The following is a 138,176-nucleotide window of genomic DNA, read 5'->3' on the forward strand; positions in this document are numbered from 1 at the left end:
GTGTCTGTCTGAAGGGAGCGTGTAGGGGGATGCTGCAGACAAGCTTCGTGTTCATTATGCTCCTGTCCATACGGAAGGCTGGGCAGGCTGGGAGGAGAGAGGGCTTCCCGGCATCGGCAGCAACGACAACAGCAGCACGTGAACCTGGAGCCTCATTTAACCCTTGTGCCCACTGGGTCGAAAGGGTCTCTGTGAAGCAAGTGGATTTCAGCCCAAGGGCCTGTGTTCTGGGCGAAGGGAGGCAGGGAGGGCTGTCTTCCTGCAGGTTGGGCTGGCATGGGTTTCTGCCGTGCGGATGGGAATGCAGCCCCAGACTCCTCCGTCCGCCCAGCTACTCTGCGTCCTTAGCTCGGTGAGGTCAGACTACCTGGAAGTTGTACACCTGCTCCGCGTACTCCGTCTCTCCGTTTTTGCATTTTCTCCTTGGGCACCTGAACTGAGAAGATGTCATCCCCTGCTCACTTATTCTGCCTCTGGCACTCTGCCGGGCAGCGTTCTGTCTGAATGCTGGGAAGCTGCAGACCCCCTAGGGCACCTGGGCACCCCTACCACCACCCAGGGAGAGGCCCTCCCCCTTCCTGGTGCTGGAGCCAGGAGGAGGGGAAAGAGCAGCGCCTGCCGCTGCCACGTGCACCTGGAGCTCAGCCACGGCACGGCGAGCCGGACCGGAGGACTGACTTCTCAGAGGGATGGTACGAGCAGGGTGGCTGGTGGGTCCTCTGAGGCTGCCAAACAGGGGACAAAGCTGCCTAAAAGATGTTGAAGTTTCGAGCTGATCGACGGGTCAGGTAGGGATTTCTTCAGTGGGCTGTGAGTCAAGTGAAGTGAGAGCTGAGTGGGCAGGTCACTGGATCCGGGGGCGTCAGAGTGAGGGGCCTGCCCCGTGTGACCTGGAGAAGGGAGAGCAGTTAGGTCAATGGTTGCTGCATTGCAGTGTTTGTGAAGGGGAAGCTGTTTTGAAATTGGTAGCGCCGGGATGGAGCGAGGACATCATTTGTAGGGGTTACTGGGTAGGAGAGTCTGGGGCAGGAAGAAATTTGGTGTCCTCTGAAAGACTTGTACCAGCTGACAGCAGACTGTGTGTGTGCCTCTGTGTGTGTCTGTCTCTCCGTCCATCTGTCCATCTGTACCAGTGCCTGCAGGAAAGGTTCCAGCAGAGTTAGCACAGGGAATGTGTACAGCAGAATGGGCCGAAGGGGACGGAATGGGTGGAGGGGTGTCAGGGGGGCAGGTCATCTGTGCCACTGGGAAACAGCAGAGACCTTTGTGCCTCAAGGATCTTAGCTGTCACAGACTGCCTGCCCCCACCCCTAGATGAGGCAGAGCCAGGGATGAGGGTGACTGGAAACGGCTACTGTTCCTTGCAAAGATCCCCTGTGGTTAAGTTGAGGAGAGCATCCTTATTGGACCTGGGAAGAAGGGAGGAGTAGAGTTTGAGAAGCAGGGAGCGGGTTATCAATGTGCTAGAGTTAGAACCCAGGCCGAAGAGACACTGGCCAGATTCAGGGTCCTGGCTGCAAAACCAGATTTCCACAGAGGCTGTGGCCACTGCCCACTGGGCTTCTGTCTCCCACATGTCTTTGGATTCGATCTGAACATGACTGGTCTGGAAGCTGAAAAAATACCCTCCGATATGATCTTTAGCTTCAGCAGACGTCTTAAGGGCTGGGAAGCATCCTTGGCGATGGAAGGGTGCTCTCCAAAAGGTTGTTTTACTTTGCTCGTGCAGCTGAAGGGACCACACTGTTTTCCCCTGGTGCTAGCTAACCTGCCACTTGCCAAGCAGAGCGCTGGCCCTTTGCTGTGGGGGTGCGTGGTGGCCTGGTATTAAGACCCCCAAGCCGCCGTGCAGCCTTGGTGGGCTCTGTGCGGGCACCAGCTTCCGGGGCTGGACTGAGCATGCCCTGGGCTCGCACAGTATCTCCCGAGAGGGGTAGGTGAAGAGGACCTTAAAATTGTTCCAGCCCCCCGCTGGCTGCACGCTTGAATCTCCCACAGCTTTCTTGCCAGGTGGCCCTCTGCTTTCAGAATCCGTCTCAAACTGCAGCCATTTATGGCTTAGACCCTCTGCACCAGCCCCTCCCTAAGCTCTGTCCGCTGCCCTTCCTCCCTTACCTCCCTGCAGAGCCACCGGGAGCTAGCGTGGAAGCCAGCCAGCCAGAAGGGCCACAGCTCCCAAGGGAGCCTCCCACCTGCCTCTGCACAGACCCCGGCCCTGGCCCATGTTCACCCCTGCTTCCTGGCAGGCTGTCCGCACTACCCTCCCCGGCCACAGCATCCCTTAATTAGATCGGACTGAGAGCCAGCACTCACCTCAATGCTGGACAGCTCCTGAGGTGTCGGCTAGTCAGGTAGCCCCTAGACGGGGAGGCCCTGGACTTGGGGTGTGAGTGGAGCCCAGCCCAAGCTCAAGGATGGAATTTCTGGATGTCTCATTTCATTTGAAGAAAGAGATAGAGCAGGAGAGGAAGGAGTCCAAGGTTGCAAGAGAATTCTTTTAGCAAATAATGAGTGAGCGGTTTTTATGTGGAACCCTGGCAGGAGTTGTCCCTGGGAGGGAACCAGCCAAACACTAAGTCTTGACTATTGGAGCCCCTCCCCGCCCCCCACATACATGCCCAGGATGGCCACTGAAAGGGTTAAGTGGGGTTTCTTTCCAGCCTGGGGATCTCTAGTCAGTAATTAACACTGTCAGAAAGACATCTTCCGCCCCCTCCCGTCGCCTCCCCTCCCCTCCCCTCCCCAAATGACCTTCTACAGCCCAGCCCTCTGTCTTGCGGCTTACGGTCCCACTGGAGGACAGAGCAACGATCTCCTGTGTGGTCGCCATCCCTGTTACTGCCTAGGGCCTGTCCACCCTTTAGCCTGTGTCTCTGCCTTCTTCGTCTTGACCACAGCTTCTCTCTCTCTTTTGCCTCCACAGCCATAATGAAAGACGGAACACATTTCTACACCCACTGACCGGCCAGGTCCCAGAGGAAAACAAAAAGTTTGACTTGAAAATGTACGTTTACCCCTTACTTGCTGTTTGGCCTTTCCGTCCTTAACCACCATCATCCCGCTGCCTCTGTGTGGCTAGGAAGAGGAAGGGTGTGGGGGTCAGAAAGGAGAGCAGGAGAGGTTTCGGGTCGCTCACCTCAGTTCTGAGGACTGGAAACTCCTGAGACCCATCTGGCTTGATACCCTCAACCACTTTTTCTGGAATCTTGCAGGTCCCAGGTTAGTGCATCCCACGGGCTGAGCTAAAGGAGTGAGACATGTCTGAGGCTGGCATATCAATCACCAGGGGCCTCTGAGGAGAGCAGTGAGGGAATCTGCTATGACCACGAGAGCCAAATGCTAATTCCTCTGATGTTGGCTCGGTAAATGAAAGGAAAAAAAGATTATTAAATGACTCTCATAGTCCGAGTTCCAGAGTCCTAGGATCTAGGTTTTTAAGATAAATTTGCAGGAAAAAAAGAGGAGACTGTCCAGGGTTACTGGCATATAATCTCGGAAAAGCAGCGGGAGCCGCTGAGAGGACCCCTTGGGACCACTGAGGGGACCTAATTTGTGCTGAATGCTGGAACAGTGAATGGCGGGGTTGGGAAAAGGGATGGGTGGCACCCATTGTCTCTTGGTCTCACTAGCCACTTCTTTTTTGGTCAACTTGAAATCAGATCGACCTTGGACATGTCCAATAAAACAGGTGGGAAACGCCCAACTACCGCCAACAGTGACCTATCCAACCACAACATGGTGTCCGAGGTCCCTCCAGAGCGGCCCAGTGTCCGGGTAAGTCCGGTCCCCCACGCAAGCTGCTGGGGAGGAATCCTAGGAAACGTATCAGGCTGCTTACTTTTTTCTGCAGGTTCCAAAGAGCAGGTGACGTGATGCAGGAAGTGGAGAGTGGGGAGGAAAGAGGGCTCAGACCAGAACCATACAGAAGACCAACATCTAGACCAGGGGTCCTCAGCCGTAGCACTATTAGCATTGGGGGCTGGATAATTCTTTGTAGTGTGGGACCATTCTTTCTCTGTAGCATGTGGAGCAGCAGCCCTGGCCTCTACCCACTAGATGCCAGTAGCCCCCGCCCTGTGACAACCAAAAATGTCTCCAGACATTGTCAAATGCCCCCTGTGGGACAAAATTGCCCCACCCTCACTGAGAACCACTGATCTAGGGGGACAGCGAAAGAAGAATAACTCATGAAGAATGACAATTGGGTGCTCAGAAAGGAGGAGGAAGGAAGAGACCATCAGGAGGAAGTAATCAGAGAAGAATGTTGCAGAGAGGTCCAGTAAGATAAGGGCTAAAAGTATCCATGGCGTTTAGCAACATCGTGGTAATTGGAGACCCTGATAAGAGCAGTTCAGTGGTGTGAGGAGCGCAGAAGACAAAGACAAGCTGGAGAGGGCTTAAGAGGAGATGGGAGGGCGGATACAAGACACTGAAGAGTAGAAAACTGCTCTTCTATGAAACTAGATAGGGCTTTCCTGGTGGTGCAGTGGTTGAGAGTCCGCTTGCCGATGCAGGAGACACGGGTTCGTGCCCCGGTCTGGGAGGATCCCACATGCCGCGGAGCGGCTGGGCCCGAGAGCCATGGCCGCTGAGCCTGCGCGTAAAAAAAAAAAAGAAAGAAAGAAAGAAACCAGATAGTAAATGGGAGTGTAGTCATACAATGGAGGACTCTCCAAAAATTAAAAATGGACTGGAGCGAGCTGTATAACAAGGATGAACCTTAACAACATAATGCTGAGGAAAAAGCAAGTTGTAGGATATGAAAAACATGGTATCATTTATGGAAAATGTACAAACATGAAAAGTTATTCAGTGTTTTTATAGATAAGCTTGCAGTACAAGCATATAACCATGGACAGGCATACTAATTTGTGGTCAGTGGTCACCTCTAGGAAGGAAGAAAAGGTCATGAGATTGGGGAGGGGGTTCAAAGGGAGTTTCAGCTTTATTTGTCATGTTTTATTAGGGAAAGAAAGCAACATGCAGTGGTGATTTAGTCCCTACTTTTCTGAAATGTTTGAAATATTTCAAAAAAAATTTTTTTTAAGAAACTTGACCGTGAAGGGAAATGAGGGGTGGAGGGTAGCAGCTAGGAGATATGCAAGATGCAGGGAGGTTTTTTCTTTGTTCATTTTGTTTTGTTTCAAGGTGTTAAGGGCAGGAGGGGAATGACCCAGTAGGTAGTTTCAGGAGAAAGGGCATCGCCAATGAGTCATGTTTGTGTAGAGACAGGAGTCAGGTGCAAAGGTGCTGTCAGCCTGGATAGGGGAGGGGCCCTCTTCCTGAGGCTGTGTAAGATAGGTACATGAAACGTGGCGGTGGGGCTGGGAAGTTCAAGACGCTCCCACCTGTTGTTTTCAACTTTTGCAGGGAAGTAGGAGGTAGGGTTTTCTGCTGGGAAGAGTGGGGTTGATAGAGAGGCATTGGGGGGTGGGGGGCTTCAGAATAAGCCCAAGGGTCAGTGGTCAACAAGGAACATTTGGAATATTGCCTAATAATACTGAAGGGTCATCTGAGGTCATAGACTGAATCTGTGTGCTCTGATCCACAGGTGTGTGTGGTTTTTCTCCAGCAATGCTATGGCCTGGCAGATGGTTGCATTGACCTAAGGTTGAGGGTTGCTGGGAAGCTGTGGCAGAAAGATAAGGAGGCTAGAGTATTACTGAGGGGTTGGCAGGGGAATGGCTGAAGTGGCAGGGAGCAGCTTTTAGGCTGCAGAGAGCAGGTGAAACTATGACAGATGACGGACTGAGAGAAAAGGGAAAGATTTTAGGATTTACATATTCTGAGGGTGGTGGATGACTTCTTCAGATGGCTGATCTCTGCCATTATATGTGGGTTTTTACAAGTAAAGTACAGAAAATAATTTCATTTTCCAGTTCGGGAGGTACTTTATGATAAACCCCAGTTTCTTCTTTCCTTCCTTCTACAAGTATTTACTAAGTGCTTGTTGACAGCTGGACACCTTGCTAGGCTCTGGTGATAAAGAGAGGAACAAAACAAAATTTCTCCCTACAAAGAGCTCCCAGTCTCGTACGGAAGACAGAAAGTCCACAGTTCTGCTGCAGTGCGACAGATTCTAGACTATGGGAAGTTTCTGAGAAGAGGGAGCAACAACTACTCTGGGAGAACAGGGGGGTTTCGGGGACTAGGGTTGCCTGCACTAGGCCGTGAAGGATGAGTTGGGATGTGGTAGTGGACAAGGGGAGTGGGGTTCCCCCGCCTCCCATGGTGAGCAAAGCCCTAGGGAGATGGGAGAGAACCACTCGGAGTTTGGCATGACCAGCGGTGGTGCCTTTCTGGTGGAGTGGCAGAAAGTGGGTGGTGGCCCAGCCAGATCTCGTAGACCTGTCCTTGTGTGCTGTGCTGAGGACTGGAATTCTCTCCTAAGTGACGAGAGGTAGTGAGAAATTCTAAGCAGAAGAGATGACAACCCGTGAGGCACCAACAGCGGCATTGGAGAAGAAAGGACAGGCTTGAGATCCATTAAGAAGACAGACTTGTCAGCCCTGCGTAAATGATGGTGTGGAGGAATGGAGGGAGGAGGGGACGGCGTGAGCTTGTTCAGAGTTCTGGTTTGGGCCACTGGGTAGATTGTGGCCCAGTCACTGAGATGAGAACTACGGAAGAACCAGTTGGTTAGAAAGAGGATGAGTTTGGTTCTGCGCTTATTTAATCCTAGTTGGACAACTAGTGAGCAAATGGACTGGGACAAATGAATCTATATCTAGATTCATTCTAGCAAATGAATCTAGATATAGATTAGGGAGTTTTCGGCATATTGCTGGCAGCTGAGGCAATGGGTATGGATGACATTACACAGGCACAATGTATGATGAGACTAAAAGCGTAAGTTTGAGGTCTGTCAACACTTAGAGTGGAGGTGGAGATTGAGAAGGACTGGCCACAGATGTAAATATTGAAGAGTAAGGAATAGTGCCCCAGAAACCAAAAGAAGAGTTCCGGGAAAGGTTCACATTATCGGTGCTTAAGAATGTCAGGGACTGAGTGGCCTGAGTTGACATCGCAGGGACCATTTCTGAAAGGAGTGGAGGAGGTTTAGGAGTAAAGGGAGGAGAGGAAGTCAGGACTCTTCCCAGCAGCCTATCTCTGAGGAGAAAGAGAGGGAAGGGAGGGAAGGTGTTACCTGACGGGGACAGCTGGTGGAGGGTGGACGGGGCTGTCAGGTGTGTGTGGGTGCGTGAGGGACAGTGAGAAGGAGGAGAGGGAAAGACTGAGAGAGACAGAGACAGACAGTGAGAGAGAGACAGACAGACAGAGGGATGCTTTAAGATGAAGAGAGCTGAGCATGTTTGCTTAGGAGAAGCAGCCAGTGGAGGAGGAAAAAATGAAGACAGATTTGAGAGGTTATCAATGAAGCAAGTCTCAGAGGAGACAGCAGGCTGGGCCCGATAGCCTTGGAAAGGAGGAAAACGCCTCTTCTTCTGACATTGAAGGGAAAGAGACAAGGAGAGTGGTAAGGGCAGTAATTTTCTGGGTAAAAGGGTGTGAAATTGAGGAAGCGTGTGTCTGACAACCTCAATTTTCTCCGTGGGGGCGGATCCAAGCCACTGCGGGGGAAGGCAGCGGCGGGCAGGTCGCTGGGCTCGGGAGAGAGGCGAGGGTGTGCAGGGGAGCACCGGGGACTGAGGGGTCGCGGTGGCCTCATCTGTGCTGTGGTGTGATTGTTCTCCAGCAGCACTATCGTCTGGCTGAGTGCAGGGAGGGTGGATAATTTGATTAATCAGGGGTTTAGAGTTTCAGAGAAGATCGAGCGGAAAGGCACTGGATAGGGTGTTGGTGTTGGAGAGTGTGGTTGATCTATTCCACCAGGGGGCGTATTTGTAGGGAAACAACTAACACCAGGAGGTAGCTCATGGATCCAGGAAAAAAAGGCAAGTATTGAGGAGTTGGGGATCTCAATGGAGTAGAAAAGCTGGTGTCGTTGAGGGATGGAGTGAGACAGCCCGGAGGATGGGATGCTGTGCTCAGAAGACAGGGATATGAGAACTGACAGGGGCTTGGGAGCTGGCCAGGTCCAAGGTGTTGCCATGGGAGTGAGTGGCTGGGCTGGAAGTGGAGGATTTTGGACTTGAGGACATCAAGGTAGTTTAAAGTTAGGCCACTGGATGGGTCATCCTCCCTCTCACTGTGGAGCAATGAAATTGTCCACAGTGATGGCAAGATTTAGAATGGAGAGGATGACTGATATCAAAATCCTTAGACTCGGGCTTCCCTGGTGGCGCAGTGGTAGAGAGTCCTCCTGCCAATGCAGAGGACGCGGGTTCGTGCCCCGGGCCGGGAAGATCCCACATGCCGCGGGGTGGCTTGGCCCGTGAGCCATGGCCACTAAGCCTGCACATCCGGAGCCTGTGCTCTGCAACGGGAGAGGCCACAACAGTGAGAGGCCTGCGTACCACAAAAAAAAAAAAAAAAAAATCCTTAGACTCTGAAAAAAGAAGCTAGAAGCTGATAGTGGTGAGAAGGGCTAAACAGTGAAAGATCACTGATACTTCGAGAAAGAGAGATTGTTGCCAGAACAGAATGTGGGGAAGTCCCAGTAGCAATAAGGAGCTAGGAGAACACCCATACATCCTCCCTGCTCTGTGGTGTGTTGGACATTCAAGAATGAATAGGGGGCTTCCCTGGTGGCACAGTGGTTAAGAATCCGCCTGCCAAATGCAGGGGACACGGATTCGAGCCCTGGTCCGGGAAGATCCCACGTGCTGCGGAGCACCTAAGTCCCTGCGCCACAACTCCTGAGCCTGCGCTCTAGAGCCCGTGAGCCACAACTGCTGAGCCCACATGCCACAACTGACGCATGCCTAGAGCCTGTGCTCCACAACAGGAGAAGCCACTGCACTGAGAAGCCCACACACCGCAACGAAGACCCAACACAACCAAAAATAAATAAATACGATAAATACATTTATAAAAAAGAAAAAAAAAAAAGAATGAATTGGGCTTGGAGAAGATGATGACATAGGGAATTTACTTGAAGTTGAATGGGTCTGAGAAAGCATTATGAAAGAGGTAAGGAGTAAGGCCAGTAGAGAAGGATAGGCCAGGAGTGAAATGAAAAGTCTTATTTTCTCCTTAAGAAAAAGCAAAAAACACACATCACTGTGAGACAGGTAGGCCGATAATTTTGAACCCCATTTTAGAGATAAGAAAAAGAGCAAAGAATTGAAAGGCCGTGCCCTTGAGTTAGTAAGAGATCCAAGCTTCTCACCTGGGCCTCTTAACATGAGGGCCCCCAGGGCCCTGGAGAGGGATAGCTCCCACCAAGGGCAGCTCCTCTTGCGTGTGGAGCAGAAAGGAGGAGAGGAAGAGTTAAGCTGGCTGCTCTCTGCATCCCTAGGCCACCCGGACGCCCCGCAAGGCCATCGCTTTCGGCAAGCGCTCGCACTCCATGAAGCGGAACCCCAGTGCTCCTGTCACCAAGGCAGGCTGGCTTTTCAAGCAGGTGAGGCCTCCTATTCCATTCTGCCCACCGCATCCCTGCTTTCTCCTCATAGCGCTGTAATTCCTCTGTAGTTATAACAGCCCATGTATATTTTGCTATATCCCTCCAGGTTCCATTTTGGTATATCTCTGCGAAATCTCCTAATTCAATAAAGGCTCAGAGAGGTTGAGTATCTTCCCAAAATCTCACAGAGAAATTAGTGTTATATTTGGGAATTCAGCCAGGTCTCCTGATGGGCAGATGCAATGACTTTGAAATATGCTGTCATCAGCCCTATCAGAGCAACCCAGTGGCTCAGTCAGCAGGGCCCTCTTGCTACGAAGGGAGGGGGATGTCTCCTCTAAGTCTAGGGGTCCAGTTCTCCTCGTTGACCTGGCCATTATCCCTGCCGGACCTTCTGCTCACTCTTTCTGGCTCATCGCTGCACCGTTTATCTTCCCTGGGGGAGACACTGAGGCCCAGAATGACAGAAGTGGAAGGTCATAGGCAATAATGTAATGTCATTCCCTGCCTCTGTGGGCTCTTGGGGGTTACTGCCACTTGTTAGTCGCAGAGCTGCAAACAGAGGCAGGATGTCCTTATAATGAGTGCAGCACTCTTTCCACTGCACGCACCCACCTCCCCAGGCCCAGGTCACAGACTATCCTGTCTATTCCCCACTTCTCCTGCAGGCCAGCTCCGGGGTTAAGCAGTGGAATAAGCGCTGGTTCGTCCTGGTGGATCGCTGCCTCTTCTACTACAAAGGTGAGCTTGCGCCTGGCACTGGCAGGGGCTGTGGGAAGCCAGGGCCCCCTCTTTCTCATTCTGCCCTGTCACAGGGCTCGGTTTCTGATGGATGTTGGGGGTGGGGGGGCACATATCCCCCCTGTGGTCTCCGGCACCAGTGGCACGTGACAGGGGATAAAGACAAAGCTCGCATTCACTCACTCATTTCACATTCGGCAATATTTACTGAGTGCCTACTAGATTTCAGGCAGAGTTCTAGGCCCTGGTGAGTGGTGTGGTGGATGAACAAGACAGTCAGATGACAGAGGGTGAAGTCCGGGGGAGGGCGTGGGTGGGAAAAGAAAAGGAGGAAGAAGACAAGGGTCCCTGGTCATCACTAGCAGGTGACCTGCTAATTGGACCTTGTATGTTGAGCTTGAGCTTCCCCCATCCCACTAGAATGTATGATCCGATCTGTGTAGGCAGGAGTTTTGGGTCAGTTTTGTCCACTGCTGTATCCACAGCACGGAAGACAGCGCCTGGCACATAGTAGGTGCTCAATGAATGTGGAGTAAATGATTATCCCCCAGCTTCTGCCCTCTTTGCCTACCCCAACACTCACTCCCTTTCCTCCCCCACAGAAAGGAGGGCAAAACTCATAACTTTGGTGCAGCCTCTAGGAAGTTATTTTTAAAGTGTGTACAGCAACAATATGTCAAGGAGGGCAGGGAGGAACTAGTGAGGGTTGATGACAGTGACGGTTCTGTCACACTGATGCTGTGCAACGAGGCCTGGGCGCTGAGGAGAGGATAAAATGATCTAGCAGCAAGAGTGGCTGTTTCCTTTTCCTCCGTGCCCTGGGAATGGCAGAGCTCTGATTTCTCCAGGTCTCCTGGGAGCAATTCACTGAATCATTAACTTTGGCAACGGTTGTACCTAGTGAACACCCACCCACCCCACCCCTCCCCCGCCACCCCCGCCCTTAGAACACTGCTGTCCCTGTGCCCTGAGGCACCTGAATCCCTAGGAGAGAGATCAGGAAGGGGATGCACGTCCAGGGTCTAGTCATAGAGGAAACCCCAAGATTGAGGGAGAAGAATCTGCTCAGGCTGGGCCCCTGGATGTAGGGCCGCACAGGAGCCAGAGTATAACAGAAGCTGGAGGGAAAGCCAGGGTCTCTGCAGGGAAGACACTCTGGGCCTGGTGTGAGGGGAGAACATTAAGAAGCTCTGAACTCAAGGGGCATGGAGATGGAGGGTCACTATGCACTGAGAGGTGCTCTCAGGAGACCCCTAGACACTGGCCTGGGCTCAGCCAGGCAGGGGGGCCCACCTCCTCCTGGGGATCATGGCCTCTGCCTTCCTGAAGAAGCTCTGGGCTCCCAGCCCTCCTGTCCCTTTAGCTTAGTCCATCCTCTGGGTACCATGCCAAGGTCTGTCCAGGAAACTGGACCTTGTACAAGTGACGAGTAAGGGGAGAAGGGGAGCTCGTGGAGTCTGTAACCCCTGTGAGCTTTCTTCTGAACCCTAGCTGAGGGTTTTACAGGGTCTCTAGACCCAGGAATAAAGAGCTATCCCAGGGAAGTGGGGAGGGTCTTGCCATGGCCTCATCGTTAGCCCCAACCTCATGGTTCCCACACAGCACCCCTACCCTTCCGGTCTCCTGCTGATAGCTGGGGGCCTGACTAGCTAATCCTTCAGGCTCCTTTGGAGATCCGGGATGAATTATGCAGCAGCCTGATTGCTCTCCCTGCTTCTGGGGATCAGAGGGCGGGGGGCCATGTCTTCTGTCCAGACATGGGGACTGTAAAGGGGAGGGGTCTAGTCAGGAGAAGACAAAGCAAGCTGCCAGGTGCCTAGAACCTTAGAGACAATTGCCCGGAAGAGCCCGAGCCGAAGATGCGAGCGTCCCCTCTACCGCGCCCCATCCCATTATATCCTGTTCCGTGTGTCACCGTTGGGATCACCTTGTTTGGAGAGGCGCTGTGGATGGGCGGGAGGTTAAGAATGCTATAGCTCGAAAGTCAGACTTCTTGGGTTAAAGACTAATCCACCACTTTCTACTTAAGTAACCTTGGACAACTTATTTAATCGTTCTGTGTCTCAACCTCCTTACCTATAAAATGGAGATCATGAGTGCCCATTCATAGGATTGTTGGGCAGGTTAAATCCATTAAGCCTTTAACTTAGAACAGTGCCTGACATATAGCAAGCGCTCCAAAATGTTGGCTCTTCTGTGCTTGTTTGCTTCCATACGGGAATGTGAGCGCCCCAAGGGTGGGCACGACCACTCTCGCATTCATCTCTACAGTCCCCAAGTCTAGAACAGTGCCTGTAGGGCTGCCACGCTCCCCAGCTCCAGGGAGTGTGCCTCTCGCTGTGCAGAGCACGCCCTGTGTGGTTGTGTGGTGGCCCCGAGTGCCTGACAAATAGGAGATGAGTAACAGGTATTTGCTGGTATTTATCCTAATAGGGCTGATACGCTCCCCTCCCCTCCCCCCCCGGCACACATACATCTCACTTGTGCCTCTGTTTCCTTTGACAGATGAGAAGGAGGAGAGCGTCCTAGGCAGCATCCCCCTCCTGAGCTTCCGGGTGGCTGCGGTGCAGCCCTCAGACAACATCAGCCGAAAGCATACCTTTAAGGTCAGTTGGCCTTCCTCTCCCAGGTCAGGTAGGGGCGGGAGGCCGGCTCTTCTAGAGCATGTAAGAATGAAACAGGATCAAGAGCCACCTCCTCAGGAACCCCAAGTGGTAGTACTGGGGGGAGCAGGCAGCGGTCCCTGGGCTCAGTGCGGGCTGTTGTGAGGCTGTGCCGGGACCCCTTCCTCTTCTCTCCCCAGGGTGGGCCTGTAGAGATGAGCTTCAGTGGTACCACAGTCTTTCCTGGGGGAGAATTAGTTATGTGCTGAGGCCATGGACCCTCTGCCCGGTGGCCTGGCACCTAGGAAATCCCTCACAGCAGAGGCAGGAACTGTGGCCGGGTGGGTTTCTAAGATCCATTCTGGAAAGTCTTCCTCCCCACTTTGGGCCCAGGGAAGTAGACCCCCAGTCAAACTTACTCAAAGGGTCTCAGATGTAAGTTGTTTGCTACTACTCAGTGTACGGCACGTTCCCACCGGCCCATGTAAGGGCCCTCAATTTGTCATTTGTCCTCACTTTCCTTTTTATCCCTTTGCCCTTCAGCCCTGCTGCCTGCACCCTGCCCCCTCTCCAGCCCTTGTCATGGGCCAGCACCCTAGTATTTTTGCCACCTTGTAAAATGGGTTTTGTAGGCCTGTGTTTTTTAGTTTCCATAAACGACGTGCTCTAATTTAAAAAAAAAAAAAAATCTTTGCAGAAAGTTAGGAATTGAGTTTCATTATAATTGAAAGCTACAAACCTCACAGAGACACAGTTTGAGGGAATAAGGGCCCAGGGAGATGGACCTCACCTGCTTGCTCAGCGCCACTGCTCGGAACCCCTGGGGGATCTACCCATCAAAGACGGGACTGCAGCTGTCTCATCCTAGGCCAGTGTTTTTCCACATTTAAAAATTCACGGCCCATTAAAAACAATGAAAATTCCATGCCCTTTTTGTATTTTGTGATGCAAAGATCATAGGATCTTTTTCATTTTCCAAATATAAAATTATGATATCAACCATGCATCTTCTTAGTACAAAGCCCTCTCTCCCCGAGTTGAGAATTGCCGTCCAAGACCCTGAAAACCCCACAGGTTACTCGAGGGCAGCATCTGAGTTCCTGGGGCCCCAGAGACTCTGCCCTTTCTGTCCTTCAGCTCTGGTCACCTGGCCACAGAGAGGTGGGCAGACACATAGATGCTGCTCCGGGGAACAAAGAGGGACTTCTTAGGCACATAATTAGTTTCCAGCCTCCAAGGGTCCTGTCTGCACAATGAATATTCAATAAAACACTGGCTCCAGGGAGCTGGATTTTAGCTGAGACTCTTAAACACTTTTGGATCTCTCATGTTGAATGGCATGAACAAGGCTAGCTGCTTTTCCTGGGAAATAGGAACAGGCTGTTTAGCCAACAACAAACAGGCCTGCTCTGCACAGACACGCACACACCCCCACACAGTCAGACAGCCTGGCTTACCCTTCCCCTCCAGACCTGCGGTGCGTGCGCGTGCACACACACACACTCCAGCTCGGGAGCTCTGCCGGCAGCCCCGTTACAACAGCGTCCCGCTGACTGACACACCCCTCCATAAGCCCCAGATCTCTGTGCCCATCGGCCCCTCTCCTCCTTCCCTTTCCCCTGAGGATTGCGCTGCCTCTTTAAAACCCAACTCGGAGGGCTGTGCTCAGTGGCCCACAAAAGGTTGGGATTGTGGCTATTCAGTGGCCTTTCCCCAGGGAAGGGAGGGGAGATGAGACAGATGGGAGGCTTGTCCCGCTGCGGCCACCAAGCGAAACCCTCAGATGGCCAGTAATGAGCCGGCACTGTTCCCACCCAGCCTGCTGCTGAATGGCCTTCCTCTGTCCCTGCACAGCCCCGTGGGGGCTCTGTGGGCTCATCCATGGGGGCACCTCCCTCAATTCTCTGGTCCCCTTTCATGCTTCCAGGCTGGTGCCCCCTCCTGGCTCCCCATCAATCACCCTGTCTTTTCCCAGGCCCTCTGCCTTCTCCTGTCACAAGCTGTTGTTCCCGTGCCTTTGCTCTCTCCTTGTTTCCCCATGGGTATGTTTTGTCCTCCAGCTTGACCGTGAGCTCTTCAAGTGCTAAGAGCATGTCTTTGCTTTCCCTGTGACTGGTGCCCGGAGCAGAGCTCTGCACACACAGGACGCTCGCTGGATGCTTAGCAAAGTAATTATTTGCTGCCACCCCTACCAGCCCAGGACACACCCACTCGTCCCACCTGTGTGTCTCTCTCCTCTACAATAACCCTGTGTGCTCCACCCCAGAGGGCTTGCCTGGGCCCCTGCTCTCCATTTCCCTGTGCAGTTTCGACCCCCAGATCCCTCTTTACAACTTCACTGGCTTTTCGTCAGCGCCTCCCTGTCTCTGCCTACCTGCTGGGCAGCCCTGCTGGAGGGTGGGGACTGGCCGGATCCAGGGGGAGGAGGCCCATCTCTGTCCTTAGAGAAGTAGGATGCCCCCTCACTGGGTAATGGCTCCTGTGGAAAGACATCATGTGGGGAAGGTGCTGAGGAAAAGTGAAGGTCCGGCTGGGAAAGCACTCGAAGGGTGTGGATTTGACACTGTTGCTTAGGAGAACCCTGGGGCTTGGTCAGAGGAGCCCTGTCTTCTCTCCTTCCAACCCCCAGAGACCCAGGATTTAGCACCCAAGGGGTCATAGGCCAAAGTGAAGTTCACATCTGAGACTCTTAAACACTTTTGGATCTCTCATGTTGAATGGCATGAACAAGGCTAGCTGCTTTTCCTGGGAGATTGCTCTCACCTAGGAAGTGTTCTGAGACCCCAGAAAGAATCTAGCACTGGAGCGTCTTTTCCTCTTGGACCCTCCCCATCAAACAGGTGCGTCAGTTAAGGCCAGAGCAAAATCTCGAGTTGTTTGCAGTCGCAGGGCTGGTCGGGAACAGAGCTAGGGTCAGCGCTGGGCTGCCCTGCCTTCTCTCCTCGAGCAGCCCAGGTTTGCCGGGTGCACGCTGTCCACCCCCACTCCTGGTGGGCTGACCTGAGCCTTGCTGGGTGCCGTGGTCCCAGTGGTGACACTGAGTAGAAGGGGCTAGTCTGAATAGCTCCCCACTTCCCTCTGTTCCTCAACCTTCCTGTCACGTCTCCTGCCTCTCCTTCTGGTGTTCGGTTGACCTGTTCTCTGCTTCTCCTCCTTCTGGCCGCGTGAGGACCCCTCCTCTGGACAGGAGCTCGCTTCTGGGTTACCGCCTGCTGCGCCTGCTTGCAGCCGCCAACTAGGTAGCGTGCTCTGACCGTCTGTGCATGCCCCCCGTGTGCCCGCGCTGTCCCGCTGCGTGGAAGAGAGTGCCAGCTTCTCAGAGGCTGAGCTGGGGCCGAGACTGGCATGTGGTTGGGGTAGGGGGGCATCTCTCCCGGGCACGGGGTAACTGCCCTTCAAAGCAGACATGGAATTTGATGGGAGAGCGGGCGAGGTAATTGTCCCTCAGGTGGGGCAGGTCAGCTTACCTGCCTGCTGGGCTGCCTAGTGGTGTCCAGAGAGCTAGTCGAGGCAGATACGTGGGTGCCAGCTGGGGCCCTTGGGACAGCTGGGGACCTCCTCACATTGCCCTGAGCTCTGTATGGGGCGAAGAGCTGCAGGTCAGGGGAACGACCTGCCTGACCACCTGTCCTGTGGGCGTGGGTGTCTTCTCCCCACAGGTGACTGTGTGCTGGGTGGACGAGGCTGGGGACAGTTCCACGCACTGCCTCTCCCCACAGGCTGAGCACGCCGGGGTCCGCACCTACTTCTTCAGTGCCGAGAGCCCCGAGGAGCAGGAGGCCTGGATCCAGGCCATGGGGGAGGCTGCCCGAGTACAGATCCCCCCAGCCCAGAAGTCAGCGCCCCAAGCTGCACGTCACAAGTGAGTGCCGGGGACCGGGCATAGGCATGAGGACTGCTGTTAGAGAGAGAGAGGAGGAGTGAAGAGGTGCCCATCTCTGTGCCCTTGCTGAGCCCAGCACGTGGACTTGAACCTCTGAGAACACGTGAACCGACTCCTGGCCTCCCAGCGGGGAGGCTGGCTAAGTGAATTCGGAGCCTGTAGTCTCTTTTCCCCTGGGCAGGTCCTCCTCTTCTCTCTGAGCTGGTGGAGGCCAAGAGAGAAGCCAGGTTCCATGCGGGCCTGGCCAGGAGCCAAAGACCAGGGTCATTCACTCGTTTCGTTATGCATACAGCCTTTGTGGGACTCAGGTTTGAATCCCAACTTGAACACTTGCCCACTGTGTGACCTAAGTGTAAGTTACTTAACCCCTGACCCTCAGAGACAGTAATTATAATCCTACCTCCTAGGGTTGCTGTGAGGACCCAGTAGGATGGGTAAAACGCTTGACACGCAGCAAGCACTCAGCACGTGACTGCTCCTGTCACCTCGCCCCGTCGTCACCCGCAGTCTCGGCCCCTGTCTCTACTTGAACTGGGCATTGAGTCTTAAGTTAGATGTTAGCAGGGATCCAGCAGAAGGAAGTTTTGCAGTATAGACTCCAAGTCCGCGCACCTGTGTTGAAAACGTTTACCAAGCAGTGTCTCAACAAGGATGCTTGAACTCTGTTGAATTGGGGAAGGTGTAGCGAAAACATTGTCATGAGATTCCATCTCTGCTTTGACCAAGGGGTGGAATTCCAGAACTTCACCCATTCTTTTCATAAATATTTACTGTAAATGGAAATGTGTATAGGGTGCTAGGAAAACAAGGTAGGAAAAGTCTGACAAGCTCCTACCTCATGGAGCTTATACTCTCATAGAAAGTTCTAGAAGATGCTTGTTTGGGAGAGGGGAACTAGCTTCTCTCTATGCCTGTGAAGTTTGAGGCAACAGCTTCAGCCCCTGGTGCGCCTGCCACGTTTGATCTCACACAGTCCTACCCACCCTGCCAACGAGGAGCCCAAGACTCGTGGAAGTTAAGTAACTTTCTAAAGGAGACAGGGCTGACCTGTCACAAACCTCTGTAGCTGAGACGTCAAGGATGGTTCCGATTATGTGTAGTGTGTAGTGCACACCAAGTGACGGGGGCTGGACCAGGAACAGACTACAGGAGACACCTAGTCTGGGTGAGGTTAGTCTCGGCCATAGCTAGGAGGCTGGACTCAAGAAGTTTCAGCAGAAGGGAGCGGAGGGTGACATGTGAGGAGGACCAGCAGGGCAAGGTGAGCACATATGCACAGGCAAGCTTGGATTACGCTTTATAATTGCCCAGGCTGGAGCAAGTATATAAAATGGTAGGATTTAGGAAACAGAATTGGAATTCATTGAACCCTGTTTCCATCACTGCCTTCCTGTCCATCCTTCTCCACTCCTTTTCTCCTTCCCAGTTTCCCCCCACCTGAACTCCACGCTGGGCTGGAGTCCCTTACAACATCTCCCTTGGCATCCCACAGCCACGAGAAGCCAGACTCTGAGAACATCCCACCCAGCAAACACCACCACCAACCCCCCCAAAACAGCCTTCCCAAGCCTGAACCAGAGGCCAAGACTCGAGGAGAGGGTGATGGCCGAGGCTGCGAGAAGGTGGAGAGGAGGCCTGAGAGGCCTGACGTCAAGAGCGAGCCTCTGGTGAAAGCCAATGGTGTCCACGCTGGACCAGAACCAGCCTCAGACCCGGGCAGCCCTTACCCTGAGGGCCCAAGGGTCCCAGGAGGTGGGGAGCGGCCCACCCAGCCCAATGGCTGGCAGTATAGCTCCCCAAGCCGGCCGGGGAGCACAGCTTTCCCACCTCAGGACTCAGAAAGTGGGGGGCACCGGCGGAGCTTCCCCCCACGTGCCAACCCCGACAAAATCGCCCAGCGCAAGAGCTCCATGAACCAGCTTCAGCAGTGGGTGAACCTGCGCCGGGGGGTGCCCCCTCCTGAAGATCTTCGGAGGTGAGGCCTGGTGGGGTGGGGTGGAGTGGGGATGGCGTTCCGGCTGGGGGCTGGGGCTGGGGGAGTGTCATGGAGGCACCCTCTGTTGGAAACCTTCTGGAAGCCAGGCTGAATTGGGAAACCAAGAAAACCCCAGGATTCCCTGCTTGCCCAGATGCTTACTAACCCCATGGTTCCCTCTGTAGAGTTTGCCCCCTGCCCCTGATTCTTGCTGTCTCTGCCTACTTCAGAGGAAGGGACAGAGCACCCAGTGCCTCTCACAGGACGTTGGGCGGCCTGAAGCATGCAGGCAGTCACAGCGAGGGGCCTTTAAAACTGTTCCAGCCAGACATCCGTCCGTGCTTCCCACCCTTGTACAGCATCCAGTGTTTCTACCAATGTGAGACTTACGAACTGCCAAGGCAACTCACTGCGTCTTTGAAGCTCTAACTGTTTGCAAGCCATTATTTATAAGCAGTTTTTTAAAAAGAAAACCGTTGCCACTCATTGGCCCTAGTTCTTCCCAAGAGACCAATTTACTTCTTTACCCAGTGACTGGCTCTCAAATATTTGAAGACATTTATTGGACCTGATTGTGTTCATCAGGGCAAGGGGGGCTGCCGCTCCTTCCCTGGGGGTCTGGGAGGGCAGCTCACTGCCCTGCCCTGGGGAGAGCGCCTCACTAGGGTTCAGTCCCAGGAACGGACTGGTTGGCTCCTTGACAGGATCATAAAATCAGCGAAGGCATCCCTTTGTCCCTCCTCCGTTGTCCCCCTCCAGGTGCCTGGTACACTCTAGTGTTCTCTCTGCTCTCAGCCTCTCTGGAAAGAATCTGATAAATTGGTTCATGCTGAGATAGAGATGGCTAATAAGGCTTAAAGTTTCTCCCCAGGGAGACAAAGAGACAAAGATGGAAGCTCTGAATGGTGAAATTTCTGGCCTCAGGGAACTGGTTGAGGGGGAGAGCTTTGAGGACAGGTCTTTCCTTGCACTTCTGGAAACAAGCCTCCGTGCCTGGGCAGTGGGCGCCCCCGTATGCTCGCAAGGTCAGACTAGGGCACCATTCACCTCGTCAGACCCCACTCTGGGCTGGAGGACAAGGAGGAGGGGCTGGGGCACGGGAAGGTGGCTGGGGGCGTGCCCATTTTGTCTGGCTTCCTTACAAAGTCCTCTCTGTCTCAGTCCCTCTAGGTTCTACCCTGTGTCCCGTAGGGTCCCTGAGTATTACAGCCCCTACTCCTCCCAGTACCCTGATGATTACCAGTACTACCCGCCAGGGGTGCGGCCGGATAGCATCTGTTCCATGCCGGCCTACGATCGGATCAGCCCACCCTGGGCCCTGGAGGACAAGCGGCACTCCTTCCGGAATGGAGGCGGCCCCGCCTTCCAGCTGCGTGAGTGGAAGGAGCCTGCCGGCTACGGGCGGCAGGATGGCACCACCTGGATCCCCAGCCCCTCCCGGCAGCCTGTCTATTATGATGAACTGGATGCCGCCTCCGGCTCCCTGCGACGCCTGTCCTTGCAGCCCCGTTCCCACTCTGTGCCCCGCTCGCCAAGCCAGGGGTCCTACAGCCGCGCCCGCATTTTCTCCCCCATCCGCTCACCCAGTGCCCGTTTCGAGCGGCTGCCACCTCGCAGTGAGGACATCTATGCTGACCCTGCTGCCTATGTGATGAGGCGATCCGTCAGCTCCCCCAAGGTGAGCCACCAGCCTTCCCCTCCTTCCTCAGCCCCTGAGATCCCCCGGAAGCCTAAGACGATCTGCTGAGAAGAGGTGGGAATGCAAGGGCATCTGGGGACATGGGGTCACTGGGCTGTGTCAGCAGGACCAGGGATGCTGCCCAGGGGAAGCCACTGGCCCTGCGGTTCTGTCCATAGGAGAGCTGCCTTGCCCCTGAGTAGAAACACTGCTCTCTGTGCCCATCCCCAGACGGTACCAGGAGCCCTAATTCTGTATAAGAGGACAGAGAGGGTTCTATCTTTTCAAATCTTGAGGACCTGGACAGATCACCGCAAGGATATTGCAGTGGTTAAAGGCTGTCCATTTTAGTTTGAAATCTGCTCTGGGACAGGTTACAAACATCCCTAACCTTGAACTTCAGTTGGTGGGGAAGTCCATATCCCAGCCGGACCCCCTCACCTCTCCAATCCCCTTTCTCTTCCAGTATGATTACCTGGGAGACAGGCGGCCAGTCCCTGCAGGACTGTTCCCCTACAACTACCCACCATCCCCCACGGTCCACGATAAGATGGTACGTCCTCTCCTCCCACTCCACTTCCCCTCAGGACCTCTCCTCCCAGGGCGGGGCCAAACTAGGGCAGACTCGGGGATGCTCTGTGCCCAGTGCCTGGCCCGTCTGGTCTTTAGCAGCCTCTGGATACCTCCTCCCTCCGGCCTGGACTCTAACACCAATATGGAGAGTGGTGTCAGTTACCCCTCCTCCTCTGTGACACAGGGCAGAGGAGCAGGGACAAGATCTGGAAGCGTGAAATGTCCCCCATTCTCTCGGTCTCAGAACAACTCCTCTCCAGCATGCAGAGGGGCCTGGACAGGGGGCTTAGGCTATGGGCTGGGAAGAAAAGTTAAGCTAGAGCTCCCAAAACAGGCATGATCTTCTAGTCTTCTTACCCCTAAGCGTACATGCTTCAAGCTTGTCCTTGCCTGGAATGTCACTTTGGGGGAAAGAGACTAGAAGTCGGATTGAGGAAGAAAAGATTTTCCATACTGTGTCGCCTCCTACTTTCTCTCCCCTTTCTACTTGTGTCTCTTCCGGAAATTTGTTCTCCTGAGGATTTTTGTCTCCACCTGGAGAACTCGATGCCGATGCTCCGCCTGGGGAGCTGGGGAAAACCACTGGAACCAACAGGCAGAATCCTCGTCTCCGACGGCCTGTCACTGACCCCTCTCTCTGAGTTTTCTCTGCCGGTGTCCAAACTCTATAGCCAAGACACACAGCAAATGCACCCATCCGTAAACAGTGGATTTTCCAGAAAACTCAGAAAAAGCTCCAGGAAGTGCTGACTAGATGGCTTCAGTGGTGCTTCCCTCTCCCAGGGCAGGGCCAGGCCGACCCAGGAGCCTCGGAGTGTGTCCCTTCTCTCGCTGGGCTTGTCCAGCAGACAACCTCTGTGGCTGCCCGCACCCTTCCCCCCTCCCTTCCCTAGACTCCTCAAGGCCAGAGAGGCCTCTGTTTGTCGCTACCCAGCTAACTCTTAACTGCTTTGCTTCCTTTTTATTGTTTTCTTTTGTCCTGTTCCTGTTTGTTTGTGTTGCCGTTGGGCCTCGGGCTCCGGGTAGGATGAACTTTTAGACCTTCAATTGCAAAGAAACCTAGAGTATTTGGATCAGCAGGTAGGCAGAGCTGGTGCCCCTTACCATCCCCCTGCCCTCCCTTCACGTCTCCCTGCTCCTCCCCACCTTCTCATCCCCCATCCATTTGACCGCCTTTGTTGGCAAAAACCGGGACACAACAAAGTGGCTTATATTTTGGTTTGCGCCTTCACACCCCTTCTCTGCAAAGCCCTTTAGGGCAGCCGGGAGTTTCCTGGGGAAAGGAGAATTGTAAATTACCACATGAATAATTAATGTCACCGCCTATTTGTTTGACCCAGATGGACCTGCCCCCAGGGGGCAGGCTGGAATTTGCATTTTTGCTGGATAGAGTTGCAGAGACAGGGAGGAGCTCTGTGCTGGGGCCTCAGAGGCTAAGGATTTAGTTCAGCCTGAATCTGGGAACTTAGCCTATCCTATTCCACAGGTTGTGGTTAAACTCCACATTTTGTAAGCGAAGGACCACAGACCTGCCCTCCACTGATTTTTTAAATGATGGTAATTCGGTATATGTGTTAGTTCCTCTGCAAAGTTCTTTTGTATGCACGGCTCATGTTTTCCTGAGAACTCAGTGCTGTAGGCAGAGGGAGTGTCCTCAATCCAGTGTTACAGATGAGCACCCTGAAGAGGCAATGAGTGTCCCCATGTGATGAAAGCGATCGGCTGCCTGGGCTCTCACCTTTGGCTTCCTTGCCCTTTGAGACTAAGGAGGCTGTGATACTGGGTTTAGACAGGCCAGGGGTCAATATGCTGGGCAGTTTATATGAGCACATGATCTGTGCTACAAATCATGGGGGACCTGGACGTGTACCAGATCCAGGTGGAGGCGGCCTGGGGTGGTGGAAATAATAACGTTAGTAATAATAATAATAATAGTGGTAGCACTTACCGTAATCGGGTGCTTCCTCCATGCCCTGCACCATTCTAAGCATTTCACAGATCCTAACCTTTCTAACAACTCTGCAAGGTAGGTATTGTTATTATCCCCGTTTCGTAGGGGATGTGATGAAACTAAAGCCCAGAGAGATCAAATAACATGCCAAGGACACACAGCCAGTGAACAGCAGAGCTTGGATATGACTCTGAGCTTTTGACTCGGTTTACAGCTGAGGAGACCTCTGACACGTGAAGAAGCTGGGGTTGAACCTCATCAGATGGTCTTGTGCTCTTAACCTCGTAGAGAGAGCCATGAACTTGATATCAGAGGACGGGGCTGCAAATGCTGGTGGTCTCAAGCCACGTGACCGTCATCTCACAGGGTCTCCGTGTCTCAGTGAGGTCCTCCTCATGGGAGCCCTTGGGCACTGGGAAGCATGGTATATGCATTTTAGTCAGCAGTCACGGCTCCTGGCCCTCGAGAACATTGCATTTTAGTCCCAGAAGGAGCACGTGGTGTTGACACCGTAAGCGTTCTTGTCCCTGTGGGGTGACTCCCGGCAGGCCTTCCTCCCCGCAGCCCATCCACACTGCTGGCTTTCCAAGCATTCAGTGCAGACGGCAGGGCCCCTTCCTGGGGGCTTCTTCCCTCACAGAGGGGCGGGGGGCTTCAGAAATAACCTTTCCGAGGACCTCTTTCCTAGAGAAACGATAATACTCTTAAAAGGCAGGCTTGTATGATAAGAAGAGTCCAGAACATCGTCAGACACTGCACTCTAGTTCCAGCTGTGCCATTTACAGGGATTTTTTTTTTTTAAACCTTGGTCTCTCTGGGTCTTTGTTTTCTCAATCATGAGACGGGCATTGTAGGGCCTGCCCGTTCTACCTCACAGGTCATGGGGAGAGTCGAGCGAGAATGTCTATGAGAGCACTTTGGCAGGCATTGATGAGGGCTAGTGATTGCTACTATGGTTATTTTATTGTTCTTTTTCTTCCAAAACTCAAAAATATTAATTGACCACCCTTGACCCCAGTGCTGTGTATAAGGTACTGGGTTAGGTGCTTTCTCACGAAATTTCTCTAACGTTTCGGAGAGACAGGAGGTGGCACACAGGAATCCTCCTAGAGGCAAGGCCCACGTGAGCTGAATGATCCTGAAAGCCATAGCATGTGTGGGGGCAGGCCAGGGTGAGAAGACCCCTGCTTCCTCTCTTGTTTTAGATCTACTGGTTGGGGAAGGAATGAGATCTGTGGGTGACCAAGAAGAGCCTGGGCCTCCCTCGCCCTCTCAAAGCCTGATGTGTTGGTAGATCTGCCTTGTCCTAGACACATAAACACCACACACAGGACACACAGGTATGACACACAGGCAGCCAACATAAACATACACATACCACATACAATCACACATACACCACACTGGCACACCCCATACACGACAAACACAATCTCATTCACACACACACACACACGCGCGCGCGCGCACATGCGCGTGCACAGGCTCTAAGAAGATAAGCACTGACTTGAGTTCAGATCCTCACAGAAAATGTGGTTGATATACTGTTGACTTTTAACCATTTTGCAAAGACTCAACCTCGTATTATAATTGCTCTTTTAAAAGCCTTTTAAATCACACTTTATATCATAGAAAAATTTCCCAACTGGGCTAAAGAAGTAGCAAAATCAGATCCTAGGAAAGCCTTTTAAAATGCTCTAGAGCCTGTGAATGGGGGTGGAGGGGTGCCCCTCACCCTGTCTTGTACAGCGTGCAGAAGCAAGGCTGCTTTGGGGCTGCCGCCTAAACGGGGCAAGAGGGAACTATGTGTGGGTCCAACAAAGATTGGGAAGACAAGGGCAAAAAACGTGGGGGTTCCCTGAACTGTGACCTGAGAAGATCTGCCCTAAGGTGGCTCCGTCCCTTCCCTTACTCACTGCCACTCCCCAAGAAGCTTTTCCTGCACAACTCCCCTCTGTCTTCTGCTGCCTTCTCCTGGAGATCCATTGAGTTAAAGGGACATAGCCAAGGACACTCCCTAATATGTTTACATTTGACGCTATCACACTGGAATCAGTGGGGGAAATGATGGCATTCCTGGTTGATTTGGTTGGCTCGTCCGTCCGTCCTCCGTCCCTCCCTGTCCCTCTCCCTCACCCTTCCTCTCTGTCTTTCGTTTTCATCTGGCAAATAGTCTTTCCCCCTCCATGTTCCTGATGATCCTCGAAGCATAAGGATAACGTGTTGGGAGAGCAGTGTTCCAGTCTCTGGTGTCCCTTTAACGTGGCTTACTTGCTTTGGCCTCCTTGTTTGCTCCCTGGCGCCATCCCAGATTGGCATGGATGCTACCAGCCCAGCTCTGGAAACCGTGTTTAGCAATCCTTACTACTCTAGAGCAGAGGTGGGCAGGGTTTGGGAAGAGAGACCTGTGCCTTCCCAATGTGATGGCCCATCCAAAGAGCCGGTCACATTTTCTTTAACGTTGTTTCATTCAGTTCAGATTTTGGGAGATCGGACTTTCCAACTGCCTGTGTGGTCTTTGACCAAACCAGTGTGAGAAATGAGAGCCGGCCCAATGGGATGAGACCCACCACACTCGGGCCCCCTGGGGAGGTGTCACTGGCCTGGGGCCTCTTCAGAGCCACAAGCGAGGGCACAGTGGCCTCCCAGGTCCCTTCTGTGGGCTTTCCTCAAGGGCAACTTCAGTGCGGGTCCTGAGATGGAGTTCACGAGGGGTGAGTGATGGGCAAGGCCAGGCAGAAGGTGCTGGAGGCCTCAGGAGGAGCTGTCCTTTCCTGTTTCCTGGAGAGCAAGCACAGGCGGGCGTGGGGAGACATCTCTCTGTGGGTCTGAGTTTGAATCGTCTGTTCCTTCCTCTGCCGCAGATGAGTGAGAGTGAGACTCTCATCAGTATGGTGAACCGCATGGTGGAGAACTCCTCCCCCAGGGCCCAACTCTTCATGCAAGTAAGACCTCTGCCTGGCAGCACGGTCCCCGTCAACACCATTTTTCAGCGGCTTGTGCATGGTCGCGTCCACCCATCAGGGATGAGTCCACTCCGCCTGCTCACCTGCCAGGCCTCATCTCCCAGGCTCAGCCTGGCCTCCCTCCTTTATTTTCACTGTGTCTCCTCCATTCTTCACGTTCATGGGTGAACACAGGCCCACTTCCCAGGCCATCAAAATAGCCAGCACTGACATCTCATGCCATGCCAGGGATCGCAAGCTGCTTTTTAACGTTCAGGACTCCTCTTTCATGTTTGGTATCTTCTTAACAGTTGTTGGGGTGAAGGACATGAGGGGTGTGATGTGGAACCATCCAGTGATAGAGTTGTGTCGAATGTGCTCTCGTTGCTGCATGTGTCACCAAGGGCAGGCGCCTTTGCTGGACTCAGAGACACTTCTGGTTGAGGCACAAGCCCTGGGGCTGGCATTCCATCTAGTAGGGTGGTCGTTCTCAAATTCTTCCAGTGCTCGCTCTGTTCTCCCAGGTCTTGTCCTTATCAGAAACAGCCAGGACTTAACTGTTGTTCTCATGGCTGTTACCAGTAAGCCATTTGGGAGCTACACAGCCCTGGAGGCCCTCTTGGCAGTAGATTTTAGACCTTAGCGGAGAGGAGATACAGAGCACGAGTGAGCAGCATCTCCACCTCCAGAATCAGCCCAGGACGGTTGGGGCGGAGCTTAGGCCGGGCTGTCCCACGCTTTCCGGCCAGGGGGCCAGAGCACTATAGCTCAGCCCAGGTCCCCAGAACAGATGCTGCCTGAGGCGATGGGACTGTGGTCGGTGGCAGGAACGGAGCGAGACTGTCAGCGCTCCCGTGCCTGCGTGCCCTGCCCGGGCTGCCCTCTGCTGTGGTAACCGGCCTCCTGTTCCTGCAGGTCCCTCCATACCCAGAAGTGTTCCGGGACAGCCTCCACACCTACAAGCTAAACGAGCAAGACACAGATGTAAGAACAGCTCTCCCGCTGCCTCTGTCCACTCCAGCCCCTCCCGCTGCCCTTCTCATCCTCACTCTCCTCCGTGGGGGCTTCTCCTCCGTCCATCTCTCATCTCCTGTGGCCCTTCATACATTTCTTTCCTGTCCTCTCTCACCGCAAAGACAGCCTTCTTCCTGGGCCTCCTCTCGTTCTTACCACTCACCCCTACCTCCCACCATGGCTGTGTGCGTTTCTCCACTGAGTTCGAGGCCCTCGTATCTGCAGCGCTGGCTTCTGCTTATTTCAGGAGCACAGACTTCGTTAGGAGGTAGAGCATGTAGTCCCCAGGTGCCTGGAAAGAAGAATGAGGCCTGGCTCCACCCTCGGGGAGCTTCTGGGCCGTGGGAGGCCCAGGGAGCAGCAGGCACAGGACCCATGTGCTGAGCGGACTGTAGCAGGGTCTGCAGGAGTGCGGGGCAGGGGGACCGCGTGGGCTGGGGGAGGCCGGGGACAGAACAGGCGGCACGTGAGCTGGGCCTTGAAATAAAGGGCCCAGAGGACAAGATTTGGCCCACTAGAAAGTAGCCAAGCGGGTATTTGAGGAGTGGCATGGATAAAGGTGTGGACGCAGGAAATCACAGGTCTTCCCAGAAGACAAGTTTGGCCTAACCTGCCCTGCCTAGGTAGCAGATCTGCCCAGCAGGCAGGGGAGACGCTCTGTACAGGCAAGGACCAGACCTCAGAGGGAGCCACCGTCAGCCATCCTGAGACTCTGGAAGGAGGAGGGGAGATCAGGGTCCTGTGGGACTAGGGAACCAGTTTACCTTGTTCAGCGGGTTTGCTAAGACTGTTGCTCAGAAACCGGCCTGTGCCTCTAATTCATACACACCCGGAGGCCTAGGAGGCGAGGCCGTGTTATCTCCTGAACCTCTTGTGAATTGGAACCCCAAGAGGGTGGGAGTGCAGGAGCTTAACGTTTGGCTCTCAGCCCTCTCCCCTCTCAAGCTGACTCGTTTCCTCAGAGAATATATTTGTCTCCCCTCCCAATGGGTCTTTGGAGAGTCCCCCAAGGTGAAGACCATCTTCCTGTTCCCAGGAGCCTCCAAGGTCAAGGTGAAGGCCCAGGGTTCCTTGGCAGGGAAGAGGAGGTGGTATCCAGAGGCCAGGCCCTGCCAACCCAATTCCCAGGTCCCCGTCAAACCGTGCTCTTCACTCCCTTCTTTCTCCCTCCCTTCCCCCTTGGGGCCCCCAGAAGCTGCTGGGCAAGTTGTGTGCGCAGAACAAGGTGGTGAGGGAGCAGGAACGGCTGGTGCAGCAGCTCCGAGCTGAGAAGGTGAGAGCCATGGGGTGGCCCTGAGTGGGGCAGACGGGGGGGCTGGCCCAGAGAAGGTGTGGGTTGCTATCTCCATCCCGACTAAGCCGAAGATTTGCCCCTCATTAAACTTCTGTCCTGCCCTTAATCAGACCTGCTGAAGCTCTTCTGGGGACCTTAGCCAGTGTGAGGGAAACCTCCACTAAGCTGCCTGGTTGAACCCCTAGGGCTCAGGCCTCTGCTGCTGAAAGCCCAGGAGAGGAGATATCAAGGCCGCTCATAGCCATTCCCCTGCCTTTCTTCAGGAGAGCCTGGAAAGTGCCTTGATGGGGACCCATCAGGAACTGGAGATGTTTGGAAACCAGCCCGCCTACCCAGAGAAGCTGCTACACAAGAAGGAGTCACTGCAGAACCAGCTCATCCACATCCGGGTGGAGCTGTCTCAGGCAACCACGGTAACCTGGGAGCTGGGTGTGTGCTCCCACCCCGGCCAGCACCTGCAGGGGGGAGCCACCCTCCCAGCTGTGCTCCTCTAATTCCTGTTCTCCTCTGACGGCGAGAGCAGGGTGCTGTCTGCGAGGGGCATAAACAAAGACCTTAACGCTGCCTTACAGAGAGGCAGCAAATGTGCCAGCCCGCTCAACCCATTGAGTCTCCACCAGGGAGACTGGCTTGTTTCCCGCAAGCCATATCTGCACCAGGATTCATGCAAGGACAAAGTGAAGTTGAGGGCCGCTTATTTCCTTGGCTGCTCTAACAGCTTTGCTGCCCACCTTTTCCACTCCCCTGGAGAACCAGGATACCGGCAACATGCCACCCTGGTTACTTCCCAGCAGGCACAGGGCAGACCCTCTGACACAGAGAGCAGCAGCAAAAGCCCCAGGAAGTTGTGGCCCAGGGGGAGGAAGGTCTCTAACCTCCAGAGAACAGGCACCCCCAGCTCTTTCCTTTTTTGCCCTCTACTCTCTATCACTCAATCTGGGGAGAACAGGAGGGGTGTGAGAGTGAGATTAGCCCCTTTTGGCCTGCCTACCATCCAGAGAGGATTCCATTTTCTCTCTGTTTGGGCATGCAGTAGGCTGGGCTGTTGCACCTCCTAAAAGGCCAGTGTTTGGCTGTCATCAGAATGTCTCAGCCCAGGGCCCTCTCCCGTCCCTCTGGTACCCGGGTCCCAGGCCCTGAGGCAGGACGAGGAGGGGCGGATTGGCAGTTGCAGCTTCTCAGTAAGCCCTCCCCTTGCAGGCCCTGTCGAACAGCACCATGGAGTACGAGGGCCTGGAGGCAGAGGTCTCTGCCCTGCACGACGAGCTCTGGGAGCAGCTCAGCTTGGACTTTCAGGTGAAGAGGCCCACAGGCAGGCGGGGCTGCTGTGTGCTTCAGGCCCTCCTTTGTCGTTTTGGCCGAAAGAGACCACGGTGGCTTCCTTTCTTGCTTTAGAAATTTCAGAGACTTATGACCAGGAGTTGGTCCTGGGATGAAAGACAAGGTTCAGGGCCTCTTCAAACAGACTCTGAGTTTCAGGGTGAAGATGATGTGGGATCGTTCTTTAGTTCCATCAGATCATGGGGGACGAATAAAAGTTGAAGCATGGGAGACTTTAACAGATATATGAATGTAAACAAGATCGCGATAAATACAAATCTCTCTCATGACATCAGAAGAGTACACAGTGTGGGAGCCATCCACCGGGGAATTTTTAGGCGGGAAAGAGGCCTTTCTTTCTGGGATGGGTCAAAAACAGTCTGCTTGGAGGCAGGAGGATGGACATTCCTGGGGCATTCTTCTTCTTTTCCTTCCTCTGTCTTTTCTCTTCCCAGGCTCTGCCCCTTCTCTAGCTCGCTTTGCAAGCCCTGTCTCTCTGACGCAGTTAGCACCCTGGTTTCCCCCATTTTCCTCCTGTTTCCCTCCTGGTAACAAAACTTACCACCCAGCCTTGCAGCTTGTTAGGTTAGGTTAGCCCCTGGACCAGAGGCCCCAAATGCCACCATGTTCTGTGGGCAAGCCTCACTTTCAACGCAAACATTTTGGGAGGTAGGATAGCGTCATGGTCAAGGGCACCAGCTCTTGAGACCAGATTCAGATGGTGGCCACACTGCTTACTAACAGATGGTGTTGGGCGTGAGCCTCTTTGCCTCTGAAGTGGAGACAACCGCTGTCCTTGCCTCCTAGAGGTGTTGTGCAGCCACAGTGGGTTCATGTGTGTAAAGCACTCAGCACAGTTCCTGGTATAGGCGGGAAAGGGGGCGGGGAACATTAAATAAAAGGTAGCTGTTATTTTGCAGAGAGTGGACACTGTCATTGAGTAGAATTCATGCCTATCAAACAGTCCCACAGTATGTGAAACAAGACAGTAAACCAGAAGCTCTTGCCCCTGGAAAACAGGCCACCATCAGGTGTCCACCTACAGGGGCGTTCACTCCAAGATCACCCTGAGCTCCCCTGGGTGGGGGGCGGAATCAGAGGAACAGGTGCTCACTCTCTTCGTTCTGAGGCCACATGTTCACCTAAAAGTGCTCTTTGCTGTGATGACAGAGCCCTCTCCTCCCGCAATTCCAGAAGCCGAAGAGGCAAAGGCTGCCCGTGAGAAAGATGAGTGCGCTAGAGGGATGTGCGTGTGTACATGAGCACGTGAAAGCTCCCGCCGGGGCACTCCTTGGTAGCCACCTCCTTTGACCTGCTCTCTGGCTGTTTCAGAATGAGGTGCTCAACCGACAAATCCAGAAGGAGATCTGGAGGATCCAGGACGTGATGGAGGGGCTGAGGAAGAATAACCCATCCCGGGGCACAGACACAGCCAAGCACAGAGGTAGGCGCTCTCTCCACCAGCCTCCTGGCTCCTGGCCTCACCAGAAAAACCTCCAGTGTCTCTGGTCTCCATCCCACACCTGCCAACTCATACCTCTCCAGGCCTTCACACCGTGCTCAGAGCCAGTCAGGGCCTTCTCAGGGCTCCAGAAATTTCCCTCTGCCCAGAATAGACCGGATATACCAATCGGAGATGCTGTTGCATCTAGATCCCTCCCCAGAACAGGTCAAAGAGCACCTGTGCCTTCCCAGCCCCTAAGCCCATGGGCCCACTGGTGATCTGAGACCATTACCTTAGTGTCTTCCTTCAGCCCAGGGACCTTGGGCTGGCTTTCTGTGACACCTTTGAGGTAGTGGTGTCATTTCCATCCATTATCTTTTCCTGCCCAGCTCGCCTCTCAACAGCCAACCTGTGAGGCGGCCCGTTATAAGTCCCTTCAGCAGGCCCAGGTGGCCCTGAGACCCTAAATCCTCCCCTGCCTTCTCCACCTACAGAGCCCAGCCACATTCCAGGCCACACCCCTACCCCTTCCCTCATCTCTCTCCTCTTCTGTTTCCCCAAAGGAGGACTTGGCCCCTCAGGCACCTACAGCTCCAACAGCCCCGCCAGCCCTCTCAGCTCCACCAGCCTCACCAGCCCCCTGAGCCCTTTTTCATTGGTGTCTGGCTCTCAGGGGTCCCCCACTAAGCCCGGGTCCAATGAGGTAAGCTGAGATCACGGAGAAGAAGGTGGGTGGGGGAGGGAGGACTAGGTCCCCGTTTGCCTGAAATTGGACAAGCTCTGTGCCCATCTCTTCCCCAGAGGCCTCCAGTCGTAGTGCTTCCTCTCTGTCCAAGGTCGTCATTCTCACACCCAGTTTGGTGACCCTCCCTCCAGACTTCTCCTTTACTTGTTCTCATCTCCAACTGTCATCTCTAGTTGCCTTTCAGGGAAGTCTTCCCGAGCACCAGGATGGTTAGCAGAGACACCAGACACTTAATAGGAATCTAACTCTAGGATTGTTCTGTGGGTGAGAGGGCTGAGGGTTGGTGTGGGGGGCATTTGCCCAGTCAGCCAATCAGCAGGTGTTTTCGGAGGCTCTACTCTGGGCAAGGGACGGTATGAGACCCTCTCAGAAAGATGCCTGAGGGCCTTCACCCACCCAGCGTCCAATGGGGACCAAGACCCATTCACAGTGAACAGCCCTCCTCTGGAACGCGGTGGCATATGTCTCAATACTGAGCCACGTGGCTCAGACTGTAAATGTTCTGATGTTCCAAAGGGAGGGTGGAACTTAAACTGGGCCATGAAGCATTGGGACACGTAGAGGAACAAGGGAAAAGCATTACAGGCTGGAGAGCTGGCGGAAGCGAAGGTACGGGGGAGGGGTGTGCCCAAGGTGATGGGGAGACAATAAGGAGAGAGCTTCAGAGAAAACGGGGGACCAGTGCACAGGCCGGGGCTCAGTAGAGGAGGGCCTTGTAGGCCAGGCAGGGTTAGCTCTGGAGGTGGAACTCCATCCAGGCGATGGGTGGGAGTTTGGTGGTCCAGGGCCCTGCCCCAGGCTCCAGCAATGTTGTCGTCCGCCTCTGCTAATGCTCTTTTCTTCTGCTCTCACAGTGGCTGCTCTTGTTCCTCCTAATGCTCTGGCTTCTCTCTGCCTCAGGAGCCTGGCCCGCCGCGGCCTCCCCTCCCCAAAGCCTACGTCCCCCTGGAGTCTCCTCCCACCGTGCCTCCACTCCCTAGTGAGAGCCGCCTCTGGCCATACCCCAACTCCCCTTCCTGGCACCGCAGTGGCGAGACAGCCAGGGGTCAGGTACCCAACACCCTTGGGTCCTGGAGGGCAGGGACGGAGGGAGCGGGGCCCGGCAGGAGACCAAGTCATTGTTCCCATCCCAGTATTAATTTTCCCACAGCTCAGTTTCTACTGGCCCTCTGTCAGACTCTGGGATAAGCAAAGGGATGGCTGAGACCCTCATACTGGTCCTCTTTCCCCTTTTTGCTTCCTGTGGACAATGAAAACATGAGTTTCCGCCCTACCCCGTGGCAGCCCGTGGCTGTAGGTGGTGGGTTATGCCCCCTCCCTACCAGCATGACCAGACGATGGAAATCCAGTGACACCCCCCCAACCCCCACTGGTGCCATTCCAGTCCCTTCCTGCCATTGTGCACCTCAGACCCCAATCCTCCCATGCTCTCCCTCTCCCCTTGCCTGTGTCTCTGCCTTGTCTATGTCCTCTGACTCTCATCAGCCCCTGAAGTGTAAGGACACAGACCCTTTTCTCCCCTGTTCTGGCTCCTTCTCTCACCTGGATCCCTAGCCAAGATCCAGGAGAAATATGCAGTTAGGCTTGGAAGAGGTTGCATGGTGAGTAGAAAGACTCCTCAAATAGGCTCAGCTGCTTGCTGGTAATACGCACAACCCTTGAGGGTCTGCCTAGTGAGGTGGGCATAGCAGGTATCGTTGCCTCGGTTTTACGGACAAAGAAAGGTGATAGGACTTACCCATGCTCTGTAGTTGGGCCAGAGCTGGAGTTTGTGACCTCTGGTCTAGTCTCTCTGCACTCCCCTCACTGAGACTGAATTCTTCATCCCCATGGGAGGGGATGGCTCAGATGATGTCTGAGGTCCCTTTCTAGTCACATGATTCTGTGAGACCACAACCCAAATGCCCTTTTCCTTCCCACGAAGCTCATCTTATTCTTGTGCTCAAGTCTTGGGTGGGATCCCAAGAGAATCCACAGATAGCCTTGGCCTTGTAGCCCCCTCCTCCAGCCATTCCTCCTCTGGCTCACAGCAAGTCTGCGCTTTTCGTGTTTGCCAGGAGGACTGGTTGGGCTGAGAGATCTCTCTGATGGGCCTCAACGGAGGCCCTCTTGGAGGCCCTGAGCCCTCATTCCCCAAGAGGACCACACATTGGCCAGTCTTAAGGCGGCATGGGTGGGAGGCTCCAGTGTATCCTTACCCACTTCCCAGCTGGCACACACAGTTTCCCTGCCCCACGTTTTTTCAAAGGTTTGCACTCCCACCACTGCAAAACAAAGAAACACCACCAGGGACCCAATTCTCGGTGGTCACTCTAGCACCATCCATCCATCTTCTCATCCCTTCTCCCTAGCCCATGGCAAGCTATGAGCAAAGCAAGAAAGACCCCCACCAGACCTCACCCCTGGACACCACTAGAGACGTCAGCCTTGTGCCCACCAGGCAAGAGGTGGAAGCAGAGAAGCAGGCAGCTCTCAACAAAGGTACTTCCTGTTCCATCCTCCCCTGGAAGTGAGGCTGAGGGTCAGAGAAGAGCCCAGACAGGTGCTCGCTCACATCCAAGGAGGTGCTTCCCCACCGGGGCCTCTCACCTCCATGGAGGGCGGGACCGAGCCTCTCTGAGAAGCAGGCTGCCCTGTGTCCCTTTTTATGGGACCCACTGGCTACTGTGTCTCCCTGCAGTTGGCATTGTGCCCCCTCGGACAAAGTCACCCACTGATGAAGAAGTGACCCCATCAAGGGTGGTGAAGAGGAGTGCCAGCGGGCTCACCAATGGACTCTCCTCCCGGGTGAGTGCACGCCCGCAGGCCCCGAGAGCGCGTGCAGGCCTGAGCTGGGCTGGGAGCCCAGGGGCCTCCGTGTGTCCACCTATCTGTCACTGTTCAAGAAACCCAGGACTAGAGGAGGAAGGTAGAACAAGAAGAAAGAAGGCAAGCGGAGGAGTTCTCCTTCAGGGAGACGTCACGGGACAAGGAAGCTATACATGATAAAGATACAAGAATATTTAACGACATTATTGTAATGTGCCAGCGATGAAATACAAACGCAAAAGTCAGTGGTCAGAGTCAAATGTGCTGACCAGAGGCACCGTGTTAGTTTCCTGGGGTTGCTAGGAAGTTAACAAAACACCACAAACTTGGTGACTTAAGACAATAGAAGCTTATTCCCTCACCGTTGCAGAGGCCAGCAGTCCAGAATCAAGGTGTCCGCAGGGTTGGTTCCTTCTGGAGGCTTGAGGGAGCCTCATTCCATGCCTCTCTCCTGGCTCTGGCTGTTGCTGGCAATCTTTGGCTTGTAGACGCACCCGCACTGCCCCCCCAACTGCTGTCTCCACCTTCACATCACCTTCTACTCTACGTGTCTTCTTTTTTTCTGTTTCTTATAAGGACACCCATTATTCGGTTTAGGGCTCACCCTAATTGAAGATGATCTCATCTTGAGCTCCTTAACTTGACTACATCTGCAAAGACCCTGTTTCCAAATAAGGTCACATTCACAGGTACTGTGGTTAGGACTTGGATATATCTTTTGGGGTCCACTCTTCAACCCATTACAGGCAGGCTTCCCAGAGAAGGGAAATTTTAAGGGATTAGGGCAGATGAAAAATCTGGGTGGGGGGGTGAGGCACCAGTCAGAGCCCCGTTCTCCCACTACAGCAGGAGCGCCCCAAGAGTGCTGTGTTCCCCGGCGAGGGCAAGGTCAAGATGAGCGTGGAGGAGCAGATTGACCGTATGCGACGGCACCAGAGCGGCTCTATGAAGGATAAGCGGAGGAGCCTGCAACTCCCGGCCAGCCCGGCCCCCGACCCCAGTGCCCGGCCCGCCTACAAAGTGGTAACGTCCTCCCAGCCCCCACAGGCATGGCCTGGCGTCTGCCAACACTGCCCAGGCCCAGGTCCCCACCAGCCTGGCCTGGAGGGGTTGCAGGGAGGGAGGAGGTTTTAGTCAGGGAGAGACCAGGAAGGACCCAAGCTGGGCGCCTGGGAGACCTGGGGGGACGCTTGTCCCCCACTGGGCAGAGGAGATACTACAACAAGGGTTTCCTTTTTTGTGTGTTTAAAGAAAAATAACTCACGAAAAAGGAATGCCTTGACTATTTTGGCTGAAATGAATTATACAAAATTCAGTTAAGAGAGGTTAGTACAAAACCTGCAACCTAGAAGTAGGCGTCACTTGTTTCTAGAGCATTTCCTATGCGCTTAACATTGGGCTGGGGGTTACTGAAGGTAATCATAGCTCAACATCACATGGCACAGTACAAGTCACGATCCCTTTCGTGTTATTTCATTTAGTCATTTCAAGGATGCTGGATTAGGAAGTATTACCCCCGTTTTAGAGATAGAGAAAAAAAGTCTTGAGAAATTAAGGGATCTCTGGGCCACACAGCTATTAAGTGCAGAGCTGGGAGTAGCCCAAACTATTGGCCTAATTTTTCTTTCCATTAAATTTCAGAAATACAAGAAAAACTATGGCCCATGAGTCCTGCCCTCAAAGAGTTTACATTCTAATTGGTGGACTAGAACTTCTAGCATATGAAAAAATTAGAGACCAATATAAGACACACTGATTCAGTTGCCCAAAATATTATATATGGCACAGGATGTGAACACAGGTACAGCAGGATGGGGACAGAAGACAGGGATGAGATTTCACCTTGGGGCCCTTGTAGGTGAGCAGGCTTTGGACAAGCAGCATGGAAGAAGGATAGCTCAGCAGTGGGGGGTGGCCAGGTCAGGCATGCTAGGCAGGGATAGTGAGGACACGGGCATGGCTAGGGCTGCCTGGAGGCGTGGGTAGCAGTGGAGGTGCTGCTGGCAGTGGGACAGAGGCCCCGCGTGGTCACGACGGTGCTGCCGCCTAGGTGCGCCGTCACCGCAGCATCCATGAGGTGGACATCTCCAACCTGGAGGCAGCTCTGCGAGCAGAGGAGCCTGGTGGGCAGGCCTACGAGACACCACGGGAGGAGATCGCCCGGCTCCGCAAAATGGAGCTGGAGCCCCAGCGCTATGATGTGGATATCAGTAAGGAGGTGAGCAGAGTCCAGGAGGGGCCGGGCGGGGGGAACCCCAGGAAGGAATAGAGGCGGTGACCTCGGTCCCTCCACAGCTCTCCACCCCAGACAAAGTCCTCATCCCTGAGCGGTACATTGACCTGGAGCCTGACACTCCCCTGAGCCCAGAGGAGTTGAAGGAGAAACAGAAGAAGGTGGAGAGGATCAAGACGCTCATTGCCAAGTCCAGGTAACAGGCCTTGGGGTGAACCTCCACTTCCTCTACCCACCCTGGCTCCTAGGGCACCTGGGGCACTAGTGCCACTGAATCCAGTGCCCGGACTCATGCGGTTGGGGTTCCTGAGCCTCCCCAGCAGAGAGCAAATGGAAGCAGTGGTTCCAGGCAGCGGACCGGGCCCAGGCACGTGGCAGGGTCGGTGACGCTGCCATCGGTGCCAGAAAGACCTACTGGGCTCGTGCACGCGCTGTCATCAAGACAAACTGTTGGGTTGCCCTCCGGTGACTTCTTTTCCCTGTCAAGCCTGCCCTAAATATTCACTTGACCCTTCTAGTTCATTTCTAAGTGGTGCAGGTCCCTACACGCGTTTTGCTAGGGTCCCACTCACCCCAGGGGACAGGCTTGCTGGGAACCGGAGCCTGCACGTTCACAGGCCCCCGGATCCCTGCCAACCTCAGTCTCCAGGCCCCCCAAGCCAGTCGGACCATCCTGTCCCCACCTCCATCTCTGTGTGTCTGTGCCTCTTTAGTATGCAGAACGTGGTGCCCATCGGCGAGGGGGACCTTGTGGACGTGCCCCAGGACTCAGAGAGCCAGCTGCAGGAGCAGGAGAAGCGGATTGAAATCTCCTGTGCCCTGGCGACCGAGGCCTCCCGCAGGGGCCGCATGCTGTCTGGTGAGACGGGCTGGGCCTCGCTCCGCCAGGGAGACCGGCTGACCAGGCGTAGGGGAGGTAGTGCAGTGCGGCAGGGGGCCAGGGACAGAACAGGGCGATGTTCCTTGAGGTCAGAATGAGCACTTATTGAGCGCCAGGGGCTGTGCTAGTCTCAGGGGGTGCAAAGGGGCCAGAGTTGCTGACATCTGGGAGCTCAGAGCCAGGATGACCCGCCTAGCTGCTGAACAGAGAAATGGCCAGAGGCCATGCGGGGAGCACAGGGAGCCATTCTACCTGGGCAGGTCCAGGAAAGGCCCGGAGAAGAGGCGATAACTGAGCCTGATTGGAAAAGATGCAAGTATGTACCAGTGGTGGAGTGAGGGCCAGGTATTCCAGGGTATTCTCTGACTTCCCATTCGTGCTGCCTGCAAATAGCAGGAATGGAAAGGGAAGATGGTACAAGCAGCCAGTACAGTCACCACCTTGGCTACTGACCCAAACCCACTTTTCTGCTAAGAAAAGATGAGTACAGGGAACTGACTTCACACTGATGCAAAGGCTAGTGGGTCTTAGTGGACACTAGGGGGTTGCAGCCGATAGGACCCACTTCCCCTCAGCTTGAGGAGAAGCACCCCGGAATAGAGGAGAATGTAATTGGGAAGAATAGAAGAGACCCTATGAATGGGAGGCTTTGAGGTGGAGGAAGGACAGTGGTTAAGTCATTAGCATGGGAGACGATATTCCCCACTCCTGAACACGACAGGTGCTTAGGAGGGAGAGGGAAGGGGGGGGGTTCTGAAGGCCAGTCCAGACGAATGCCCTGGACAGATGCCAGGCTTGTGATGACTTTGGTTGAGTGGGCAGAGACAGGTTGTGCCAGCCAGAGTTATGGTAGCCTGGGCAAGTGTCAGATTAGAATCGTGGCTGGACGCACAGAGGAAGGAATGGCGTTTCGTGTTGGTGACTTGGAGGGTTTCAGTTTTTGCTCTTTGAGGCTCGATTTCCTCATCTGTAAAATTCAAATCAAAATACCTGTCTGGTGGTGTGAGGATGAAAACAAGGTGAGCTAAGCATCTAGCACCATGTCTGTCACCCAGTAACTGCTCAGTAAATGCTAGCCGGCTGTAGTAGCAGTAGTGCTGGTGCTGTGCTAGTATTAGTTGAACTCGCAATAGCTAAAGTAGAAATAGGAATGTTTTGTGGGTTTTCTAGCTATTTTAAATATGGATATTTTCAGAAACCAGAGGGTTTTAGGCTACAGCAAAGGAGATTTAAGTAAGCTTTAAGGAAGAACCTACTAGCAGTTGGCATATAAATGGACATTAGAACGGGTGGCCAGGGAAAGCCCTTGGCGATACTTCAGAAACAGGCTTTCAGGTGGGCAGGAGTTGAGGGCAAGAGAAGGGATGGGCTTCAGAGAGCCCGCATCTTGCAGCCAGAACCGCAGGCAGCAGAACCAGTTTGGCTACAAGGAGTCTTCTGTCAACCGCCCTGTAGTTTACCTGCAAAATGAACTCGAAGCTTCCAAAGATCAAATTCCACATGCTCTGGGCAAAAGGCAACTTCCTATTTCAAGGGTTAGAGCATACAGCACTGTTAAAACTTCCCTCTGCCCCTTGCCCTGTCCCAGCCCCTGGCTCTCTCTTCTATAGCTCCCGCGCCAAAGGTGCCATGAAAACAAAACCCACCCTGGCTCTTCAGATTCCCCCTTGATACCCATGGGCTTATATTTCAGGGTCAGTGTGCCGAAAACAAATGGTCACCTTGCTTTTGCCGAGACCCCAACTATTTAAAAAATGGCTGTGGCAGGGCCAGACCTCAGACTTAGCCCACTGTCCCCACCACCCCTGGCCTATGGCCCAGATTCCCAGAGCTGCAGCTCTGCCAAGCACAGCAGGCACTGTAGGGGGGGGAGTGCTGGGCACAGGGGGCATCAGGACAGTGCAGCGGGCGAGGGATGTAGTTAGTGCCTGAGTGGGGGTGTGGGGCCTGGATGCTGTGGTCGGTGGCGAGCTTGTAGCAGTTGTTGGTATACCTGGTGTGCAGTATCTGGGAAGATGCGGCAATTTTAAGTTTGTACGTGTGGCGTGATGTCATTGCAGTGTCTGTATTGAGTAACGGTTGTAGATGCATACGTATGGGTGCATATGCACGTGTGTTACGTGTGGGTGCAGGGAAAGTTTGAGGACAAATATAGGAGTGTGTCTGTGTGTGCAAAATGTCTGTGGGTGTTGAGCGGAGACCCATTATTTATGAGTACAGATGACGTTTGGGAAGCTGTTGACGTGAGTGTACAATACGCGGGTGGAGGTAGTGCTTATGAATGCACACATTTACGTGCGATAGACTTTCTGTGCAGTATGAGGAATGATAAAGAGTATTTGTGTATATGTCGCGCACAGTGTACGTACTGCACATTTGTGAACACACACCTGTGTGTGCAGGATGGAGAGAGCACAACCTCATGAATGTGAGTACATGTGACCGATTATGCCTGCAGATGTGGTAGCGCTTGTGAACACACAACTGTAATAGCACATCTGTCCGATGCCTAGCCACTGCATATGTGAAGTTATTTTGATGGATATATCCCTAATGTGTTTAGTATTTTTCTGACTTCTTAAAGAGGTTGTATTTAGCAATCAATCTTTCTTGCTGTCACTCATTTAGTATCGTTATAAACGTCCTTATTTTGCTGACCTCTGTGGAAGGGATGCACTCGGGGGCTGTAATCCATACAGATCTGTTTGTAGCCCTGCTAAATGCTACCAAACTGTTACACATTTTTTTGGTAATAGATCTTTATTGGAGTATAATCGCTTCACAGTACTGTGTTCATTTGTGTTGCACAACAGAGGGAATCAGCCATACGCATACACATGTCCCCATATCCCCTCCCTCTTGAGCCTCCCTCCCACCCTCCCTATCCCACCCCTCTAGGTCATCGCAAAGCGCTGAGCTGATCTCCCTGCGCTATGCTGCTGCTTCCCACCACCCAACTGTTTTACATTTGGTAGTGTATATATGTCGATGCTACTCTCACTTCGCCCCAGCTTCGCCCTCTCACCCCATGTCCTCAAGTCCATTTGCAATGTCTATCTCTTTATTCCTGCCCTGCAACTAGGTTCATCAGTACCATTATTTTTCTTCTTTTTTAGATTCCATATATATGTGTTAGCACACGGTATTTGCTTCTCTTTTTCTGACTTACTTCACTCTGTATGACAGACTCTAGGTCCATCCACCCCTCTACAAATAACTTTTTCTTTTTATGGCTGAGTAATATTCCATTGTATATATGTGCCACATCTTCTTTATCCATTCATCTGTCGATGGGCACTTAGGTTGCTTCCATGTCCTGGCTATTGTAAACAGTGCCGCAGTGAACATTGTGGTACATGTCTCTTTTTGAATTATGTTTTTCTCGGGGTATATGCCCAGTAGAGGGATTGCTGGATCATATGGTAATTCTATTTTTAGTTTTTTAAGGAACCTCCATACTGTTCTCCATAGTGGCTATATCAATTTACATTCCCACCAACAGTGCAGGAGGGTTCCCTTTTCACCACACCCTTTCCAGCATTTATTGTTTCTAGATTTTTTGATGATGGCCATTCTGACCAGTGTGAGGTGATACCTCATTGTAGTTTGTTTTTTTTTTAAATAAACTTATTTATTTATTTTTGGCTGCGTTGGGTCTTCGTTGCTGCGCATAGGTTTTCTCCAGTTACTGTGAGCAGCGGCCGCTCTTTGTTGCGGTGCATGGGCTTCTCGTTGCTGTGGCTTCTCTTGTTGCAGAGCATGGGCTCTAGGCGCGTGGGCTTCAGTAGTTGTGGTGCATGGACTTAGTTGCTCCGCGGCATGTGGATCTTCCCGGACCAGGGCTTGAACCCGTGTCCCCTGGATTGGCAGGTGGATTCTTAACCACTGCGCCACCAGGGAAGCCCCCTCATTGCAGTTTTGATTTGCATTTGTCTAATGATTAGTGATGTTGAGCATCTTTTCATGTGCCTCTTGGCCATCTGTATGTCTTCTTTGGAGAAATGTTTTAAAGTTATTTTGTCTACTTTTTACAGAAGATTTTCTCTCTTCAGTTGTGCCTTATATAGATGTCAGTGGGCCTCTCAATTCCTCTGTCTCTCTCCTGATTTTCCTGTTTCTAATCTCTCATGGGCTAGAATCTCAGCAAGTCAACGTATATCAGAATTGTGTATAAATAAGAGTAACTGGACTCCAAGGAGCTCTTCAATGAGTAAATTGTTAGAGCTTCACTGCATGCACATTGTAACATCTATTTGGCTTCCTTGAGATCTTCCTTGCTTAGGTTTTGATTTTTTGACTCTTTTAAAAGTTGAAGTTGCCAGGCAACTAACCATTATCTGTGATACGGACATGCACACGAATGTGTGTTTTGAAAGCATTTGTGTATGTATTTGTATGGCAAGTTACAAGTGTGTTGGGTCATGTGCAAGGCACAGGTTCAGAAGTGCCCATACACACACATCTGAGTTACGTGCGCTGAGTAGAAAGGTTTCGTGTTGCTGGATCCCATGCACGGACTGTGGATCACTTCCTGTCGGGGAGAGCCCTGCGTATCTTATGTATGTATGTGGGCGTGTGTAGATATGCGTGGGGCTGCATTGGCCCTTTCTCTTGTGCAGAGGCCAGGGAAGGTGATGAGGTCCAGGGTAGGGTGGGCGCAAGAGACTGGGAAGTTCAATGCCAGGATCCCTCTCTTGGGGGAAACACAGTGTGACCCTGGCTGAGGTCTGGTTCTTCTCTGAGCCTGAGTGAGGATGTTCTCTCACAGCTGCACCAAGGGTGCACAAGGGTCCGGAGACGGTGCAGAGCTTGTTCCTAACAACACGACTCCCCTTTCCTTGTCCTTCATTTTGCTGTTCTCAACATGAAATAATAATGATAATACAGTAAAATCTCATTAATTCTAATGTCAGCACTGCAAGGCCTTTAATGATCTGTTTAGGGGTGGATTGGAATTTGCCCTTCCTGGATTGATGAAAAGAGATATTAAGTGACTGTGGGGAATCGTTTCTGAACCCTCCAGCCTAAGTCAACCGACTGGCTTGAAGCCTGTCGGAAACCTGTTTGCATGGAGTTGGTAAACACGGAGATCACGTGGACTGAGTCATTGGATGAGGGCCTGATGATTTGTACTAGTGTGATTTTACTGCACTATTAATCATGGTCACTAGCGATATCGCTGCCTATGAGGTACCATCCCTCAATCTGTTCCACAGTCGTGGAAAGGTACGTGTATCTCTCCCGGTTGCAGGGATGGAAGCGGAGCCCTGGGCTCAGAGGGGCTGGGCCTCGCCCACAGTCACACTGGTTCTCAGCAGAGCCTGGACTGGGCCAGGGCTCCTCTGGGGCCCCATGCTCTCCTCCATGGCACCCCTGGAACCAGGCCAGCTCTGGCTCAGCTTGAACAAGTTCCCAAACTCAGCTGTCCTGCTTGCCTCCTGCCTTTTGCTCCCCGCACCGCATGGAGGGGGGCCTCGCTTGCTCTGGGCGCCCAACCTCCCTCCTCCCACCCCCGGCCGCCCCTATTCACCTCCCTGTTCATTTCTGTTTCCAGTGCAATGTGCCACCCCAAGCCCTCCCACCTCCCCTGCCTCCCCGGCTCCACCAGCCAACCCCCTCTCGTCTGAATCCCCACGGGGCGCCGAAAGCAGCCATGCCATGCGGGTCTGAGCTCTGACGTAAGCACTTTTCTACTGTATTTCATCCAGCCCAGGGAACGGGGACCCCTCCCCTCACCCCCACTGAGCCATCTGCACCGTCTTGTTCCATCCGGCACTGCTTCTCCCCTCACCCCAGTGCCCCTTGTCGCTCTTTCCCTTCCATCCATCTGCTTGAGCCCGCAAGCGTCCCCACGCAGTGCCGGGCTAGAGCCGGCTGGCAGGGCCGCTTCTGGGATGCTGCAGTGCCAGTGGCTTTGCTTCTCCAGAAGCAGATGGGAACAGAGCTGAGGCCTCTCCTGTCCGCTGTCTGAGGGACTGCCCTGACTCCCACCCCTGCACTTCCTGTCGGCCAAGAAGCCGGCCATCTTTTGAGATACACAGCAGTCCTGCCTCAGAAGCTGCTTGTCCCAGATCTTATTTCTCCCAGATCACTCCCAGATCTTACTGTAAATTAAAATAGCCCTGGACGATTCTAGGCAAAGGCTGTGTCCCTTCTTTCCCCCTAGCACGCAGCTGCTCAGGATCAGGCAAGTGAGCAAGAATTGACTTCTACTCGTCTGTTCCCCTCTCTCAGGGTTGAGGGGGTGGGCGGGTTTCCACAGGTTTTTGCAAGGCAAGACTTCTCTCTGGGGAGGGTGGGCCCCTCTGCAGCGCTTTTCTCACCCATGTCTCTCTCCTCCAGTGCAAGCCCTGGCTGAGGCCAATGCCGTGAAGCTCCACAGAACCACGTTCTGAAGCCTGCCTCTGCCCATCCTGGCCCCCTGGCCCCCACCCCCCCGCCCCTGTGCTCCCATGGGAATGCCACAGAGAGCCAGGCTGGGGGCCAGGCTTCTGCCGAGAGGAGCACAGATGCCTCGGTGTCCACATACCCACGGCGCCCGGCCCTGAAGTCCTTGCTGCTCAGACGGTGGTCCTAGGCCAGGGCGTGAGATGGTGGGGCGAGGAGCGCCATCCTATCTGATGCCCACGGCACAGGGAGCCTAGGTCTGGCTCTAACTGGGGTTGTGATGGCCCTACTGGAACACTCCCTGATGGAGAAGATGCCCTGGTGGGGAATGCGCCCTGGGCTATCTTAGGTTAGGACTCCTCTCTTGACACCGAGAACAGCACCCACCATCACTCCCTTCCCCCATCAACCCCGCCGTCCTGCCCCAGCTGTGCCCGGGGTCTTGGCACATCTCTGCTTATGGGTACTCCTTTGGGGTCCAGTGGAGACTGACCACCCTGCCTGAGCCAAAGACAAGATGATGAGAGATGGGGAGAGGCTCCTCGGCTCCCAGAAGACAGTGCTGGCTGTGGATAGAGAGAAGCAGGTCTGTGCAGTGTCTGAGGGCAGGTTGAGAAGGGTAGCAGAGAGAGAGGGAGAGGTCTCAGGACAGTGGGAGGAAAGGGAAGCAGCAGAACTCACGCGCAAGTAGGAGGAAGAGGACGGAGATGAGAAGGGGTAAGGGATTGGTTTCCCCAGGGTGGAACCTTAGGTTGGTGCCAAGTACAGTGCCAGCTGTTGGCTCTGCTTCTCCCACCTCGTCCCCAGGATCAGCGGGGCTGCCAGACCGAGGACCTGCCGTGGAGCACACTGCTGTGGGCATGGAGGTGTGAGCTGAGGGCCCGGGCAGCAGCAGTCTGGGAGATGGCTCTTTCTAGGTCTGGGCCTGGTTCTGGGGTCAGGAGCAGAGAGAAGGACCTGTCTTACGGAGGGTGTGGTCAGCCTTGGGGCCTTTCCTAAACATTTCTGTGACATTATCTTGTCTCCCTTCCCCCTGAAATGTGCTGTGGGCCAGCTGAGCGTGTGCCCTGGAAAGAGGGAATGTGGCCTTAATCTGGTAGGCCAGATTCTGGGGCCCTACGCTGCATCCCAGGCATTCCAGGCATCCCAGATGAGGACAAGCTGAGGTTGTATGGAAGGTCTCCCTTCTAGCTTGGCTCACTCACAACCCACCTACCCAGGGAGCCAGTAGTGGAGAGACAGAAGCAAAGCCCATTCTCCCTATGCTCCACCCACCTCCAGATGAATGTAGCCAGAGAGGATGGAGGAGAGAGAGTGCAGCTGTAAAACCTTGGCCCCTAGGCCTTCTCTTTGCCAGAGTTGCTGCCCAGAGACTTCATTCTGACCTCCAGCGGCCCCAAGAATGATTACTTCATCTTCCAACAACTCCGCTCCACTCCTTCATGGCTGGGACAGTTATGGCTCATATGCAAGTAAAGTTGACAATTCACTCAACAAGTATTTATTGAGCACCTTTTATGTACCAGGCACTGTTCTAGGTGCTTAGGATATTCTCATGCTCCTGAGGGTTTACAGACGGGATTCCACTTACCTTCACTTCTAGCAGGTTTTCTGAACATGACCCTTGGCTGCAGTTCCCATCTTCAGCACAGCTCAAGCACCCCAAACCTGTCCTCCACGCCCCCCCCCGCCCCACAGACTGGCAGGTGGGATTGACTCCCAGGTAACCGTCTCTCCCTTCTCCATCTTCTCCCACACCTTATCCATCCATAAGAAACAGATTTTTCAGGGCCTTCCATGCCTTCCCCTTTCTTTGTCTGTGTCTCCTTTTTTTTTTAAGTGATATTTTTAGAAATACATGTAAAATACCAAGGGTTAATGTCTGCCCCTCTGCCACCTCTCTCTCACCTCTTATTTCATAAAGCTGGCTCTTTATGTTGCTTTACATGCCTTAATATATGTTTTATGAAGATTATACATATTATAGATGTATATGTAATATATATATATATATATATATATTTGTTTGGATGTCTGATCCTTTACTAGAACTCCTGCCCAGGCCCATTTTCTCTCCTTTACTTTCCACATCATTCCTAGCATACTGCGGCCATACCCCATGCCTTTTGATCCAAAGAAGGGGAGAGGAAAGACTTATTTTAAGACAGATCTATTTTACGCTTTTGTTATAAAAGCAAATCTATTTTCAAAATGTGCAATGTCTGAGTGGAATTGGCAAATGATACGAGGAGACCGGGACGGCTGCCTCTAGGTCCAACCCTCCACCCTTCCCTCCTCCTCGGCAGCTTCCTTCCTCCCATTCCCCAGTCTGCAAAGGGCTGGTCCCCAGAGCTCACCCGGAGAGGATCTTGCCAGGGCAGGACATTCTCTTGCAAGTCCTGGTCTAAGGATTTGATTACACTGTCAACTTTTGATGACCCTCTAGGGTTATTGGGTGTGAACCCTCTTTGAGGAAATGTTTACAGTTGTGTGCACAAAAGTACAGCCTTGCAGGCACACACACCCCAGATGTGCTCCTGGACCACCTCCTTTATCACCCTGCTGGAAAGGGCAGCCTACGCCATACAGCACTGAGAATGTCAGTCTATTCTTTGATGGACCTAGAATATGGTGCAACAGCCAAAGGAAACGGGTTGGCGTCACGGGTCCTTCGGGGCAGATACATTGAAGTTCCTTGGACTTCTCACACTCCTTTTCACTTGATCCCTCACTGGTCTGGGTGACTGACACCTATGGCATCTGTCTCCCTCCGTGACCTTTCTTCTGGGGGCCATTGTTAAGGGGATGGTACCCCAGTCTGGCATCCAGACTGCGAAGTCAGCCCGGAGGGTCCCACGGACAAGGTACATCTCAGACTTGCCGAGGACTTTCTTGCTGCTGGGGCCCTGAGCTAAGCCAGCTCAGCCTTCCAGACTGTTTATCGACTATCGAAGTGGGCAAGGGGCTCTCGCCTTGCAAGAATTTGGGCAGAATGGATGTCTTTTGTCCAGATCTGGAATCAAGGGTTTTGGAATCTAGCACAGAGCTCCTGGCCAGCATGTGAAGCCTGGCTTCCCACTTTGACGTTTGCTGGCACCCTATCCCCGGCCTAAAGCAGCTTGCTGTGAATGAAGGGGGCCTAGATGGAGGCCCAGGGGGAAGTAACTGACCTGGTGACAGCCCTGGTTACTAATCTAGGGCCTTCCCAATTAGCACATTACCTCCCTCATCGATAACCAGGAAGCTGTAATCAAATACTAATACTGTCACTTTAGAGCTTTTCTGAGGTTGCAGGCTGTGCACACCTGCTCGCCTTCCTTGGTGAGAGGGATCCTCTTGGAGCAGGGCTGACTATAGCAAGACAGAATTAATTCCTTTCCCTTTAGGTACCCCCTGACAACCTGGCAGCTCTTAAAACTAAGGAAAATATGAAATATACATATATATATATATATATATATACACACATATATCTATTTATGCACATATTGGGGCCAATTTGATTTGCTAGTATTAGACAATAAACCATACAAGGAAATTCATGACTCGGTGTCTTTATTTAGTATAAAAGTGACCTTAGAAGAAGAGTTAAGATTAGATAAACAGAGGGCATCTCTGTCAGGGGACCAAACAGCCGTACCAGCCCCTTAGCATCTTTCTAGCCAATGAGCCCCTCCCCAGGGAGGGGCCATCCTGATTGACAGGCGGGAGCTTGCTTCCCTCTCAGCAGCATTCTTTTTAGATATAGGTACTGAAACACCCAGTGAGTTCTACATTTGTATCTTGCAAGTTTGTATAAACCCAATGCAGGGAATAAATGGTTTGTACAAGTGGTGTGTCTCTGGCACTCTGTGTCCGTGTCTGCCTGTGGCTGGCCTTGGGGTCCATGAGTGTTTACGTGCTTGGCAGAAAAGGGGAGGGGTATCTGGGGCCATCCTTCCCTGACTAAGAGAACTGCGTTCAGAGCATATGCACCACCCATTCCCCCCATGCCTTGGGCTGTACATCTCAGCCTCCCCAGGCAGGGATCCTGGAGTTCTCAGAAGCGTGCCACCTCCCCATGAACTAGGGAATGATGGTTTGTTGTCGACACCACTGTCATCTTTTTGATCCAGGTGACCCCAGATCAAGGTTTGTCCCAAGGTCCTGTACAATGGAAATATCAGATTCTTCAGGCCCTGGAAGCTTCCACTGGAGGTGGGGGCGGGGAGGTGGTATCAGAAAGGTTGCCCAAATTCTTTTCATCTAGCCCCAGTGTTTTTGGATCATTTCTCTTGGCAGGTACTCAGTGGTTATCCCTTATTGACACTCAGTGTGAAGGACTTTACCAGAGCTGCTCAATTTGAAATGTTTGTGAGGAGCGAGGGTCAAGAAGCCCTGTGAATTCTATGGGCCGGGCTGTGGAGAGAGGACGTGAGCCCAGCACAGCGGCAGGCTTCCCTGGGCTTCTGCAGGATGTCTGGGGAGAGGAGGAGGCATTAATGGTTCAAGAAAGAGGATATAGGAAGGCAAGCTTCTTGTAATTCTTGATTAGCCTCAGTCTGGTTCTAATGGCTGATTTTCAATTCTGGACACCTCTTCTCATCCCTAAAAGGCTAGTGGAGTGTGTATTTTGTATCTATCATCTATCTATCTATACTTTTAAAAATAAGTTAAATGACTGGATTTTGGATTTTGTAACATCCCTGGGAGAGCTATAAACCTTGATGTCCTTTGTGAAGCAGGGAGAATTGGGACCAGATACAGGCTCAAGACAGACCTTTAGAGCTGGAGGAGGTATACTGGAGAAATTGTCAATTTCCAGGACCTGGCTCTCTGTCTGCAGTTCCCCCTCTAGGCCAAAGCCATTGACTTGGAGACGAGGCGGAACGTGAGAACACAGGGCACTGCTGGGCTCTTCTTCCCAAGCATGATGCTCACAGGTCCCTGGCCGCTCCACCCTCTGGCCCAGATCAGCCCTTCTATCAAGCCAGGCTGGGGTTGCAAAAGGGGGCAGTAGTCCAGAACTATAAATGAAAAAGCAACTAGCAGAATGCCCTTTAAGGAGTAGTGCTCTGTAGCCGTGTGGTCGTATATTTATTCTTGAAGAGAAGCGTGCTAGGGTCAGGCGGCAGCCAGGCTTCAGACCCTGCTGCTGACAGGGAACGGGGGCCATGCCACATGCCCGCTTATCTCTAAGCCTCCAGTGCAGAACTGGCTCGCCCCATTGCTGAGACTGATGGAGGAAAGGAGATGCCGTGCTCAACTCCTGGCCCCGCTCCTTGCTAGCTGCATGAAGATTTGGACAAGTCACTAAAATTCTTGAGTCTCAGTTTCCTCATCTGTGAAATGGGGATATTAACTGCCATCTTATGGAGCTCTCAAGAAAGTCAAATGAAAAAATGGATGAAAAACCCTTTGAAAACTCAAATTCATTTACAAATGAGAGGAGATGGTGGTGACACTGTGTTGGCCCCTTGGCTGCCTTTAGGGACATGACGAGGGAGGAGGGAAAATGTTTCCCAAGGTCTCCCCTTTGCTGGCTCCGTAGCCTTCGCTGGAGGACGTCAGCAGGGGCCCTGTTGTTCAGCCATCTGAGGTGTCCTCCCCCTGCCCACTTCTATTCCTCCAGCCCCAGGGAGTAGCTGCACCATCCCAGCCCTTCCCCACGTTGATCAGGACAGGCTTTCCAGGGCCTACGTCCTCCTCCCTGGGGTTGCCCCCATGAAGGGGGCCCCTCTCCAGGAAGATGGGCTATAGACAAACCCCTTGGGGCCCAACTCTGGTGCCCAGTGCTGTAATCTGAGAGTCAGAGGAAGAGGGCCCAGATTCAGGAGGGTTCAGTTCTGAGCTTACGGGTGGGCTCCATTGTTAGGGGAGGTATTGTTAGTTGCTATTTTATACTCCTGTGGGAGCAGTTTAAAACCACAATTAAGAGGAGATCAGAAGTCTTTCACATAACAGCATTTAACAGTGTAAGAATAATAGTAATATTAATAACAGTAATTATTATAACTATACTAGAATAATAAGAACAATGGCTCGTTATTTACTATGAGCCAGGCACCTGGTTCTATGCACCTCACATGCGTTTACTCACTAATTCTCATTATATCTTTACGTGATAGGTACTATTATCATCAAAGGAACTGAGGCACAGAAAGGGTGAATAAAATACCTGTCTCATGGAGCTAGGATGAAGCCCAGGGCGCTCTGATTTTATAGCCTGAGCTCTTAACCTACCAGTTTCAATGGGGATGATACCGCCCCCTAGGGGTGATTTTGGAAATTTTCAGGGGAGCTTAAGTTGTCTCAGGGCTAAGGGGGCAAAACTCTTACTGGCATTTGGTGGCTGCAGTGCACAGGGCAGGTTTCCAAAATAAATAATTGCTTTCTGTCCTGCACAACTTTAAAATGTACAAACGGACTAAACCCACTACCAGCATGTCAGTCATACTGGAATTCATAATAGTCCTAACAAGTTTTTATAAGCTAAGTTTTTTTTAAAAATAAGTTCTATGAATAACTCAGTAAGTTAGGAGATGGTCATTATGGAGAAGGCTCTTAAGTGGAATAAAGACATTGTCTCAAAATTGTTGAATAATCTACTCCACGCGTTGTCTACACAGTGTATTCTAACATTGCAACTACCGTATATTTGGTTCCAATGCAGCAGGGTCTTACTGAATAAGCAAAGAGGCTGACTGAGAACAGTTGACAGAGGATCTCTGAGAGAACCTCATTAGAGCAAAGATACTTGAAATGCAAGGGGTCTCCTTGGATCTCCTCAAGAAATGTTTTTAGAAATTATTTCATATTATTGCCTCCTTTATATTTTTAAAGTTTTTTTACAGCCCAAAGACGAACACCTACGTTGTAACAATTATATGTGGAAATGTTTGGGGGAATTGCCTGTTGTTTTTCTATTTTTCTCTGACACTGTCCCAGGGGTCCACATTCAATTTCTCTAAACGGCTTATATCACCACGTCTCTTTCCAATCCATCCGCTCTTCCCCATTGCCTATTGGAAATATATGATCTCCAAGGCCTTTTAAGGTCGCACAGACTGCATTTTGCCTCAACACATGATGGCGTTTCAAAACACAGATCTATGTGTCTGTGACATGTCGCCACTACCCCACCCCGTGTGGTAACATGGGGAGCTAGTTAAACGACACGCACAACAAATGCAGGTTTTGGTTGGTTTGTTTGTTTTTTGGCTGCGCAGCACGGCTGGCGGGATCTCAGTTCCCTGACCAGGGATTGAATCCGGGCCATGGCAGTGAAAGCCCTGAACTCCCTCAAACTCAGTTTGTTTGCATTCACATGGCGTTTCCTCAATGTCTCCACCTTGCCATCTATAACTTGCTTTGCTATGTTATCTCTACTTCAGTGAAGTTTATTTCCCTCTTTTTGTATATGCAAGGACCTCTGGTCTGTTTTTACTTAGCTAACATTAGTTTTTATTCTAGTTTTCACTCCCTACTGTTCTTTTCATCTTCTTTTATGGAGAGAGGGGTTATTTGGGTTTTTTGGAGAGGTGGTGGTATATAATGGTGGCCTATTTCTCTTAAGTTCAAACTTATTACAAGTAGGTGCAAGCAATCTGCCTACTTACGTCTTCTGTTAAGTCTTGCCTGAACACATACACTGAGAGACATTGTGTTGTATTATAATTTTTTCTTCTTTATTATAATTAGCATTGAGGGTTTTTTTAATGATGTATGTAGACTGGTCATATCATCTACGAATTGCACTGCAGGATAGAGGGGACATTACAGAGGGAATGCTGGCTCTAATGGGACTGAGAACCACTGCTCTACAATGAGAGAAAGGATGTTAGGAACTGTCCAGCCTCTCTTTTTTTCAGGCCCACAGAGGGTGGAAAGGATACAGCCACATCTACACAACTGGTGGGTGGATTAGAACCAGGCTTCCTGAATCGTTGTCCAGCCCTACCCTAAGCCTAAATTCATCTTTCATTTTCCATAGCTCTTCACAGTCCAAAGTTGGGCACTGCTGGAGGAAAGGAGGTCGAAGCCCTCCGTGTCTAACTCCCTTGGGACATTTTTGCCCTAGATTCAACCGAATCTGGCGCTCTCCTAAGGCTGCCAGCAACAGGTTTTACTCGGTTGTTTGTCGCCCCTAGTGTCTAGCGTGGGTACTGGCACAAAGCGAGCAAACTACTTACAAGATGAATTTAGTACTTTTCCAGAGAGAAACAGATCCCAACTCTTCCCACACCTTCCACCAAGCCAGTAAGGAATCCAGGTACTTCCTAAATCCCAATTCTTCCCTAAAGAGTCCAAATTTTGCAAAAGAGATGGAAACAGCTGAACTCAGCCTCAGGGCATGGGGTGGTGGGGAATACAGGGGTCAGATGGGAGTGGCCTTCTCCGAGTGGGCGGAGCGCGTGGGTGGGAGCAGTGCCCTCTGGGAAGAACCCGGAGGGAGACTCCTGACTTTAAGCAGCCCTGTGTGCGCGCGCGCGTCTGTCTAGGGGGAGTTGATGATTTACCAGAGGCTCATTTCACAACTTACCAAGGGTCAGCTTCCCTTGGGCATGTACAAGTTCGGTCCTCTGGGCTCCTCACCCCTTGCCAGCTTCCACCCGGAAGGTCCCCCAGGCAGCCCGCAGCATGATCTCCATCACCGAATGGCAGAGTGAGTGCGAGGGGCCGGTGCTGTCGAGGGGGCTGGCTGGACCGGCTAGGGTGGGTCAAGATGCAGCCCCTCCCAGCCGGGATCTTTCTCTGGGGAACCTGCAAGGCGACCTCTGGAGCTAGTGGCTGGGAGCTGCCCTGTTGGCATCCTTCAGGCAGCACGGCCAGGGCAGGGTGTGGCTCCCTGCCTTCCAGGGGTTGGGGGGTTGCCCAGGGCCCCCAGGTAGCCAGAGGCTGGTGCCTGGAGGAACTGGCAAGTTCACCACTCAGGCTGGTCCCTTCCCCATTCAGGATTCTTAAACATGGGATACTACAAGGGTGGACCTAGAAGGCCTCTGCCTATTGAGACATCTTTCCCCCACAAACTCCTAGGGTATCCTGTGGCCCTGGCTCCTTCTTATCAGAAACTAAACTCAAATCCCCTCCCCAAATCACTCTGTCCTCACTCCTAAATATCTTTCCCCTTTATTCAGGGAAGAGGGCAGGGAGGTAGTCCCAAGGTCCAGGAGAAGTGGTGAAAACTGTGGCTCTCTAAGTTTCATTTGGGTGAGTTACTTAAAGCCAGTGTCTTATCTGTGAACTGGAGATAATATTCATTCATTCACTGAACAAATTTGTCTCCTTTATGTACCAAGCACTGTTTGGGGCACAGGGTATGCAACAGTGAATGGAACAGACATATTCCCTGCTTATGTTCCAGAATGAGGAAACAGGTAATTAGCAGATGAAGTCAGTATGTAGTATGTCAAATGGTGATACCTCCCTCTGGACAAAAATAAAACAGGGTAAAGAGGCTTCGGAGTGCGGGGTAGGAGGGGTGACTGTTTTGTATAGAGTGGTCACTAAGCTTACCTGGGAAGGTACTTTTATACAGAGACCCATAGGAAGTGAGGGAGCAAAGCCACGCAGCTGTCGGGGGCGGAGGGGGGGGAAATGTTCTAGGAAGAGGGGACCGCCAGTGCAAAGGCCCTGAGGCATTAGCATATTTTGGTGTGTTTGAAAAACAAGGAGGCTGGTGTGGGTGGAACAAAGTGAGGAGAGGGGAGAGCAATAGGAGGAGAGTCAGGGAGGTCACTCAGAGGCCAGGCTGTGTAAGAATTTTGGTTTTATCTCCATAAGATGGGAAACAATTAGAAGGTTTTGTGCAGAGGAGTGACATGATCTGCTTATATTTTTAAAAGATCACTCTGGGTGCTGGATTGAGAATAGACAGACTGTGGAGGGGTGGGGTCAGCAACAGAGAGACCAGTTTTGAGGCAAGAGATGGTGAAGGAGACCAGTTCTGAGGTAAGAGGTGGTGAAGGAGACCAGTTCCGAGGTGAGAGATGGCGGAGACCAGTTCAGAGGTGAGAGGTGATGGAGGAGACCGGTTCAGAGGTGAGAGGTGATGGAGGAGACCGGCTCTGAGGTGAGAGACAGCGGAGGAGACCAGGGTGGTAGCAGCAAACTGGTGGGGAGTAGTCAGTGCTGGATCTGCGCTGAGGAAATTTCTGAAAGGATTTGCTGATGGACTGGATGTGGGTTGTGAGAGAAAGAATTCAAGAATGCCTCCAATATTTTCAGCCTGAGCAATTAGAAGGGCTGAGTAGCGGGGAAAGGCAGGATTTGGGTTTTAGACATGTCGAGTTCCATGTCAAGTAGGTAGTCAGGTATATTAGTCTGCAACGGAGAGAAATTTGGGAGTTGCCAGCGTAGGGATGGTATGTAAAACCATGAGGTCGCCTGGGCACAGTTTCTCAGCCTCCCCACTACTGACATTTGGGGGCAGAGTAGTTCTTTGTTGTGGGGGGAGGGGGAAGCTGTCCTGTCCATTGTAGGATTTTAGCAGCATCCCTGGCCTCTGCCCACTAGATGGCAGTAGCACACTCTCACTCCCACTTGTGACCATCAAAATGTCTTCTTATGTTCCCAAATGTCCCCAGGGGAACAAAATTGCCAACCTACCCATCAGCCCCACCTTCCACCCCAAGTTGAGAAACACTGACTTAGGGGAAAAAATAGAAGAGGGCTGAGGCCTGAGCCCAGGGGCAAGCCAACATTAAATCAAAATGGGCTAAGTTCTATGAAGAATGTGCTAAGTAAGTCCTACGAAGAGAAAAAATATGAGGGAACCAGATTAAGTCAGGAACAGATAGTGGACCAGGTTTCCCTGAGAAACCGACATTTGCGTTGAGACCTGAAGGAGTATGTGTTGGGCAGATAGCAAGTGGGGAGAAACCGCATGTACCAAGGCCCCGACGCAGGAAGGCTCGTCATGGAAACAGTGATGTGTTTGGAGTATGGCAGGCAAGGGCAGAAGATGAAGTTGGACAAGCAAGCCTAGGCCCCATCATGCAGGGCCTGTAAGCCAAGGCATGGGTGGGAGGACTCTGTTGCATTCTAAGCCAGTGGGAAGCCATGACGGATTGTACGCTGTGCTAATATGTTTTCCAAGGCCCCTGACTGCTGTGTGGAGAAGGGATAAGAGGGTGGCAGGAATGAAGCAGGAGACTAACTGGGGGATGTCGCAGGAGTCCAGGAAAGAGATAATGGTGGCTTAGAATTAAGTGGTAAGAGTGGAGAGAAATGGACAGCTTTCAAGATACATTTAGGAGGAAGAAGCAATAAAACTTAGCTGTGGATTGAATGGAGGAGGGGTGGTAGGAACAGTGAGGGAGACTCGGTGATGGATCTTGGGCTTCTGCCTCGAGCTGCTGAGTGGGTGGTGATGACATTTCATTCATTTGGGGAAAACTGTGCCAGGTGCAGCTTGAAGGAAGGAAAATCAATAGCTCAGTTTGGACCTGTTGAGTTCAAGATGCCTTGGAGAGAGAAAAACATGCAGATATGCCAAGTAAGCAGCTGGATAGGAGTTTGGAAGCTCAAAGGAGGCATGGACTAGAAAGATAAATATCAACATTGTCAGCACACAAAAGATACTTAAAGATGTGTAAATTCGTGTGAAACTAGAATGAGAAGAGAAATGAGCTGGAGCTGAAGCCCTGAGCAATTCAAACCCCAAGAGAAGAGAAAGAAGTGGGAGATGGTGAAGAAGCCTGGGAAAGAGTGGCCAGACAGCAGGAAAGAAATCAAGAATGTGGTGTCATGGAACCCACCACAGGACATTTCAAGAAGGGAGTGGCCAACTGCTGACAGATGAGGACCGACCCCTCTCCTTTGGATTTGGGAACATGGACGTCATGGAAGGCCCAAGCAAGAGCCTCTCTGTAGAGGGGGTGGGGGCAGAAGTGGACCGGACAGGGTTGGTGAAAGGCACTTTTTCTAGAGCCAGTCTACTGGGTTCACACCCTGGTTCTGCCAGCTGCTGGCTGTGCACCCCTGGGCACAGGTTAAGACCTCTCAGTGTTTCCGTTCTGTTTGTGAAATGGGGCTAAAGCACACCTACCTCATAGGCAGTTATGAAAATTCAACGAGTTAATACACATAAAGCGCTTAGACTGCCTGGTACCATGTGTTCATTAGTGTTAACAATTATTACTATTAATCACTGTTGTTAATTTTGAAAAGAGAAACAAGCTTCTTTCTCTTCCCCTTTGCCTCCTTCCTCTTCCTGAACAATTCAGTCTTAAAGCCATGAGGTGGCAGGGGGGCGGTGCCCAGGGCAGGTGTCAGGGTCCTCGCCGGGCTGGCGGGTTCACACTGGTGCCAGGCCAGGGGGAGGGGGGCATCCTGGAACGGTTGGGGTGGAAACTGGAGAGTAACTCTATGGTGGAGGGGCCTGCAGACTCCGCCTTGATGAAGTACTTAAAGAAACATCATTCAGTAACAGGTCAGATTGGAACTGTGCATCACCTAATAGATGCAGTGAGAAGAACACAGCATCACCTCTTGTTGATATCTCTGCATAACCTGAATCTGGTCATGAGGAAACATCAGACAAACCCAAACAGAGGGACAGCTACAGGATAACTGGCCCAAATCTTCACACGTGTCAAGGTCATGTCAAGGAGAGACTGAGGAACTGTCTCAGACAAAACAGCCTGAAGAGACATGGCAACCACGTGCCACATGTGATTCTGAACTGGATCTTCTTGCCGTGAATGATTTGACTGGGACAACTGATGAAACCTGAATGGGGTCTCTGAGGGTTGCACGGTAGTAACGTATCAGTGTTAATCTCCTGACTTTGACGTTGTGTCCTGGCTGTATGGGAGAATAAAGGAAACCACCGCCAAGTATTCAGGGGCGATGAGATAGCCAGTGGCAACTGCTTTCAAATGGTTCAGGAAAAAAATTCTTTGTACTGTACTCGCAACTTTTATGTCCATTTGATACTGATTTTAAAAAAAGAGGGAGGGACTTCCCTAGCGGTGGTTAAGACTCCGCCTGCTGGGCTTCCCTGGTGGTGCAGTGGTTAAGAATCCACCTGCCAATGCAGGAGATGTGGGTTTGAGCCATGTTTGGAGAAGATCCTACATGCTGCGGAGCAACTAAGCCCGTGCGCCACAACTACTGAGCCTGCACTCTAGAGCCTGAAAGCCACAACTACTGAACCTGTGTGCCACAACTACTGAAGCCCGTACGCCTAGAGCCCTGCTCTGCAACAAGAGAAGCCACCACAATGAGAAGCCGGCACACCGCAACGAAGAGTAGCCCCTGCTTGCCACAACTAGAGAAAGCCCGTGAGCAGCAATGAAGACCCAACGCAGCCAAATAAATAAATACATAAATTTAAAAAAAAAAAAAGAAAAGAAAAGAGAGAGAGAGGGAGAGAGAAAGTGAATGGTGTCTGAGGCTCCCTTGCACAGTCTCAGATCAGAGGGACCCATCCGCCTGCTCCAGGGGATATTGTTTTCCTTGGAGCTGTAGCTGCTTTCTGGAAGCAAGAAAGACATTGAACCTGGCTTCAGTTAGTGCTGCAGGGCGGGGTCTAAACAGGACTTTGGAGCAGCCATCAGCCCGGTGGTTCTCTGCGGGTCTGGGGAGGGCCCCACTTCTCACCAGGTGGCGCCCTGGAGAGCCAGGCCTCTCTGGGGAGTTCCGTCAGTCTCCCAGCTGTTCTCTGCCCCCAGAGCCTGGAGACTGGGTGACCTCCAGCAAGGGGTGCGCTGCCCCAACTGTCTGCATCCTGAGGACGGTGGGCTGCAGGCACTGCTGTCACTCCTGGTGATGTGTCCCATCCCCCACCCTCTCTGCCATGCTTTCTGCCCCAAGAAGAACTTCAGGAGCAGCCCCTGGCTGGTAATTTGACTGAAATCCCTCAGCTACTCCACAGGTGACAGGCACAGCAAGGTCTGAGGCTTGTGTGTGAGAAAAACAGTTTCTGACCCTTTTCTGTGGGGTTTTGTGTTCACGGTGCAGTTTCTCCGCTGAACGCTGGAAGCACTAATTGTGGCCCATAAAGAAGGCTGCCTCCATTGCAGAAAGATTGTGGAAATGCACCAGCCCTTGAAGGGCAGTGTGGAACAAGTCGGAAAAGTAATAACCATACAAGCCAGCAAATCATTGTTGCAGAAAAAAGTATAATATAGAAGACATGAAATATGAATTTGAGAAATGTACGATTTCTACAAAATGAGTAAGAGGCTGTACTTAAGTGTTTACAGCATGGTCATGTGGATATTCTAACAAAACAAAATGAAAACGCAATAAAATGCCCATGTTATGTTTCCGCACAAAAATATCTACTAAGGGAGATACACTGGAAGGCTGTATTGTCAGAACTGACCTATTTTTATGGTGAGTGTAAGCTAATAAGAGATTTTTATAACGGGCATAAAAACTTAAAATACCTTTGTCATTCAGATGAAAGAAATATGGTTGTGGTCTTCCTCCACAGTACCCTGGCCCGTGTAAAATTATCATGACAAGATAGATGTACTTCTAGATCCTTAACTCACTGTCTCTGAGGGTAGAAAAATCATGCAACGTGGAAAGACAGAACACAAACTTCAGAATGACCAAGGGGGTTGTACTCTACCCAGTGTCTTGGGTTCTAAGAGATTTAATTCAGGCAGGCATTCTAGGACATGGAAACAGGAAACAAACTTAAATAGATTACGGAGATTTGTCAGAAACAGGAGGAATTGCCATTAGTAGCAGCTGGATTCTGGGTGGGGTGGGGGGGATATGCTGAGAGAAATGATGATGGATGTTGTACTCATTCCTAGCAAATCCAGCTCTGCCAAAATGGAGACCCAATTAGACTGGCGTTTTTCTAGAATATGAGTTGAGCGAGGTTTCAATCCACAATTTGAACAATAAATCTCATCTCTGTATTTTTCAAGATCTTTTAAAGTCCTTTGGCCTTATTTCTATACTGGAACTGATCCTAATCCTCTTAAGGTCTGTATGGTAACAGATTAGGAAAGATTAACTACCTGCCTGAAAGACGACTGTGTTTCATTTTCTTTCAGTTGTAAATATAACTTAGCCAGTAAACCTAATCTTAAGAATAAACCTAACTAAGGAGGCAAAAGGCTTGTACCCTGGAAACTACAAAATGTTGCTGAAAGAAATTTTAAAAGACACAAATCGGTAGAAAGACCCATATTCATGGATTGGAAGACTTAATACTGTTCAGATGTCAATACTACAGAAGGCAGTCTACAGATTCAATGCAATAATCTATCCAAATCCCAATGGCATTTTTTGCAGAAATAGAAAAATCCATCCTAAAATTCACATGGAATCTCAAGGGATCTTGAATAGCCAAAGCAATCTTGAAAAAGAAGAACAAAGTTGGAGGTTTCAAACGTCCTGATTTCAAAACTTATTACAAACCTACAGTAATCAAAACAGTGTGGGACTGGCATAAAGACAGACATAGAGACCAATGGAATATAAAAGAGAGCCCAGAAATAAACCCTGGCACATACGGCCCCATGGTTTTCAACATGGGTGCCAAGACCGTTCAATGGAGAAAGGACAGTCTTTTCAACAAATGATGTTGGGAAAACTGGATATTCACAGGCAAAAGAATGAAATCGGACCCATACCTTACACCATATGTAAAAATTAACTCAAAGTTCATTTTAGCTCTAAGTAAGATCTAAAACAAACTCTCAGAAGAAAACATAGGAGAAAAGCTTCATGATGCTGAATTTGACCATTATTTCTTGGGTGTGATACCAAAAGCACAGGCAACTAAAGAAAAATATAGATACACTGGACTATATGAAAATCTAAAACTTCTGTGCATCAAAGGACACAATCAACAGAGTGAAAAGGCAACCTACAGAATAGGAGAAAATATTGGCAAATCTTGTATCTGATAAGGGGTTACTACACAGAATATACAAAGAACTCCTATAACTGAACAACAAAAAACCCCAAACAACCTGTTTTAAAAAATGGGCAAAGGACTTGAATAGACACTTCTCCGAAGAAGATATACAAATGACCAACAAGCACATGAAAGATACTCAACACCACTAATCATCAAGGAAATGCAAATCAAAACCTCAGTGAGATACCACCTCACACCCCTTAGGATAGATGCTATCAAAAACAAAACAAAGCGAAAAAACAGAAAGTAACAAGTGTTGGTGAGGATATAGAGAAGCTGGAACCCCTTGTACACCACTACCGGGAATGTAAAATGGTGTAACTTCTGTGGGAAGCAGTACGGTGGTTTCTCAAAAACTTCAAAATAGAACTACCATATGGCCCAGCAATTCCACTTCAGGGTATATACCCAAAAGAAGTGAAAGTAGAGTCTCGGAGAGATATTTGCTCACCCGTGCTCACAGTAGCATTATTTACAATAGCCAAAAGGTGGAAGCAACCCACGTCCATCCACAGATGACTAGATAAACAAAATGTAGTATATGCATGCAATGGAATATTATTCAGCCTTAAAAAGGAAGGAAATTCTGACACATGCTACAACACGGATAAACCTTGAAGACATTATGCTGGGTGAAATAAGGCAGTCACACAGAGACACGTACTGTACGATTCCAATCATATGAGGTACCTAGACTAGTTAGAACCACAGGAAGTAGAATGGTGGTTGCCAGAGAGAGTGGGGAACGGGGAGTTGTTTAGAGGGTACAGAGTTTCAGTTTTGCAAGATGAAAAGAGTTCTGGATGTGGGTGGTGGTGATAGCACAACAAGGTGAATGTACTTAGTACCACTGAACTGTATACCTAAAAATGGTTAAGATGATCGATTTTACTTGTATTTTATTGTAATTTAAGATAAAATTTTCAACTTGATTCAATTTAAAAATGAAGCAACACAATGAACTGTCATTTGTTGACTACCAGAGCGGCACAGATAAAGTAAAATTAACAATTCTGTGTGATGGAGGGGGTTTAAGAGAAAGGGAACTTCATATCCTAACTAGCCTATCTGTGCTGGGCTCCCTGGCTCTGAGCCAACTCCTGTAGTTCAAAGAACGAGGAGACACAAAGCAAAAGACACGCTGCTGCTGGGGCCCACCTGTGGCTGAAGTTAGGGTTCCGAGGAGTGTGTGGCAGGGCAGCCACGGTGCTGGCTGTGGTGTAGACTCCGAGGTGATGAGCACATTTCTGGTCAATGACTTCTCTTTCCCAGTCAAGTGTGAGAGGTCGTCATCAGAAGGCTGGGAAGCGGGGCGGTTTAGAGAAGGAAGGAGACACTGTAAAGAACTGTTCAGGAGGGCAAGCCTCCTGAAATAGGGCAGGCCAGCTGGGCAGTTGCGAGACACTCTGGGGATATGGCTGTGAGTTTTCAGTGGTACGCTTCGGCCCTGGTGTGAGTTGGGCATCAAGTAGCTCCCAAAAGCAAGAGGCCAGGAACAGAGTAGGCAGAGGGTTGTGTTCAGCCAGAGACCCAACCCTGATGCTGATCTAGGTGACGTGGCATTTGAAGACAAGAGGAAACTGAAAATAGAAAGTGGTGAGAGTATCCCTAGCTACCTCATAGAGATGTTGTGAGGACAGGACGCCAGAGTATATAGAACTGACCAGCAGTTTCCAGGTGATAAACATAGATTCGTGCCCACCCTTCCCTTCCCCTCCTGTCATTCCCTGAGAGCACAGAGGCCAAGATTCCTGGATGGCAATGGAGCCACGCCATCCCCTGCCCCCCAGAGGGCACCTGTCCAGCGGCAATGGGGGGAAGTTCCAGCATCCCAAGCTGCTCCCCAAAGCCCATCCCACCACAACCTCCTTGCCCATTGCAGAGATTGGTGTGGGCACCACCGGCTTCGGCATCTTCTTTATCCTCTTTGGAATGCTCCTGTACTTTGATTCGGTGCTCCTGGCCTTCGGAAACGTGAGTCCCCAAGCCCTGTGAACCTGCCTGAGGTCTCCGTTGCCGGGAGGGTCAGCCCTGAGTTTATTCAGATAGAGCCCATCCAGGCGCTGGGCACCACCAAGCGCAGGCAGGCAAGGGGTGGCTGGGGATGGATGCTGAGGCCTATGGGGCACAGAGAATCTAAGGACCTGGATTCTCATGCCAAGCTCTGGGCAAGGTCCTGAGGGTACCAAGATGAATCAGACGCCCCGTCAGAATCCCACCACATAGGGACAGGAATGTCACATCAACATACACGACTGGGGAGGAAGACAGGGGCAGTGGTAAAGTCACTGTAAGATAAACACATCTAACATGAAACAAGGTGCTTGGAGAAAAGAGAGCGCGCCCTGTGGGAGAAGGATGAAAAACAATTTAGAAAAATAAGTGAGTGTGGGGAGGATAAAGCACTTCCAGGTGGATGGAACAACAAGAGAAGAGGTATGGAGAAGGGGAGGGAAAGCATGGAACGTGCTGGAAGAAAGCCAGAGAGTTAGGTTTGACAGGAGGCCAGGCACTCTTAAGGGATCGTTGGGAGGCAAGCTGAAGGTGGTGACAGGGCCGTAGAGTGGAGGGCCTGGAGGGCCACAGGCTGGAGCCCTGACACTGCCCTGTGACTCTGGGTGTGGCTGCCTAACCTATTTAGGCTTCAGCCCTCACCTTTGTAAAATGGAGAGAATCTCACTATCTTTCCCATCTTACTTAGAAGGTGTGATGAGAAATGATATCATATAAGAAGAAGTGCTTGGGATCCAAGAAATTGGGTCGAATTGGGTGACAAGCTAGAGACCTTCAAAGGTCTCCTGGTCCACCCTGCCTCTGGGCACTTCTGTTCCTAAGCAGTTCAAATTACTCACCCTCTCCAATGTTATCCCTCCTTGAAGAGTGAACAAGTCCTGCCGCATGCCTGATGCGCAGCTCCAGGCCTGGCCCCTGACTCCCGAGGGAGCAGAGGGAGCCAGGGTGTTTGTTCTCACACCCACCCCCTCCCTCTCCCACAGCTGCTGTTCCTGACTGGCCTCTCCCTCATCATCGGCCTGAGGAAGACGTTTTCCTTCTTCTTCCAGAGGCACAAGCTCAAGGGGACCAGCTTCTTCCTGGGGGGCGTGGTCATCGTGCTTCTGCGCTGGCCCCTCCTGGGCATGTTCCTGGAAACCTATGGCTTCTTTAACCTCTTCAAGTGAGTGCAGGTCCCCTTCCCCTGGATGGGCCCACCAGGGCCTCTGAACGGCTGAGGTCAGGTTTGGGCAGCATGACCAGCAGTGCATACAGAAGCTGGACTTTATCCTGCAAGAGACGGAAGCCTCGGAAGGGTTGAAAATGGGGAGGAGCATCAGGTGGGCACCAACCATAGGCTGAAGGATAAGTTGGAGGAATCAGCCCATCCATCAGTAAACATGGAGTACCTGCTGTGTCCCCATCACTGTGCCTGTCACCAGGGAGGAGACACAGGACCTGCCCTCAAGTCTGGCAATCCAGATAGGGAGGAAGGGCAGTGAACTAAAATCTACTAAGCCCCTCACATGCACCAAGCATGCTCACAAGCAACCTCTCACTTTGTCATCTCCACAACCCACTGTAGGATTGTCCTCTACTTGCAAATAAGGAAAGCAATGCTCAGAGCCCCGCCCAAGCTCTCACAAGTAGTATGCAGAGGATCTGAACTTGACCCAGTTGTCCGTGGCTTCGGCCCATCCAGTGTCAGCCTGGGCCTGGTGAAAGACACGGTGGAACTCAGCGAAGGTGTGTGGCCTCCATCAGGGCCAGGGAGGTGTCCCAGAGGAAGCAGGACCTGAGACAGGCCTTGTGGGGTGGGTTGGGTCTCAGAGAAGACTGAAGGGTCCTTAAGGAGAAGAAAGAAAAGGATACTGAGGAAGACCATCTCTGGGGCACTGTGGAGAGAACAGGGGTGGGATGGGGATGATGTGGGCTAGAAGAATCATGGCTTATGGACTCATGGGAAGGAGCTGTGGACCAGGAACCTTAGGCTAATCGAAACCATCAGCTTACTCAGTGTAGCCTTGAAAACACCTGATCGGCCCGATGCCCTAGACTTCAGAGACGTCATGTAGTGCGGTTGCAGGAAATGAAATTCTCTCACATGTGTTCTGCCGTCCGTTATTTTTCAACGATGTCATTATTCAAACGGTCATTCATTCAAATAGTCAGATACATAAAAAAGTACCTACTACGTGCCAAATACAGGGCTAGGTGTGGGGATATGGCACTAAACGAGGAGAAACTTCCTGCGGAACTTGGAATTTAGTGAAGGAGACTAACTCTGACAATAGTTACCATTTACTGAGGACGTGGAAGTGTGAGTGGGGCCACTGCAGACTCAGCAGTTCTAACCAAAAGTAAACCTTGAGAAAGACACCTTGCAGCAGCATGGACGGGGTCAAAAAAACAAACAAACAAACAAAAAAACAACTCAGAGCTATAAGAGACCCAAGCGAACCTCAGGGACCTGAGGCCCAGGGAAAGGAAGTAGCTCAGCCAGAACTCAGATTTCTGCTCCCCTTCCCACACCAAGCTCCGTGCCTCCAAGCCCTTTGAGGGATCACCCATCCATGCGTGGGGGAGAATAGTGAGCGCGGCCTCCAATAGCGATCCATGCCTGGAGCTCAGGAAACATGTGGCAGGCGGTACGCACCCAGGCTAGGGAGGAGAAGACAGTAACAATAATAAAAATAAACATTTCCCAAGCATTTCTCTGTGTAAGGCCTATGACGTAGATACGATTATTATTAACCCCATTTTACAGCTGGAAATAGATTCAGAGAAGTGAAGAAATTTGCCTAAGTTTATACAGTGCCAGTGAGTGGTAGAGCCAAGATTTGAACCCAGGGAGTCTGACCTCAGGGCCTTCATTCTTAACTACTCCACTTGGCTGCCTCTCAAAAAAACAGGGGTGCAGAAGCACGCCCATCCCCAGTGCCCAGGGGCCCATTCTCTTGGGAGCCAAAGCTGGAGCCTTAGGGGGGACCTCTTAGCCTCGCTGCCCTCATCCTCCCCTCTGGGGCCATCACTGACCACTCCCTCCGCCTTTCTGCTCCTAGGGGCTTTTTCTCTGTCGCCTTTGACTTCTTGGGCAATACCTCCAACATCCCCTTCCTGAGCATGGTAAGTGGATTATGCGTGTGGCTTGGTGGCGGTGCCTTGGGGTGGGGGAAGCACACGGACTTAGTAGAACAGCAGCTCCAGGCGCAGTGGACACTTCCCCATCTCCCCTCAAAGCCCCTTACCCAGGCGGGCCAGCCTCAGCTCCTCTTCCCCTCCCTGTACCTTCTCCATTTCACAACAGCAGATGAGATGACGGGTGTGAGCAGTTGTGCCAAAGGTGTGGGTGTAGAGAACGGTGTTTGTCAGTAGCTCCCTATTACCACCAAAGAAACGGAGCCTTAGGGAGTCTAGGTGACCCAGCCAGAAAGGGCCAGACTTCCGGAGAGAGGGCTGAGTCTGGGCCCCAGGCAGAGAGAGGATGTGTGACAGCCAGTGACGACAGGAAAATCAGGTGGCAGATTCTGTCCTCTCCCTGGGGCAGGCATGGGGCAGTGGTCCCTAGCCCCTGCCCCTCCCTTTCTCTGAAGCACCGGACAGAATACAAGCTCTCTGAGAAGCTCAGAGAGGCTCTAAGCCAGCACCTTGACATGCCCGCCCCCTGGACACACCCCCGCTGTCCCCTCTCCATATCTGCGCCTGGCACTGCTCCCAGCTCTCAAGGCCAGCTTCGTAATAACCTAGATATTGAGTCTGCTCCGCGCTCTTTGTCTGGAGTAATGATTCTTGGCTCCCACAGCTGTTCCGGAGGCTTCAAGGCACCAGCTCAATGGTCTGAACAGCAGAGATAAGCTGCTTGAACTTGCATCATTGGTTGAGGGGGCTGGAAAGGAAATGGGGGCCACCCCCTCAGGCCCCCACCCCACACTGACTCATCTCCCCATCATACCCGGACCTCTCCAAGTCCAGAAGGAAGGATGGAGCCGAGTGACCAACCTCAAATCCCCAAGTCAATGCAAGAAGCTGTCAGGACCGTTGGGAGCAGAGATCCAGGTCCCGAGGAGATTGAACGGGGATCACACCCCACCCTGTATTTATCAGAGGAAAAGCAAAGATTAAATCCCCAAGCTGTAAATGTGCCTGAGACTCAAAGTCAGTGTCTGTAGCCCATTAAGTCCATTCTCTGACTCAGGGCAGGCCCACACACACGGCGAGAAGCAGGCCTGCTCTCATGACCTATCATTCTTACCCTCATGTCTACTAGTCCTAATGAGTGAGATAATATGTTTGCAAGCCCCTGTTAGCAGGAGGTATTAAACAAGTGTTGGGTATTAATCCCCATCATGGTGGGAAGTGCTTCTCAACCATTAATTAGGTGGATGTCTGCACAGCTCACCCACCAGGTAGCCTCTGAGGTAGAGGTAGAGACATAGCCCCTACCTTCCAAGGGCCCCAGTCTCTGTCCTGGGAAGCACTTTATTCAAGGGTAAAGCGCATCCTTGCAGGCCCAAGAAAGAGACGGGAGTCCCCCGCAATGCGTACATTTAATAAGTCTCTGTGAGGGCCCCTGTGTCTGTACGGAGCAAAGGAGCGGGTGCTGAGGGTGCAAAGGGAAGGAGACCTGCCCCACTTCAAAGCGAGGCTCACAGCAATTCCAAAACGGTGTGATCGAGGTGCCACAGGACGTGACTGTGGGGCTCCAGGAGCAGCACCTCCGGACACACTGCAGCTGGAAGGCACTCCTCCGAGTTCCCTTAGTGCTTCCCAGTTACGCCCACCTTCTAGAGCTGCAAAGGTGCTGCTTTCTTAGCCAGCTGCTCACATACCTGTCTCGCCCATCAGACCTCGGCATGTTCATCTCCAAACCCTGTGCTGAGCCCGTGCTCAGGAATTGCTTGGGGAAAGGAGGGAGGAAGGAAGGAAGAAAAAAAGAGACAATCCCCCCACCCAGTCTCAGATCCCAGATCCCAGCCCAGGAGCCGCCTTCTGGTCTGAGACCCCAACTGAGCTGCCAGAGCCGGGAGCACACGGGGAGCAAGGAGCCCCCGGGGCAGACTGTGCCACCTCCTCCCCCTTCCTCCCCTGCATCCTACTCACTTGTCTGGAGGGGGAACATTGCCCGCCGACACTCCGCTCCCGCCCCCAAACAGTCCATTTCCATGTTGCTTGGGGCAGAATGGGTCTTGGAGTGGGTCGGGGAGAAGCGGTGAGAAGCTGGAAAGAACTAGCGGCAATCAGAAAGCCAGCCTTGGAAGGCTTCTGGAGGGGCAGAACAAGGCTGATTTCAGTCATGAGAACCAGGAGGCGGGAGTCAGCCGTCATCGGCCCGAGCGCCAGCGCCGTGCTCTCTGAGGGGGTCTGAGGAGGAGGGAGGGGGAGGCAGAGGTGGGCCTATGCCTGGAGACGTCACCATGGGCTTTATAAAAGGGACGTGACCAGGGAGCTGGTGACAGCGAGCCCAGGAGCCCATCTCCCCTCCCTCCAGGTGTTCACTCAGCCAAGCAGTGTCATCACCTCGGAGACCCCTCAGGACGGAGCCAAGGCAAGGTAGGTGCGCTGCAGCCACCCACACAGGGGAAGGCTCTGGCCGGACTCAGGGAGGCTCCCAAGCTGGGAGCAGGAATTCGGTTCCAAGACTGACAGAGGTGTCCCAGGCAGGCCAAGGGGGTGCCGATCTTCCCTGATTACTCGGCTGGCCAGATTTATTCTGGGATGTCTGGGTAACTTGCACTTTATGAAACCAGGACCTTGGGGATTCTTTTCTGTAGAAAGAATGAATACAATGAATGAGCTCTCTGGCTGGGATGAGAGGCCAGCCACAGAAGCTTTTGGAGGGAGCTGGGGAACTCCTGGGGCTCACAGGCTCAATAGGACTCCTCTGGGCAGTTCCCTGATGTGTGGATGGCAAACACAGACCTAAACAAAGAGCCGCCGTGTACCCTGCCAGCCCTGGCACTAAGAGATGGGATCACCGCAGAAGGGAGCTGCCCCACCCCAAAAGCTTTGCAACCAAGCCTGGAATTCCTGTTACTCTCTAGGTACAAAACCCCTGGGACAGGGAGACCACAAAAATGCCCACAGCAGGACAGCCACTCGTGGCCCCTTGGAAGCTGATGGTTCTTTTCCAAACAACTCAATTCTACCACATGTGTTAAAAGCCCCTGTGCTGGGCAGTGAACCAAGAGTTGGGGGAGGGGTGTAGGTGTGCACTGGGGACAGGTAGTGGGGGAAACCCAAAGTTCTCATGGTAAGTGCTACCTATGATGGGATGGGGAGGGTGCAATACAGGTGAGAGGAGCATGAAGAAGGAACACTACTTTCTAACCACACAGCCCGCCCTCTGCCTCCTTCCCCACTCACCGTCCTGCTTCTGAAGAGCAGCCTGAATGCTCCATGTGAAACGCTAATCTACACACATTCCCCTCTGGCTCGCACCGCCTGGGGATAAAGCCCTTGGTGGCCCCTTCCCCAGACTCATCACTCACTCTCTCTGCAGCAAAGTTTCACCCTCCTGGCAGGCTGGAGGGCCTGCACTTCCCTCCACACCCAGCTCCAGCTCCCTTGCTGGGACTGCCTTCAGTGCTCTGAAACTCAGCTCAGGTGCCACCCCCTGCAGAAAGCCTGCCTGGACCCTCCGCATCAGGCTCCCATGGGCTCTGACACACCCCCAGGCCTCCCCACCCACCCTGTACTCACGTGCTTCCAGCCTATCATTTACCATGTTACTTTGAGATGATTCTGATTACGACTCAATTTCTTGTGCTAGATCTCAGGGGAGGGCCTTGGGGAAGCAACCCTGTGTCTTAGCACACCTGTGCACTCATAGCACCAACCAGGTGCTGCGATCAGGAATGATTTCTGAACTAACCTGGACCCTGTGCATCCATGGTCTGAAGCCATAAAAGAAATGGTTTTACACTGTTCTCTCTAGTGGACTGATCCTCTCTCTACTCCATGCCCTGCCCCAGGCCTTAAGGCAGGTGCAGAAAGCCATGGTCTGGGTTTCAGGGTGTCACAGAGCCAAAGTCTGCAAGGATAAGTGACCATCTGAGGGGACAGTCGGTGGCCAGTCTGACTCAATGCTCTTATTTTATACACAGAGCAATAACGTCTAGAGATGGGAGGTGACTTGCTCTTGTCTCACAGGGAGGGAGGGTGGAGCTGTGGCTATAGATCTGAGCGCTCCTAATCCCACTCTTACTCTACCCCATGCCTGCGTCCCGGTTGGAGCAGGGAGAGGAAAGGGGAGTGGGGGCAACAACAGAGGGATGGATGGGGCTGAGCCACCGTTAGGAGCTGACGGGCACAAATGATAGTCCCCCCGCCCTGTCCACTTACCGCTCGACCACAGAGGGAGGCTCGAGCCTTTAGATCTGGCACCCACTCCCTTCTGCTCAGCCTGCAGTGCTGCCTGGCTCTCCACCAATTTGTCTTTAATCATGTTTGGACAGTCTCAAAATGCCTGGTGACTTTTTCAAAGAGAAATCAGACTTGGGAGCTGGAAGAGCTGGGGGGTGCGGTTGGGGATGAGAGGGGAAAGGGGATGAAGAGGGGGTCAGAGCACACAGCTCCCACCTCAACAGCCAAAATCATGAAGTCAATTATATTCATATCCTCTCAGAGACCACGGGGAATAGAATATGGAGACAGTTGACCTGATAAATCAGGGAAAGTTTTTTTCTCTTTCCTGAATTACAGGCAATAAGACAATTTAATGACGGTTTTCAAGGCTATGAAGGGTTATGAGAGCAAGCAAGATGATTGCCTCTTTCTTCATTTTTCTTGAAAAAGGAAAGGAATTAAGTTCCCATTACAGCGGGAGGGAACTGGGCCAGGTTTGGGAAGGCACATCCTAGCGGGGAGAGTGGAGCACAGAAAGTTGTCATTTATGCAGAGCCCGGCATGGAGGGAAGAAGTGCCTGCTCCCAGGCTCCAGAGAGCAGGTTGGGACCTCAGCGTCCTCCATTCAGTGGAACTCCTTGCCCCACTTCACTTCACCTTTCCCTGCTCACTGCCACACTGCATCTCATTCCTTGTTTCTCCAACATTCCTCTCGAGCAAACCTGAGATTCAGAATCCTGGCCATTTTCCAACCCAAGCAGTCCTGCCGCTTCCACTGATATGGATCCTTCCTCCCTCCCTCCCTCCCTTCTTTCCTTCTCTCCTTCCTTCCTAACCTTACTGGCCTCACCTGCAGGAAGCCCTCCCTATGATTCTCACCTAGCATGAGTTCAGCTTGGACAATACGGTGCAAGTGGTCTCAGTCCCATTTCCGTGCTGTGTCTGTTCAGCCTCATCCCTCCACTGAGGGCCTCCAAGGGCAGGGGCTGTCTCCTCCCTTCCAAGGGTCCCACTTCATGCTGGGATCTGCCCCATCACCCAGCCCAGAGGGCGTGCCTAACCTAGTCCCTCCTCCCTCTCTCTGTCTTGGTCTCAGGACACTTCCAGGACCACGATGAACTCACTGGTTTCTTGGCGGCTGATGATTTTCCTTTGTGCCATCTCCTTCAGGGAGACATTAGAAAAGGCGCCGCCCATGGAGAATCCTAGAGCCACAGGTATGTGTTGTCTGGGAAGAAGGGTGGGAGGGAGCAAGTGAGTTGTTGCAAAATGAGAGTTACCACATTCTTCAGATATGGCTAGTCTCGTGACGTGACTTTAAAGCTGCATTTAATGGAAACCTAAGACTGATACATGCAACACATTTAGGGGCCTCGCTAACCTTGCAAGCAGGAATGTCTTGCCCCCGTTACGGACATCAGGAGGCTCACCCAGGTTCAGGTGCTTGTTAACCACCGAGCTCCTGCACGGTCTTCGCTGCTCTCCGCCAACCACCTCCCTGTGCAGCTCTGCTAGGAAGGAATTTACTATGCAAGTTTGTCTTACCAGTGATCTCAGTTCCTTTATGGGAAACTTGAAAAAAATAAAAAATAGCCTACACAAAAGGACAGATCCTTAATATCTGTCAACATGATGAGTTCATTGTGAAACTGATGAGCTGGAGAAACTGAGGCCCAGAGAGGTAAAGAAACGTTCCCGAAGTCACTCAATCCAATGCTGCAGAAACCCAGCAGGCACTGAGCTCCCCAAGAGTGCCCTCTACAGGGCATGAGCCAGGACGGTGCTCATCCCCAAGTCAGGAGCGGGGTTTAGCACTGCTGGGTGGTCAGCTTGGCCTCTGGGGACCTCAGTTCCTCTAGCTGTGGAATTACAGCATTCTCTCTATACACAAGATATCGCTGTGCCCATAAGCTATCCCAAAGCAAAGACAACATGGCCCTGGGTGTCCCTTGCCAAGTGTGTCTTCTCTCCTGGGATCGGGTGTTCTTTCTGGGTGAGGGAGGATCCCCCAGAGTATAACATCATCACTGCCCTGGGGACATTGAGCTCTTAGCTCTTTCTGGCAAAAGCTTAGGTGATGCTAAAAACAATAGCCTAAGCGGTGATCCTCCTGCTGGGATGGTGGCTGTAGCTAGAAAGGAAGTCATTGTCTCTCCCATCTCAGCCAGGCCCAGGGCCCTCCTAGGAAGATTATAACTAACTCTGGACCATGCCCGCTCTTCTCCAGAGTATGCCAGGGCACTGAAGAGCAGGGCTCAAAGCCAACTACCCTCCACCCAACACACACCCACTCACACCCCAGACCTCATTTCCACTGATCTCCTGCCACAATTTGCTGGGGTCATTGTCTCCTGAGAGCTAGTTGCGCTACTTTACTGCTAAAAGGTATAGTGCACTTAATGAGCCTTGCATGTGAAGTGCCTTCCAAATTAGCCTCCTTAACCGTCAGTATGAAGGGGAAAGATTATACCTGGAGTGGGGGAGGTGAGCTGGTTGAGGTGACCCAGATCCTTTCCCTTCTTTGTTGAAGTCCTTATATAGCCTTTTAGGGGTCACACTTGTTGGGGGTGTGGAGGCACAATGGTCTTAGCTTCACTTGCTTCATTTCTGTAACTACAAGCCTTTCATTAGCTTTTATATAATTTACAAGCAGTTTTGAGGCCCTAGTATGTGCAAGGCACTGTTTTCAAGACTCTGAGAGACTCAGAGAGGAATGAACATGGCCCCAACCGCCCTAGGAGCTCGGTCTAGTGGGAGCCTGATGCACGAGCGAGCCAGCCAGAGGGCCGCGAAGAGGAGCAAAGCTGGGTGTCCAGAAAATACTTGAGTTTTCTTTCTTTCCAAGCTCTACCCTGCTTGCTTGCTAAAAAAAAAAAAAAAAAAGTAATCAATATAAAAGACATTCGAGACAATTCTGTAAAACATGTGAAATCAAAGCTATATTGAAGGAAGGAGGAGCAAATGGCCTAACCACCCAAGCTAAGATGCTGCTGAGCTTGGAGCTCTGAGCTTCCCAGGGGTCAAGGAACAAAAGGGAAGCAGAGGATGGGGATGTGAGTAGGTGTTCCAAAGCCGTCTTTCCCCGTCCCCGGCCTCACGTCAGCCCCTCCCTGTGGCTCTGTCCTAGGCCCGCGGCTCAGACCCCCGGCGCTCCTGGCCTCCGGGGCGCAGAGCCCGCGGTGCGCGGAGAGGAAACCCGCCGCTGCCGGGCCGAGCCCTCGGGGGGCCTCGCCGTGCCCTCCACCCGAGAGCTCCGCTGGGCCCCAGCTGCCGGGCCTGTGCGCCCCCCGCAGTCGCCTGATCCCCGCCCCGCGCGGCGCGGTGCTGGTGCAGCGGGAGAAGGACCTGTCCGCCTACAACTGGAACTCCTTCGGCCTACGTTACGGAAAGCGGCAGGCTGCGCCGCCCGGCACCCGCGGCCAAGGCGCCGGGCGGGGCTGAGCGCGGAGGTGCGGCCTTAGACCTTCCAAATCGGGGCTGGGGGCGGGGCAGTGGGAGGGGCCTGCAGCTTTTTTCCTGAAGCAATAAAGGAAATGCTGCCGTCTCACCTGCTTGTGATCCGTGGCTAATTTTTGCAAGCGGCGCGGATGAGATTGTTCCCCTTCTCTCTCAGTTGGATCTTCAGCTGGTTTTAAGAAGGCTTTAGTGTTATCAAGGTCAATGATTTTAAAACTAGAGGTAAAGGACCAAGTTGTTTTTTCCCCCAATTCGGGGCCGATCGGTAGTTTTAAACACACACACACACACACACACACACACAAACACACACACACTGACTATAAGACTTTTAAACACACACACACACACTGAATCTCTATAAGACTTTTTAAAATAACTAAAAAGAAGCTCAAATTGGATGCTGCTTGGGTGGTGTTACTGCAATATCAAATAGCTCTAAAAATTTCTGAAGATGTTCTCTTAATTCCTAGATCTATGTCACTGCAGATGGGTAACCAACATTTTTCAGAGGGCCATGAGCCGACACCCACACTTTGAGTAGCACTGATCTAGGCCAGGGGAAGGCAGATGGCTCAAGTACCTTCCCCTTTCCCAGGGAAGTTTTTAGCCAGTCGGACAGCCTGATCTGGAAGATGATACCAACCACTGCCCCATCCACTGAGGTTTAAATAACACCTTAGCTCCACAGTCAGACCTCCACTGGGGTGCTTGGCCACAACCACACTGAAGCCCCACTCCATGCGCAAGGAGTGTCAGCAGTGCACTGGGCCATCCATCTGCCAATCACCCCCTCCCCGCCCACCCCCCCACCCCGAAAACCCTGGATGGGTCCAGTGCTTTATGTTCATCACTTCTCTACATCATTTGAACCACCCAGGGGGCTGAGCATGTGTTAACCCCATTTTCACAAGAGAGAACCCTGAGCTTCAGAAAGATAAATATCTCGCTCAAGGCACACAGCCAATGGTGGCAAGCCATTTCAGGCTCCTGGCTTCCCCATTGCACTGTCACACCTCTCTGACGTGGCAGGGTTTCCATCTGAGTCAGCTGTGGTGAACATCAGGAATGGTCAACCTGCCTTGTGGGGACATTCCTGGGGGCCCCCAATAGCTGGGGAGTTTAAACTGCTGTAGGAAGGACTAGAGCTTGTCAGTTGGGAAACTCCAGGAATTCTAGGCTTCTAAGCCCACGAGAAAACCCAGCCCTATTTGAGAGCCTCACGCTACGCGTACCCTGCTTGGTTTTGGCTGAGCTGGGTCTTCACTGTGGTGCGCAGGCTCTTTGTTGCAGCACGGGCTTCTCTCTAGTTGCAACGCACGTGCTTAGTTGCCCTGGGGCATTGGGAACTTAGTTCCCCAGCCAGGGATCGGACCCATGTCCCCTGCATTGGAAGGCAGATTCTTAGCCCCTGGACCACCAGGGAAGTCCCTACCTTGCTTGGTTTAGAATGGAAATGTTCTTTCCTAGAAGGATTGTGTGATCCACCACCACTCCATGAAACACCAGTGTTCCACCCATTACAGAAACCAGGACTCCATAGAATGGAGGCAGAATCTTGTTGCTATGGCAATGAGATAGGCTGCTATGGGAACACGACAACCTGCCCTACCCCCATCTCTACTCTGAAACCGTCCTCCAGGATCTCTCAGATTATTGGTACTGCTGTGAGCTCATGTCCTAGCATGCACGACAGGGTGATGTTGTTGATATTTCATCCCCCAAATGGCCTGGGGGGTGTGTCCCTGTACCTCTGGGAGAGGAATCATAAACTCAACAGCTATTTTGTTAAGTGAGTTATTCTCCTATTCCCTGGACCAATCCTTTCTCTGATGAAGTCTATGCGTAGGAAGAAGCTAATGGATCTCTAAAATCTGCTCTTAGCCAACCTAATTTTACAAAATTTCCTGTGATCTCCCTTAACTTCTCCTCGTGACCTCGAGTTTAGGCAGATAGGAGGCAGGGGGGTGTGTGTGTGTGTATGTTGCTTCAGGGACAGGAGAGTGAAATGTGTTCTCTGGTATAAGAAGCAGGCCTGTGTGTGAGAAGGTATGTGTAAGAGGGGTAAATTGAGAAACATACATGTGTCTGTGTGACGCTGCGTGTGGTGTGGCCCCTCTAACTACATTTCAGGCCTTACTAGCTCCCACTGCAACCCAAGTGCTCTCCAGGATCTCTGTTCTAGCTGCTTCAGTGGGTAGCAGAAGAGCTGGATCCACCTGTCCCGGTCTTCCTGCCCAGGACTGTGCCTGTGAGACTCCAGGCTTTGCAGTTCTTGATCCCATGTGCTGTGAAGGGATGGGGATCTCCATGGCGTGAAGGGGTTTTTGGTTTCATGAGGCTCCCAGCCTGACTCTGAATTGATTGGAGAGAAGGTACAGGCTGTGAGGGGCCCCAGGGACTCCCATCTACCTGCCAAGACTTCTGGGTGGGCTCAGAGAGCTAGGGCACCAGAGCCCAAAGACTTGGAGGTAGGGCTGCCTAGGGTCTCTCAAACCCAGTCCTTCCTGGGAACTCTAGACAGTCCCCAAGGGGCAAGAAACCAGGAGGACCTGGGCATCCTTCCCTGGGGAATGGGAGGTAGGAGCATCTCTTTCCATATTCCTTCCATTTTGGTAAGTCTGTTGCACTAGTAGGGAAGTGGTCTCATGCCCCCAAGCAAAGGAATATGGAGGGCGGGGGTGGGAGGGATGCAGGGGGATTTCTGCCTCTAGTATCACTAGTAACATGTTAACAAGCAATTTTTTAGTCCTGTAGTGTGCCAAGCACAGGGCTACTCCATTTCAACCTCACAACAACTGCAAGAGGTGGGCAGTATTCTTGGAGAAGTCAAGTGGTGCGCCCAAGGTCGGCTGGCAAGTTAGAGAGCCCAGAGTGAGACTCTCACATTCTAATTCCACGTATCATAATCTTCCTACACGCTACACTCTTTCCTTTTTCTCTGTCCCTGCTGTGTGGCAGAGCCAGCCCTCTTCCTGAATGATTTGTCTTGGGTAGCAGGTCTCTGGCAGCCAACGTAACTCCATCCCGATGCCTCTCCAACTTCTTTAATGACAACACAGGTGAGGTTACCAATCCCCAGAGCAGGTCTCCTCCCCTCAAACCTCCTGTTTGGGGTCAGGCATCTGACTTTTGCCCCTGTCTGTCTCCTTTCTCTGGAAGCAGCTTCCCCAGGTCCAGACTTGGTCATAGGGAGGCAAAAGATGTCAAGTCCCAGGGGAGTTAGTATGCCCTTCCTCACCCTTCTTCCATTTTAAAACATCAGAGCCCAGCAGGCTTCCATACTCAGCTCAGAGCAGGGAGCCTGGAGGCCAGCAGGACTGGTTTTGTTTGCTGGGAAAGCCAGAGCAAAACAAAGAGCCCCCAGTTTCATCCTCTTCTCGGGTTTTGCTTACCTATATTTTCTCTATTATCTGTCCAATAGAGTCTTAACAACAGTCTCATCCGCATGACCTTCACAAAATGTTTAAAGGTACCACTTCTGACACAGTCATGTCTGCTCACACCCTAAGCTCCTTAAAAGGTAGCAAAGGAACAAGAAAGGAATAAACTCCCAAGGACAAAGAGAAGGGAAAGGAAACCACAGCAGATGAGAAATGACAACCAGATATTGAAGATGGAAATTAGATGGAGGGCTTGGCAGAATGAAGGAAGCTACAACCTCAAAGCCAGCAAAAAGGTCTACTGAAGGGCCATAACTGATTCACCCCAAGGACCAAGTCTCGGTACTTGGAGCTACCTGGGACGAATTCTAGACTGAAACAGGGGACTGGCTGGAAATCTCTACATGGAGAAGCTAGACTTCCTGAGTCCCCTATCTCCAGTTAACACAGCCTGGCTACCCTGCTCCCCCATGAGGAAGAAGCTAGAGGCTTTCTCGAGGATTCAGTAGAGACCTCTAGTCAGAGGGGGTCACAAGCACAATAAGGATGGGGATAAAGAGAGTGTCTGAAAAGAGGGAAAAAGGAGAGTAAACTGTGTGAAAGTCTGCCTGTGTGAGCCCTTTCCCAGTTTCTTCCCAGAATGCAGGGCACAAGGACCACCTCCCCAAATGGGAGAGAGAACGCCCCAAAGAAAAGACCGACAGATACATTGAAGGGTACCTACCTTTGTCCGTTTGGGCTGCTTTAACTAAGTACCACACACTGGGTGGCTTATAAACAACAGAAATTTATTTCTCACAGTTCTGGAGGCTGGGAATTCCAAAATCAAGGGACCCCGGATTCAGTGCCTGGTGAGGGCCCGCTTTCTGGTTCATAGATGACTATGCTTTTGTTGTATCCTCACGTGGCAGAAAGGAGCAGGGAGCTCTCAGGGGTCTCTTTTATAAGGGCTACTAATCCTATTCATGAAGGCTCCATCCTCATGACCTAATCACCCATGAAGGCCCCCCACTTCCTAATATCATCACATGGAAGGTTAGGATTTCAACATATGATTTTGGGGGGCACAAACATTCATTTTATGGCAGTGCTCCAGGGAAAATCTGTTCAAAGCCCCCATCTAGCGTGGGGTACACCAGCTGTGAGCCTTGCCCCTGCATACCGAGTTTCTAGGCCCCTCCACCTCTCTGTCTTAGCCCTGAATGGAGAGCCAAGTTGTCCCAGGAGCTTGAATAAAATCTCTAGTTTGGAAGAGAAGACCAAAGCAAACAACACAGAGAAACCAGAGAAACACCAAGAGAAAAATTAGTCTGTAATTAATATCCTCAGAGGGAAAAAAAAATTAAAAAAAAAAATCCTCAGAGGGCATAAGAGAAAATTTTGCACTCATAAAACAAGGAGTGGGGGCTTCCCTGGTGGCGCAGTGGTTGAGAATCTGCCTGCCAATGCAGGGGACACAGGTTCGTGCCCTGGTCTGGGAAGATCCCACATGCCGCGGAGCAGCTAGGCCCGTGAGCCACAACTACTGAGCCTGCGCGTCAGGAGCCTGTGCTCCGCAACAAGGGAGGCCGCGATAGTGAGAGGCCCGCGCACCGCGATGGAGAGTGGCTCCCGCTCGCCGCAACTAGAGAAAGCCCTCGCACAGAAACGAAGACCCACACGCCAAAAATAAAAATAAATCAATTAAAAAACAAACAAACAAAAAACCAAGTAGTGGTTGCGATAAACATAGGAATAATCAAAGAATAAGAAAGGGCCTTCAGAGGTTAAAATTACGGGATAATTTTTTTTTAAGAAATAAAAGAGTCGGAACGTCAAGTTAAAGAAATCTCATAGAAGGTAGAACAACAACAAAAAAAAATCAGAAGATAAAATATAAGAAACTTAGAAAACAAACAGAAGTTTCAATATCCTACTAGTATGAGCTCCTGAAGGGAGAAAAAGAGAAAATGGAAGGGAAGAAATGACCAAAGAATTAATGCGGGACGATTTCCCAGAACGGAAGGACACGAATTTCCAGGTTGAGGGCATCCATTAAGTGGATGAAGCACATGAATGGAAGAAGACCCATGCCAGGGGTAAGGAAAGGTGGTGAAACCCACTAGAGATCAAACCATAGAAGAGTCTGGAATCAGAGTTGCACCGGACTTGTTAAAATCAGAAGATATTGGAAAAACAACTTCTAATTTCAGAGGGGAAATAAGTTTCAACCTAGCATTCTATTCACACCCAAACTCTAAAGGGTAAGGGTTGAATGGAAACACTTCTAGACCTGCCGGGACTCCAAGTGTTTACTTCTCCTGCACCCTTTCTCAGCAAGCTTCGGAACACATCTTCCACCTAAATACAAGTGTCACCTGAGAAAGAGGAAAACCCCAGAACCTGGACATAGGAAGCCACAGAGGAGAGCAGCAAAGAGATCCCCCAGGAGCACCGAGCCCCCAGGAGAAAATCCCACTGGTGCATTACCTGGGCATCACACCAGGCGGAAGGGGGTGTGGAACAGCTGGGCACAGAAAAACAAGGAGTGGGAAAGGGGCAGGACCAATGATGAACTGAATGAAAAGCAAAAAATTACACAAAGAAATGTCAGTGTAATACACCATCAATGTAAATTTAATTATAATAATCTAAGCACTGGCTTTTGATTTTGCCAAAGTTGGAGGGACGGAGCATAAGAGAGAGAAATCCTTAATTACCATAAAAGAAGAAGAAATAATGAATAAAACTGAAAAATTAAGAAATGGCAGTTTAACCATAACCTTTAGGAATATGGACAGCCATCAATAGCAAAATAGCTGAGAGAGCTGAAAGGCGTCGCCTCTGTAGAGCAGGATTGGAGATGCTGGTTATCCTTAAAAGTCTCTGAGTTCTATTGGATTTTAAAACTAGAGTATTTATATATGTCAATCCCAATCTCCCAATTCATCACACCACCACCACATACATACACTAATATGTATAAAATGGATAACTAATAAGAACCTGCTGTATAAAAAAAATTTTTTTTTTAATTTTAAGAAAAACCCGAGAGTATTTATTTTTCTGATAAAAAAGGAAAGCGAGAAGAAAGGGGTCCATTTTCTAGGAAATGTTCTCGGGATACAACCACTTCCCTATACTTCTGCTGGTGACACTCTAGCGCACAAACCCCTAGCACCCTCCCATCAGAACCACTGCCCCTGCATCACCACCCCCCACACAGCACAAACACACACATCCTCCACTGAGCTGCCCCACTGTGACCCCTCCTCTGGAAAAGGGACCTTCCAGTTTAAGCTTTGTTTGATAATGAAACAGACCACCAGTGCCATTTGGGGAAAAGCAGTTTATTGTGTTTCTAGCTTTCATGGCTCAGGCTATGCTGTCTGGTCCCACTACAGCGGGTGCATCTCATTTCAGGAGTACTCCTTTGACCAAGCTCTCCCACCAAGCCCCCCACCCCCTTGCCAATCCTGTCCTCCCCCCAGGTGCCTGTAGCTCCCAAGACCCGGGTGACCTGCCTTCAATTTTCCTGGGCCACCACTTGAGCAGGCCTCAGGTTGGGATCACCCCAACCCTGTGGCTGAATTCCTGTTCCTCCAAGGCCCCCAGAACAACCAGCTAAGGACACTTGGTTCCCTGCAGCTCCACCCCGCAGCTCCAAGACGCTCCCGGTCCCAGCCCCAATGCCTTCCAAGTAATTATTCCCTCTGGAGGGTCCACCCACACAAGGCAGCCCCGGCTGGTTATTAAACTCCGTTCCGGGTCTGTTTTTTCCTCTCAAGGCCCCAGCTGCTCATCTCTGCAAGCTCAGTGCTCCCATCTGATTGAAAAATTCCTCCCAGGAAGCAGCTGGGCCCTCCGGGGTTGGGGAGTTAAGCGTGACACAGGGAGGAATACAGGTGAAGAAAAGACGTGTCCATTTTTATCTTTTTTCCTGCTTTCCCGTTTGCTTTTTATGAACAGAAGCAGTATCAGCCCGGAGATATTTAGCTCCCCAATTCCAAGCCTCAGTGAGTCTGATCTCTTTGCCACCTTCCCCAGGGCAGTGGCCATGGCAAGAACTTTCCACTAAACTAATGCTGGTGGAAAAAAACCCATGCTCCTTTCAAAGTAGCAAAAATCAGCCTCTTGGGTACCACACAGCCTTCTCTCCCTGCACACTTCACCTCCGTTGGTCCCTCCCAGTCCTGGTCACAACCCCAAATCTCCTTGGGATCATTATCCTGGAGCAAAGTGGGACTTGGGGGCATTTTTAGAGAAACCCTGAGCACCACTTGTCTCCTGAGAGATTCCCAGAGCCCCACCACCCCTCTGAATGACCCTGCCCCCCACTCTGCACACCCAGCGTGGGATCTGAAGAGAGAGGAGAGGACGGGACCCAGGCGGGATTTATGCTTCTCGGGACTGGTTCTCACGTCATGAGTCTGCCCCAGGGGAAAGGGCAGGTGTGGCCCAGCCCTTCCCTTTGCCTCCAGCTCTGCTTCCCCGACCTCAGGTGACGCAGCCTGGGGCCTCGACGTGGGATCCTGGGGGGCTTCTGTGAGGAACACTGGACCCCTGGGCTGATGGGGCCTGCGAGATAACCCGGGAAAGGTCCCTACCCACGCGCCTTCCCTCCCACAGCCCAGGGCACCGGCAGGCCCAGGTTCAGAGGGAGATTCTCATGGAGTTCCACCCGCCTTCCAATCATCCTCACCCGACAGGGAAAATGGGTAGTAACAGGCTGGGCCACCTGGCAGGGAGTCAGGACACACAGAATCCTAAAAAATACTGGAGCGGACTGTCCCAGGGTCGGAGGTGACTGCACACAGGGCATTCGCTCTCGCTGGGTGCTGACTGCTCGACAGTTCTTCCTTAGAACGGAACTAAAACCGGATTCTTTCGCCCTGCCACCCTTTAAGGGCCTCAGCTCTGTACAATGAGGCTGTACAAACGGGTCTGACTCCAATTTCTGTGGAAGAACCTTCAAGGGCTTTATGATCCCTGGGGCTTCTCTCTCCCAGCTAAGCTTCTGCAGAGCTGCCCTCCACGAACCTTCACGGCTTGATTTCAGGATCCCTGCTCACTGTGAGTCCAGGCCACAGTCTTGATGGGATGTGATACGCAGTGTCTGGTCTCAGGATCTGAGCCCCACAGGAGTTGAGGGGGTGGGCTGAGAGCAGCGCGTGAGAAGACCATCCTCTGGTCCCTGCGACTCTGGTCTATAGTTTGACAGTTGTGTCTTTCCTGGGGAAGTTATTCACTCTTCTTATTCACACTTGTACCCACTGCTGGTCCCAGGGTCAGTGCTCACATGTGCTGCACCCACTGGCAGGAGACAGGGATGTGGGCAGGAAGGGCATTTTTGGTTGGAGAGTGCCTGGGGCCACAGAGGGCTTGGCCGGCTGTTGGGACCCCCAGCCCTGCCTTTGCCATAGAAGAGTCCTGAGTACTGACCTGAAATACAGGTGAGGGTCCTGCTGCACTGAGCCGGGCATCTAAACTGCAGTGAGGATGGGGCTTTAAAGGGCTCCCTCTCCCCCATCGGAGGCTCTGTGGGCTTGGCAGACTCAGCCACAGCCCAGCACCCCTCTCCTTCGCATCCCATTGGCTCTGCCGGTCATCTGTGACACACACGGCCCCAGAGAGGAGCCCGGAGTCACAAGGCAAAGCGCTCAGCTTGTCCTTCCCTAAGTTCTCTGAAGCCTCAGCTTCCTGTCTGAGCAGAGGGTCCCCACTTCACAGAGCTATGCAGAAGCAATGGTGTTCGTTTCTGTCACCTTTGTAACTCCAGCATCTAGAAAAGTGTCTACTATACAAGAAATGCTCAGTGGATACTTGCTAATAAATGAAAGAGCCCCGAGACCTACAGGGATGCTTAATAAATATTTATTCAACCTGACAAGAGAGATGTTCCCACTTTGAGGTGTTCTTAAAAGTTCTCCCCTGCCCTCAAATGCTTCCCCCAATGCCAACCGCAGGGCCTGAGAATTCTCCAGTGAGAGTTTATACCAAGAAACACCGAATTCTCCCATCACTTGGTGAGGGTGTTGTAATTTCAGAGATCCAAATGCATTAATTAGACAACACGTTGGCAACAGAGATTAGCGCCTCTGGTTAAGTTCTTACTGCCCACAGTCGGTGCAGAGAGCAGTGCCCTGAATACACAGGACTGGGATACTAGAGTGTCTACCCAGGAGGGTGCCCTGGGGCCACCCAGCAGCTGCTTCATCTTCCAGATCGGAGAACTGAAGCCCAGAGAGGGGAAGAGGTTCCCACGTCACACAGCAAGTTGGTGGTAGAGTCAGAACTAGAAGCCGGGTCCCCAACAGCGACGCCAGGGCTTCTCGCGCTGCTCATCACGGTTCACGGGGCACTCATTTGATAAGTATTAAGCACCACTCTGGGCGAGAGGCAGATGTACACACACAGAAATAATTCCGAGACAGGACAGTTGAGGTCTGTGCTCTCACAGAAGGCTCGTGTCTGCACTGTGGGAGCCCCCAGCAGAGACCGTCAATTCCAGGCTGAATCCGCACCTGCTTCACGGAGGAGATAGTGATACTGGAAGTGGGCCCTAAGAGTGAGCAGGGAGACGCCAGGAGAGGACATCCTAAGCGGAATAAATAGCACCCACCCTGGGATTCAGGGGCCAGGTGAGTGTGTGGTGAGCTGCCCCTGACTGCTTGTAAGCTACAAGAAAAAGGGAAGGGGGCAGAGACAGAGCCCAGAAAGGAGTTAAGGCCAAGCAGAAAGAGGAGGAGGGGTTGGAAGAACAGCTGCCCCACCTCGCTCTTTGGCAGAAGCCTCCCCACATCCCCAGGGCTGCCCTTCCCTTCCACCAATACTAGGTCAACTGAGGATGGACACACGCCCCCTGCCCCCAGGTGCCCACTTCCAGAGGAAGGGCTGTGCTGCGCTTTCCCATAAACAGCCACTGCCGACAGAGACTTGGAGGGAAGCAGCATCGAGGCCCCTGGCTCTGGCTCTGTCAGGGAACGAGCCAGGAGGGGTCACCCATGTTCCAGATGGGAACACTGAGATGCAGCCTAGGAGAAGCTAGGCAGGGGCACAGCCAAGGTTAACCCAGAAGACAGAGCTACAAAGGCAAGGGGTGAGGGAGACTGGCTGAGGGACGGGAAACCTGGGTTCCATGCTTGTCCCAGCCCTGCCCTTGTCCCCTAGCAGTGTTGTTTCTCATCAGCCTCTGTCTTCCCTGAGGGGTCACAGGGCCAGGCCGAGACAGGGCTACTGGCGTCACTGGGCACAGCCTTGCTTTCCCACAACCTTCCTTCCTCTGGGCCCCCTGCTCCGCGTCAGAAGCCTGATCACCCTTCACCCACTTAGCTCAGTCCCACGGAGGGATTTATTACTGGCTGCCCTGTCATCTGCCCCACGGTAATAAATTAGGGCAGAGCAGAATCGCAGGCATCCCAAGTGTGGAGCGTACAAAAGGAGAAGGGTCCTTCAGGGGATCCCAGAGAGAGCTGGGACACAGGCAAAGCGTAGATCCACGGGAAGCGTGGACCAGTGGAGCAGAATGCCTCGCTGGGGACTCCTGCTGGTGCTCTGTGGCTCCTGCACCTTCGGTCTCCCCCCAGACACTGGCGCCTTCAGACGGTAACTGGGAGAGAGGGTGGCAGGGGAGAAGGGATCCTCATTTTCCTAACACCTAGGCTTTCAGATATGTGATGTCACCCAGTCCTCACGATCAGCAGGGCAGCAAGGTTTATGGTTCCATTCAGAGAGGTCAGGTGACTCGCCCAATATCACACAGCCAGCAGTGGCACTAGTTAAGCCTGGAAGCAGTGTCTTTTGATCCCTGACCAGAGCTTTCACTTCCTGCATAGATCACCATGCTAGGCAGTGGGGGCACCCAGGGATGACTGAGACATACTCCCTGCCCCTCAGGAGCTCACAGCCTAATTACTAAGAGGGGTGCAGTACAGTTAAGTCTACCAGGGAAGCAGCACAGCAGTGATTAAATGCAAGGCTTCCAGAATTGGGTAGTCTTGGTTTAAATTCTGCTCCACTAGCAGAGCCAACTAGCTCTGGAACCACGGGCAAGACAGTGAACCTCTCCAGGTCTCAGTTTACCATTTTTAAACACCTATTTTACAGAGCTGCTTTGAAGATTGAATGAGATATTGCATGTAGATCCCTCGGCCTGGTGCAGGCACGCTGTAAAAACCCAGCTGTTATCATACTCCAGGGTGGGTTATCACAACTGTTAAAAGAAAGGCTTAAGGCAGCCCAAAGGTGGGAGGAGAGAGACCTAACATCCATGTTTGGTGCCAGGCCCTGTGGGAACAAGCAATTCTTCAAGGCTGCAGAAGGGGAGAGGCGGGGGGGTGGGGGGCCTGTGGAGAAAGGGTTTCAGGTTGGGGAGTGCAGATGGGACCAGAAGATCTGAAGGTAAGAGGGCAGGTTTTAATAACAGTAAGAGTTGCTAAGTCTGTAAAATGCTGAGGAATTCACAGGATCGTTTCCCGTATCTCATCTCAAATCATCCTCCAAACAACTCAGCAGTCCCATTTTGCAGCTGGGGACACTGAGGCTCCCGGAGGTCACAAGTAAGAGGCTGAGCCTGGGCACGCACTGGGCCTTTTGTTTCCAAAGCTGGTTTCCCCTGCTCCAAGGCTCATGGAGAGTAGCTGCTGGGTTGGGGGCATGGTGTGAGAGAGCGGGGGGGCTTCCCAGAGGCAGCGTGTGCCTGAGCGCGGCCCCACCCCCAGGATAAAGGCAGGGAAAGGTGGAAATATTCTCCCTTGTTCTCTTCAGAAAGAGAAGAAGAATGGAATTGGGCCAAGGTGAAGAGGGAGTCAGGCTTTTAAAACATACTTACAGGAATTTTGCTACCTGCCACGTGCAGGGCATGATGCAAGGCTCTCTGAGAGATCCAAACAGCAGACCCCATTCTCAAGGTGCGTCCTTGCCTTTTACATACACAAATGCCTTTTACTTATGAGCAGTGGGCAGCTTGCTTAATCTGCAAAGTGCTTCTCCGTGGTAGGTACTGCCATTCAGTCCATTGTTACAGAGGAGTTAATGGGAGCTCAGAAAAGGCCCAGAGAGGTTAGGTAAATTGCTCAGAATCACGCTGGTAGGAAGAGATTCAAGCATGTCCCCACAACCACTATGCCCTCAGCACCAGGCTGTGCAGTGCTGGCTGTGAGCACCCCGCGAAAACGGAACAGGAGCCCAAGCAAAGGTGAGGCCATTGTGGAGGGAGTTCATGGAGCAAGCTTCCCAGGACGGGGACGGGGGGTGCATGCTAGGCTTCCAAGGATGAACGTGCTGGGGTGTGGGGAGGGAAGGGGAAGGGGAGAAGGAAGGGACTTTCTAAAAGGAGAAAGGTAAAAGTAAAGGTCCAGAGCTGAGGTTGTTCATAGTAAATAGTGGAAAATGAGCCCTCCTTGGGGTCAAGCCTTCTCTGCCCCTCCATTTTCCCATCTGTAAAATGAGAATAGTAAAATTACCCAGCTCATGAGATGGCTGAGAATCAAAGAAGATCACAATTGCTAAAATACTTTGTTGAAGAGCAGACTATGTTATGAATTTAACAAGTCATTTCCGTTAAAATATTATATCGACAGGCGTGAAAGTTGCCTTCATGTTTGTGGGCATAATGGGGTACACAGAATACACGAGGTGTGAGCAGGAAAGGATAGTACCAAGTACAGAAAGAGGGATACTCCAGACACTGGGCTGCAACCCTGGGACCCCCCACCAACAGCTCAGGACATCCTCCAGCCCCTGGCACACAGCCTTCGTGTCAGAGCCCAGGGGACCCTATATGGGAAACAGGGCTGATCACGCCGCTTTAAATGTCTGCTCCATCGCTTCTGAGGCACCTCACTCCTTATCATAAAGTGAGGATAACGACAGCCAGCTTGCAGAGTTGTCATGAGGCTTACATGGGTGGGGTGGCGTGCACAGTGTTTGGCACTCATGTGGTGGCAGCTCAGTGAGTTTCCCAGGTCTAATTCTGCCTCCCAAAGCTGATAGGAAAGTGTCAGGACAAGAAGCCGAGGGACCGGGACTTAGGCTTCAGAAGGCACATCTTTCCAAGGACAGGCTGCACAGGCACTCTGGAGACGCCCACCTCTCCCCCACCGCACCCAGTTCAATCGGTCCTCTCCACCCCACTGTCCTGGCTGGGCCCCTGCCCGCAGCATCCCACAGCCCCCACAGGCCACTGAGGGTGTCTGCTGCCACCTGCAGGCCCCATGTGGCACTGCCCCCTCCTGCCCAGCCTTGAGAGGGGCGCTCCCAGTCTTCATCTCCTTGGAGGGGAAGTCAGTGCTGTTTCCTCCTCTGTCTCCTGGCCTGCTGGTGCTCCTTGAAGGCAGTGATGATCTTTACATCCTAGTATCCAGCACGGTGCAGGCACAGGGTAGGTGTTCAACCTGTGACTACGGAATGAACGAATGAACAAATGGCCTTGCAGTGATAAGGATCAAAAGTAGACAACAGGAGGAGTTAGTTGAGGGTTATTTAATACCAGCGTAGGTGACCATGGAGGTTTGTAAATTCTCCTTTAGAGGCCTAAGGGCTCAAGAGTGATTCTTAGGTGCCTGGGCTAAGGTTAGGGGTAGTGGTGTCAGAAGCTTCCGGAACTCTACCATTATTATGGGGCAGGACAGAGCCCTTCTACTTTTTCTTACTGCGTCACGGGCCAGGATCTTCCTCAAGAAAATGCCCTCCGTCTGGGAAAGCCTGAAGGAGCGAGGCGTGGACGTGGCCAGGCTGGGTGCTGAGTGGAGCCAGCTCACCAAGACACTCTCCTTTGGCAACCGCACCTCCCCCGTGGTGCTCACCAACTACCTGGATGTGAGTGCCCAGCTCGGTCCCTTGGCCCCCAGCACCTGCCCTCTCCTTTTTCTCTCGGGCCTAAGGCTTTCTTTGCCCTTTTTGAGCACCTCACGAAATTCCCATTTCACAGCTGGAAAGCCTGAGGCACAGAGGGCAGGAAGGAGCCCAGAGGCAGGGTCAGGTTTGGAACTTAGGAATCCAGGCTCTGGGCCCCAAGCCCAGGTGCCAGGGGTGGGCAGGAGGGGTGTATGACCTCAGATGCAGGTTTCTGTGACCAGGCTCAGTGCAGCTTGACTACATACTGCATCAGTGGTTCCTTAAGGCTTGGGGCACCTTCCTGCTTCATTTGCAGTACTTTTATTTTGCCCTCTTGTCTCATCGAGCCTCCCACTTCCTGGGAATTCATAAGACAGTGCTAAGCCTCCCACCCCATCCCTGCTGGAAAATGGAAGCCCAGAGAGCCTGCATGATCTGCCTCATCCAGCCCCAAGTGCCAAGGGGGTATCAGGCAAGACCCCAAGTCCCAAGGCTCCCCGAGTCCCTCAAGCCACCTCTTTCGTTTCATCCCTGCAGACCCAGTACTATGGTGAGATCGGCATTGGCACCCCACCACAGACCTTCAAAGTCATCTTTGACACGGGCTCAGCCAACCTCTGGGTGCCCTCCACCAAGTGCAGCCCTCTCTACACGGCCTGTGGTGAGACCCGGGGTGCCTCCTCAAAGCCCCTGCCCTGTCATGCTTGGGCAGTCCCACCTCACACCCAGTTAAATCCCTCCTGCTACCACTTGAGCTGCTACCTCTCCGCCTCTGCTCCCACTGCCCCTGAGAAGAGAGAAGAAAATGTCCCCCATTTTTCTTATATGGCCACCAAGGTAAAAAAAAAAAAAAAAAAAAGGCAGGCTCCAGGAGCCCCCAGCCCACCCAGAAAGCCATTTGTCACTCCTCCTGAGATTGGGAGAGGACTGAATTCTCAGACCCATCCCAGGCTCCTGGGCTCTGCCGTCCTTACCCTCCATGAACTTACTGAATGCTTACTGTGACCAGAATCTTCTCCCCACCCTAGTGTTAGCAATTACTTTAAAATACTTCACTTGAGACAAAATTCTCAGAGACATGAGCACATTACAGGGGACCGAGGTACACAGTCCTTGATTGATGAAACACATTTTCCAAGCCTCCAAGCTCAGGGCCACCCTGTCTCTGCACTCAGGCCTCAACACATGGGCCATAGCCAGCGCCTGCCCCCGAGCCCCCTGCCTGGGCCTCCCTTGGCCCTGAGCCTATGTCTCCCTGCCAGAGATTCACAGCCTCTACGACTCCTCGGAATCCTCCAGCTATGTGGAGAATGGGACGGAATTCACCATCCACTATGGATCTGGGAAGGTCAAAGGCTTCCTGAGCCAGGACCTGGTGACTGTAAGTGAGGCCATCCCAGGTCATCTGACCTCCTGCCCATCTTGTCCCTAGACGCCTCCTGCCAGCCTAGGGCCTGTGGTTGGGGAAGGTACAGGCCCGTCCACCTTGGAGCCCGGAGAGCTGAAGAGCACCCTCCTTTGCTACTTCTCTCCAGAGCTGCAAAGGACCTGGGGCAGAGCAGACCTGAGCTCCTGGCTCAACCTGGGTGATCTGTGGAGGCCTTTCCATCTAATGCACTCATAGGGTTTGTCCTGAGCCCCACAGCCTGCAGTCAGGTAACCTGCCTGAGGTCACCCAGCTCTGACTGGGCTCTTAACTAGACCCTAGACTGAAATCCAGAGTCAGAGTCGGGGTCAGGGGTCAGGGGTCAGGGGTATTGTCATCCTTAGGGTCAGCATCACTTTTGGAGTCAGGCTTAGGTTTTAAGGTCATAGTTGAGTTCAGAGTTTGGGATTAGGGTCAGTCCTGGTTTTCACTGTCACTTGGCCTGTGTCTGACCCTCCTCCATTTCTGGGTTTCTCCAGCTACTGCTCTGACAGAGTTAGGGGAAGGGTACATATGGAACTGAGAGGAAATCAGTATGAGCCCTTACTCCCCCTTGTCCGTGAAATTAGGGAAAAAGGATCATGAAGGGCAGGCCTGGCTGTGCTGGAGAAATCCTCGGCCCATCATGGGGGTAGGGGACCAAAACCCAGTCCTGCCGATGTGAAAGCTGGGCCACTGGGGAGCTCCTGGCATCTTTTCTTCTACTACTATTGCTTGGCAATACCACCTTCTCAGCCTCTGCCCCTTCCAGTCCCTCTGGACTCTGCCACCTACATGTTTATTAGGAGAGGTGATATGCATGTAGTGTTGATGAAATGGTCTTACTCCAGATTGTCACACCCTGGGGCCCATGTGTGCCCCGAGGCCCCAGTGTGGAAGCCTAGACCAGACCCTGGCCAGGGTACAGGCTGTGGGCTTGGTCTCCTCTGGTCCTTCCTCCAACAGGTGGGCGGAATCACAGTCACACAGACGTTTGGAGAGGTCACGGAGCTGCCCCTGATACCTTTCATGCTGGCCAAGTTTGATGGTGTTCTGGGCATGGGCTTCCCTGCACAGGCCATTGGGGGGGTCACCCCCGTCTTTGACCACATCCTCTCCCAAAGGGTGCTGAAGGAGGACGTCTTCTCTGTCTACTACAGCAGGTAGGCCTGGACTCCAGGGGCAGAGGCGGGGAGAGGGAAGGAGGCAGGAGAGCTGGGAGGGTAGGAAGAGAGTTCTAGGCCAGGATTTTGATGTATTCAGGATCAGGTGGTATTCAATCCATATCTAGAGCTATACTATCCAGTATGGAAGCCAATGCTTAAATTAAAATTAATTAAAACTAGGCATTCAAATCCTTAGTCACACTACATATTTCAAGTACGCAGCAGCCACAGTGACTAGTGGCTACCACTTGGGATAGTACAGGTGTAGCGCATTTCCATCTTTGTGGAAACTTCTTTTACTTTCTGTTCAGTTCAGCACTGCTCTAGACCAAGAGGAGAATGCAGTGTGGGGGTGATGGAAAGTAAGGCATTGCCGTGGCTGGCGGACCTCCCCGTAAGGGCCCTGGCTTCTCTCACATAGACAGCTGACTTCATTCATTCATTAATCCCCTCATTTATCTGCTCATTCACTGATTCAACAAACACTGGGCGCTGATATGACAAGCATTGTGTGAGGCTCTGGGGGTACAGCCACGAACACAGTGTGCAAGACGGAGTCCCTGCCCTCACAGAGCTTACAGTCCGGCAGGGAAGACAAGAAACATGACAACGTGATGGGCAACAACAGGGGACGTGAGGCTGAAACCCCATGCTTTCAATACTAGGCTGAGCTTATGTACAGTTTAGCCAATCTTGGGGAAGCTGCTCTCAGCTGTTGAGTAGAAATGTGATCTGCTCTCAGCTGTTCGGTATGAGCTGGAGACAAGAGATCATGAGGGTGCGAACAGGAGGCCAGTAGCAGCGAGGACAGAGGGGAGGGTCAGTGTCCAGAGAAATCACAGAGATGAAATGAAAAGGAGTGTCTGGCTTGATGAGAGAAAGGGAGGGATTGAGAAAAGGCCACCAATAGGCTGTGAGGGGCCGTCTTGGGAAGAGGTGTTTTAGAGGCCAGGCAAGGGCAGATGGCAAGCAGTGAAGAGGTGGATGTGTGTCAGGAAGGCAAAGGCAGATGTAGGCTGCCCTGAGAAATTCGTCTGGGGAGGGAATGCCAGGTGGGGTGCAGACAGAGCTGCACAGAGAAGCAGGGAAAAGAAGGGTGGGTGTTTTAAAATGCTGGAGGATGCCTGAGTGTGCTTGCAGGTGGAGGAAGAAGCCAGTGGAAAGTGACAGGTTGAAAATGTGGGAAGAAGGAGGAGGTAACTGAGGGTATAGGAGCCTGGAGGCCATGGAAGGGAGTAGGATCCCAGCAAACAGGAGGAAGGCGGGCCTTGTTGCGGAGAGGGCCTGCCTCTTCCTTTACACTGGGATGAGAAGGAGGCAACATCCAGAGAGAGCTTGAAGTTTGGGGAGAGAGGCAGAGGGAAATTGTGCCAGCACATATGCGTATGTACTGGATTTATAAAAATGCAATTAATTGCACTTGCACAAATAACGTGCAACCTACACGCTGTGCACCCATGTGCATGCACACTTGCCTTCTACTATGAATGCTGGAAAATCGCATCTCTCTCTCTCTCTTTGTCTCTCTGTCTCTGTCTCTGTCTCTCTCTCTCACACACACACACACACACACACATAGAGGAAACCAGCCCTAAGGTAGGCCCTGAGCTTTGGGAGGCATCAAGCCACCTGGAGGAGAGGAAAGCAAGGGGCATCAGCTTCGGATTGGGCACCAGGAGCCCTGGCTCCAGTCCCCCACTCAGGCAAGTGACTTCACCTCCTGGTGACTCCATTGCCTGTAGGGTAAAAAGAGTGCGTGATACCCACCCTGCCAAACAACAGGCTGGTGGGGCTCACCTGAAACAAAGTCTTCCTTTCTGCTGTGTCTCCTTCTCTGCAGAAATTCCAAGTGAGGAGACGGAAACCCCCCCACTTGGCCCTGACCCTCCAGAGCACCTGGCCCAGAATCACACCTGCCACCTGCCCAAAACTCACCTCAGCAGACCCAGGCTCCACTGGAGGCCCAAGCTCTCTGCTCCACCTTCCCGCTCTCCTCACGTCCCTGCCCACCCCCACCCGACGGCTCCCAGAGGCCCATCCCATGTCCCGTGCACCTGCGCAGCACACAGATACCCGAACCCAAGTGAGGGTGGGGCTGATTTGTGTCTTGTTTGCATTCTACTCACCGTCCGCGTGCCTGTTCCTTCTCTGTGACCTCTCTGGGGGTGCTTTATTCGGCGCAGCCGGACCCTCCTGGAACCACCTCTGACTGGGCTTGGGAAGGGGCAAGAAAGGTGGAGAAGCGGCATGGTCTGCAGCTCCCCAGCCTTGCCGTCCGCCCCGCCTTCCTCTGCCCCACCCTGCACCTGTGCCCAACTCCCCTCGTTGCTGGGGTTACTGAGTCTCCAGGTTGTGGGTCTCCAAGAGCTTCTGATCTTCCCTTTAGGAATTCCCACTTGCTGGGGGGAGAGATCGTGCTGGGAGGCAGCGACCCCCAGTATTACCAAGAGAATTTCCACTACGTGAGCGTCAGCAAGACTGGCTCCTGGCAGATCAGAATGAAAGGGTCAGGAATCCTCAACCCTCCTCACTCTCTAAAAATGCTGCTGCTGCCGTGGGTGGGGTCTGGAAGGGGCAGGGTTACCATCCTGCCCTCTCTCCTACTGCAGCCGCTTCTTAAGGTCTGGCCAACACTTGCTCTCTGCCTGCTTTGTCCGGGGATGGGGAACACTGAGATATACGGTTCAGAGGGGAGGGGGCCTACTGGGAGGAAGCGGAGGGTCACTAAGCCACACGCCGAGGGAGGGGGCAGCACCTCTCTTCTTCCAGCTCACGCATTACCCCTCCTTCACTGAATCACTGGACCACCAGCACTCCCTCCCATCATCTGCCCTCACTCAGGAAAGCCATGCAGCCTGGTGGTGCCCCATCAGCCTGCTGTCCATCTGTCTGTCTGACCGTGTGGCCTTCCCCAGGGTGTCTGTGAGGTCGACAACTTTGCTCTGTGAGGAGGGCTGCATGGTAGTGGTGGATACCGGTGCATCTTACATTTCGGGTCCCACCAGCTCCTTAAGGCTGCTCATGGAGACCCTGGGGGCCAAGGAGCTGAGCACAGATGAAGTAAGGAGCTGGCGGGGAGGGCGCTAGGGGTGGGGGGAGCACCACCTGGTCCAGGCCCCCAAATGACCCTAGGAAACATTCGGTCCCAAATGAGACCATTTCAGGCCTGCCTCTCACATTCTTCCCATGTGTGGCTTGATCCTTGGTCCCTGGGAGAGGGGATTGGGGACTTGGGGACTGTGCCCAGCCCTCTCCAGGAGAAGGGCCGGGCCACAAGCACAGGGCTATGTCTGCTGGGGGACCTCCCACACTCAAAGGGGCTCCCTTGACCCTCCCCACCGCCAGTATGTCGTGAACTGTAACCAAGTGCCCACACTCCCTGACATCTCCTTCCACCTCGGAGGCAGAGCCTACACGCTCACCAGCGCGGACTATGTATTACAGGTGAGACTCTAGTCTGCCCCTCGGCAACAGGGAGGGAGGGTGGGCAGGGGCCCTCAAAAAGAGACAAGTCATTATGCACAGATTACCTGCTAGACCAGTTGTTCTCAAACGTGGCTGCACACTAGGGTCACCTGGGAGCTTTTAAAAATCCCAGTAATAAGCCACATCCCACACCTATCGATACCTCTGGGGGTGGTACCTGGGCATCAATGTTTTCAAAACTCCCCAGGTGATTCCAACTTGCCGCCAAATTTGAGGATCACTGTACTCATCTCCTGATCTCCGTTCTCATCCAACGCCCCCAGTAATGCTATGCTCCTATACTCTTACCTGCTTTTTATGTTCAGTGGGTTTAGAGGTGTTAACTACCTCGTCTAGGACCAGAAGCTCTGCCAGACTGTAAGCTCCTGAAGGCAGTGCTGTGCCTGATGCATTGTTAGCAGCATCCAGCTTAGCGCCTGCCTCTCGGAGGGGTGCAATCCATGATGGTTCAAAGGGCCGGGATGTGATGGAGGCCCGGTGTGGATGGGGGACTGGTGGGGAGATGTTGCTGAGGATGGCTGCTGGAGTCAGGCCACGTGGTTATCAGCTGGGCAGTGTGGAAACCCTCTTGCTTCCTGCCAGGACCCCTACAATAGCGATGATCTGTGTACACTGGCCCTCCATGGTCTGGACGTCCCACCGCCCACGGGGCCAGTCTGGGTCCTGGGTGCCAGTTTCATCCGCAAGTTCTACACGGAGTTTGATCGGCGTAACAATCGCATTGGCTTTGCCCTGGCCCGCTGAGGCCCTCTGCTGCCCTGCAGGTCCTGCCCTCAGCTCCAGCCCAGAGCTGGAGCACTCTCTGGGACTCTCCAACCCCTGCCTGTGCTTGTGCCCTCACTCAGGGGCATGGAGCACCTCCTGGATGTGCGCCCTGCCCCCAGCACCAGCTCTTCCCTACTTTGAGGACAAACAGAATAAAGACTTCATGTTCACAACCCCACTGTACCTGGGTTCACTAGGGTTTGAAACAGAGGGAAGCACAAGCAAGAGATCGTGTGCAGACAGGAACGTGACAGAATGACAAACTGTACGTTCACTCAGAAGCACAGGTTCCTGCGTGCAGGGCTGATGCCATCCATCTGACATCAGCGGGGTTCGAGTGGAGTTGAAGGTTTACACAACCTTGGGTGGGAAGTTTGCAGAGAGCCAGCCCCTTGAGGACCAGGGCTAACACTGTGGCAGTGGACTGTGGGCCAGAAAGATGGTCCCAGCTCATGGAAGCCAGCCTCAAGCTCAGGCTCTGCACTCGGGCACTGCAACCCCCCCACCCCACATCGCCATTTACCCATGCAGTCTAAGGCACCAACACCTAAAAACGTAGAACACCAGAGATCCGACCGATGCTCCCTTTTTACATGTGGAGAAACTGAGGCACAGAGAATGAAAGCACTTGGCCGAGAGTGCTCAGTGAAGCGTGAAAAATCAAAACTAGGAGGCTGCCCGTCTGACTCAGGTCTGGGGGCCTTCCCACCTTGCCACATGCAGTTGTACCTTCACAGGTTCAGAGCTTCACCCACCCTGGTATGGGGCCAGGTGCACAAGCACACAGATGTATGCACTGCTGTCTTCCATCTCACAAGACTTGGGACTCAGGCTGATGTCTTCTCCCACTCTGACCCCTTGGACGACCTGCAGGAGATGTGTAGCTTGGGGAATGAGAGGCAGCATCTACCTGAATGAGGCCACTGACACTGTCCCTCTTCATGACAGCTGCTCACCCTTCTTTTGACTGAAAAAGGTGAGGCACTGAGTGGTCCACCCAGGGCCCAGCAAAGCTCGTACCTCTAGAATTACAGGCTCTTGGAATTGTATAGAACACCAGGACCTCTCTAGGGCAGCACTCCCACACCTGCCAGCATCCCAGTGCAGAGCCAGGAGCACAATTCTCTGAACTTTCTTGCCTGCTTAGCTTTATTTCCTCACTGTTTGCAGGAAGGGTTGGAGTCGGTGTCGTTTCCAGCTCAACAGACTGGGGCTCCATGACCTTAAGTAGGCAGGCCCCCCAATCATCTCCTACCCTGTTCAATAAGACAGCCATATACGGCTATTTACATTAAACATAAAATTAAATTAAATGTCACACTGGCCGCATTTCAATTGCTGGATAGTCACATGTGGCTGGTGGCCACTGCACTGGACAGAACAGATATAGGACATGTCCATCATCGCAGAAGTTCCACCGGGCAGAGCTGGTTTCTGCACAGCAATCAGGACAGGAAGCTTGTGGTTGAGAGGTTCCTGAATAGGTGAAAGGGTCAACGTGGGGAAATAGGCACTTTTCTGGGTGGTGCAGTGAGAGCTCTCCCACGCGGCCGGGTGACTAGTGAGGTCCCCATTGGCACACCCACCCCCAAAAAGCATCCCCCAAAGTCCCCTCGCCATCGGAAAAGGCCTCTTCCCACAGAGTCTCTTCCAGGAGTCCAGGGATTGGGGGCAGGAAGCTGGCGGACAGGTGGTCCAGCCTAAGCTGACCTCTTGGGAGCAGCGGAATCTCCACACTCCAGGTTGCAGTGGGGGGGCGGGAAGAGGCTTCCCCCGGCCCTGCCCCGGGTTACACAGGGAAAGCGGCCCCAGCCGAGGTGGGAAGGAGGAGGCCACTTCGCTGCCACGGAAGCGGGTCGGGGGAGTGAACCGGGGGCTACCGGCCCTGAGACCCGGGTGGGGGCGGGCCCACCCACCCGGGCCCCACCCGGGCCCCGCCCCCTGCGTCACGGCCTCTCCGGGGGCGTCACCCCGCCAGGCTCTCCAGGTAACTGTGGCCGCAGCCGCCCGCGGTGGCAGGCAGCGCACCCCCGCCGGCCAGTGGGCCGGGGCGGGGCGGGGTGGGAGCGTTCCCGCGGCCCCCGCCCCGCGGCCCGTGATGTCACAATCGCGGCGGGCCCCGGCGTTCCCGGGTCGGCTTCGGCTTCGGGCGCCCGGCTGCGAGGCGGCGATTGAAGCGGGCCGCTGGCTCCTGAGTCATGGACTTCCCCTGGCCCCTCCTCTACCACTCCCACTCCCGCGCCGGGCCCCCCCGCGGGGGCTAGCGTCCGCGCGGCGGCTCCGAGGGGGTGGGGCTGCAGGGAATGGCTGTGCCCCCTTCGGCTCCCCTGCCGTGCTCGCCCTTTTACCTGAGGAGGCAGGCGCCTTGCCCGCAGTGCTCATGGGGCATGGAGGAGAAGGCTGCGGCCGGCGCGGGCTGCCGGGAACCGCCGGGCCCCCCGAGGGCCGCCGCCGTCCCGTGCTTCGGCATATCCGTGGACCAGGACGACATCCTCCCCGGCGCCCTGCGCCTCATCCGGGAGCTGCGGCCACATTGGAAGCCCCAGCAAGTTCGGACCAAGGTAGCAGAGCGGGCGCGGGGCAGGGGATGGGGCCCCGCCGGGGCTGGAACGGGGATGCGTGGACGTGTGTTCGTGCATCCTTCCGGGTGTCGGTCCCAGGGGTGCCAGGCTGCTGCCCAGAAGAGGGCTGAAATGGTGGTTTGCGTATGTATTTCTTTCTTCATCTATTTTGGTCCCTAAGCAAAGCTAGGCTCCCGCCTCCCTCGGCCCTCCACACACACCCCTCCTCCTGGGGCTCTCGGGCACGCGGGAGATCCACCTGCCCACTGTCAGCACGTTGTGCGTGCGGGCCCCACCCCCTGTCGGTGTGCGCCGGTGCCCCTCGCTGCCCAGAAGCAAGTAGCCATCCGGCTCTGAAACCTGCGGAGGCAGGAACTTTTAAGGGCACCCCCCACACTCACACACCCCATAGTGGGAGCAAAGCCTCCGGGCTCCGAGCTGTTCCTGCTGGTCCCAGGAGCCACCCTGAGGAATTCCAGCTAGCCCCGAGCCCTGAGCTGCGTGGAAAGCCTCACCATCGCCCCTAGCTCTGCCTCAGCTCCCCCTACACAGGGCACCTCCTCGCTCTGCTGGGCACACTGGCAGGGACACAGACGTGGGCAGAGGCTCCCCCTGAGGAGCCTCAGGCTGACTTCCCAGCAGACCTGCCTCCTCTGTAAAGAGTCTTCAGCTGTCCCATTCCCTCTGGGAGGATGCTGCCCTGAGTGGGCACCTGCAGCTTATGCTGGAGTGGTAGGGACTCCATGCTGGTGGGCCTTCTGGGTGGGGAAAGGTGCGGTTCAGGACCATGTGCGAAGGTTGACAGACCCCTTTTGGGGGAGGGGTGAGTGGGTAACATTTTCAAAATAAAAGACAACTTTAGTGTAAAACCATCAGGGCATCAAGCAGGCCTGAGGTTAATTCCAGCGCTGGCCTAACACGATGTCTTCCAGTCCCTCCCCTCTCTGGTCCTCAGTTTCCCCACCTTTTATTACTTCGAATGTCCCTAAGGCCCCTTCCAGCTCTCTCACACCATGCCCCATAAATTCCATGGTTCATTCCTCCTTGTCACCCTACCCAGAGAACCTTCCCAGGATCTACTGTCTCTTCTGGCCCTAAGGAGCTCTGACCCCCTGGCCCTGGGATGGGTGCCAACCTCAGTGCCCTCCTTTACCCCTGCCGCTGCGTGGGGCGAGAGGGACCGCAAGGAGCCCTCTGCCTGGCAGGTGGTGAGAGGCAAGTTGGGTCAGGCTGTACACGTCCTAGGTGACGCCCCTCCGTCTGCCGCATCCTGGTCCATGGAGGTTTCTTTCAGGGCCTGATGGGAGAGTGAAAAGTGGAGGGGGGAGGTAAGTGGTGTGAAAATTCCTCCACTGCCAAATCCCATCCACTAGAAGCAGACCCAGGAGAAGCATGCCTGGGCTGAGCCCAAGCTGCCATTTTTTTCTTGAACTCTCTGGTCTACCTCAAGCATCGGGAGAGGGTTGGAGGGTTAGGAGCAGTGCTGAGCTCTTTACTAAGTGAGAGGGCTAAAGGACGGGGGTTCTGTGCAATTGTGCTCAGCATTCAAACGAGCACCCTGTGCTGGAGCTGGGTCACCACGAGGCAAGAGCAGAGTCCCTGCCCCACACATCCCTCTCCCCCATGCCAGCGCTTCACTGATGGCATTACCAACAAGCTGGTGGCCTGCTACGTGGAGGACGACATGCAGGACTGTGTGCTGGTCCGGGTGTATGGGGAGCGGACAGAGCTGCTGGTGGACCGGGAGAATGAGGTCAGGAACTTCCAGCTGCTGCGAGCACATGGCTGCGCCCCCAAACTCTACTGCACCTTCCAGAATGGGCTGTGCTACGAGTACATGAGGGGCATGGCCCTGGGGCCAGAGCACATCCGTGAGCCCCGGCTCTTCAGGTGAGGAGGGTGCCCAGTGTATCACTCATCTCCATGATTCCGCAGGCCTTGGGCTTTGAAATCGTTGGCTAGCTTCCCTGGTGGAGTGGCATCCATGAAAGAGACTCTTAAGATCTGTGAACTCCCTGAAATTGCATGAAAAATGTGTGTGCGTTTACGTGCCTTGCTCTGCGGAGAGGAGCTATAGTTCTGTGTAGATTTTCAGTGGGGTCTGCTAAAAGGATGTGTTCTTGGGGATGCAAGTGAGAATTTTGGTGAACATGGGACCAAAGGGGGGTCTGCTTCCTGGCCCATGCCTCAGTCCTCCACCCATCCCAAGTCTGACCTGGAAACATCTCGGAGCCTTGGAAGTGAAATCCCCAGAGTGCTCAGGGTTTCCTGTGCCTCCCCTCCTGCCGAGGGCTCAGGCATTCCTGGAAAATGGGCCTTATCCAGGGTGAGTGTGGTGGTACCAACCCAGAGAGATGCCTCCCCACCCCAGTCTGAGCTCCTTCTGGGCTTCCTGACAAGGTAGGAGCCCAGGTTTAGGGAACCGCTGAGGCTTCCTTCCAGAGGCTCACAAGGACCCATGGTCCCCAGGGAGCTGCTCCTATTAAATGCCTGGATGTGTAGGACCCAGGAACTGGACTTAACCTTTAAGCCCTGTGGATGCCACTGTTGGGGGTCTGGAAGGGGGAGAACCAAAGAAGAGCCCATATTATGCTCTCCTCTGACCATGCTGAGCAAGGATGTCCGGCAGGATCCTTCTTCCTCCCCACAACGCCACGCCCATGTGCAGGGCCCTCAGACTGTAGTGACGCTTGAGGCAAACCGAAATTTACCCCTGACACCGGGAACAACAGCATGGGGGTCTGCTTGAGACCCTTAGGATCTGTCCTGTCCCACCTAAGGGGAAGGAGCCTTTCAAATCTTGAAGGGAAACAGGAAAGCCCAGGCAGGGAGTAGACCAAGAAGCTTCTTAGCCGTCACCTGCTACCCAGCTGACCTCAAGCTAGTGCGCCTGGCCCTATTTGCAGGGAACCCCTAGCAGGCCCTCTAGTGTGTGTGTGTGTGTGTGTGTGTGTGTGTGTGTGTGTGTGTGTGTGTGTGTGTGTATCTGGGGTGGGGGTGGGGGACATGCAGCCCTGTGCGAGGTTCTTCTCAGGCTCCAGGTGGTAGTTCAAAATGCACCCAGCTAGAGATGTGAGGTCAGAGTGGGGCCGAGGGAACTCTGTCCTGACTTCTCCCACAGTACCCCTCCCAGCTCTCCCTCAGTCTTGTGCAAAAAAGCTCAGATATTGTCAGGTCCTCACCACTCCCAGTCTCCCGCCACCTCTGGGAATCTGATGCTGTCACTCATTCTTTCATGGAAACAATTACCATTGTCAGGAAGATTGAAGATGGATTTAGGTTTGATAATAAGAAGAACTTTACGTTTGGGGGAGAGCCAGAAAGTGGGATAAGTATGGGAGGTAGACCCTTCCTTGATGATTTTCCCAGGATAGACCATTATCCTTCTGGGATGAAGGTGGATCTCTGAGGGAAAGGCAGGGAGGAAGAGGACCCTCACCTCCCAACCTCCGCCTCCTGCGAGGCTTTGCAGCATAAAAACGCTGACTGTTGAGGTTACTTTCATTGCTATTCCAGACAACAGCCCTATTGATATTCAAGGAAACACTCTGTTTAGGCTCTTTTCGGAATCTTCCTTTGGGTAGGGGAACCCCGGGTCTCAGGGGCTGCTCCCCTGCCTTGCCCAAGCCCTGGCGGGCTCCCTCCTGCCCCAGGGCCTCTCGCCTCTGAAAGCACAGCCTTCGTCTCTCACCCACTCGGTCGCTGCCACGCCCCCTGCCCCCTCCACCCTCTAGGAGGTGGGAGCCTTGGGGGCTTCTGGAGGAGCCCCTAGTCTGCCCTGCTATCCTGTTGGGCGATGGCTGTCCCTTCCAAGGACCTGGCCAGGGGAGGGGGTGTCCCTGGAACAGCTCGGCAACAAGGTTTCAGACAGCCAATGCCTTTGTTGTCTTTCCCAGTGATTATTATTCGAGCAACAGGCAGAGGCGAAGGAAGCTTGAATGCTGGAGGCTTGGCAGCTGAGTGGGGGGTGGGGCTCCAGAAGGGAGAGCAGGCAGAGGACTGGGGGAGCCCAGCTGGGACACAGGGCCTCAGACGCTGGGGTCCTTATCAAGGCCTTCCCTCTCTGCCCAGTCAGTCCTCTATCCACCCCCGCCCTCTCCCAGCAACCTTCCCCAGCTCTGCTTTCTCCTCTCCCCACCGCCCCCTCCTTCTCTCCCGGGACCTTGGATAATGTCCACAGGAGAACTTGAAAATAGAACGCTGGTTTGTTTTGCGTCCTTGGCACCCAGCCGCCAGCATCAACTCCCTGCCGCAGAGGAAGGGGCTGCCCTGGGCCAGCCTGCTTCCCTCCCCACCTTGGCCAGACTGATAAGAGACAAGCCTTTCTTCCCTGCGTGGCATTACCACCCCCTGATTCCTTGGTGCCCTGCATTTACCTCCCCTTGAGGGCGTGGGTCTGAGTCCAAGGGGGCGGGGCTGGGGTGGGGGGGTGGGAGGGGTTCCGCCCCCCTCCCCAGGTGACCCCTCTGTCCTCAGGGGTTGCTGTAGGCACTCAACCTTGAGGTGGGGCAGGGTCACTGACCTGTGGCCAACCGGCCCACTGCTTTGCCCTTTCACTCCCTGAAGCTCCCCGGGCTCTGGTTCTGGAAGGGGAGCTGCTGAGCTGAAGGCCTTATCTCGTTTTCACGCCTTCTGCTGAGACCTTCCTTCTGCAGGACCAAGAGCTCCTAACAGATTTGTAATAGCCTACACTTGGCCCCAGTGGACCTTGCAGGGCCATTTCTTTATGCTCAGGAGTGGCTGAGCTGGGGAGGGCCTGCCCCACACTCATACTCTACTCTTCCTGTTTTCTGCTGTAGGCTGATTGCCTTAGAAATGGCAAAGATTCACACCATCCACGCCAACGGCAGCCTGCCCAAGCCCATCCTCTGGCACAAGATGCACAGTTACTTCACCCTTGTGAAGAACGAGATCAACCCCAGGTACAAAGATCTGAGAGGGTTCAAGGCTATCACTGTCTCTGCTGCCTTAATATGACCTCCCTTCCCCAGCCCGCCCCGACAGAAGGTTTAGTGGCTTCAGTCCTGATTCCTGAGCCTCTGCCTCCAAGCAGAGTTGGGCTGATTGACGAAACCTCAGGAACTTGTTTCCGCAGTTTTGTACCTATGTGCTTCTTTCTTTCTTTTTTTTTTAGAATTTTAAAATTTTATTTATTTATTTTACATCTTTATTGGAGTATAAATGCTTTACAATGGTGTGTTAGTTTCTGCTTTATAACAAAGTGAATCAGTTATACATATACATACGTTCCCATATCTCTTCCCTCTTGCGTCTCCCTCCCTCCCACCCTCCCTATCTATGTGCTTATTTCTCCTTCAGTTTTCTGGTTGTGGCGGAGAATAGGGTCAGCATCTCCCCATTTCACCTGAAGGATACTGAGCTCAGAGACTAAGCTTTGCCCAGTGTCACAGGGCTAGTCAGAGGCAGGGCTTCTGTTTCCACACAGGGCCCTTTCTACCTGAGCTGGCTTCTGAGCAATGAGAAGGGAGGGACCGACCTTCTTGAGAATGGGGTGGGGCTGAGTTCAGAGGCAGTCAGAAGAACTCAGCTCGTCAGCTGACAAGCCCTTGGACTTCAAGATTCCTGCTACTTGCCTGGGCACCTCTTGTCCCCACATGGCTCTGGGGCCCCAGTTCCTCACCTTGTTCAAACTGACAGCTCGCTGCTTTCTCACCGCTCTTCCCGGGGAGGGGCACACCCTACGCATCCTGACATTGCCTTTCCCCAGGTAAGACGCAGTTCCCTGGACCTCTCCTTGTGCTCTCACCGGCAACCTGAGAGTCCTTCTGGCCTTCAGATGCCTGACTCCCCAGCATACCCTAGAGTGCTGAGAAAAGGATGGTGGCATGGAGAAAAGATTGAGGTCATCCCTGCGCCCCGCAAAAAAGGCCATAGTGGGTCTCTGATCCCTCCATGTTCCCCACTGGGGCTGGACATCACTCTTCTCCAAATGTTCGTGGGAGCAGGGCACAGAAGAGGTTTGGAGGAAGGGTATCTCCTTCTCCCTCTAAGACGGTAATAATTAACCATCCCGATCGTGTGTCTCTGTCACATGCGTGCACACATGACTTTATCTAGATCCTCCCTGTCAGAGATTATTAAGCACCGCTTTGGGACTACTTGTCTAGGACAGCCTATGTTCAGACCTTCTATGTCAGATGGCTCTGGGACAAGGACTGCTTTCCCCCTTAGGACTAGAACAGCACATGGAGAGCAAGACCCTCTGATCATCCAGCCCACCACTTTCGTTTGACAGATGGAAAAACTGAGGCCCAGAGGAAGGATGGGACTTGCCCAAGGTTATACTGATACGTGGCAATTCAAGGACTAGAGTCCAGGCCTAATGCTCGGGCATGACCCTTGTTACTGCAGCTTCTTCTGACTGTACTGTCACTGTGTAGCCTCGGGGGGTGACCTTGTTAGGAGGGGAGTGTGCTGAGAAAGAGCTGGCCAACTTCCTTTTCTCTTGTCTCACCTTTGACCTTAGGCAAATCAATTTGCTTAAATTGAGCCTCTTGAGGGGATGATGCCTGCCCTAAACTGTCTAACCTGCCGCAAGCAGGGCAGCAATGAGCAATCACTCGGATGGGGTGAAGCACTTGAGCTCCAGTCGTTGCCTAATAACCCTGATTGAGTCAGTCCTTCATTTCACAAACACTGATTGATTGGGATTTAAAACAACAAAAAACTTGAAGGTGACAGGGGCCCTGCCCTCAAGGAGCTTAGAAACCTTCCGTGTAAATAGGACCTGGCTCTGCAGTGTGTGTGATGTATGCAGGGGTGGGAGCGCCAGGGAAAGTCTTCTTGGCAGAGGTAGTATGGCAGAGATGAAAAGGGAGGCCTCCGGCTGGAGGAGACAGCATGCTTGTGGATGCTGAGTAGATGAGGGCCTGGCTGGAGCAGATCTTTTTTTTTTTTAATGTTTTTTTTAAGATGTTGGGGGTAGGAGTTTATTAATTACTTTATTTTATCTTTTTGCTGTGTTGGGTCTTCGTTTCTGTGCGAGGGCTTTCTCTAGTTGTGGCAAGCAGAGGCCACTTTTCATCGCGGTGCGCGGGCCTCTCACTATCGCGGCCTCTCGTTGCAGAGCGCAGGCTCCAGACGCGCAGGCTCAGTAGTTGTGGCCCACGGGCCCAGTTGCTCCGCGGCATGTGGGATCCTCCCAGACCAGGGCTCGAACCCGTGTCCCCTGTATCAGCAGGCAAATTCTCAACCACTGCGCCACCAGGGAAGCCCTGGAGCAGACCCACCCATTGGGCATGGGTCGTGGGAGATGGGGCTGCAGAGGTGAGTTGGAACTAGGCTGTGAGGGGCCTTCAGTGCCAGGTTAAGGAGCCCAGATTAATTTTTCAGGCAGTGGAGAGTCAATGTGAAGGTGTTGGAGCCAGGGGTTCGTTGTAAAGGACAGATGTGGGTGGGAGTTGGGGGCTTCGAGGCAGGGAGGCCAGCTGGGGGAGTGTTGTAATTCAGTGGGCAATATCTAGGACTAGGGTTCCCAAATTGGAGCATGAGATTCCCCTGGGTGCTTGCTAGGTACAGATTCCGAGCCTAACCCTGGAGATTGATTGGGAGGTCTTGCATTAGACCCTAGGAATCTGCCTTTTGACCGGCTCTCCAGGTGATTCTGAGGCAGGTGATCAAGGAACCATGCTCTGAGGAACGTTGCCCTAGGGAAGCTTCATGGAGGGATGGAGAATAGGGAGATGAGTCAGGTCTTGTGGAAACAGATTTGATAGTCTTGGTGTTGGGTGGGACATGGGGGAACCCATCGTGGCTGGGGAAGGTGGGGTTGATAACTGCTTAAGGGGCATCAAGAGGAGCTTTAGATGGGTTGATTGGTATGAGGGCAAAGGTGATGAGTCAGGGGCTTCCCTGGTGGCGCAGTGGTTGAGAGTCCGCCTGCCGATGCAGGGGACACGGGTTCGTGCCCCGGTCCGGCAGGATCCCACATGCCGCGGAGCGGCTGGGTCCGTGAGCCATGGCCGCTGAGCCTGCGCGTCCGGAGCCTGTGCTCCGCAAAGGGAGAGGCCACAACAGTGAGAGGCCTGCGTACCGCAAAAAAAAAAAAAAAACGTGATGAGTCAGTAAGTTTGAACACTTAGGAAGTCCTTTCCCTGTAGGGAGAAGATACTTCCTCCCCCTTCCCCCCCCGGATCCTGAATGCTGAGTGGACACTTGCCAGGCAGCAGTCCCTTCAGGGGAACCCCCAGGCTTCCCTGAGGAGGGCCCCCAGCCCCTTCACCCCCTCCTACTCCTCTGAGGGACAGAGCTGTTCTGCCTGGGGTGTGGAAGTTTCTGTGATGCAGTGGCGGGCACTAGTCTGCCATCCCCACAGCCTCGAGAGAGTCGAGTGATGTCAGGGCTGAAGGTAGCAAAGCTGGTGGCGTTTCAAGCGCTCAGGGGAGGGAAGCAGGGCTGCACAGGGAGGTAGAAGGCCTGGACCGTTCGCACAGTAAGCAGCTGTGTGGTCTTGGGGTGGGTAGGGTAGGGGTCAGACAGAGGTCAGGGCCTGGGCAGCAGGCATCTTGGATGTCAAAGACATGTTTTTCAGGCTGAGACCTGGGCAAACCAAAGGAGGCCTCCTAATTCTTTTCTTTGGATGGTCTCAGTCCAAGGGGGAAAAAAAAGAATCTTAAAGGAAAAGGTAGCTTCTTAGGAAGAGCCCAGATTAAAATGTATCTTATGCAGACCTGTCAACACAGATAAATTCCAGTGAGGGTGAGGGGAGGCCTCCCCCATCCCACCCCTAATAGACCCCTAGACTCAGAGTGGCCTGTGCAGAGCCCCTGAGGGGCACTGAGGCCCCCTCAGTTCAGAGGCTCAGCTTGATTTTGGATCCTTGGATAGGCTGAGGACTGCTTTCCTCAGGTGAGGGAGTAGAGTATCCAGCTGTGTAAGACGCATCTGGAGGCGGGAGGAAGTCTCTGCCCTCCCCTGAGCCTCAGATGCCCCATGGGGTTAGACAGGAGACCTGAGATCCCCTTTAGCGTTGACCTTCTCAGAGCCTGGAGGGAGCCTGCGGCTCATCCGTGTCCAGGGGAACAGGGGGATGCCTTAGTCGCTGACTACTCTTCCCTGTATTCTGGCTTCTGGGCTGCGTGAGGGGCAATGGGGCGTCCTGGGGCAGGGTCAGAGAGGACGTGTCTCATTCACATCCTCCCGCGTGTACCCTCACCGCCCTGGACAAGAAAGCAAACAGGAGTCATGTGAATGGAGATAAAACCCCGGAACCACCAATGGGTGGAGGGGAGGAGGCTAGGGTTTTAAGGGCTCTGCTAACTCTTTGGCTTTTCAGTATACACAGAACGGTGCTTCCTGGGAGCAAAGTTCAGAGCACGGGGGCACAGTGCGCCCTCACCAACTTCCCCGTGGCCTCTGAGAACATCATTGACTGACCTGTTCGTTCATTCCTCAACATGTACTTTTAGCAAAAATGCCTGCCGTGGGCCACAGGATGGGGTGGGCTGAGGGACAGGTGGCCTTCATGCATCTTTGTTCCTACACAAGCAGGGGGCCGGGGCAGGGAAACACACCCATAGTTCAAGGGGGAAGAGGTGAGTTATTGAGCCGCAGCAGAGCAAGTGCTCTCCAATTGAAAGGCCCTCGTATCCCCTTGGCCTTGTAGGAGTGGGCCCAAGAAGCAATTGTTTTTGCTTTCTTCTGTAGACCTGAGTGGTCTCGCCGTGCGATGGGAAGCCAGTCTAGATGATCTCTAGTCCTTTCCAACCATGACGCCAGCCACCAGAGCAGGAGGGAGACTCACAGCAACGTCCCTCTGTCTCCTCAAGACGGTGCCCTTGCTGCCGCCACTCCCAGGGCACTGTCACTCTTCCACTGGAGGAGCTCTGGGGTCTTATTTTAGAGAGCTTCACCTCCCCCTAGGAATCGTTTCGAGCATCCCAAGAGCAGGTCTGTTTGCATCCCTCCCCTGCTGCCCTTGTTCTTTCTGGAATAATTGAGTTTGGACACTCACTCTCCCTCCCCTGACATCTCCTTGTGCCTCCATCCTTATTTCCCTCTCCCTTTCACGAAGTATCAGGACACTGTTCGGTCAGGGACTTTTACACTTTGCAAAATGCTTTTATGCCCATGTTTTAATCAGCTTCTTAGAATAACCACAGGAAGCCAGAAGGACAGGAAAGGTGAGTGCCATTTTACAAGTGACAAAAGTGAGGGTCTGAAAGGTCAGCCGTTTGTCCAAGGTCCCTCTGCAATAAGAGGTAGTGATGGGGCCAGAGCCCAGGGCTTTTGAGGCCAAGCATGTGCCTGTCTGCTATCAGCCTTCCCTCCACTGACCACCTTTCTTGCCACTGTCCAGCCTTTCTGCAGATGTCCCTAAGGTCGAGGTGTTGGAACGGGAGCTGGCCTGGCTGAAGGAGCACCTGCCTCAGTTGGACTCCCCTGTGGTGTTTTGCCACAATGACCTGCTCTGCAAGAACATCATCTACGACAGCACCAAAGGTACAGCTTCCCTGGCCCTGGCCAGGCAGCAGCAAGGGCTCGGGCTGCTTGGTCAGCTGGCGTTGGGGTTCTACTCCTCAGCCTGGTACTTGGACAAGCAAAGTGAGACCTTCTGGTGTAGGTCTCAAGTTAATTTGTAGGAGAGAAATGAAAAAGAAACAAATTCCTACTTAGAAAAATCTTTGCCAAGAAAGAACTCAAAATCATAGTTTGTGGAGCCACTCCCCTGACAACGAGGATGTCTTGGCTGCCCTGAGCCTTCCCTGTGTTCCTGATGATAGCTTCACCCCCATGGAGTACTTGGATTTATTTTCTGGTCCTCAGCCATGCTGAGGACAAATGTCTTTAGTTGGGGAGAGTCTGAGGACCCAGCTGTGTGAGAGGGACAGCCGGAGCTGGGGAAAGGGCAGACAGACAGATGGAAAGATGGAAGGAAGCAACTTAGAAGAAAGTTGCCGCTGAGAAGTTGGGTGAGGCTGCAGAGGCCGGCGAGAGTCAGTAGGTGCGTTCCTGAGGTCTGTGAAAGCTTGACCAAGCCCTATATCCAGATCTGGGGCCAACCCTCACTGCCTTTCCTCTACCTCACAGGTCACGTACGGTTCATTGACTATGAATATGCCGGCTATAACTACCAAGCTTTTGACATTGGCAACCATTTCAATGAGTTTGCAGGTGAGAAGGGCATTACTCTTTGGCCTATATCCTCCTGGTGATGGAGGGCCGGGTCCAGGGGAAGGGTTGGAGGGGGTTCTGTGCATGGGGAATGGAGGCTGGACACCCCTGTCCTCAAGATATCACAGCTTGAGGGAGGGGCCAGGCACAGCCTGCCTTGAGAAAGCACCAGGTCTCATGGGCAGGGGGGTGGGGTGGGGGGCCGGGGCAGACCCACATACACAGAGCAAGCCCCTGCTAGCCCATATGGCACTTTGGTACAAATTAGGGAAATGTGCCCTCTGTAGGATCCCTGAGGACATTCGGCTTGGTACGTGAATTCTAAAGAGACCCCATCCTTCCTCTGGGCAGACACAGCCCACGCCAGCTGGCCCAGCTCAGCTTGATGTCAGCCTCCACTCACCCCCTGTCCAAGCTCCTTTAGGCCCAGTCAACCCGTGCAGTCGTACATAGGGGCCCTGCAGGCAGATAAGGGGCAGAACGAGCTGCAAGTAGCTATTTGCCTGGTGACCTGATGAGATTAATCACGGTGCAACTAGTTAACAGTGTGTACTTTGCAACTTGACTCCCCTACTTCACGTCCTGGCTTCATTGCTTTTACTAGCTGCATGACGCTTGGGGCAGGTTACTTACCTTCTCTGTGCCTTTGTAAAATGGAGATGATAATGGTGCCTACTTCATAGTACTGATGTGTGATACACACACTGGTGTGGCACATACTAAGCTCCACGTTGGTATTTGCTGCTGATGTCAGGCAGGGGAGCTTTTCTGCCTCCGAGGGAGGCTGGAGCAGCCATGGAACAGGTAGGATTTGGGGTGTGTCCTGGCATAGGCCATCCTTCCATAAAGGTAGGTGTGTACAATAGAATCATTTGTGTAAAGGAAGCAGGGCAAGTTTTTCCAGCTTGAGGGCTTAATTGTTAAACAATTTGATGGGGCTAAAGAGGCAACTGGTGGATGGAGGTGGACACTGGGGCTGGAGGGACATCCCCAGGCTAGCAGTGCGGGGTGCTCAGCGTGATGTGGCCAGTCCGTATGGCTTAGGATAGGTGAGGCACGCCCAGGCCAACTGTAGAGCCGGCACGTGGGCCAGCCTGAGGCACTCCCCAGGCCAATACAGGCCAATCCTGCCCCTTCTGGAACCCCAGGTGACCAGGGCTGTCAAGCACTGCTTGTACCTGAAGGTATGACTCCCCAGGGTGGCCACCAGCTGCATCTAGGCACCCAAGGGACAGATGGGGCCTCAGCTGGGCAGAGCAGCTGAGCTGTGGGGTGTGGCCTGGAGCAGAGGCTGGCACCCGCACGGCACTGGGCCTGTGATTGCTCAACTGACAGACCCACTGGCCTTTCCAAAAGGGATAATTTTTAAGCATTTTAAGTCCTTCTCGCCCAGCGCTTGGAGCAAAGTCCAGCTGGAATTTCTCCAAGGGGGCAGACTGCATCCTGCTTCCAAGCTGAGAATGAAGGAGGAGGAACCTAGCATGGGGGGAGGAGGAGGGCAGTAGAGGAGAGAGGCATCTCCTGTGTTCTCAGGAGCAGGGAGACCCAGTGCTGGGAGCTAAGAACCAGCCTCTAGTAACTGGCTGTGTGACCTTGAACAGCTTTCTTCTACCTGGGCCTTAGTGTCTACATCTGTGCCAGGACCTTCTTCTCCAGCCATACTCTTGGGGGCTGAGTGTGTTTCTCCAGGGATATAAGGGAAGCTTGGGAAAGAGAGGAAGAAAAGAAGAGGGAGGAAGAGACCAGACAAGGTGGCCCAGTCCTGGTCCTGTCTTTAATAAACTGTTTCTTTCTGTACCAGCTCTGAATCTAGGCTCTCTGCCATCATGCCCAAGATGTGGCTGGTGCGTACTGGGCTGGCAGTATGAGGACTCAGGGAAGGGTGGGACTAGAAGGAGTCCAGGCCATTTAGCTTAGGGGTTCCAAGCCTGGCTGTGTTTCCGAATCACCTGGAGAGTTGGACATGGGTGGGTGCCTGGCAATCTGTATTTTCGCCAAGCACTCCAGGCGATGTTTTTACGTTAACCAGCTCAACACTGGTTCAGGAAGCAGTATTTGAGGTGCATTACGTCCAGCCCTTGCTTTACAAATGAGATTTTGGCCAGTGAAAGGAAAGGGCTTGCCCGAAGTTAACTGGAGGTTAGCGTCAGATCTAAGACAACTAGGCTTCCGATTCGGGGCTTTGACCCAGCGCCTCCAGAGTGCCGTGGTTTTGTGTAGGGCTCAGGGATACAGCGGTGCTGTCTTAGGGGGTCCCCATCACTTCCAGGACTGTGCCTTGCCCCTCAACGAGTCTGCCTCTCTCTGTGCTTTCCTCCAGCTCAGCCCACTGAAAGCAGTGCCCCCAGCTGGGATGGGGGTCGACCCTCCACACATTAGAGTTTGGTGGTCAAAGAAGCTGCATTCTTTGCACAGCCCCACAGGACACAGGAGATGGAGGTTTTGAGGGGATCAGGGAACACCTACTGAGCTGGAGGAGACCCCCAGGTGGGCCCGTCTCCCAGCAACTTCTGTGCCTCCCCATCAGGTGTGAATGAGGTCGATTACTGCTGGTACCCAGCGCGGGAGACCCAGCTGCAGTGGCTGCGCTACTACCTGCAGGCACAGAAGGGGATGGCTGTGACCCCCAGGGAGGTGGAGAGGCTCTATGTGCAAGTCAACAAGTTTGCCCTGGTGAGTGCTTGTGACTGGAAGGGGTGGGGGAAGGAGAGCTGGGAGGAGGGACTCAGGGCCCACCCCCAGCTCCTACCTTCTCACAGCCTTGTGGTGGAGGAGGAAGCAGAGCCCAGGGTCAGGGGTGAGGTCCTGGGGGAGTCCCATCATATGCTCCTGAACCCCAACCTAGAGGGGGACTCTGGGAAGAGCCATCTTGGGCATCCTCTTAATACTGACACCCTATTCCCTGCTTTCCTCCCATTCCATCAAGTCCAGGTCCTCTCCTGCCTAGAGAACTACTTCCAGGAAAGAGCCCAGCTTCCTATTTTAGCAATTCTCTCATTTGGACAAGTTCTTTCTAGTGTCTAACCTTAGCCTTTCATGCCACAGTTAAATACATCCCTTGAGTTTTGTGTTGGTTTTTTTTTTTTTCGTCTTTGGAGAAGATAGAGAATGTCAGTTCTAATCCTCCTTGTTAACTGTCTCCACTGACTCACTCAAAACTCTACGTAAGCCTTTCCCATCAGGCTCTTTCTTCTCAAATTACTGTGCTGTCAGTTCTTGATTTTGAGTGCTAATTATCCAAGGTACATGGTTCATGCCAGGTCTCCACTGGAATGCACCAAGGGGATTGCTAACTAGTCTTACTAATGTCAGCCATGCATAAGCGAGAAGACAAGTCAGCTGCCCTGAATTTCACAATATATCAGAGAACTTAAATAAAATCTTTAATTACCTGTAATTTTAAATTGCCTATTCTATTTTCCCCATTGGTATAAAACTGATTCTTATCAGGTTCTTCCTTTTTAAAAAAAAAATTTATTGAAGTATATGATTTACAATGTTATGTTAATTTCTGCTGTACAACCAAGTGATTTTTTTTCAGGTTCTTCCTCTTAACTGTTCCACCTATGCCTTCATCTTGCCAAATTTTTAGTAACCATTCCCACTTGCTAATTGATCTCTGCCCCTTTTAAGTCGTGAAAAGGGAATAAAATGGGGGGAGGTGCTATAGAGCCAACCCTAGAGTGAGCAGGACTTGGGGTGGGGCAGGAGAGCCACAGGAGTGGGGGCCCTGGCCTGGGGTCGCTGGAGCAGCAGGAACCACGGCGCTCTAGCTTCTTGAGCCTAGGGTGGTCTGGGCCCCGGGGGGGTTCTGGCTCTGGGGAGGCAGTTGAACCCTTGGTCAGCAGCCCGGCTCATGTCTGCACTCACTGTCTGACCTCACCCACCTTGCGATAGAAGAGAGGGTAAGGGGTGAAAGAAGTCACTTTAGAGGTCTTCCAGCGACTGGACCTCTGATGCCCATGTGGCCAGGGCACTGCAGATGGGGTGCCACCCCCTCCACTGGCAACCAGGCCTGAGCTCTGCCTTAGGGATTTCTCTTGTCCTGGATACCTTGGGCTTGAAGATTCTCCTGGGTAGGGGAGCAGCCAGGGCTGGAGTTCAGGTTCGGCTTAGGCTGGGGAACAAGCTGAAAGTCTGCTTAAGCCTGAGGGCAGTAGAACCTACTCTGCTTGCCTTTTTCTAGGAGTGGAGTCCCCAGATACCATCCAGTGACTTGACCTGTAGAATATCCCCCACCTGTGCTGGGGAGACCCCACTTTGTCTCTGCCAGCGTCTTAGTTCTGTGTCTTCCACAGTGCCTGTGTCCCTCCAGCTATGGGGGTCCATGACAGGTTTGGGGGGCTCACTACACTGATCTTCTCTGATGTGTTTTCAGGCGTCTCACTTCTTCTGGGCACTCTGGGCCCTCATCCAGAGCCAGTTCTCCACCATCGACTTTAATTTCCTCAGGTGAGTGCGGGGGTGGGGGGTGCGTGGAGGAAAGGAAGAGCCTTGAACCCGGTACGTGGGGGTAAAGGACACCCCAAAGAGAATGTCCAGGTCCATTCCTCTGCCCTGCTCACCATCCCCATTCCAGCCAGCCCATGTGAGGCGGGTCAGTGCTCCAGGGATGCCTGGGGAAGCACGTGTGCCCAGAATCCCTCTCTGGAAGTGGTCAGAAACCCTTGCACCCTGCCTCCTGATTCCTCTTTCCCTATTATAGCCTGCTCTCTGCTTCACTGCCCGGCTCTTCTGCCAGGGCTCTTCCCCACAGAGCCTGGTGCTGAAGGGAATTGCTGGAAATTAGTCTGAAAGATCATGAGTCCAAACCTCATTTTATAGCAGAGGGGCCAGAGTTCCAGAGGGGTGGATGACCGGCTGAGGTCCCTTGGTGGTTTAGCTGACCATGCTGCCTCCCTGCATGGGGTATCAGACCCAACTGCTCCTTTAGTGGCCCCTAGTGATGTACTAGGGGCTGTACCGAGACTGTACTTGAGTATTGACTACTTAGGCGGCCCTGTCGTGCGAGATACACGTGTCCCTAAAACCAGGAATCATTTTGTCTTCCATTCTGGTCCAGTCCCTTTGTCTTTGTCCTGCCCACCCACCCTCAGCTGGAAAGGAATCACTATGCTGGCTTTAAAGTGTTCACAAAAATTAGAGAAATGCAAGTCCAACCCACAATCGCATCTGCCTCACCCCCATTAGGATGGCTACTTTTGAATAAACAGAAAATAACAAGTGTTGGTGAGGAGGTGGAGAAATGCGAACCCTTGCGCACTGCTGTTGGGAACGGGAAATGGTGTAACTTCTGTGGGAAACGATACGGTGTTTCCTCAAAGAGTTAACATAGGATTACTGTATGATCCAGCAATCTCACTGCTGGGTGTATACCCCAAAGAACTGAAAGCAGGGTCTCAAGCAGATATTTGCACAACCATATTCATAGTAGCATTATTCACAGTAGCCAAGAGGTGGAAGCAACCCAAGTGTCCGTTGATGGGTGAATGGATAAACAAAATGTGGTCTATACACACAAGGGAATGTCATTCCTTTGAAAAGGAAGGAAATTATGTCACATGCTACAACACGGATGAACCTTAAGGACATTGTACTAAGTGAAATAAGCCAGTCACAAAAAGACAAATACTGTATGATCCCACCTAGATAAGGTAGCTAAAGTAGTCAAATCCATAGAAACAGAAAGTAGAATAATGGGTGCTGGGGGCTGGGCACTTGCTGTGGGGGGGAGTTAAGAGTCCAGTTTTACAGAATGAAAAAGTCCTGGAGATCTGTTGCTCAACAGGGTGAACGTACTGACCACACTGAGCTGTAAAGACTCAACAAACAAGCCAATATGTTTGGGGAGGGGTTGCTCCAGTCTAATCTAAGAAGAAAAATAAAATTATAGTTGAAGTGAAAACAAAACAAAACAAAAAACCCCAGCCTGGGCTAGGGTCCATTTGCCCAGACCTAGATGGGCTGAGCTGGTGAGAAACTTTCCTCATGGTGTGAGTGCCCCCAGCAGGGCTCACCTGGCTACGCTCCTCACCCCCAGTTCCCTTTCCTGTCTTCTGGCAGGTATGCAGTGATCCGATTCAACCAGTATTTCAAGGTGAAGCCTCAAGTGTTGGCCTTGGAGATGCCAAAGTGACCAGCGTTCCCATCCGTCCCCTCCCATCTGCCGGCCAGACCTGTTCTCCAGGGCTCCATTCTGCTCTGGGGTCTTCACCTTTGGACAAGGTGGGCGAGGGGACAGGTGGGTGTCCCAGGAGAAGGCTCTGCCCCTGTCGCCAGCCCCCAGTGATGCTTCTGGTGACCATTCTTGGTTGGAGGGGCTGATAGGCCCCAGCTCTGGGGGTCCTCTTCACCTTGCCAGACTGGGTGGTGGGGAGTGCCTGCAGCCTGCCAGGGCTCAGACCACAGCCACCCTGGAAAGGCTGGCATTCCCAGCCCCGGGCCATCGTGGCATCTGGGCTGCCTTAGATGTGTCTTTAACCTTCCTGGCTTGGGGAAGGGGGAAGGTGGGAGGGCTCCTTTCTACCTCCAGGGCCCTGAGCCTCCAGCCTGTTTACCCCTGCATGCCCCATGTGGGGGGTGCTGAGCCCAAACCAGCATCCTGCCGACTCTGACAGATGGATGTACATACCTTGGGGGGGGTGGGGTGGGGTCTAGAATTGGGTTTGATGGCTCCCCCAGCAGCCACCTCATCTGAGATTACTCCCTTTCTCCAAACCATATCCAATCAAATAACCCCGTCCCAAACCTCAGCCTGAGGACGTGTGCTCTCCCCCAGTGCCCTTTCTGCTCCAGGCTTGTGTTCTGTACCTCTGCCGCCTGCTGGGAGGGAAGGCAAGGGAATGGGCCACCAAAGCCTGGCTCTGCTTCATGCTGTGGCTTGGCCAGAGGGGACAGAGCCAGGAGTGGGGTGGCTGGACAATAGCCAGCAGGCTCCTGCCTTGTTCCCTCCCTTGCCCTCCAGGCCCTCACTTCCAAGGAACAGTCTCTCCATGTCCACCTTCTGTCCTGAAGTTGACCCACGGTCTCCACACTGGGGAATGACTAGTGGGAGTCTAAGGGCAGGGGCCAGGGACCCCCGGGGCTTGGCCAGCCTGCAGGAGCCTGGGTGGGGTCGGTCGTGAAGGTGCTGAAGGAGCTGTTGCCCCGACGCTCAATGGCCTCCACCTCCTTTCTGCCCTCACAGCCTCCCAGGCCTTTCTGGCTCTGGCCTATAAAATTTTTCATTTGTAAATTATCATGGTTTTCTGCATTAAAATGGCCATTTATGGACCAGTCTGTGTCTGAGTGCCACTGGTAGGATTTGACTCAGATGGTGTGACTAGTCCCCCTGCGGTGGGGGTGGGGTGGGGGTGGCAGGGCGCTCCCGTCCCTCCTCTCTGGGGTCCCTTTGGGCTGCACACTTTGCGCCACGCCCTCCCTTTACCTGGCTCCCAAGGCCTGGGGTCCTGATTTGGGGTAGACCTGGGCAGAGCTGGTGGTCTCACAGCTCCTCTGCTTTTGACCATCTTGCTAGAATAAGTTGACCCTGAGAGGGCACAGCTTCGAGGGAACTAGACCGTGGATTCCAAGAACTTAGCCTATCCAGGTGATGGCCTGGTAAGACTCCAAATGCAAGTGCTCAGGACTTCTTCCTTGGTCCTCACTGGCCCCAAGCGGTTGAGTTGAGCGGGAGGTTGCTGTGCCCGAGAGCAGGCAAGGGTGATTTCCGGACCCAATATGTCACTTTCTCAGAAAGCCAGAGGGAGGGAGAACGGCAGCTCAAAGGTGAGTGGGGCGCCCTCCCAGCTTCCCAGGCTGCGCTCCCAGGGCCCCCAGAAGGCGCCTGGTACCCTTGGTGGTAGCAACCGCAGCAGCAGCAGGTGCCTTCCAGGTGGACTCTGCCTGTTTGGCTTTTGCAGAAGTACCAGGGTGCCATGGCAACCACTGGAGCTGAGCCGGAGCTGGCAGCTGGGGCCCTGCTCAAGGTCGTGGTGATCCAGGGTGGCCAGGCCCCTGACGGGTAGCAGTATCACATCTAGGAAGGGTGCTAGTGGAGGACACGGCTGAGAGATCTGCCCCGGCATAGGGAGGGTGCCAGGGCTGGGCAGGTAGGGCCTCTGGAGGTCATCTGTGGGGTCAGGTGGTCATGGGCACCACCTTCCTGAAGACTGTATGGCAGTGCCCACGCTCCTTGTTCCTCTCAGATCCACCTCTGGAGCTGAGGGCAGAAAACCACTGCGAAGGCAGCTTGGTTTCCAGCCTCCTGGGGCCTTGATGTCACAGCGCTGAGATGGTGGTACAGCGGTGAGCAGGGCCCCCCAGGTATCATCTTGTGCCCCTATGGCCCGGCCACCACCAGCACCAAAGCAATTAACCTGCAGGCACCATCCCACTACCGCCTTTCTTCCAATTCTCCAGGGGAGTGGGCAGGTGGGGGCAAGGGAGTTTAGGCACACCCCTCCCGCACAAAGCCTGGAGGCTCACCGTTCTCGCCTTTCACTGCCACCCCGCACTAACCAGCCCCCCTGCCCACCGGGCTCAGCACCAGGCCTTGGAGACTCGAGGGTGGCCTTGACTCCACTCCCTCAGGCCACTTCTTGACACTTAGCAGGCTCTCCGGGCAAAGCACTCCTGGACTCTTCATCTCTGCTGGGCTCTCACCCCTAACCTCCCGAGAGGCACAGAGAGGGCAGAGAACAAGCTCGTGCCCCACCCTTCCCGATAATGGTAATGTCCAGGACGCTCTGTTCCTGGCCTTTTAACCCATCTGACCCCGTCCCGCCTCTCCGGGATCCAGGGGGGTGGGGCTCCAGGGCACCGACCACAGGTTTCCGGGCAGAGCTTTTCCCACCCCAGGAGGATGCAGGGCACGTGACTCTCTCTCAGCAGCTGGAATGAGGACAGGACAAGGGTTGCTGGAGGCAGTAGGAGGTGGGCAGTAGTGGCCTCAGGCTCTCCTGAGGCCACAGAGGACCTGGGAATAGGGAAGTGAGAGGAACTCAGGACTGGCAGGGGGTGAGGGTGAGCCTGGCCAGGAGTGTCCTGACCAGACTGCCCAGATTTGGTTTGGAACCTAGTGAGAGGTGGTGGTGGGGACTGGAGGTTTGCGGAGATGGACAGGGAAGTTGAAATGAGCAGCTCTCCCCTGTGACCACTAGGGGGCAGGCGCCACAGTCAGCCAAGCTCCTCTTCCCAAAGAGCACCTTCATCTTTTCCGCAAGGGGCCCAAGAGGCTGGGCTCCGCTACTTGCCACTGCCCTGCCGGTGACCTGGGGTGGGGAGGGCAAAGAAAAGGAAACTCAAAGCTCTGGGAGGCTGGGCTGGGAGAAACCAGCAAAGGCTAGCAGCCAGGATCCTCCCTAGATCAAAAGATCGGGACCCTAATTCTTGGGGTGTCTTTACTCCCAAGTTTGTGGCCCGGGAATCAACCATACCTACCTTCTCTCACACCACTACCCTCTCCAATTTAGAAATCCATTTTCCAGCATTCAAGAGCCTCTGCTTGAATACTTCTGTGTTGGGAAGCTCACTACCACTTTTGACCGTCTTTGTCAAAAAGTTTTTTTATGTTAAGCCAAAAATGTTGACCCTTGCGACTTTCATCAAAAGGCCAAGTCCTAGTGCTACCTCATGAGCTACATCAAATATCTGTGTGTTGCCCATCTGACAGCTTTGAAGAAAGCAATCTTGTCCTTTCTGCCCTACCCTAGTCTCCTTTTTTCTGGACTAAACATCCCTGGCCCTCTCAACCATTCCTTGAAGGACGTGTCCATCCACTAGGCTCCCTCCAGTCCTCTGTACAGGATGCCTGCACCTCTGGGCCCCTCCATTGTGAGAATGGCCTTTTCTATCGAGGGACCTGGGACTGGCATGATGCACCTGAGACCAGGACTGTGTGGTGTACACTGGCCCATCACCTTGCTTGTTGTTAACACATGCTTCTGTTAATCCAACCCAAGTCCAACTCTTTGACACGGTACTGTTCAGTTTTGTTGCCCCCGCTCCATATGAATGGGGTTAATTTTTCAGCTACAAGAGTTGGTCTTTTTATCAACTCTTGTTGCATTTTGAGTTTCAGTCACCCAGCTGTTTTAGGTCTATGGGACGGTTATTTCTCTTAGTGTGACACGTAGGTCTTTGAAACCTCATTTCAAAGCGTAGGGTCACAGAGCCCTGAAGTACATAAAGAGAGATCCTGCTTCATTAATCAGTATCCTGGGGGGCCTGGAAATGGGCTCGTGGTGTCCATGTGAGCCCTTTTCTGGAATGAGGGTCCACAGCTTTCATTAGATTTTCAAAGGGCTCCTTCTCCAAAAGAAGATAAGAGCCATGGCTAAGGCATAAACTCCTTGTCTTCAGATGAGGAAAATGGGGCCCAAAGGGGAGACTTGACACACACACACAAGGCCATGTGGCTAGTTCTGGGGAGAACCTGAGCCTCCTCTTACTACAAGTGCTCTTAACCACTGTGCCTTCTTTCTTAGGACCTGGGTGGGCACTTTGCGGTGAGGTCTGCTCACCTCCTTGAAGCAGGGGCAGGGTCTTACTCGAGTGTGGGCTCTGGGGGTGGCATCTGGCCTGGGCCCCCCTTGCCTAAGATGTTTCCTCCCTGGCTCCATGCCTGAAGTTCCACGGAGCTGCCACCGGGGGCAGTGGTGCCCGGGCTGGTGGCACATTTAGGAATTCTGGACTTGGGCCAGCCTCACCACCCCATCCCGTCCAGGCAAAGGCCAGATTCTGAAATGGTCTGTCTTTATTATGTCAACAGAAAACAAAAAAATTCCCCCAAGTGTAAATAGGAGAAATGTGCTGGTTAAGTTACTAATCATTATCTTATTATTAACAAAATAAAGCACTATCTATGTTTACAGTCATAAAAAAAAGAAACAGCCTGGAGAGAAGTTGGTTCAGGGAAGTAGAAGGGGAGAAGATGGGGGAACGGACACAGACTCCACATCTGTCCCTGTAGGATTTGGGGTTCCCTTCCCACCTTGCCCCAGGGCTGTTCTGGGTCTTTGGAGTCAGGTGCCAACGGGGTTTGATTTTCCTAGGGAAAGACCTAGGGAAAGGGATCAGGAGCTGAGAGGCAAGTTATGGGTGTAGAGTGGGAGAGGGGAGGGCGGGGGGGGGGGGTGTAGAGTGGGGGAGGGGAGAGGAGCGGGCAGGTGTAGGGGCAGAGCTGGGTGGGAGAGGATGAAGCATTCCAAGGACAGGGTGGGGGTGGGGAGCTCCCATCCCCTGCTCAGGACAGAGGAGTGGAGACCAGCTGCACAAGAGCCCCCTCTCCAGGGCTTCTGTCACTTACAGAAGGGGGCACCATCAGTCCTCCTGCCCCCACTCCTGGCACTCAGGTTGGGACCAGGGGCTGGGGCACCATGACAGAGCCCCTTGGAAGCTGAGCACACTCCCATGCTGCTCGGAGCTAAAAATGGCTCCATGGGAACTGACATGCAGAGTCAGGGAGGGAGTGAAGGGGCAGGCAGGGGAGGTCAGGATGGCTGGGGAGCCCAGGGCAGACCAGGGGCTTACAGACACCCAGCAGGCGTTAAAGGGGCAAGGGCAGACACGGAGGAAGGGAGAGACACAAAAAAAGGCCCTGCAGAGAAACAAGGACAGAGAAATGCACCAAGGACACACAGAACCTGAGACACCCAGACTGACAAAGAGGTAGCAATTTGGGGACAAAGAGAAGCACAGAAAGAGCCCCCCGGAGAAGCAAGAATGGCATCAAGAGACACACCCACAGGAACTCAGCGACAGTGCCTGGCACTCAATAAATACCTTGTGCAATGAAAGAACAGATGAAAACGTGCACTTGCGCACATGGGTACACATACACACACACACACACACACACACACCAGCCAGAGGCACGAAAGGCTTGGCAGAAGATAAGAGACATGGAGGAGAGCCAGACCTCTTTGCACAAAGTACAAAGCGATCCTCGTGGTAGAGGAGCGATCTGGGGTACTGTGGTGGGGCGGTGCGTGTTGGTCCCATGGTGGCTGGTCCAGCCAGGACAAGAATGGAAACAAAGCATGTGGCCCCAGGGGAACAGGTCTGTAGCTGCCATACCCCTGGGATGGGCAGACCTGCAGGAGGGGAGGGTCATACAGTGTCCCCTGGCCACGAGCCCCAAGGGCCACCACGGAGCTCAGCCAGCCCAGCCCATCACCGCCATGCAGGACCCACTCGGGCCATCAGATCCTCAGGTGTGCCCACAGGTGTGGTGGGGAGGGGGCATCTCCCATCATGAATGTATCTACAAATGCACAGCTGTGCCCATCTCCCAGGCATGCGCAAGTCCAAGTACCAACGCAGTCCGCGTGGGGTTGCTGTGCCTGCTGGCGTGGGGCCCGGTCTTCCCCATGGAGGAGGGCCAGGCCCACGTAGCCGGGATCAGTCTGTGAGTACCACCAGCTCCCCGTCGCTCTTCTCCTCAGCCTCTGAGTCCTCATCCTCGCTGTACCGGTACATCTCGCCATCAGCCACCGAGTGCCTGTCCTCTGTGCCCTCACCCTCCTCCCTGAGGCTGCAGGTGTTGACGATGACAGGCATGTTTGGGTCCAGGCTGCGGGGCACGTAGTGCTCCACCAGGGGCTGTGCCAGGGGCACGCCTGCCACCCGAGGGTACAGGACATCTGAGGGGCTCATCTGCACCTGGCTGGCCTGCGGGCTGCGCGACAGAAGAAAGGCATGGTTACAGATGCACCCGCAGTGCAACCCCAACCCTGCTCTCCTCCGGTCCTCCGCAGGGCGTGCCCTCCGACCTCCCACCCTTTTGGCTCCAAGACACATACACCCGGCTCCCTGGCTGCTTTCTGATGGCAAATTCACTGTCAGCTACAAACCCAAACACACACGTGCAGCCCCAGGGCCACGGGTCCAGACATTCCCAGAGGATCCTGTGTAAATCCCGTTTGGGGAAACTGTGTATTTCATATGCCCCAGGGAGCTTCCTATTTAAAGAAATCCACTAGGATGCTTGTTTTGGTCAACTCCGGAATCCTCTGTTATGATTATTAGTACCTTGATTTTTAGTACCCCTGAATTTTTATTGTTTGTCAAGGGGACCCACGGATACATTTCTCCAGATACCCACTAGTCCCCTGTCAGTCACAAATCTATATCCTGATCCACCAGGGACTCACCATAGTCACAGTCACCACTACAGCCACACACACATAATGCCCACACAAACGTATGCACACACATGCGTGCACGCACAGCCCCCCTGGAATCCCACTAAGGCCACACGCTAACCCCTGCCACTCACAAGAGCTGTGTGCGTGCACGCGCACACGCACACACACACACACACACACACACACACACACACAGAGTCTCAGGCGCTGGGGAGGCCTTGCTCACGGGGTCGTGTAGCTCTGGCGGGCATCCTGGCGCCGGGTCCTCATCAGGGCCTTATACTCGCCCACCCGCAGCCGCTTGCCCTCCACGATGCAGGTGCGCTTGGGCCGTGGCTTGTACTTGTAGTCAGGGTACTTCTCCAGGTGCTGCCGGCTCAGCCTTGCCTGCTCCTCGTAGTAAGGCTGCTTCTCCTGGTTGGTCATGGACTTCCAGCGGGAGCCTGGCCCAGCCCCCAGGGGCAGGCAGTCAGCTGGGCTCTGCTGACACCCCCAGCCCCCTGCAGATCCTGGAGGCCCCGAGAAGGTTTTGATCCCCAGATATATGTGCAAGCACCTATACACAGCAAGGGCCTGGCCCAGTGTGGGTGCGCCATAGATACTGAGCGAATGAATGAGGTTGGCATGTATAAGGATATCCAATTGCTAGCTTAAGACCCACCCACATACCAAACTACACAGCGACTCTGGGAGGCCTCTGGTCTGCATGTTTTGCATAAACAAAAGAGTAGCCACCCAGGCCCCCAACAATCCCCAGAGGCTCCCTGCTGAGGACAAAATACCTGGTGTCTCAGTTGACAAGAGACCTGAACTGGAGGAGCTGAGGTTTGAAAACAATTGCCCTCTTCTAGCTCCAGCTGCCCTGCCCCACATTTCTCCTTGGCCTCCAAAGAGGACATATAATTTCAAAGACCTTTCTACTGAGAGCCTAAGAATACCAGTCTCTCCTGTCTCCTGCCAGAGCCAGCTCCAAGGGTCTGGACAAACAGGGGAACAAGTTAGGGAGAGATGGGGTCGGGGAGCTAAAGAACGTACACACGCACTCTCTTCCACCTGAGTTCTTCGGTGCAGGTGCTATCAGAAGAGCCCTACAATGGTACCGGACTCCAGGACCCAGCTGTCTCACATCCTGCCTGCCTCCCACACGCCATCAGATTCCACTGGAGTTCACCACGGCGTGGACCATCACCCAGAAAGCCCCAGTTAGACCCAGCTGACTCCTGCAACTAGATCCTGCTGGACTATGGCTCCTGGAGCCCCTAGAGCCCCCCGAGACCCCACCCCGCCCACTGGCCCTTACCAAGGATCTTGCTGATGCTGGAATTGTGCATGTCTGGGAAGGCCTGGAGGATCTTCCTCCTCTCATCCTTGGCCCACACCATGAAGGCATTCATGGGCCTCTTGATGTGGCTGCTGTTCCGGGACTCAGGGAAGTGGCGGGAGCCTGGGGAGCAGGGGAGGAGTCAGCCAGGCAGGGCAGCCAGTGTGGGTTAAGGAAGAGTCCTCCAGGGCTGGCAGAAAAAAACATCCCCTACTTGACCACCAGAGGGCGCCGGGAGGCTCCCACAGGGCCAGGGATGGCCAGGAGTAAGACCAGCAGGGGCCCAGAGACAGACAAGGGACAGATACGTAAGGGGACTCCACAGACAGACGAAGGGAGAGAAGGGATTGGAGACAGACACAACCTGACCCATCCTGGCCCTGGTGGGAAGCAGAGGTGGGCCCTCCTGCCCATCAGCCCAGTACCCAGAGCCCTCACCGTCCACGTCACAGCCCAGCATGGCTTCTTCCAGTGGGTGCACACAGCTCTCCTCCAGCCGCTCCTTGGCTGGGGATGTGTCCAGGCTAATGAGGTCCTAGGTAGAGAGGGCAACTTGTACCTCAGCCCCCTCTGCAGCACCCTGCTCCCCTCCCCTGCTCTTCCCTTTGGTAGCCTCAGACACTGTGTCTTCCGCCCCTGCCCACCCAGGTGCAGGGTAGTGGGAGTCCATACCTTACGGAAGGAGGTGTTGGGGGGACTTTCTAAGGCTCCACTGTGACCGTGCAGCAGCTGTCTGGCATCCTGGATGGCTTTGGTGACAGCATCCCCTTCACCAAGGAAGCCTATGGGACAGGGGAAGGAAAGGAAGGGAAAAGGAGGGGCTGTTGAGGGAGGTACACCCAGTTCATGTCTTGCCCTCCCTCTTCCCCTCTGTTGCACTGCACATCCCCAAGGGGGCGCCATTTACACTGGAGTCCTGGTGACAGTAGACTGGAAATGAGAATGGCCTGAATCCCTGATTCAGGTACCCAATCAGATACAGTGGGGAGAGCAGGAAGGGGATCTTCTTCCAGGACACTGAGTGCTGGAACTAAAAGGGGCCAAAGAGAGCAAGTCTAACCCCTTGTTTTATAAAAACTGTAACCCACAGAGGGGAAGGGACACGCTCAGGGTCATATCCTGCCCTCTTAGCTCTCTCCTAGAAGAGGGCTGAAGGGAAAGGTGTAGGGGCGGCTTACCCAAAGGCAGGCTGGGGGGGCTGGCCTGCAGGTCCCGTGTGGGGGCCCCGTGGCTGGGAGGACGGGGTCCACAGTTGCTCATCTTCAGGCTCGGGGAGCTGGAGGCATTAGGCAGCTCGGGGGCCTTGGGCTTGGCCGTGAGGTTTAGGGGTTGGGAGGGCTCCTGAGGGAGACCCAGAGGGTTAGAGACACCAAAGGACACCTCCACGTTGTGACTGGGGGGACACAGGGTGACAGAGGGACAGAGGAGACAAGCCGACAGGAAAGGAAGACAGAAGAAGTAGGAGAACAAGAACAAAGGACCCCATGGTCCCCTAGGCGGGCAGCCAGCCACCACAGGTGAGGGCGGGAGCCCCGGCCAGTGGGCGGGGTCAGTACCTGTAGGGCGTGGTGGGCAGACAAGGCCCCAGGCCTCTTCACCACTGGGGCGGCGGGGCTGTGCAGCAGCTGCAGCGGGTACTCCACTACGGAAAAGGCGGCAAGGAGAAAAGTCCTGGATGAGCACAGAACAGCAGACGCCCTGCTTGACGAGGTCCCGGAAGCACAGCGTGGACAGAGGCTCGGAGCTGGCCCAGCTGGCTTCCAACCACTGCCCTCCCAGCCCCACAGCACTGCTGAGGACCTCCTGTGCCCTCGTCCCCCACTGCCCGGCACGCTGATCAACATCTTCACCCCGTTCCTGCCCTTCCCAACCCACTGGCCGCCGAGTTCCCACCCGACGGTGAAACGACGTCAGGTACACCATCCACTCTTTCTACGGGTACTTGTGTTTTGTACCTACTACGTGCAGGGTACAAAAGCAGCTGCCTCGTTTGTAGCCGGCCTCATGCGCATCACCTCAACGTAATCCCTAGTATGTGGCATATAATAGTACTCAGTACATCATCCCATTGTATGGATAATGAAGACTGGGAGAAGTTACATGGGTGCCCATAGAGTTAATGAATGGGAGCACTGAGATCTGAGATCTGAACTCTGAACTCTGAACCCAGCTGCATCCTCTAGACCTTTCCCCCCTACATGCACTCTCTCTCTGCTACCTAGCTGGCTTCATTCTCCCTCAAGGAGGACCAGCATCCCTGACTTGACAATTGAGGTGGAGAGATAAGCCATGTAGACAAACCACTGACCACATGGCTGGCGGTGATATGGGCTGCATGGGTGGCATGCCAGAGAACTCTGTTCAGCTGGGGTGACTGGGGGGAGGGGAGGCGTGAGCGGGCGTGGCAGGCGGGAAAGCAGGAGGTGGGAAATGAGGCTGGCACTCGATGGGCAAGCAGGGCTCGGGGCCTGTGAAGGCTGAGCCTGGGAGTTTGGACTCTATGCTATAGGCACCCGGGCACCACCTAAGGCTTGTGACCTGGGAGAGGTGTTACTCATACTCAGCCGGGGCTGCGGCGGGGGGGGGGGGGGGGTTAGCGGGGAAGGAGGTGGTGGCGCATCTGGCAGCCACAGGCTTCCTGCTTACTAGGATTCAGGAGCAAACAAAGCAGGGGGCAGCCTAGCCAGTGCAGGTCTTCCACAACTTATTTCCTGCCCCCTGCCCCCCTTGTCCAGCAAGGGTGTGGCCCCCTCCCCGCAACTAGGCCGCTGCCCTCCTCACCCCTGCAGCTCGGCTCTATGGACACCTGTAGGTGCAGTGGTTTTGTGCAACCTGTCCCCCCCCTTCACCCCTCCCCATTCCCAGTCCCCACTCCTCCACCCCAAATTAGAAACTGCCTTCAAAGTAGGGCCTGACTTTCTCAGTCCTTTGTGTTTTCCCTTCCCCCACCCAGGAGTCAGTGGTGCTGGCCCACGAACTGTGCCCACGGCCCAAAGCCCTTGCTGGTGGACCCGTAGGAACTCACCCAGCTAGATTTCCCCTGCCTTCTCTCTCACATGGAACAGGGAGCATTGACCAAAGGGAGTTGACTTAAAATTAAAACCCTTTCCCCTCCTGGATCAATTATGGGCAGCATCTCTGCCCTGTCCCCAGGACCTCTCATAAGGAATCAATGATCGTAGCCTAATAATTCCATCTCTGCCTCCATCCCACGGTCACTGCCCTAGTCCAGGCTGTCATTCCCCATCTCTAGAATCCCCTCAGCAGCCCCTACCCCGTCTTACCTCCAGTTGGTACCCCTCTGTTCCCCACCACCCACAGCCAGTGTGACAACACATCCTCTGCTGAAATGTTCCTGTGCATCCCACATTCTACAAAATAAATCCCAACGTCCGTGCTCAGCCCCGACTGCCCTCCCCAGGCACATCCCACTAGCTGCCATGTGCTCCCCTCAACTCCAACACTCCTTTGGGCTTTCTGCCTCAGGATCCAGGCCCCTTCCCTCCACCCTCAGCTCCCAGCTTCACCCTCACAAGTCTACTCCCCCAGCACCCAAGCGAGCACCACCTCCTTAAGAAGCCTTCCCAGATTCCCCGGCTGTTGGTATCCTTCTGTCTCCCTCCCCAGACCATAAATTCCTTGAGCTCAAAGTCCATATTTTATCACCCTCGTGGCTGCCCAACAACCAGTCAGCACCTGACGCTTGTTGCTGCTCTATCTGTGGTCACTGAGCCTCAGTGACAGGGCAGAAGGCAGCAGTGCCACTGTCAGGGCAGAGCAACAGCATGAATTTGGGAGATGGATAAATCTCAGTCAACATTCAAAACATTAATATTCTGGTACAGGAAATGTCCCACAGAACTGGGGGGCTAGACCTACATAGGCAGCGTCCTCTTATGTCTGGAAAGCACTTTATGGTTTTCAGTGTGCTATTTCTTTTCATTCTCCCAGTGAAATTCAGAAAGAAGGGATTATTCTTTGACTAGACAGATCCCAAAGTGAGGCCCAGAAAGGCCACACTGCACATTAATGGATGAGAGTGGTTCCTGGGCTCCTTCCCTGACCTCAGGTCAACCCTCCCCTCCCACACTCACCTGGCTTGCAGGGAATGGGCTGAATGGGCAAAGCCAGCTGGGAGTCGGGGGTGACAGGCAGAGGCTGGTGGCTTGGGGGGAAGGCTGGAATCATGACGTAAGGCATGTTGATCTGCTGAGGGCAAAGAAACCCTGTGTGAGTCCCTGGGGGGCCCAACCAGCTACCCAGCTGTGGTCATCCCTGGACACAGAGGGTGGACCCGGGGATGAGAGACGCAGGCCTGGGGCAGGGACAGTTTTCAAAAGGATCCATCTGACCCTATGCCCCCTTTGTGGGCCTCTGTCTTCCTGCCCTCAGGTCCCAGCTGGGAGGAAGATACTCTGGGCCCTGCCCTTGAAATAGGTGACAAAAACAGGGGAGGGGCTAGAGCAGAAATGAGCCGCCCTCCTTAGGGTCATGCCTGAGTGGTTCTGCTTAGTCCACACTCCCTGCCTTTCCCTGTCTCCAGTACCTCTCCACACTGGTGTCAACCCCTCAAGCCCCTGCTCCCCCAGAGCCCAGCCCTCCCCCCGCCTTTACCTGGATCCCAGCACCCAGCCCTCCCCACTCTTTACCTGGATCCCAGCACCCAGCCCTCCCCCCTCACCTGGATCCCAGCACCCAGCCCTCCCCCCTCACCTGGATCCCAGCACCCAGCCCTCCCGCCTCACCTGGATCCCAGCACCCAGCCCTCCCCCCTCACCTGGATCTGCTGCTGAAGGAGGTTGATCTTATGCTGCTGCTGAATCAGCTGTTGCTGCTGCTTGGCGATCTGGCAGAAGGAAAGAGTAGGTGATGGGAACATGCACCTTAGGCCCCAGGATCCCACCTCCCACAAGCCTTTGCGGCCCCACCCACACCCTGCCTCCCGTGCCTAGCGCAAGGACATGGAGGACAGCTGGACACGGCAAGAAGCCGAACAGCCAACCCTCAGGATTTATTCTCCTTCCTCGGAGACCAAAGATGGGGGTTAGGCAGGAAGCAGCCAGCTGCTTTTACTCAGAGCCCCGCAGCGCCGCTCCACGCCCTGTCCCCTCACAAGGGCTGATGAACCGCCAGAGGTGGGAATGCCCAGCCCCTGCCCACGGCCCCCTCCCCGCCTGCCCCCACCATGTTCCGCTCTAGGCCCTGGACCAGACCCCCATCCCTGGAAGGGAAGCCGGACACCAAGCAGGCCCTACCTGCTCCTGCTGCTGCCGGGCCAGCTCCATCTGCTGCTGCTGCTTCTCAAAGAGCATAGCGGCCATGTTCTTCTGCTCGGAGTGGGCCGTCAGCAGCTGGTCCCGCAGGGTGGACAGCTGATGGATCATGACCAGCAGCTGGAGCTCCTTCTCTGCCAGGCTCTCCTGGGTCCCTGCTCCACAGTGAAGCAACCACCACTGAGAACTTTTGTTTGTTCATCTGTTACCGGTCCATCCATATGACACTGAGCAATCGCTCTGCCCCAGGGCCCCGTCAGGGGCTGGACCACAGAGATGACTGAGATACAGTCCTTGCCCTGGAGGGGCCTCCTCATCTTGTCACCTGACAACTAGCTGCTCTAGAAGGTCCCCACCATCACTCACCGATTCCAGGCCCTGGAAATGCTGACGGTGGGGCATCTCAGCCCTGGCCCACCTCTGGGATGTCCTCAAGTGCCCAGTACCACTGGGTCAGGGTGGATAACTAACCCACTGGAGGGCCCAGAGTGACACGCTTAGGCTTTGGAGCAAGACAGATCTGGGTTCAAATTCCCCTTCTAACTCATCCCTCCTGGGAGCTGCTGGGCAAGCTACCAACTTCTCTGCGCTTTCGCTTTTTGAATATATAAATGAGCACAACAATCGACACTTCACAGGGTTGCTGGGAGGGTTGAAGGTATTGAATGTAAAGCTGAGTCCTGAATCTGGCACGTGGTCCTCAACTAGCAATGTCACTGCTTCCTTGTCTCTAATCCAGTTCATGTCAGATGCAGCAGTTACTCCTAAGTGCCAGGATGCAGACCACATGCATCAGAATTACTCGGGGAGCCCTTGAAAAATACAGATGCCCAGGCCCCCCTCCTCTGGGGTTCTCATTCAGTAGGCAGGGGTGGAACCTGGGGATCTGCATTGTTTTAAAGATTCCTCTGGGAGTGTGATTAACCACACTGGGAAACTTATCACCCTGATGAACCTAGGCAACACTTTAATTCACTTAATGAGGTCCTGGTGGCCTAGAGTTAATTTCCAGCAGTGAAAGGGAACGTCCGGCTCATTTTATAGTGAGATCTGAGAAGTGGCTAAGACATCCCCAAGGTCTCAAGGGTCCCAGGGGATTTGAGTCCCACCAGGCCCTCTGCTGCATGGGAATAAGCCTAGTGCTTGGACCCCCCCCCAACCCCGGGTGAGGGATGGTGCAGACCCCTAGGACCAGGCAGGAGCCAGAGTGGCACAGGCCACGTGTGAGGGCACCAAGAGCCCCAGAAATTGCCCTACAGGCCTAGACTGCAGGGCCAGGCCTGGAGAAGGGAAAGGGGTTCAGACATCTGTCCTCTGCCCACCCATATGGGCCTTCACCTTTGACATCTTTGGTTTCCACACAGCTCCTTCCCAGAAACCTCTCCTTCCAGTCACTGGACAGCAGCTTCTCGATGGCCGGCACGACTGGAAGATACCAGAGGGCTAAGGAGTAACTGTCCTAACACCTCCCCACCCAGGCCCCCGTCCCTGACTGGGGCAGACGACGTCTTACCTTCTTTTAAATTTCGGTTGAAGTCCAGCTTCTCCTGGCTTCCAGAAGCAGCCTCAGAGCCTCCTGGTCTCTTGGGTTCTGGGGACCCGTTGCTTTCCAGGGAGCTGCTGTCCTGTAAGACACACTGAATATCACTGTCACCCCCAAGGGAATGGGGGCAGACTGCAGTGTGGGGGGCTGAGCGCCCCGGGGATATGTATCCTAGGGGAACTCCAGAATCTACCCAGCCCCACCCTCCAGTAGGGCCCTCCCTTCCCACCTTCCCAACCTTTGCTCTGACTTGGCTTGATAGATTTGGTGAAAAGAACAAAAGGTTTAAAGACAAGAGACCTGGGCTCAGTGATTCACAAGGTGCTTGAGCCCACATGAGTCCCTCAACTTCTCTGAACCTGACCTCGGTCTTCCGAAAATGGAAATACTAATACGTCCCGTGCCATAGACGATTGTTGCTGGGATCAAGGGAGATAATGCATGTGAATGAGGTTTGCCACTGCAGACTAAAGAGGCCAAAAGCCTCCCTTGTATGCACCTACCACTCCAGCCCCGCAGGTTACTCTCAAGGCCCCCACCCCACCCTCTTTAAGACATTGTCCCCTCTCTCCTCTTCTCATCTGAGTCCTCTCCATTCTTTAAGACCCAGCTTAAAGCCCTACTTATCCTGGAAGTCTTCCTCAATCACCACCCCTACCCCTTAGCCCCCTTTCACATACTCCTCCTGGCTGGATCCCTCCTCAGAGCCCTAAAACTCTCCTCATTTTCACTCATTTGGCTTTTGATTAGGTATTCCCTTTTTACATCTCTTGCATGGAATCACGGAGTTTTTAGGAGCTGCAAGAATCTTCACCACTCATGTAGTTCAGCTCCTTCATTCCGAGGATGAGGAATTGTATTGTCTTTAATAGCAATTTAACTCTGGTTCGGTTAATAAGGCTGCTTGTCTCGAATCATATGAAAAAGCCAGTAGATTATCTTTAAGCCAGCCTGTGAGCACGTGTGTCCTATTTCTCAACTAGTCTTCAAGGGTAAGGACTGGTCACACATAGGTGAGCAGTTCATATCAGGTGAGTGAGGGCAGAAGTGAGTTCATGTCCCGCTCTGACAGGTAGCCTGACCCACCCACCCACCTAAGTCTTGCCCCAGAGGAGAACGCTTCTGCCTGCCCCTCTGCCCAGCTAGGCTGGTGGGTGCCTGCTCCACCCACTAGGGGGAAGGGCACAGGCATAGGAGCTACAGAGGCAGGGTGGGGACACTGACCCAGGAGCCCCTAGGAGAGTGCTGGGCACCTGGGCTGGAGCTGGAGGGTCAGCACCATCCTGGGGGGCCCGGGCTGGATCTCCGGGCTGGGGTTCAGCTGCGGTGGCCAAGCCCTGGGGGGCCTCGTGGCAGGGTTCCTTCTTCCCCTCTGACTTGACAGTACAGTCCACCATGGTGCCAACGTCATCCAGGGCCAGCTGGGCAGAGCCGGGGCTTCTCATGGACATCCTGAGGGAGGACGGGCAGAGGGAAGGATGCGAGTCCTGAACCCCGAGGCAGTGACTGTTCCCCCAGCCCCAAACAGGTACACTCATGCAAAAGGCAAGCTTCCATTTGGAACTCACTGTGACAAACCGGAAAAGATTCTTGTCCCCCCACCCACCCACTTTTTTTTTTTTTTTTTTTTAACAGAAAGGTCTAGAGAAGACTGGGCCAACATTTGGCATGCCCTGCCTGTTGCAGTGTTGGAACTAGTGGGCTGATGGGTCTCCCTGAGAAGGCTAGAGATTGTCAACTGGCTCCTTCTGAGCCCAATAAAGCCAAGATCATACAGTACGTGTTTGTGTATGTTTGTGTATGTACGTACTTGTAATTAGTTACCAAAATTTAAAAATCAAGAGATATCCCATAAAAATCTGGATTTGAACTTCTCTTGAAGTTGGTCTGTGGCTGGAATTGAGCAGCAGTTACTCTCTATGAACAGGCCAGTTTGCCCTACTCCCCACCACTCCCTCCTACTCCCCAAAAGGGAAACCAAGTATCAACTACCCTATACACTTACTCTTTGTTTTCCTTAGAGTAGAGGCAAGATAAAAGTGAACTATTTGGAACAATTTCTTATATCCGTGTATCTATCTACCAAAAGTGAGGAATGAAGTAAGCTGAGAGATGAGTGGCTTTCAGAAAAATATTTTCTTATATGAGAGTCTCTCAATCAGAGTCTGGCCCCCGTGGGCCTCTGCAGTCCCTGGTGTAATATACGCAGAGGCTGCGTCCCCTGCCTCCTGTTGCTGACATCCCACTGCCTGGGATCACTACGTAGATGAGCAGGATCCTGGGAGTAGTTTTCAGTGGTTATGTCAAGCTCAAGGCCAGAGTAGCAGCTGCCCAGAGCTCACTTGCTCACCCTCCAAAGTGACCAAGAAAAGACAGGTGGGGACACACAGCAGGTTCCAAGTGGGCATGGGTCTTGCCTCAGCTACTTCACTAGCTGCTGAGTGACCTTGGGCAAGTTACTTGACCTTTCCACACCTGTTTCCTCATCTGTAAAATGGGTGGTGTGAGGGCTATGAATTGATATTTACAAGGTGTTTAGAATAATGCTTTGTACTAGTAAGCACCGAAGTAGCGCCTTTGTTAAAGCACTGCTGGGTGGAATGCAGCACAAGGACAGCAGCCTCAACATAGCTGGAGGGGTGGGCGTGGGAGGCTTGTTTGAAAGACAAAGTCATGGGTCACCCAAAATCAGAAATTCTGTGGGTGAGGAGGGAACGGATCTGTTTTCACAAGCCCTCCAGGTGATTCTGATACATACTAGTTTGAAAAGCACTGTTAAATAAAAAAATTTTAAAACTCTGCTTACATGGGCCTTAAATTTTTAGGAGGGGAGTGTAAGGCAAAAATTATATATAGTAAAACATCCCTTAAATTAAACTGAAGGTACAGTATAACATTTGTATATTACATCACCTGTATGATAAAATGTTTCTTGTAATGTATAACGAATGATGCAATGTGCCATGTACAATAGATGTATACACTGTGTACGATACATGTACAGTATTTTACATGAAATAACAATGTGTCTGATTTGATGCCATCCTACAGATCAGACGAGACTAAACTCTCCCTCCACTTTCAAAGGGCAGGGTGCCCTGGGGGCTGGCGTGGGACTCAGGACAGGGCACTGCAGGATGAGCAGAGGAGACATACGTCAGCCCGGGAGAAGACACCCCAGCCCAGCTCACCCTGAGGCTTTAGGGTGCAGCTCTGGGTCCCCTCCCACCACCCAGGGACCCGGAGAGCGGCCCGGAAGCAGGCGCTCGGCCCATCCGGGCACAGGGAGGGGCGCAGAGCCAGGCCCCGAGCAGGGGGCTGGGCGTGGGGGAGGGGAAGTCGGGGAGTGGTATTATCCTGAAGCTGAGGGCAGCAATTACATAACAAACAAACCCGGGGCTCAAGCTGTGAATTAATCAAACCGCTGAAAATAAAACCTTCCTCTCAGGAACTTCAGACAAAAGAAATGAAAACAACCAGGCTGGCTGGAAAATAAAAGACAGCAGCGCTGAAATGGGGACAAAAGGAAACCAGACAATAGGGTGTTGGACAAAGGCAATAAAGCCAAAGGAAGTGTGACAGGCGAACAATGCGGGCCTGTGGGCTTCTGATCCCCGGCCGCCTCCGCGCCGAGGGCCCACACCCACCGCGCCACTGCGCCCAAGCCGCCGGGTGGCCTCCTCAGCTCGGGACTGGGGTCCTGAGGGCTTTCTCCTCCCGGCGGTCCCCACTTCATGGCCTTCCAGCGCCTACCTCAAAGCCTTTCTTCCCACTGCAGCCCAGAGACCCCGGAGGCAGCCGCAGGGCGCACGGTTAAGGGAGCGTCGGACACCGGGCTGGGCCCCCAGCGCCAGCCGCCCACCCAGAGCTGCGGACCCGCTGTGCATGCCCCCAGCTGAAGGCGGAGGCAGAGGAGACGATGATCTGCCCTAATGAACTCCAGGACCGCAATGCTCAGGACCGTGGCCACTTGCCACGCGGCTGCTGAGCAACCTGTACCACGGCCGGTCCCAATGCAAACGTGCTAAGTACAAACTACATCCCTACTTTGGAAGGGTTAGTACAAAAACAGAATGTAAAACAGCTCATTAATAACTGGTTGTTGATTACACGTTGAAATTACACTTTGGATACTGTTGGGTTAAATAGAATACATTGTTAAAATTCCTTTCACCTGTTTCTTTTTGCACGTCTTATCGTAGCTATGAGAAAACATTAAAAGTATATATGTGAGGACTTCCCTGGCGGTCCAGTGGTTAAAGACTGCCTTCCAGTGCAGGGGGTGTGGGTTCAATCCCTGGTTGGGGAGCTAAGATCCCACATGCCTTGTGGCCAAAAAAACCAAAACATAAAACGGAAGCAGTATTGCAACTAATTCAACAAAGGCTTTAAAACTGGTCCACATTAAAAGAAAGTCTTTAAAAAAATTATATAAGTGGCTCACATTATATTTCTGTTGGAGCAGTGCTGCACTAAGACATCTCCTCCCTTTGAGCTTGATGGCTTTTTCTACCCACACTTAACCCCCAAGAGTACTTCCACCTGGGTACTGGGATTTGGGAAGCCTACCTCCTGGAGCTCCCAACAGCTCACCCTGGCTTCTGGCACAGCACCTGGTAACAAAGAAAATGGCTCCTGGTGACCAGCCAAGGTAGCGTGGAGGTGTCAGTCTGTTCACCAGGGCGTGGTACCCACCAGATAACCCTGCCAGACCCTGCTAGCAGCCCAGACAAGGGCCCTTCGTTCCCACAGGCGCCTGGCTCTACTTCAGGCACTGGCAACTGGCTCTCCGTTGGTCCCCTCTCTGGACCCCATTGGTTTATGGAGAAGCAACAGCCCAGGCTTGATGCAGAGTGCAGGCTTTTGGGTTCAACAGTCTGGATTCAAATCAATGCTTTGCCACCAGCTGACTTGTGTGACCTTGGGAAGTTAACTCTGAGCCTCCATCTCCTAATCCATATAATGGGTGTAATAATCCATGTCACAGGTGTCCATGAAAATTTAATAATACAGGGTGAGCATCCATTAAGTTGTCATATAGCCCAGGATGCTCCTAGAGCCAGGCGGTTGAGAGAAAAGTCTCTGGGGTCAGATAGACCTGAGTCCATTTGAATTCCAACTCTGATTAATTAATTGCTGTGCAACGGTGGCCACGTGACATAACCTCTCTAAACCCCAGTTTCCTCCTCAGTGAAATGGGAATAAAAAACCCCTGTATGGGGCTTCCCTGGTGGCGCAGTCGTTGAGAGTCCGCCTGCCGATGCAGGGGACGCAGGTTCGTGCCCCGGTCCAGGAAGATCCCACATGCCTCGGAGCGGCTGGGCCCGTGAGCCACGGCCACTGAGCCTGCGCGTCCGGAGCCTGTGCTCCGCAACGGGAGAGGCCACAACAGTGAGAGGCCCACGTACCAGAGGAAAAAAAAAAAAAAACCTCTATGAAGGGATGAGCCTTCCATTTAACACTCCAGACCCTACGAGATGTTCTTCCAGAGACTTAAAAAAAAATTCCCTTATTACCCTTTCCCTACAAAGCATGCTCCATGCTTCAATCATACACATGGTTTTTTCAGGAGGTTTTACGGTCAGCAGCCACATCCTCCCCTCTCCCCAGACGCCCAGAAGTCAAAGACTCTTTTAGTACACAGGAGATGTGAATTACTGGGCTCCACCAGTTCCCACCCAGGTCCTGGTCAGAGGCCACAAGCCCACAGGACTCTCCAGTGGGACTCTCACTTGGGTGGAAGTGCTCCTATGTACCCCAATCTCCTTCCTCTCACCCAGCCTTACTCATATTTTATAAATGGGGAAACTGAGGCCCAGAGAGGTCAAGTTCATGTGGCTTGTTTGGGCAGTACTGTTTCAGGAGTACAGAGTCAGAAGACCTTCAACCAGCTGGGACACGGAACAGTATTCCTGCTCTGCCTTCCCTTCCATCCGGGGAACCTAACCCATAGACCCTCTGCTGTCTTCTTTTCCTTGGCCTTACCTCACCTGAGCATCTGTAGGAGGTGAAGGCCCCTAGGGAGAGAGGGCTCTGGCCAGCCTCAACCTGCATGCCGCAGCGTCCTGAGTCTCTGAGCTGATGTCTGTGAGGCCCTGGGCCCCCAAATCCAGTGCCTAGGACAAGGCATAGAGAGATGCCTGCCCTCCACAGAGGGGCAATGGCTCAAAGCACGGTTCTTATGCGACAAAGCAGGCTACAGGTGCTGATCTCCTTTTTCTCCTCCCCACAACCAACCCTCTCCCAGCTCCTCTGACCCCCACCCACCCCAGGCGCACACACACCAAGCCCCTTTCTCCCCCAGACAAATCACCAGCCACTTCCTCTTCCAATCAGCCCACAACAACCCAGCTGGACTGGAATCAAAGGACTTCTTACTCTCAGACCTTTCTCCCTCCACAACGACAGCCCTTCCCGCCCCCATAAATATCTAGATACAGATAAAGATAGAGATAAATTCTAGTCATCGGAGCATGACAGGTGACTCAGACCCAGGGGTACAGGAAGACAGTCTGAACAGACAGGCAGACCCTCCCAGGAGAGCCAATGACAACACTTCTCCACCGGGCACACACCTAACCTCTCTACTGAGACTCCCACTCCCAAGCTGACCCTGAACAGGTGGTGCCGAGGGGCACTGCCAGGGAGGAACCACGCGGCAGAGAAGGGCAGGGCCTGAGTCCCAGGGGAATGTCACTTCCTTTCAAAGCCCCAGAGAGTTGAGAGCCTCAGGCAGCCCCAAACAATAGCCTGAGGCGTGGGTGCCCAGAACAGTGCCCCGGTGCCACATCCTGCCATTCTTCTCCCAGGCCGCACCCTGCCACCCTTCCTGGCTCCGCCCGATCCTATCTCTGCTGTTTACTCAGAGCTGAGAGCTGGGCTGGCTGCAGGCTTGGAACAAAGCTTTCCTGAGAGGCCCCCTCACCCTCTCCAGCCTCTGTGGGCCCTTGGGGTATCAGATCCATGGCGTGGCCCAGCCTGGTCTAGCCCTGCTCAGGCCGAGGCCACAGCCAACACCCCCCGTTCCTGGGCTGTTTCTGGGCTGATCAAGTGGCTAAGACCAGCCAGACTGAGGCCTGCTGAACCCCCAAGAGCTCCTGTCCTCCCAGTCAGCAAGAGGAGGCAGCCTCCCCCGCACCTCTGGCCCAGAAGCCCAGCTCCAGACAGAGCCTTGGCAGCTGCCAAGATTGAGCTGACCCCAGCCCAAGGGCACAAAGGACTGAAGAAGCCGAGGAGAAACCAGCCGTGCTGTTCCCATTCACAGCCCCATCTGAGTCTTCTCTTCCTGGAGAGTCCAGGAAGAGACAGAGAGGGCAGCGTGGAAGGACTGCTGAGGTTCCCAACAGGATGAGTGCCTGCCCCACGGGCCTGGGTAATATTTAGGAGGTAAACCGTGTCTCCAGGATTCCCTTCTCTGGGGGCCCTCCTGCCTTCACCTGATGCCGTCTCCAGCCCCTCCCAAGCCCCATCAGCAGCCGCAGTCCTGGCCTTACCTCCCAGTGGCCAGGTCCAAGCCTATGTCCTGGATTCGGGAGTGTCTGGCCTTTTACACGAGCAGTGCCCAGCCCAGAGCAGGCACACAGCAGAAGTGGTACAGCCGAGGCCGACCGGCCTTGTCAAAGGCCCCCCTTCTGGGATAGCCCTGAACATTAACCAAAGGGAAAGGACGAAAAAGAGCACGCAATGACGGAACACCCACTTGGCTGAGAGCACTGGGTGAGGAGCTCGCCACTCATTTTTCCGACCCAACCAAGGCCCAGTGGAGCCATCTGAACTCAGGCCTCACTGATGCCCAAACCCATGTCTGTTCATCTGTCGGCTGGTGCCCTGGCTGCTCTTCCTCTACCCCAGATAACAGGATCCGGTCTAGCAAAGATAGATCTGCCACTGTCTTTGCTGCTTACAGGATTCTAGCTGTTTTGACTTGAGTCATGGCCAAGGAAGAATTAATCGAAAGAAACCAAGGCCACTTTGGAAACTTGGGGGAAAGATTCAACCTCTGAAAACCTTAGCTTCTTCATTGTAAAATGGAAATTCCAATACCTACTTTGTGATTAGAAGGTAATCACAAGCTTGGAGAATCTGGTACAGAATATATGTTCAGGGAAGGAGAGACGAAGAGAGACCTAAAGCAAGGAGGCTGTCTTTCCCTCCCTACCCCCAGAGCACCCAGAGTGAGACACCTATCCCTGAACGTCCCTGGCTTTCCAGAGGCTGGCAGGTATGTGTGACCCTCTGGCATTGCTGGGAGTCATCCCGATACGGCTGAAAGAACCGGGTTTCATTGTCACCCAGACCTGTGTTTGAAGCCTGGCTCCACCATGTACTACTGTGTGACTATGGGGAAGTTTCAGTTTCTCCATCACTAAGATGGAACAAATAATATCTCGTAGAATTATTGAGAAGACTGAATGTGATGTTTGTAAAACACACAAAAAAATGTTTGCTCACTGAACCCTCTCATTCACCTTTTGGGGAAGCCTCCCCCACCCCCGCATGCCAAACACGCAGAAGACCCACACCCAAAGGACAACTGGGAGTGTCATCTTCTTCCATCTCCACCTGTCCCCTGTAGGTCCCCCTCTCTTTGGCGCTGTTTCACTACCCTGCTTAGGTTGTCTGCGTGCTCTGTCGGCGTCCCCAACCACCCTGAAATCTCCCCTGGCCGGTGCCTACACTGAGCCAGACACCCAGGCCACGCTTAGCGCAGACAGGCTGAAAGGACCTGAATTTGCCCAGGAAACTCACATCCTCAGTGCCACGGCCTACCTGACCAACCCCCCCCGCCCCCCGTGCCTTCCCTTCCCGATAGCACTGAAGTTCTGCATGCAGACCTTCACAAGCTCCCTCATCTCCTCCAGAGCCGGAGCTAGAGGGTAAAGTGTTGTTCCATTAACCCCTGCCAACCCCAGGAGGGGACAGGAAGGTGGAGACTAGAAGAATGACTGCAGAGGGGGGAAAGGACAAGTGGGAATGGCCTGTAAACACCAGGCTGAACAAAGTCTCATCTTTGCAGACATCCCTTTTGTTGGGGCTGGTGTGGGCCGAGCAGCATTTGGCTTCTGCTTGGTGACAAGTCCAAGCCACGTGGACTAGGTAGGCTCTCAGGGTCTATGGTGACATGGAGGCTCTGGAGACATGCACAGTCAGTTCAAACCCCAGCAGCCCTCTAACTAGTGGCATGGACAGGCCGACTTATTCAACTCTCCAAACCTACTACTTTCTTTATAAATGTGGTCAGTAATATATACCCACTAGTGTGGTTGTGAGGAGTAAACAACATAACAGGCAAAGGCCAGTGCCTGAACACAGCCATGCTAAACAGCTGTATCTGGCATAACCATTGTAATCTGGAGCTGGGGGTGACGGCTGAGAGGTGGAGAGTCAGCCAGTTCCTCGCTGCTCCAAGAGGGAGCCCAGTGAGTACTTGAGACTTAACCTGTACACACCTCAGATTCTTTATCTGCAAAGGGGACCAACAATAGCTACTTCTCGTGGTCGTTGGAGAGTTAGTAAGTATTGTATATAAAATACTAGTGCAATGCCTGGCACAAAGCAGACTGGCACTTAGAGTGTTGTTATCATGATCGAA

General features: G+C 53.2%; 6 protein-coding genes across 8 annotated transcripts; 5 read left to right on the forward strand and 1 right to left on the reverse strand.

The window, feature by feature from the left end:
- The first annotated feature begins 3,672 nt into the window (after positions 1 to 3,672).
- PLEKHA6 (pleckstrin homology domain containing A6) lies at positions 3,673 to 43,226 on the forward strand. The gene is made up of 20 exons (XM_065885807.1): positions 3,673 to 3,774; positions 9,362 to 9,466; positions 10,138 to 10,210; positions 12,716 to 12,816; positions 16,533 to 16,675; positions 18,189 to 18,671; positions 19,833 to 20,349; positions 26,734 to 26,802; positions 28,025 to 28,105; positions 28,390 to 28,539; positions 29,327 to 29,422; positions 30,779 to 30,890; positions 31,454 to 31,593; positions 33,987 to 34,116; positions 34,316 to 34,422; positions 35,293 to 35,466; positions 36,494 to 36,661; positions 36,739 to 36,872; positions 37,390 to 37,535; positions 43,111 to 43,226. Exons 1-20 carry the CDS (start codon positions 3,673 to 3,675, stop codon positions 43,224 to 43,226), a joined length of 3,147 nt encoding a protein of 1,048 aa, XP_065741879.1.
- Positions 43,227 to 52,493: 9,267 nt separating this feature from the next.
- Positions 52,494 to 65,647, forward strand: GOLT1A (golgi transport 1A). The gene is made up of 5 exons (XM_065895934.1): positions 52,494 to 52,587; positions 61,697 to 61,788; positions 62,811 to 62,989; positions 64,869 to 64,932; positions 65,609 to 65,647. Exons 1-5 carry the CDS (start codon positions 52,563 to 52,565, stop codon positions 65,645 to 65,647), a joined length of 399 nt encoding a protein of 132 aa, XP_065752006.1. The 5' UTR covers positions 52,494 to 52,562.
- A 4,617-nt stretch (positions 65,648 to 70,264) lies between these two features.
- KISS1 (KiSS-1 metastasis suppressor) lies at positions 70,265 to 72,592 on the forward strand. The gene is made up of 2 exons (XM_065890979.1): positions 70,265 to 70,367; positions 72,278 to 72,592. Exons 1-2 carry the CDS (start codon positions 70,265 to 70,267, stop codon positions 72,589 to 72,591), a joined length of 417 nt encoding a protein of 138 aa, XP_065747051.1. The 3' UTR covers position 72,592.
- A 10,884-nt stretch (positions 72,593 to 83,476) lies between these two features.
- Positions 83,477 to 93,795, forward strand: REN (renin). Of its 2 annotated transcripts, XM_065888030.1 has the most exons (10): positions 83,482 to 83,573; positions 86,636 to 86,786; positions 87,342 to 87,465; positions 88,067 to 88,185; positions 89,176 to 89,372; positions 91,216 to 91,224; positions 91,762 to 91,881; positions 92,291 to 92,435; positions 92,721 to 92,819; positions 93,444 to 93,605. In XM_065888030.1, exons 1-10 carry the CDS (start codon positions 83,494 to 83,496, stop codon positions 93,603 to 93,605), a joined length of 1,206 nt encoding a protein of 401 aa, XP_065744102.1. In that variant the 5' UTR covers positions 83,482 to 83,493. The 2 variants fall into 2 exon arrangements, with proteins under 2 accessions (XP_065744094.1, XP_065744102.1); XM_065888022.1 differs by lacking the exon at positions 91,216 to 91,224 and having other exon boundaries at positions 83,477 to 83,573; positions 93,444 to 93,795.
- A 2,134-nt stretch (positions 93,796 to 95,929) lies between these two features.
- ETNK2 (ethanolamine kinase 2) lies at positions 95,930 to 113,456 on the forward strand. 2 transcript variants are annotated; one of them, XM_065887741.1, is made up of 8 exons: positions 95,930 to 96,187; positions 97,818 to 98,077; positions 100,987 to 101,109; positions 106,506 to 106,648; positions 107,237 to 107,320; positions 109,848 to 109,993; positions 111,699 to 111,772; positions 113,384 to 113,456. In XM_065887741.1, the coding sequence occupies exons 1-8, from the start codon at positions 95,930 to 95,932 to the stop codon at positions 113,454 to 113,456; spliced, it is 1,161 nt and encodes a 386-aa protein (XP_065743813.1). The 2 variants fall into 2 exon arrangements, with proteins under 2 accessions (XP_065743813.1, XP_065743821.1); XM_065887749.1 differs by lacking the exon at positions 100,987 to 101,109.
- A 6,245-nt stretch (positions 113,457 to 119,701) lies between these two features.
- Positions 119,702 to 130,035, reverse strand: SOX13 (SRY-box transcription factor 13). Its single transcript, XM_065871370.1, has 13 exons — positions 129,838 to 130,035; positions 128,555 to 128,666; positions 128,380 to 128,466; positions 127,024 to 127,196; positions 126,546 to 126,614; positions 125,863 to 125,977; positions 123,325 to 123,410; positions 122,947 to 123,109; positions 122,441 to 122,550; positions 122,207 to 122,303; positions 121,748 to 121,891; positions 120,674 to 120,890; positions 119,702 to 119,978 (listed from the first exon to the last, which is right to left on the reverse strand). The coding sequence occupies exons 1-13, from the start codon at positions 130,033 to 130,035 to the stop codon at positions 119,702 to 119,704; spliced, it is 1,848 nt and encodes a 615-aa protein (XP_065727442.1).
- Positions 130,036 to 138,176: the final 8,141 nt, after the last annotated feature.

The sequence above is a fragment of the Phocoena phocoena genome, chromosome 1, assembly GCF_963924675.1.
Source record: "Phocoena phocoena chromosome 1, mPhoPho1.1, whole genome shotgun sequence".
Lineage (NCBI taxonomy): Eukaryota > Metazoa > Chordata > Mammalia > Artiodactyla > Phocoenidae > Phocoena > Phocoena phocoena.

What these genes read in the sequence shown, in the direction of transcription:
- PLEKHA6 (XM_065885807.1), top strand. Translation starts at nt 3,673, where the DNA reads ATGTCCAATAAAACAGGTGGGAAACGCCCAACTACCGCCAACAGTGAC. An exon ending in AGCTGTCTCAGGCAACCACG is followed by an intron (nt 28,540 to 29,326) that starts GTAACCTGGGAG and finishes CTCCCCTTGCAG; the next exon opens with GCCCTGTCGAACAGCACCAT. An exon ending in ACGCTCATTGCCAAGTCCAG is followed by an intron (nt 36,873 to 37,389) that starts GTAACAGGCCTT and finishes GTGCCTCTTTAG; the next exon opens with TATGCAGAACGTGGTGCCCA.
- GOLT1A (XM_065895934.1), top strand. Translation starts at nt 52,563, where the DNA reads ATGATCTCCATCACCGAATGGCAGA. An exon ending in CTCCATCACCGAATGGCAGA is followed by an intron (nt 52,588 to 61,696) that starts GTGAGTGCGAGG and finishes TGCCCATTGCAG; the next exon opens with AGATTGGTGTGGGCACCACC. An exon ending in TGCTCCTGGCCTTCGGAAAC is followed by an intron (nt 61,789 to 62,810) that starts GTGAGTCCCCAA and finishes CCTCTCCCACAG; the next exon opens with CTGCTGTTCCTGACTGGCCT.
- KISS1 (XM_065890979.1), top strand. Translation starts at nt 70,265, where the DNA reads ATGAACTCACTGGTTTCTTGGCGGCTGATGATTTTCCTTTGTGCCATC. An exon ending in GGAGAATCCTAGAGCCACAG is followed by an intron (nt 70,368 to 72,277) that starts GTATGTGTTGTC and finishes GCTCTGTCCTAG; the next exon opens with GCCCGCGGCTCAGACCCCCG.
- REN (XM_065888030.1), top strand. Translation starts at nt 83,494, where the DNA reads ATGCCTCGCTGGGGACTCCTGCTGGTGCTCTGTGGCTCCTGCACCTTC. An exon ending in CCCTCTCTACACGGCCTGTG is followed by an intron (nt 87,466 to 88,066) that starts GTGAGACCCGGG and finishes TCTCCCTGCCAG; the next exon opens with AGATTCACAGCCTCTACGAC. An exon ending in GCGCGGACTATGTATTACAG is followed by an intron (nt 92,820 to 93,443) that starts GTGAGACTCTAG and finishes GCTTCCTGCCAG; the next exon opens with GACCCCTACAATAGCGATGA.
- ETNK2 (XM_065887741.1), top strand. Translation starts at nt 95,930, where the DNA reads ATGGCTGTGCCCCCTTCGGCTCCCCTGCCGTGCTCGCCCTTTTACCTG. An exon ending in AAGAACGAGATCAACCCCAG is followed by an intron (nt 101,110 to 106,505) that starts GTACAAAGATCT and finishes GCCACTGTCCAG; the next exon opens with CCTTTCTGCAGATGTCCCTA. An exon ending in CATCTACGACAGCACCAAAG is followed by an intron (nt 106,649 to 107,236) that starts GTACAGCTTCCC and finishes TCTACCTCACAG; the next exon opens with GTCACGTACGGTTCATTGAC.
- SOX13 (XM_065871370.1), bottom strand. Translation starts at nt 130,035, where the DNA reads ATGTCCATGAGAAGCCCCGGCTCTGCCCAGCTGGCCCTGGATGACGTT. An exon ending in CCCGGCAGCAGCAGGAGCAG is followed by an intron (nt 126,615 to 127,023) that starts GTAGGGCCTGCT and finishes TCCTTCTGCCAG; the next exon opens with ATCGCCAAGCAGCAGCAACA. An exon ending in CAGCATCAGCAAGATCCTTG is followed by an intron (nt 120,891 to 121,747) that starts GTAAGGGCCAGT and finishes GGGCTGGGCCAG; the next exon opens with GCTCCCGCTGGAAGTCCATG.